Source organism: Diadema setosum, chromosome 2 (assembly GCF_964275005.1).
Source record: "Diadema setosum chromosome 2, eeDiaSeto1, whole genome shotgun sequence".
NCBI classification, from domain to species: Eukaryota; Metazoa; Echinodermata; class Echinoidea; order Diadematoida; family Diadematidae; genus Diadema; species Diadema setosum.
This window is the reverse complement of record NC_092686.1, coordinates 33481359-33625537: the sequence shown is the minus strand read 5'-3', so window position 1 is coordinate 33625537 and position 144179 is coordinate 33481359. Positions and strand designations below refer to the sequence as shown.

Here is a 144179-nt window from a genome sequence, read left to right as displayed (position 1 = left end):
GACAACATGCCAGTATATACAAGCAACTAATAAAAACCTAATGACCAGTCACCAAAGATCAAAGCTTTAAGAACTGGTTGGGTGGCCATCCTCTGGCCACAAGACTGGTTTATGGTTTATTTTTCAAGTTTTTATTGTCGACCTGTCCTGTTTACACTAACCTGGTAATACCCAATATGCCAATAAGGGTAATAAAATGTTTTCATGTCTAAAAACTGTGCAAAAAGCACTTTTCCACAAATACTGGAAGCAATTAACACACCACGCAATCTATGATGTGAAAATTTGAAGTTTGGCACTGGAATGAAGCCAAAAACACAAGCACAAATATAATATATCTGGATCTATTTTGTTTTTCTTTAAACCACCATTGGCATAAACATCTGGGTTATCCTACTATTAAAAGGTTATAGCCTCTCTGGATATACCAGAAATAGGAAGTAATCAGACAAGCCAACTTCCCCCTCATGCCCTTCAGCTTATTCCCACAGATGTTGACATTTTACTCCTGTTTTTATTCTTTTTTTTTTATAACTCCATCAGTATAGCCTGTGTGTGTGTGTGGAGGAAATTGTCAGTTCTCTTTAAAACTTTATGAATCTTATTTTCCCACATTCCAGTATATTTAGATTTCATGTAGACCTTGGTTGAGAAAATTTCCAAAACTTGCAATGAACTCTTGGAGAGACACTGGTAGCACAAGTATACTACACATTTTTACTCACAGTTGAGCCAATGTTTACAAGTAATGAACTTACAAAAGGAAATAAGGGGAGGGATGATAGCTAGCTCTCATGCACATTGCATTATGGGTAGTTGCTCACTGTTTTGTTCGTTTTTTTCACTGCAGAGCTTCACATACCATTAATCACGCAATGGCAATAACTAATAATTGGATGCATTGTCATGAGAAATGAATGACATGATTGCGATTACACAGAAATTAAAAAAAAAAAGAAAAGATACTTAATTTCATCAACATATGAGTAATCAGGATAATAAAAAAAGTAAATTACACAGCTGGTTACAAGGTCTGCAGTTTAAAAATAAAAGAAGCAATAACAATAAATTAACAAATTGAATGCACTGATGATTAATCAACACAGGGGAAATGGTACAGCCAAATCTCTATTGTATTATCCAACCTAAATAAGTTGCATTATATTAGCATAGACCCTGTAGAACTAGAGTAAATTCCATTTACAGCTTTAATATTCACAACTTTTTTTTTCCTCTCAAGCTCTAATTAATCAATCAATCAATCACATAAAGTGCACTTCCTAACTTAGTGTATTTATCATACTGTTAAATGGCAACACAGCACTAATACTTGCTGAGTCCCCCCACCCCCTCTTTCGACTTTTCTTTCTTTATTTATTTGTTGACCAGGAAAAACACCAAGGTACTGAAGATGTGATCATCCTGAAGGAAGTTCAGTCTTCCCTCTGTTTTCCTTTAATCTTTAATTCACATCTTCACCTGTTCTCACTTCCTGATTTGATATTTTTGTCAAACCTGAGGGATCAGTTTGTTTGTTTCTCTGCATTCTTTTTTTTTTCCACGATAGTCACTTCGTGCCATTTGGCTTTCATGACAGCAGAGTTTTCAGAGCAAGTGATAGGAAAATTCCCTGCAGAAAAGCATCAGCAAACCTGATCTGGACAAAGAACATTAAGATGACCTCTGAAAATGCCTAATCTATATAAATGTTTCAACACCCACTGACTACCAATAAAATGTAAATTTCATGAAGTAACAGTCATGTTTTGGTAGGCACTTTAGTTGGAAGCATTATGCATTACTACTCTAATAGCACAAACATTTTTCCCTCCAAATTTTTGTTTTATTTCAATTTTATTTGTTGTTTTACATTTCACTTGAATATTTCTATTAAAAAAATGAATGCATGAAACATCATACCTCCTGTCAAGGAGTACACTTGAATCATTCTATTTGAATGTTCAAATAAACAAATGTACCAATTTTCACATTAATCTCCACTCAAGGAGTACACAAGATATATTTGAATGAAATCCACTGCATAAACATCCCAACCTTCCCTTCCGCCATAACAAAAACAAAAATCTATTTATGCTTATCATTACTTGATTAATCTGCCCTTTATGTAAGCCCCACCTTAACATTCCTTTTCTTATCCCCTTTACCTACCTATTCCTTAATCATTACCTTATTCCCTACCCCCCATCCCCCCCCCAAAAAAAAATAAATAAAATAAACATGCAAACACACATGCAACAACAGTCAGAAATTGTCATACTCCTGTGAGGTTCATATGAACACAAACAATCCAAATATATGTACTAATAGACACATAAAATACAAATTGAAACATGACTTCACAGCTTCAAGCTACTAAATGTCATTGAGAGGAGATCATTGACCTAACCATAAATCAAGGACTTGTGATCAACCTAATAGTTGATAATAATTTGCATTCAGTGGTATGAATGTTGCTGCAGGATGTTTATAGCAGCCAAACTTCCTTGACTCTTAAAATCCTTGAATACGAATTGATCTACAATTTGGTCACAAAGCATCAACTGAACTATTTTTTTTTTCAAATCGACAGGCCATCGTCTTGAATTGAAGCAATTCACAGATGTAATGAGATCATTTAACTTGAAGCACTCTTGTACTTCCTCTTTTGAAAATGTATATTCTGACTTCTTCTGTGGCAGATCTCTTGACTGGAAATACGGAACAGTAGAGGATCACTGTCCCATTTGTTCTCAGACCAGCGGAACTTCAGATTGGCACCAAACCTTAAAGGGATGGTATAGTACTGGTTGAGGTGAGGATTCAGCATTGTAACTTTTTGCAAGATACTCAGAAACCATTTTATGAAATGTCAAAGAGCATACAATTCTGAAAGGAATTCAAAATTCATGTGATGAAAATTTGTTTGGAATGGCCGAGATATACAAAGCTATCATAATAAAAGGTGGGTCCCATCTTTCATTAGGATTGCTTTGTTTTGAATATCTCAGCCATTTCTGAACCAATTTTCATCAAATAAATGTTGACTCCCTCTTGGAATTACACGCTCTTTCATATTTCACGAGGTTTCTCATTATTTCACACACAAAAAAAAATGTTGGAAATCTGAAGTTAGGCCTCAACCAAAAAATATACAAGCCCTTTAATATCTATACAAGAATAACCTTTGTGTTTGCCTTTTTGTATTCAACAATTCCTTCAAAATGACACTTCTTCTTTCTTTTCAATTCTTCCCTCTTTCACATACAGTTGAACCTCTATTATCCAGCCTCCCTTTATCCGGATCTCTCTATTATCCGGACGCAATCTCGCCGTGATTTTTTAAATCTTTTTTTAAGAATTACGGGAGGAAAGGGGGATTCCCAACTCCTTGAGAACTCCTACACAAACACACATGAATTACATATACTTGATACATTTCTTAATAATTATTTAGGTAAATCATCCCAAGAATTTATAAAAGAAAATGATTTTATTCTTGCAAACACGAACTTCTATTTTGGGGTCTGTTACTGAGTGTAACAATGAAAAGGTTGCGGTATACACATTACTACATGTGGTACTACAATGGGCTACATCAGTACATATGTACATGTATAAAGCATTGAGTCTCCCGTATCCGGCCAAATCCCTTATCCGGATGAGCCCCGGTCCCGACTTGTCCGGATACGAGAGGTTCAACTGTAGTAAGAAAATTATGCCTTTTCAGTCAGAGAAAATTGTTGGAATCACTGGCTGGTGCAAGCCACAATCACTCATCAGCACAAGCTATTCCTGCAGCATTCCACCCGCTCAAGATATCTTCTCAACTTTTTTCCCGCTTTCATCAAGTGTAATTCTTTGTGTGGTATAATCCTGCAAATCTTATGCAGGCAGGTACACATAACCAGCACAGAGAGAAGAAGGCATTACCACACTACATACAAAGTGTATTCTCTCCTCCCCATTCTCCCTACCCCCACTCCACACACTCCAATCTCCTCACACTCTTCTGTTGGATTTATATGGTCAGCTTCGACATCTTCTTCATTACCTCTCCTTGCCTCCTTCTCCCTCCGATCTATCTATCTTTCTTGCTCTCTATCTCTCTCTCGTTCTCTCCATTTTCGATCTATCTATCTCTTTCAACCTCATACAGTATAACTATGCAACTGTTCATAATATGTAGGCCTACATGTTAAGAGTATGAGTCTTTGCAACAACAACAGTAACAAAAAATTTACTATATAGATATAAAAATATGGGTCACTTTGGACTATTCCTGGCAGGATTAGAGAGTGATATTGATTTGATCTTTCAAATGTATTCAAGACTGGAATATATGCATGAGTAATAATATAGTCCTATTCCACAATATGATTGCAAGCATGGCTGTATTGAATTTCATGATGCTCAATCATCTTTCCCACCCACACAAATCATTTCAGTGAGGAAAATCCATCCAAATGTCTTATTGTTTTTGGTACAGTTAATCCATAAATGAATTTTAGGATTTCATTTAAAAAACAAGTTGCATTAATACTAAGAAATGTAACTGATTGTAATATTGGAACCCAATAGTACATCAAATACCATGCACTGGAAAATTGACACTCACAAACAATGCTATAATTATGACACATCTTTAAAGAGTAATTGATTCTCCATCAAATCATAAACATGAACACACGTAACACATACAACAAAATGATCTCATGTACCACTCTGAACTTCTGGGGCAAACACAAGACTAGCTTGGTGTGTTGACAGCATCATAAATAAAGTTATTTTACCTGTGCATCAAATTTCCACGGCACCTGTGAAATACAAAACCTCAGCTCATACACAACAAGGAAGTGCACCTGGGAGGTCAGGATGAGATGGAGACATATGAGACTCACAGGAAATAGACATGTGGAGAGAAGCATGTATGGACAAGAAGGCAACTTATTGAAACTGAATTGTCAAGGCACCTTGTTTCGCACCAGGAGGTGAATAGGCGATTTGTCAAAAACTTGGCAAAGTACCTTGTTATATTACACCAGGTCACCTTCTCATTTTATTTTTTGTTTTTTTGTCCGAGACAAGGTGCTTCGGTGAGTGTCAAAATGTCACCTTCTCACCTCCTCAACCTGCTGATAGCACAAAGGTGAGCTTCAACGAATCATATTCTTGCTGCACATTCAAGCTTGAGAAGAGATGAAAAAAAGATATATAGCAGACCTCTGGAGCTGGCAGTGACAGGGAATCACAACTTTACGATGGGATGGCTTGCAAACGGGAGATGGAAAGAATGCTCGAGCGGAAAGATGGAATGAGAAAGATGGAGGAAGTGATGGAGGGGATGGTGAGGAGTCACTGAAAAGAGATTAAAAAAGTGAAAATGGCTGTAAACCTTACAAATGGGGCATGCAGTGCAATGAGAGACTGTAAATTATAGTTCCAAACAATAATTTAAAGATACCATGGCATAAGAATGTTGGTCTACTATTTATCCATATCAACCATACAAGTGTTGGTCTCTCATATGCCCATGTTTTAAGAAAAAGCTTGCATGGAAACACAGCTCTGTATGTGTGTGTGTACATCAAATTACTAACCATCCTAAAATTGAAATTGCTGTGTAAGTTCTGAGCTGATGCATAGATTCTCCATCAGACTCAGGACTGTCACTGTATGTACTGATTTCTAAACACTCACACAGTGACCCCTTTTAGAATCATCCACCCATCCAGAATTAGTATGATGGCGTCAAGTAAGATGCCTGGTCACAATCATTTTACAAATTTGTTCCTTCACTCCAGAAATCAGTCACTGTTTCATAACGAAATTCCCTTTCAAACAGAGAGCATATTCTTCTTTCCATGGCCCAACACCGCTCTTCTTCATTCTCTCTTTCTTCAGCAGGAGTGCAAAATGTCAATAAGCCTGCATCTTCCATTCATCCCAGAATAGCACGAACAGGTACTTTCCTTCAAAATAAAACAACAGTACAAACACAACACAAAACAAGAGACAACAATACAAACACATTTAAAAAAGAAACTTTTCTGTGTGTCTCCAAATATCCTGTCAATAAACCCTCCCTTGTCATGCATCAGGAACTGACTGGGAATAAGCTTTGGTAAACATATGAAAACATACATATGAAAGGGGGCTGGGAAGCCCTTTGCTATGCCAAGCCCCACAAATCTTGAGCATTGTGGTTCTAATTCTCTTCCTCCTCTTCTTTTCCTTTCTTCCCCTACCAGCTAAATCCTTCCCTGGCTGCATACAGCACATCCACACTCACCTTTCCACGCATCAACTGTACATTTCAATACCGTGTTGGGCCACACTCAACAGGTTAACAACTACGGAAGGTCGACCGTACTTCGGGCTTTGACATTTCTTTCACTTATTGGTTTTCCTTCCAACTCGGCAACTTCTTTCACTGTCCGTCAAAATCCTGCCCAGACTGCCAGCATAGCCAGATCTCTATTCAACACTTTTCTCTTTCTCCTTTTCCAATTTTTTACTCTGGTTCCTCATATCAGTACTACTCAAGTTATTCATAACATTAGAAAGCCAGTAATATGAAGACCATTATACATTGGCATATATATGTACAAGTGATGAACTGCCATACCTCTAAAAACTTCCCACTTATCAGGGTTGTAAAAAATATTACTAACAATAACCAAGAAATGTCAGCAATGCAATGGAACATGACATGGCACAATTCACCTGGCAAATAATCTGATAAGTTAACTGTCAGGAATGGGCAACACTGGCCAGGATATGAGGGGGAAAAAAACCCAGCTCAATACTTGCACATTTAAATTAAATTGTAAAGCTTAACCTGACACAATATACCCTATTCATAGATTAATCTCAACAAGTTAGGTATTCCACATATTTATGCATTCTGATTTTAGTGCAAACTTTGTAACTTGAAGTCTTAGCAATCACTCACCTGTTCTTATGAAATGTTTGACAATGCCATCACCTGTGACATCTAGATTGCATTATCATTATTACATTTTTTCTTTCTCTCATATTGATTTGTGCATAACTTATTCACACTGTGGTATGCACAGGTGGTTGATCATGCCTCAGCATGTTCAGAGTTGAAAATGAATCAAGTTATTGTGCACAAAAGTACAACTGTCACACTACTTTTAAAGGCATAATTTACCATTTGCAGATAAAACAAAAACCCAGCATTAGTGCTTCAAAATAGATAGAACTTTCTAAGATGTGAGTTAGGGATAGAAACAACCAATGCAAAAATTTGAATTAGTATAATTAATGTTAAGTATTGTTTAATATACAAAATGCAAACAGTAGTTTTAATAAAAATATTTCTAGACTAAACCATCTACAGTTATGGTTTATTGAGAAAAATAGTGATATCTCCTTTAAAGGTAGGGGATACCTTTTACAGACCTCCCAAAATGCAGCAAAACATTAAATATGAAGCTCAGGGGACTTGTTTAGGCCACTGCTGAGAAATTTGGAAGTCAACAGTTATCTACAATTTGAATAATGCACAAAACTCAACTACTCAGTAGTTCTGTGTGTCAGCCACAATTAAGCCTTTTTGTTGCAGTCTTCTGTATTTTTTTTTTTAATCTATAAACAAAAATCTAAAAGTATAAGAGCTGATGTAATAACATATAGAGTGTGTGGCAAGAATGTATAAAGAAATGTTTGTAAGTTTTGATGAACTTTCTTCACAAATTATACATGAAGGACACACATGCAGTGCATGGGTCTGCAAAGGTAGCCTAGTAATGTACTGCAATTTACGGTGAGCCCCGAAAAAAATTCAATTCAAAATCTAACGGTCAATAAAAATGTACTAAATGTTACCTTCCACTTTCAATACTTTATGGGAGTTTCTAAAATGATACTCTCTTCAACATACCACTGTATTCATACAACTCTTCATTTAAGGCATGCAAATGGGATTCCCTACCTTTAATATTTTAGGCTTTATTGCAATTTTTTACGTGGTACATGTAGGATGTTTTGTGATACAACTGACCTACACATATATGCATCAAATGTGATATCTTCAACATTTTTAAATCACTGCTCCCAAAGGCAAACTGTACCTTAACAGGAAAGGTCTACTACATCAAACAGCAAGGTACCAGTAGCTGTTGATGTGCTACATTTGTTTATTTTTCATCTGAATCATAAATAATGTTGCCAGTTGACTGTAATTTACAAATTTCTAGATTGGAATCATTCATTGCTGTTCACATGATTGACAGTTCAGACTTGGTCTGTGAAGAAGGCACAACCCTGTCAAAATGAACTAACAGCCTACATCTTTGCCTTACTGCAAATATTAGACAACAACCCTGTCTGAATTTGGTTGTTTCCAGCAGCTGCAGAATTAGATGTAGGCTTGTCACAAGAGGGCAGCATTACATACTCATAGACAAGAATCAATCATTCAACATATCCAGTTAACCAGGAGCTCATACTAAAATTATCGGGGTGTGGATCAATCAACATCCGGAAATTGCCAATAAACCGAGAATGAAAATATGCCTCACTTTTCCTCAAATTACTTTTTTTTTCTGAAGTATTGCTTTTCATGATTACGATAAATGCAAGGGGTAACCCAAATTCATCACAAGCAATAATTTCATGATTGCGCTGTCTGTCACATTAAATAAACTCTCTCTATTGCTAACAGTTTTGATGACTCGGTAGCTAGGTAACAACAGCATGTAAGCAGAGCTGAATAACATTTGAAATTGCAATTAATGCCGTTCACTACTTTAACACTGGGAATTGTTAGCTACAATTGGTTTGGCAAATATATTTGTCTTTCACATCTGAATGATTGCAAAAAGAAATGAAATTTAAATAGTAATATTACCACAAATATACCTTTTAAGGCTAATCATGCAAACATAAATTATGTAATTATACATATCTGTGGAAGACTTATTTCTTTTAAGACTGTTAATTCAAAATATTCTGTTTAGGGGTGAGAGGCATCCTTTATCAAAAAGACACAATGTATGAAACTAACATAGAATTCAGGGCATTTTTAGGTGATACGCTATCAGCGTATCACCTATTGTGATTGTCAAAATCTCTCTTTATTTTTTTTTATTCTTCTTTCTTTCTGGACAATTTTGTGTCGTCAATATCTCAACAATGACATTACGGAATGACATGAAATTTTCAGTCAACATGTCTCATGACAAAATCTAGCCACAATAAGGTTTTCATGACAGTAACATATCTATGACGTCATCTAGGCGCCATTTTGTGATTTTCGGACCTTGTCACATGATCGATCATAACTTCATAACTAGATGTCATTTCTGTATCATTTTCGGTGGACATGAAGTTCAGGTCACGCTCTATCTTACCTTTTAACGCTAGTTACCCAGGTCTTCATTACGCGCGCGTACGCGCGCGTCAAAATTTTAAAAGGCTCAAAACGACTTCCCAATGGGAAATCTCGAAGTTTCAGACAATTTTAAGCGTTTCAAACATTTTCTCGCGTGCGCGTCCGTCCGCGCAATTTCGCGCGCAGAGGGCGTAAGCAACATGAAAATGCAATTTTTTTGACTGATTTGGATTCCTGATACTTTGAGTAACAACATCCATTGATTTTCGATCGATTTCGACCTATAACAAAGGAATGCACTGGCGTCAAAGTTGAAATTCCACGTGCGCGTCTTTCTGCAAATATAGTGAAAAAACATGTCTTTGTTTATTTAGCCATAGCTCTTTAAATCGTCCGTTGACCCTATATTTCTATTGCATATTACAAAAGTATGTGAATTGTAAATAACATTGCTAGTATCAATATTGCCAGGAAAACGCGATGACGTCATCATATCGTCATTTTAAATCAAAAAAGTGGAATTGATTTTTTTGAGGTACTGTTTCTGACATTCATTTGCTCGTATCTCTGTTGTTTAAGCTCAATATTATCCCAAATTCACATATGTTGTACTTTAAACATTTGCCTTTCAAGTCTATGTCATGGTTTTGAAATTTGATGACGTCATCATACTTTAAATTGTGATTGAAAGTAAAGATGCAAAATCGGACAAGTTTACGTGTTATGTCTATGGGAGGTGATTTTTTTTAAAACCATCCATTGACTTGACAACGTTTAAGCACCTTTATCTCAGCTGATTTTGCTTCATTTCCTCTGAAATTTAAGTATGTTGTAGCTGAGACAATAAGCTGCAGTAATCATGCATTTTGTTCTTTGAAATCTTCTCATGAGGTTGACAATTTTGCAGTTTAAAACTGAAAATGAGAATGGAATGCGGACCAAACGATTCCTGATTCATCTTTCACGTACATAAGTTTACGTTCCTCTACTTTTCTCGTCGAGACGTATGGCCGAGTGGTTAGAGGCGTCGTCTTAGAAACGTGAGGTTGCACACGTACGGGTTCGATCCTCACAAGAGCACGAAAGAAAATAATTTTTTTTTTTTACTTTTTTTCTTCAATGGAGTACTACACCTTCGTCCATGTAGAAATCACGTTTGCATGTAAACACACCTATACGCACACACTCACACAGTACACCTTTGTTTTGCGTTGGAGACTGCATTACTTCGACTGCTGCAAAATTTTGCAGGCTGGGCTTTTCAAACTGATATAGTATATTTAACAAAGTGAAATTTGTTCATATCAATTCAGTAACACAATGTAGTCGTGGTTACTTTGTGCTGATTTATACATGTAACAAGCTATACATTTTTAAAAAGGTATTCAGTCTTCTGTATTGATGATTATTTGTCATTTAGTGGTTTTTGTGGAGTTTCAGATAGTGATAAAAAGTATGGATGATATTAAAGTGCAGCGATAATTCCTACAGTTAGTTCAAAGTTGTGTTACAGATGTTTGATACATACATTTAGCATTGTGTGTGTGTATATACGTGTGTATACAGGTTGGCCATATAACACATTCTAGACAATTAATCTTAATTGATTAGCAAACGTGATCAGCTATGGAACTGAATAAGGTACTAATGTATGATGTTAATGATTCTAATTAAACTGTGACGAGTTTAAAGGGATAGCATAACTGTGTGTAAAAATAAGGCAATTATAAGGAAATTTTAGGGCAATTTGATAACCATGCCTATAACAATTTCATACAGGTACTAATACCTGCCTCATGTTCATGTGCTAGATTGTCGTGTCAGTAGCAAACTGACAACGTACGATGAATGTGTTATACATTGAACAACTGTCTTTCAAGTCCATAACGTTCCCCATATTTTCCCGTCGAGACGTGTGGCCGAGTGGTTAAAGGCGACTTCTCAGAGACGTGAGGTTGCGGGTTCGAACCCCACAAGATCACGAAACAAAATACTTAGATACTTTACTGTTTTTTTTTTCTTCAATTTTGTATTACATATTCGTCCATGTAGAAATCACGTTCGTATATAAACGCACCTATACACACACAGAGATACACACACACGCCATATCCCTCTTTTTTGTGTGTTGGAGACCACATTGCTTCGACTGCAGCAAATTTTGCAGGTTGACTTTGTCAAAGCGATCATAGTATGTAATGACGACGACTGAGGTGTTGTACTTTGAACAATTGTCTTTCAAGACGATGTCATTGTTTTGTAATTTGATGACGTCATTACATTGAAAATTGTGATTAAAGGCAAGGTATCAAAACCACCCGATTATAGGTTTTATGTCTGCGGGACGTATTTTTCCCAAGTTGCCAGAAATGGCATAGCGACCTCAGTCGTTACAAGGCCGCTTTTCCGTCTAGCAATGCAATAGATGTTCACACGGCCACGTTAGTTGAGTGGGCATTGACTTTCCCCCTGTTATATCTATACATTGTTGTTGTTTTTTTGTCTTACCATTTCCGTGGATGACCCGTGGCCGAGTGGTTACAGAAACGGTTTCGCATGCACGCTCAATATAACTTCAAGGTGCCTATATCACATTCTTTTCTTTGTCGATCACAGATGACTGTCATCTGATGACCACAAGCGTATCACCTAACTCGTCCTCAATGTGACGAGTTTTCATGTCTCGTTTAATTTGTTTTTTATTTATTCATTTATTTGTTTGTTTGTATTTTAGGTGGAGGGCTATACATATTTGGGGAAAGGGTTTAGCAAGGTTTAACATTCAGGAAATCAATTTTGAAAAATTATATCTGAAATGTCCAAACCAAGCAATCTGTAAGGCAAGTTGAAATCAGAAATAAAAAAATGATTTCATAATTGTGTTGAAAGAAAAAAAGACCCATTCATTGAGCTAATCCTGAAACGAACCTGGCTACGCACATCACCTGAGACGCGCTGCCTTGACGCTTGATAAACAGCAGCAGCGGCTTCAGGGACAGCGCGTCTCAGGTGATGTGTGTCTTTTGCCTGAGACGCGCTGTCTTTGAAGATGTTGTTGTTGTTGTTTATCAAGCGTTTTGATTGTGAGATCATGTTGTTGCCAAATTTTTACCTCCACGAAATAATCCTTATTACTCTAAAATCTCGTTCTTCAAAATAATCCCCTTAATCGAAAAAAAGCTACGCCTATCATTTTTAAATCTTTTTAAGATAATAAAGATACCACTACCTTTGGAAATGAATGATGTTCCTAGGTGTACCGAGTTTGTACTTAGCTCTCTTTTGTATCGTCATGTAGGGTAGCCATAATGTGTCCATTTTTATCGCGCGCCTTCGTATCTTGTTATCTACTATCTGCAGTACTCGCGCGCTATCGGTAAAGGTACGGTAACAACGGTACGGTATGGTAAAAGTTGTGCCAACGGTAAGCCCTCTCTTTACGTATTTTCCCGGTAGTCATGTCAGCTTTGCAACGGTTTTCAAACGGTAATGCTTGAATGAAAGCAGATCGGTAAGACAATATTTTACCAGTAAGGAACGGTTTTCCCGGTAGAGCATTAAGTAACTTCATAGCGGTAGTGTAGCATACTGTACACATGAATGTATGCCATATATACATGCATAAAATTTGCTATATATGAATGACTGCAGATCTGACACCGTAACAGAACGCCTGATCACATTTATATAATCATATTATATATTCATATAATCATATATTCATATATTTATATATTCATATATTCATATATTTATATATTCATAGTATGGACCTGTTGATCATTTGTGATTATTTGTAATTATTTGTAATTATACAGTTACAGACAAGCTTGATTTCACATAGACCATGTACAAAGTACAGCCGGGCCAAAGGCGGGGCCTAAGGCCGGACCCAAGGCCACGGGCCTTAGCCCAGAACCAGGGGCCCAGAGCCCAAGTGGGCCCAGGCCCGGGGGCCCGGGGGCCCAGGGGCCCAGGGGCCCAGGGGCCCAGGTGCTCACGGGGCTCACGGGGCCCAAGGCCAGGAGCCTAAGTGCTGGCCCTAGGCAGGGGGCCCAGCCAGGGGCCACCAGACTGAGACCACTAAGAGTACCAGTCATGACTTGCTGTGATAATGATGTGACAGGCCTGTGCATACACATATTATGTAAATACACTGTACAGGGCTGTGCATATTATGTAAATATACACAGCCCAGTCGCTGTATAAATCGCGACAGGGTTGTACCTGAGCAGCCACAACACAGAGCAAACACAAAGCAAATTCTACGATTGCATTTAGTTTTGATACTTGACATCATTTTTTGTCACCTCAAACGCATCAAAGACAATCTTTATTAATGAGACTTCATACCGTACCTGTTTTCCTGGGGTTATTTGTGGGAATTCTGTGATCTGGGTACTATTCGCAAATCTAACAACATGTGAAAATATCAACTCCTGATCATGTAACATGCATGTGTACATTTCTGTGTTCACTGCTGTATTCCATGAACATGAATTCAACAACTACTGTTATATCCTGTAATATGAGCTGCCAGGACAAAACTCACATACGCTCTGATTCTGTATAGCAATCACTTTCAAAGCAATGTTTTGATACATTGCTTTGAAAGTGATTATTTCATTTTTTATATACATTTTGTCTCTAAATAATTGTATTTTTTAAGGAAAAAAGCTTAAAAAATGGAATTTATGTAAATTTATGCAAATTAAGCAAAAGGCATTAATTATTTTTATTTCTAAATGTGTCCAATTATCTCATTACCCTTGAAAATATCAGGTTCAGCACTTAAAGGTCCAGTTTAACTTTGGGAGCAGTGATTTCAAAAATGTTCAAGATATCACATTTGATGCATATGTGTAGGTCTGTTGTATCATAAAACATCCTACCATATGAAATATTTGCAATAAAACCTAAAATATAAGGAGATATCAGGGTTTTTCTCAGTAAACCGTAACTGTATACGGTTTAGTCTGGAAACATTTTTATTATAACTATTGTTCACATTTTGTGTATTTAACAACACTTAACATCGATTATACGGATTCAAATTTTGACAGTGGTTGTTTCTATCCCTAACTCACATTTTAGAACTATTTTAAAGCACTAATGCTTTCATCTGCAAATGGTAAATTATGCCTTTAAATCACTTCAAATGGGTGCGCTAGCAGTTCCAAGACCTTTCTTTGGAGTATAATGCCTCTGTAAAACATGGAGCTATTGACCCCCTATTCATCGGATGTGCTGAAAATGTATTTTAGGACATTTCTGGAAGATTTCGCTGTAATTCTTTCCTTATTATCATTTCCTTGTGATTATTTCATTTTTTATATACATTTTGTCTCTAAATAATTGTATTTTTTAAGGAAAAAAGCTTAAAAATGGAATTTATGTAAATTTATGCAAATTAAGCAAAAGGCATTAATTGTTTTTATTTCTAAATGTGTCCAATACTCTCATTACCCTTGAATATATCATGTTCAGCACTTAAATCACTTCAAATGGAGAGTTTTATCCAATTTTTTGACAAAAGTCTAGAAGTTGGCGGCCATCTTGGATTTTGGCGGCCATTTTGAGTATTTCTTACTTGTGTGCTTGACACTCGAACCAAAATTGATCTATAGACAATTACCTTTACAATGGTACCAAAAATTAAACTTTTACATCAACTTGAACTGAAAATCAAAAATAACACATGCAAGGCCCCCCACTAAAATGGAGAGATTGAACTTTGCTAGTGATAATGTTAAAGGGTGTGTTCACCCTTCAGTTATTTTTGCAGATGATACTAATGTATTTATATCTGGTAGAAACGCCACCCAAATAACATCTATCATAACAACTGAAATACCCAAGCTTGAACAATGGTTTTTATCAAATAAGCTGTTGGTTAATATGAAGAAAACAAATTGTATAGTATTTAAAGATAATAAAAAGTTTTGGTACCTCAAAAATTTCCTTGTCTTAGTTTGTGTTTCAGGTTAAAGTACCTTTCATATAACTAACACTGTAAGACTTACTCGCCCGAAAGTGCTCTCATGTCTTAGTAATCATGCAATTAACTGCGACCAGCAGCCCCATATGCATAGCGACCAGCAGTCCCATACGCATAGCATAATCGGGCTTCGCATTGTAGCATTCAGGATCATGACAGATTTAGTATCGCGTGATAAATGTTACCTTAAAATCCTAAAAATTCTTCAATTTGAAGACTTACCAATTGAGGTGAAGTATTGAAAACAGGCTTCGGGCAACGTTTGGTTCTGCCTATAGTCCCTTTCTGTTCGAATTGATGACTGAATGTGACTCGGCCGAGAGGACCTTGGGAGAGCTACATACACCATGTACACTGAATACTACAGCCAGTGCATGCGAACACATCACATGCGCACAAATTTCAAATCCCATATCAACGGATAAGATGTTTGTGTGCGCATGCGCTGGCCGTAGTAGTCAGTGTATGCATCGGTCCATGGTGTATGTAGCTCTCCCAAGGTCCTCTCGACCGAGTCACATTCAGTCATCAATTCGAAAAGAAAGGGACTATTGGCAGAACCAAACGTTGTTCGAAACCTGTTTTCAATACTTCAACTTAATTGGTAAGTCTTCAAATCAAAGAAATTTTGGGATTTTAAATTGACATTTACCCGCGATACTAATTCTGTCATGATCCTGAATGTTACAATGCGAAGCCCCATTACGCTATGCGTATGGGGCTGCTGGTCGCAGTTAGCTATGCGTACAATGGGCTGCACGCTGCTGGTCGCAGTCAGTGGTTTCGTACAATATTTATCGACGCTGTATGGCAACGGCTCTGGTACGAAACCATTATTGCATGATTACTAAGACATGAGAGCACTTTGGGGCGAGTAATTCTCACAGACAACGTACTTTAACGTGAAACACAAACCAAGACAAGGAAATTCAGGGAAACTTTTGAGGTACCAAAACTTTTTATTATCTTTAAACAGAAAAATAAGAGAATAGCAGATGATATAGCTGATGTTGTTATAAATAATCAAAAGGTAGTGTGAGTGTCTTGTACATCATTTCTTGGTGTTATGCTAGATGAACATCTTAATTGGGCGCCCCATGTAGATGATGTTTTGCATAAAATATCCTGTGCAACAGGTGTGATTTATAGGATAAGACATCTGTTATCGTTGAGGATTTTATTGTATATTTATAACGTCACTATATTGCGACATTTAACATATTGTACAATGATCTGGGGCCAATGTGCAAAATCTCTTTTAAAATCGTGTGTTCACACTTGTGTGTGTGTGTATGTTAATGTGCAATAGTTGTCTGATTGTGCACATCGGGCGTGTCAGGGACTCAGTGAAACGAAGCAGATTTTAGCTGTGTGTATGGGGGGGGGGGGGGTGTAAAGAATGACTTATGTGCAATATGTGTTATAATTTATGGATTATGATATTTGGGGTGGTCTGTATAAGGTGTTTTAGAATTTGTGGTTATACAACTTTTTGCGGCAATTGATTTTTCCACAGTTTTCTGTGTATGTACACATATATTTTTATTTTTTCCCCTCTGCACGTTAAACACATGATGCTAGTTTATGTTGTGATGCATGTTTGGTTCCCTGTATTTTTTTGAGTATTCATTTGATGTCTTATATGTAATGTAATATTATTTGCTATTTATCTGTTGTCAATATGTGTTTATGAATGTGTGACAAAATCAAATTTCCATGCCATGTTTTTATACATAATTTGGACAATAAAGAAGTGAAATGAAATGAAATGAAATGAAAAGGTCATTGTGTGCAATAACAAATTCTCACCCTTCAACACCTTCCCAACCTCTGTTCAAAAAGCTCCAGCTTCTTACTGTATTTGATATATGTAAATTACAAACAGCCTCATTTATGTATACTCATAAGTTGTTACCCTCTGTCTTTGATGATATGTTCAAATATACAAGAGATATTCATCTATATAACACTAGACAAACTGGTAACTTATATTTACCTCTTCTGAGATATGTTACATCGCAAAGATCTGTTAAATATCAAGGAGTACATGTTTGGAATTCTGTGCCTGAAGAAATGAAGTTATGTCCTTCCCTTGCCTCTTTTAAACATAGATATAAAATATATGTTGAATAATTATAATTGAAGTTTCTGCAGAAATTTAATCTGTCAACATTCATATGATGTCTGCAATGTGTATTTTTTTCACATATTTTCACTCGTAGTTTGCCTGTTTTTATTTTTCTTGTTTTTTAATCGTCTTTTTTTCCCTCCATAAGTGTATCTTATAATGTACCCAAAAAAAAAAAAAAATCTCAATTGGGAGTCCAGCCGTAGAAAGGCCAATGGCCTCTGCTGGCTCTTCCATTTTCTCTCTTAGAATTTCCTCTTTGTTTTTCTAAATCTTTTTTTTCCTCTTCATTGTGCTTGTTTTTCTTGTACATGTATACTGTTACCGAATGTAATGTTATTATCTTCACCTTGTTCTTTGTCACATGTATTTTAATGAGAATTTGGAAATAAATGAAATGAAAAAATGAGTGTACAGTTCTGGTCGAGGTGAGAATTTCGCTTTTGACGTTTTGGGAGATATTCAGAAACCACTCTATGAGATGTCAAAGAGCATGCAATTCTAAGGGGTATCAAAAGTTTATTTGATGAAAATCGGTTTTGAAATGGCTGAGATATCCAAAAACAAGGTGAAACAAAGAAATCCTAATAAAGTTGTGGCCTGTCGCCTTTTATTATTATAACTTTTTTTGATATCTCAGCCATTTGAAAACCAATTTTCATCAAATAAATGTTGAATCCTTCTTAAAATTACATGCTCTTTCATATTTCATAAGAGGTTTCTAATTATCTCACTTAAGAATGTTCAAAACATGAATCCCCACCTCAACCAGTACTGTACAGGTCCTTTTACCTATTGACAAACATTTCCATGAAAGGGCAGTGTTGATAATTGATGTGGTGAGCCTTTTTTTTTCTTGTATGCTGCCAACCTAATATGTAATACCACTTTCACTATGATCCGTGTGTTTACCAGTTTCCAATGGTCATATATATCAGCATCTGTTTGAAACTGATAAATGCACCAATCATAGTGTGTTTAATTTTTTTTTTATATGTTTTGGGCAGTGGAAATGAAAGTGGTATTTGATAACAGCTTGGCAGCATACCAAAAGAAAAAATGAATAAATAAAAAGCCTCACCACATCAATATCAATATTGCCCTTTCATGTACATGTTTGCCAATATGTTTACATCATCACCAGTAAGTTCAATCTCTTTGTTTGTAGTCAGTTTCATTTTAGAAATTGGCTCAGTGAATGGGTCTATTTTTTTTTTTCAATAAAATTATCAAGTCAATTAATTTCGCCAATTGCCTGATGTGGACATGTTATTGATTTCCAAAGTTGATCACCTGAATGCTAAACTCTCCTCAACCCTTTTCCCCAAATTTGTATAACTCTTCACCTTAAAGAAATAATAAAAAATAAAAAATGCCCTGAAGTCTGAATGTTAATTTCAGACACTTACTATTCAAGGAAGGATGCTCCTCACACCTAAAAGGAATATTTCAAATTATAAACAAGTTTGAAAGATAAGATTCACAATGAAAAACATGTCTACCATTGCATTGGGGATAAATAATACACTTTGTAATCTTTGTTCAAGTTTATTTTTATTTATCTTTCAGGTGTTTTTTTTTTTGGGGGGGGTGGGTAAAATGATCATATAATTTTTACACTGCATTTCAAAACTGTCAAAGACAATGTAATCATCAAACTTGTGGCGATTCTTAAAGCCTACAACCTATCTACAGTGTGAAAGGTAGAGGAGACTTTTGAGAAAAACTACCTCGTAGATACAGTACATTCTGGTTTCAGAGGCACATAAAGCAACATTTTTCTTATACATGTTCTGCTGTCTGCCAGTGGTAAAGGCAACAACAACAACAAGGGGGGGGGGGTGGGTCAAGCATTTGTGTCCTGATCAAATGTGACACATATAAAGGCCACATACCCCAAGCTTGTTGAGAATGATACCTACTGATATTTCATGAGACATGTAGATTAACTGCACCTTGAAGCTCACCCAGAAGGGAATGAGGGAAAGCTTCAAAAATCTCTTACTTTCTCCCAAGCCAGGCAGACATGCAATTTGAGGATAAATGCGTCACGCAAATTCATGCTCAGACAGTAGTGCGTACATAGCTTTGCGAGACCATCCCGTGAAATAAACTGTGATGTCGAGAAGGGTGAGAGGCAGTTCAGTCACAAAGAATTTCCCCCTCTGGTCCAAAATCTCAACAGTAGTCCTCTTGTCTCCTCTATGCTGAATGATCTTACAATGTGCACCCATACTGCATCTGCCCAGCCAGCATCTGGCATTCAAATCCAATCAATTTACCAGCAAGACAAGAACTGCCCAAAACTTGACCACTGCCTGAACTTTGGCAACGAATTAAAAAATGTACCACAGGACAGTGACTTTGTTGAGCGATTGTTTAACAAGGCAACAACAGACAAGACAAATGGATGGACAGATGAATGGACAGACAGAAGAATGGAAAACAGGCAGACAGACAGACAAACTGAAGCAGTTACCATTGGTACACACCATCTGAGATCTGAGACTGAGGCTGAGATATGAATGTTCATGGTGGCTGCAGAGATTTGGGGGCATCTGAAGCATCAAATCAGAATTTGAAGAAAGGAGTTGACGCTATTGCATCTTTTATTGAATTGAGATATGATACATGGAGCCTACAACATTTGATACAAACATTTCACCAACAAAAGCAAATACCACAATGTCACTCAGTCTTTCAAATGACTAGCGATATCTTTCGGTTTGTTTTATTTTGAAAAATAAAACCCAAACAAACAAATGCATAAGTTGCACAAGGTGTACACCACCAATACTACAAATTTGGTAAAATGTTGCTCCTCAGAAAACATTCAAGACTAGAAGCAGTACTTAGCTTATACTTGAGTTGTAGTGCAAGCCATAAAATCGATAGATAGAAGGAAATCTTAGATGAAAAACTTTAATTTTCCATTCCAAGGTGAAACAGTCTTCCTTGTACAAATTTTGAGGAATATAAAAATTGATTTATATGGGGAAACACTACATTTATGGCAATTAAGGGACTGTGTCTTGTATGACAATCATTTCAGCAAATTGCTGTGAATATGGGGACTCCAAATTCATCTCGCAAGCCTGTTCGTGAAAGACATCAGCGGGAGTGGAGGGAGAAGAATCAGTGCTTTCTCCGTCAAATCTTCATAAAGTTCACTGCACTTACAGGAACCACCGACGAAGGGTGAATGTTATTGGATTTCATGTGAACAGGAAATTACAGGGTGGTACCTTTTTTTCCCCCTGAACAGGTAGAGAGATGTGTGTGTGTGTGTGTGCCCCAAGAGAAGAGAGCACCATCTTCAAGTCAAAAGTTTAAGAGAGCAAAGCAATCATTGGCCAGGGAGGCGATGTTTGAAAACTCAGAGGCAGGTAGTTAGTATAAAGATCATTAACCCATTGAGGATGGTTTGATTTTGCTAAAACACATATTTCCCATAGACATCTGCCCGAGTATACTTGGGACTCGTCCTCGGCGGGTTAAAATCACTACAATCTGACTCGTCCAGTACTGTCCCATCAGTAAGGTCAAGCTCTTTTCTGCTCTGCAAATCACAACATCCAAGGTCGTCATTCCATAAGTACATTGATTTCTCTGAGAAGTATTCATCATTACATACATACATGTTGAGGCCCCATCCATTTCAAGCGTAAAGGCATAATTTACCATTTGCAGATGAAACAAAAACCCAGCATTAGTGCTTAAAAATAGTTCTAAAATTTGAGTTAGGGATAGAAACACCCACTGTAAAAATTTGAATCTGTATAATCGATGTTTAGTGTTGTTACATGCACAAAATGTGAACAATAGCTATAATAAAAATGTTTCCAGACTAAACCGTCTACAGTTACGGTTTAACGAGAAAAACACTGATATCTCCTTATATTTTAGGCTTTATTGAGGAAATTTTATATGGTAGGATGTTTTGTGATATAACAGACCTACACATATGCATCAAATGTGATATTTTGAAAATTTTTGAAATCACTGCTCCCAAAGGTAAACTGGACCTTTAATCGCTCATGATAGTGGTCTCCTGCATTCAATTATCTCTGTTATTTACTGAAAAATGCTGTCCATATATTTTATTCTATGTTTCGTGTATGTATACTGCTCAATGCAATTGCTTATGTGTATTTGTGTACTGTTATAATATTGTTGTAACTGATTGACAACTGATTGTTATATTATCGTTTTATATCACTGCACTTGCCACTCTTTGTCTTTGTGCTTTGTCTCTAAATGCTTTTGAAATTTGTATTTGATTTGTATTTGATCGAATTCGGAAATAAATCAGATCAAAATTAAATCAATATTATCTTTAAAAAAAAACAACAACAACAAAAAACAAATGAGAAATGTCATGATAGCTTCCACAACACTGCAAGACATAAGGATGACAATTTTATCCCCTCATCCCATGTCTGTGCAAACTGATTTTTAAGGCACAATCATCATTTCATATTAGTACAAGTCTTCAGTCAACAACAGAAGGATAAATTGAATAATAGACTAAGATGCAACACTGGATGCATTTAATAGAAATTACCTACATTTTGTAAGTCTTTCAATTGTATGCGGTTACTGAGGGAAGTAAGCCAGGTGATGTGTAGGCTTACACTGGATATGAAGTGTGGGAACTGATTATTGAGGTTGTTTTATGCTGATGCAAGAGGACAACACCAACTATGAGATTCAAAAAATACTGGCACTATTTTCACTGCTAAAAATGAGTGCGGCTCGAGTTGAAGTTTGCTCCCTGACATAAGATTCTTAAAATACCATCTTTACAAAATAGTCAGCTCAAATAGCTAAATATCCATTGCCAATATTTGAGCTGAATTTAGCAAAGTAACTTTATTGTACATTCATGACAAGTACAGACTTCTGTGTCAACTCTACAAAATATCTTCGATGGGGATTTCCAGCAAAGTGTAATCTAGGCAGTTTTGAGGATATTATGAATAACTGATGGCTTTGAGTTTCAATTTTTACTAGATTGCATCAACTGTTTATGTATAGGGAAAGAATCACGCAATGGACACAAATCAACCCTGGAATCCAAATTTTCATCATGCTGTACTGATAGTGTAGAAACAATGGTGTGGCTCATCTTCCAATCCTTGCCTATTCTTTTACATTTTTTTTTTCTTTTCAGAAATTGATGAATGGATTTCTCTTGGGCAATCAAGTCTTAGTATGAAATTAAAGGGATCGTACAGTTCTGGTTGAGACCTAATTTCAGGTTTCTAATATTTTTATGTGAGATAATGAGAAATCTCATATGAAATATGAAAGAGCATGCAATTCTAGGAGGAATTCGACGTTTATTTGATAAAAATTGGTTTTGAAATGGCTGAGATATCAAAAAAGAGCGATTCTCATAAAGTGTGGGACCCACACTTTGTAACGATCGCTTTGTTTTACTTTGTTTTTGGATGTTTCAGTTATTCCAAACCCGATTTTCATCAAATAAACTTTGAATTCCTCTTAAAATGGTATGCTCTGTACTATATCATAAGTGTTTTCTTGGTATCTTGCAAAAATATGAAGGCCCAATTCTCATCTCAACCAATACTGTACTATCCCTTTAATTCATCACTTCAGAAATTGTGAATGTACATTCATACATCACCCAATGAAAGAGTGTTTCAACATGAAGGATTTGTTCTGTTTACATGCAATTTCAATAAGGATCATCACTGCTTTAAATTCTTACCTTGATATATTTACATTATCATCAAAATCTTCACTTTGCTATACAGTTGTACAGAGAAAGATTTGTTCTTTTTCTTTTTTCTTTTTGATCTTACAAATGACCCTGTCCAAAGCTCCTCATAAAGAAACTAAAAATATGTCACTTTGTTTTCCTTTCTCGTTCCACACATGACTTTTAAGTTGACCCGATAGTCAAGAACGGGAAACAGAGAGAGCTGTTTAAAGCCGTTTTACCCTTAAAGCTAAAACTTGTATGCTCTCTCAAAAGGACACAAAATTCATCTTCTACCATTTGGAATTCGCTTGCAATACACGAAAGGGTCTATCAAGAAAACAATCGTGCCAGCGCGATGTGTGAGGATGATGAGCTGTTTTGGAGTTGTTCTGAGTTGTTTTATTTTTGTGATCAAAAGTACAATGTAAAATAATTTCGATCAAAGTACACAACTTTTTATTCCACATGAGCCCTCCTCGTTTGGCATTATGGACAGGTAGAATGTCACACGATGATTAATCATGCCCTAGCAATCATATTTTCCAACAAGCTGCATGTTATTCACTCTAGCACAGAAGATCGATGGCTACTGTTGTGGCCCGTTTTGTCGAAATTTTTTTGTTATTACCTAACTGAAATTGTGTTTATTAAAGTGTTATTTGACACATTTCCTGACATGTGTACATTTTGGAGCAATTAAGTGACAATTCTGCAGGCAAATGGTACAAGAATTCACTGTACATGATTTTGATGCCAAATAAAAATAACAGTTTTGTAAGATCATGACATAGTGAGCACATCATTTATGGCCAAACTCATTATCTACATTACCCTGTTAGAGTTGTCATCATTGAAGCCTTACTTTACACTGAAAACTACAAGTAAGTGATTTGCTAGAAATATAGAGGTGTTGTATTTATTTAAAAATGCAATGCAGCTCAATTCCTTCATTACCTTGTATCTAAATTTCACTACCTAGTCATGCCTTAAAATCCAAAACTTTACATAATACAGAGCATGTTACTAAGGCAATTTGAATTGACCTATAACCCAGCATTTAAATTTGTTGTCTCCAGTGATGACTGATATCTCTAAACTTTAAAGAAGACTCCCCCAAGAGCTTTCTAATGACTTTCTTGCTGTCTGCTTTTAGATCAAGTGAGACAGTGTGTAGGCCTATCACTGGAGAGCTTACAGTTTGCAGAATGATATCTAAAAACAGAAAAACAAAAGTTTGGTGACTTTATCTGCTTTCATGGTGATGAGTAACAATTGCTTTATTTGCAGGGTGTTTGTCAATAATGTGGCTGTTAGTTCTTGAAAGTGTATTTGAAAGCCTAGGTCTAGTGCATCCAGTGGGATTAAGTATGCTTTTTAAATATAAAAACACTGAAAAAGAATTACAAAACAAAGCAAAATTTACAAAACAAGGTTGTTACCAAATTGCTATGGGATCATAATTTGATTCAAGTCCAAGAAGGAGGAGGTAATGTTAAAAAGTAGCATTGAATATCTTCACACAGATATCAATACCATAATAACTGGTAGGTCTACCATTTTTTCAAAGAAAGAAATTATGAACTCTCAAACAACATTAAAAAAAAGAAGAAACAAAAATGATTCCTTACCACACTCCCTGACACAACTCTTGGGCAGCTCCACCTCCAAGCAAGTTATCACCTAAGCCAAGCAGCCCATAAAACAACCATCTTTTAGACCTAGCAAACACATGATGCAGGGGCTTTGTGTTGTGTGTGATAACGTTTCTTTGACTAATTTGATTGAGACGATGATGATGATGACAATAATGAAACAGCATTTATATAGTGCCATTTTTCTGTACAAACATTCAAAGGCGCCTGGCTCCCACAAATGCACATGTCACACATCATTCACAAAGTTACAGTTGAAAACAGTACAGTTTTCAGTTCAGATTTGAGAAGGTATTGAGGCTGTTACATAGAACTAAATCGATAGACACATCATCATCTAGGCACATCAATTCATCTAAACATACATACACACACACACACACACACACACAATGTGAACATTACTGCACTCCTTTAACCCTAAAAGGGCCGGGGGGCGGAATCCGCCCCCCCCCCCCCTCGACGTTTCGCGCTATAATTCTGTAACGCGAGAAGGCCTCGTCGCGAGGCTTCTTGACTTTGTTTGTTCAAGTTTGTTGTGACCAAATTTACGACATCCGCGCATACTTTTGCGAAGCCACGCCCATTTTTGTAACGGAATGTCGCCCCAAAACGGGCACACAATTTTGTGATTTTGCGTGCATTTCCTATGGAAAACAGTGCTTTGTCATGAAAGTTATAAAAACCTGATTATTTTTACAATTAATCACTTTCATTGATTAGTTTTGTGCTAATTATGGTAGAAAAGTGGTCAGTGACAATTTCCAATTAAAAAACAAAGAAAAACAAAAGTTGAAAAACAAGGAAATACATAAGAAATTCTGAAAACAATAAAATACATAAGAATTGAAATGAGTTTTGAAAGTTTTTGTGATGTAAAATTGTTGAATATGCCAAAACAGATTTACAGATCAAAAATTAGACTCTCAATGCTTTTAATTAGGCTAAAATATGATGTTGAGCTTAATTTGCATAATTAATTAATCAAAATTAGAAATTGCTTGTTTCAAAAAATATTGTAGATTATAACGCGGGTCTCACGCATGCCAAATTTCATCGCAATCGCACCACCGATGGCCGAGATCTCGGGGGGGGGGGGGGGGGGGGGGGGCGGAATCCATCCCCCGGTCTGAGCATAGCCAAAAAAGCCTGGCCCCTTTAGGGTTAACATCAGAATAAAAATGTTGACACCGCAATGAACCTCTGTGCAAGTACGGAAGGATGACACTGATTTTCCACATTGGCATTCAACTATATTTGGACAGAGGAGGAAAGTGGTGGCTTTGGCATGACTATTGCCTTTGCTTTGACATCCAGAATGTGATTTGCCCCAAGTTAACCTACCCAGTGCTAATCAACCTAGGAAATCTACTAATCTTAACGTTAATACTCTTTGATTGTGAGTGTCGTCAAGACTTGTGTCCTTGGGCAGGCATCTCCAGCTTTACAGCTATCACGATTCACATTGTGTTTCAACCAAACAAATGACCCAATTTGACTAAAATTCATGTAGGGCCTTTAACACATGCTAGTTATCTGCCCACATCATCGCCTTTTGAGTTGATTCGATCCCTCGTGATGTATGGCCGTGGGTATGGATGGTTACGCTTGCCTTTTGATGTGTACAACAACCCGTCAGTCAGCTAGCTGCAAGCAGAAGCTTGTGACCTGCGCATCTCATCTACAGTGACCTCACCTGCTTCTTGCAGACTTGATGCCAAGCCCACCACAAGAAGATTGCCAATTTAAATCCCGTCGTCCACGTAGCCTGACGAAAACAGTAGATTTTCTACAACAAGAGAAGCAGCGAGCAATGTCTCTCCGGACCAAGTTCTCCCATTCACAGTACAGGGTTAGTCAGAATTAGGGACATGAGCTGAAAAAATGAGGAAGAGGGAGACCTCCTGTCTGGGAAGAAAGACGAAGTTCACGCCGCATCAATAACACGCGAAGGAGAGATGGAGCGCGCACTCACATCATCACCCGGCGCCGCGCCGCTTGCCTTGGTTCACCCGTGGATGCAGGGCCGCTGCGCTGCAGCTTTCGGATGCGGCTTGCTTCAAACCCGCGCCCACCTTTTCACGATCTCTGAAATCTTCCTGTAAACACCACTGGTAAACACAGATGATAGACATCTCACCAAGAGATGGCGCTCATCACCTTTATGACACGGACGGGGGGTTCTGTTTTATCCCGATGGAATCCCATTTTCTTTGCTCATTTTATTTTTTCCACTAATAAATCATCAAAAATGTAATACATTGTAATTTTCACGAACAGAAATAATCGGTTGCCTTCAGTTTCCAGTTTGTGAAAATAAAAAACAGAATTATATTTGACTTCGTCCATATTCCATTTTCCCAAGGATAAAACAAAATGGGAAACTTGGGGAAAATGGAATTGCTTCATTTCTGTTGTTTGTTAAAAGCTAGATCGCACGTGGTTTAAAACATGTCCTCATGGACTCACAATGCTATTGAGGGCATACAACTGGAAAGTTAGGATTATACTTGTCATTATGTTCATACGTCGTGTATTTGGGGACGATGGTATCATGAAGGACAGAAAGAGAAATAGAAAAGCTATGTATTTCAATGCTTATGGACCTACACCTTTTTGCAGAATGGACTTGGAATTCACATAAATACAAGAAATAATTACTACAAAAAAAAAAAAAAAGCTGGGAAGAATGAATTAAAAATCTACTTCTTTATATTTCTTTACCTTTTTTCTTTGTCAAACAAGCATGTTTCTCTTTGACTGCTTTTCATGAAAAGGGTGTAAGGAGTAAGAAAAATTTGATATTTGACAGCACATAGAAACATGAAATAGTAGAAGAATTACGGTACCAGTAGGCTTACATATAAAGAGTTTTATCGCAAAACGAGCTAACTCCATTCTTGTTAAGTTGAGATATTTGTGATTAAAGCTGCTAAAAGCAAAGAAAATAATAAGAAAATATGGGATATTTTTAATCTTAACTTCTAGAATATTCCTTGTTATGTTACAAGTGAGGTATCATTGGAAAGGTTTTTTGCGTTATCTGATGATGGACATACTTTAAAATGTTTTAAAGTGGCGCTTAGCTCATTTTGCAGTGAAACTCTTTATATGTCTACCCACAGGAGTCTAAGGTAGTGTGCAGTCAAAAGGATCATCATCAAGAAAACTGCTATGGCTTGTCATCTTTGCTCGAGATACATCTCACTTAGGCATTAAGCCTACAATGAGCCAGCCCTAACTTGGCCGTGTATATAGTGTTAAGATTCAGAAAAGAAAATGCTTTAAATATTTTTGTTTTTCATCAATATGATGTCAGCAACTTATACTTTTAGAGAAACTATCAAGAAGCCCTCCCTTTAATCATGACAACTTTAGGTAGGCCTACTTTGAACTCAATGTAAGACATGCTTTCTTTTCTTTTCTTTTCTTTTTTAATTGATATGGCATGAGGGGTCAAATAATGGATAGCTTACATGACTCAACAGATCATTGTCATTTTCACACAGAAGTTAGTCAAAAATGTGCATATGAATAGGAACACTCCTGCCAAATTATTTTGCTCAAAACCCTTTTGTTAAAAAGTTGTCAACCATTTTGATTAGGGAAGTAACTTTTCTGTTGTGTATATGAAGAGTTTGTTTGCAAAAACCGATAAGTCCATTAAATTTTTGAAGATTTTGAAGTACGGTCTCTGTGATAAAGTACAAAAAATACCTTTTAAATGATATATTGGTCACTAGATATAAAGGAACATTTTTGAAGTTATGGTCAAAAGAAGTAAAAATTTTCCTATTATTCTCTTTATTTTTCTTGACCTTTAATCACAAATATCTCCGTTTGGCAAATATGGACTTATCGGTTTTTGCGAACAAACTCTTCATATCATTATATATTTTACCATATACATATATATGAACTGAGCTGAATTAAGTGTCTTTGTTATGAAGAGTTTTATTGTAAAACGAGCCAACTCTATTCTTAAGTTGAGATATTTGTGATTAAAGCTGCTAAAAACAAAGAAAATACAGGGTATTACCATATTATTAATCATAACTACTAGAATATTCCTTGTTATGTCACAAGTGAGGTATTACTGGAAAGGTTTAATTTTCCTCTATCTGATGATGGACTTACTTTGAAATGTCTAAAAGTGGCGCTTAGCTCATTTTGCAATAAAACTCTTCATATGTAATATGTATACTCAGTATATATATATATATATATATATATAATTTATTTATTTACATATGGGTATGTGTATGTGTATATAATAATAAACACAAAATAGAAATCATTTGTGAAAAAAAAAATTATTTATATTTTATGAAATCATTTCGCCACATTGGACACACTGATGGCATAGCCTCACACACTTGAACAGCTTCCCAATTTCAGCAGTCAGTGCATATACACCATAGGTCGTCCCTAGTGGACCCTTATAGAAAGCCAGCTTTGCTGATCACGGTGTTCCATCCCACTATGTAGAATTCAATTCAATTTAAGTCCATTCACATTTGTGAAAAGATATGTTTGTGTAAATAAAACAAAATTTCACACTGTTTACTGATCTTATACCCAACACACTGGCTTTTAGAACAAAAATGTCCACTTTTTTTTTTCTTCTTTCTTGCTGCTCCAAATCTGCCACCCAGTTTTTGTTTTTGTTTTGCTTTTGATACATTTTGTGTCCACAGTACTTTTTAAAAGGCAATCTTGAGGAGAAGTGTACATGACACTATGACAGGGTTTGCACATGCCATTTAAGTCTCTCAATGCCATTCTCAACTTGCTTGTCTGTGGTGTCAGGGACATTTGGGGTTGAGGACCTGAGAGGGGTTAAATGACACTTGCTGGTTTAATCTCTATACGGCAAGAAGCACTTCCACAAGACTTTTTGACATTTTACACAAATCATTATGCTTGTAACACTTCCCATCTGCTCACAAGAGATGACCATACGACACCAAACATTGAAATCATTCTCAGTCATATAAAGTATAGTCTTTATTATGCATATTAAAGATGACATCATTTTTGCATTATTGCTTTCTCATGTACACATTAAAATACTGATAATTGACATTTACAGATAGACCCTCATTATAATACACATATACATAATACATTTTACAATGATTTAGGGCAGTGTCTGCTGTGTGACTAGACATTTGTGTGAGTGTGGGGGTGTCTGTGTCTGCGTTCAATAGAAAGAACCTGTTTGTTTGTTTATTTTTTCAAAAGGAACTGTCATCTTGGGTTTAAAACATTTAAACTTGGATGTATTCCAGACAAATCTCTGATTTGTGGTACAATGTAGTTCAAAAGTGTTCATGCAACAGGGCAAAGTAATACTACTAGGTTACTCTTGATCTCCTCAAGTATGCAGGTACAAGTAACAACATTGATTAAAAAGCATGGAATGTTTAGGAATGTATTGTGTATGTCAACAAAAAAAAAGATGACAAATAAATCAAACTCAAAATGTCACAAATGAGCTCATGAAACACAACATCATTCAGTACATTGTAATGAAATAAGTTTAGAGCACTGAAGTAAAAGTCTCATGTACAACTGGTAGGACATAGGGGGCATGCAGTGACCCCATGATGTAAGAGTTTCGGTGGGGATCAAGGGTCGTACATGGATATACTCTTGCTTGGGGTGAGGGTAGAAGTGAGGAGTTGTTAGCTGATTCTCAATGGAGGCGGACGTTGTCTGCAGTGTCGCTCCATGTTTTGTTGCATATTGTATATGATGTGTGTATCAGCCATTCGTGGGGCAAGTACAGTTGCGCTTGGTGTCAGGTGAGCTGTCCTGACGGGTAGCCAGATCAGTGAGTACGGTAATAAAGTTTCTCATTCGCATACACTTCTATCGTCATCTTGGTGAATGATGTTGACTCTGCGTGATGCTGCAGTGTATTGAAATTGTTGTGAGTCTGAGTGAAATGTCAATGAATATACCCAAAAAAGATCCCACACAGTAACTGGAGAAATCCATTTATATTACACTGGTGGCAGCATTGGAATATGTCGCATGGACCAAGTGACTGCGGCTTAATGATGATTTTTATGTTCATGTGATATTAATTTGCATTTGAAGAGAGACCCTTTCCCCTGCAGTGCTAGTAGTGTCCTTGTTACAAATGCCTACTAATTTTTTTCAGTGCCTGCAGGGTGACTCGTGTCTCTGAATCCGTAAATATATCATGCCCATTATTTCGGCCTGCAGGTGAAATTGCCTGTTACAGGCGAAGGAGCCTGCAGGTGAAGGCAAGAAGGAAAGAGCCTGTAGGTGAAAGGGCCTGCAGGCGAAGGTGCCTGAAGGTGAAGGGGTCTGCAGGTGAAAGGCACGCCTGTATTGTTCATGGAATATGCCTGCAGGTGACTATGGCTGCATGAAAGGATCTCCACCTGAGGGAAATAATAGCGCCTGTCGGGAAGAAACAGTAGCACCTGCAGTGCCAGTGGTGCCTTCAAACTGAATGCCCACTATGCCTGCACATTCACAACTTCACCGTCAAACTTGGAGACTTATAATCACTCTATTCCCGATGATTAACTTCTCTATTGCTACACATCATGACAGTGGAGAAATTACATCCCAATGTTGAAATGGATGTCTTATGGTGGCAGAGTTCCAAAAGGGGGAGGAGGCATTGCTCAACTCACGGGCGGAGAATCAGACACTGCTGGAAGAGAATCGTAAACAGAGAGAGCAGTTGCAACATTTTGGATTGGGACAGAAATTGCCAGCGTTTTTTCTGAAAATGACAAATGTGACTAAGACACCAGCAAAGTGCGCTGGCAACAAGAACACCTACCCCCTAAAGCATGAGAGGGCACTGGATTCCACTCTCCACTCCAAAGCAGAGACATCACTGAATGTGAAATGGCCTATATCTGTAACTCAAATGGAAATCAGTTTGAAGAAAAAAAATGGATACCTCAGAGAGCTTGGACCATTTGTTAATTAGGGCTACAAAGGGAGAATTCCAGGTTTGACAAAGGTGACACGGTCCGTTCCTGGTTGTTGAAAAGTATTGGATGTTACCTTCCGAATACAGAAGAACAATGGAAAGAAAAGGGAGATTCATGTGGATCACATGAAGCCCTTCCTTAGTGAGCTTTTGCAGTCATGGATCAAGGTCTGTGGAGGTAGTGATGCTCCTTTGTAGGAGCCGGATTGTCACGTCCTCCAGGCACCATCTCAGGTCCCAAATGAAGCTGCAGAAGTTAGACCAATATTTAACCTTACCGATTTGCACATTGACGAAGAGGTACCTAATACTCCAGCTTCTTCAAGTACTCCTCCCGAAGCAATCCACCTCGGAGGCAAAATCCACCTCAGCGATATGGTGACTTGGAACAGGAATGCTGGGCAGAGTGCAGGGTAATTACAGTGAATGTGTGTACGACATAATATACATATGTAGGAAGTTGTGGGATATGTACCTGTAACACCATGTATAATTTTAAAAGTCTAATAAATATATTTATCATCATATTTGATATCTTTCTACAGCAGAATTCTAACATGTCCAGATCACCTGAGAAAGGTCCCCTCAAGTGTTACACCTGTCACCGATATTTCAGCCATCATCGAGGCTTATCCCGGCATATCGACAGTGAACACTGGAGTCAGCATAACCTTGACTGCTAGCGGTGTGGAAAGCAATTCTCTAGGAGAGACAAACTCTTGGCTCATTACAAGAGGATGCACAGGGGCCAAAGAGAAAATTCCCCAATAGGGGGAAGGGACAAAATGGGACCACTCCCGCCAACACCACAGCCACAATGAGGGACCTGGAAGCTGGCATAGGTCCTGTTCTCCTGCTCCAAAGCAGGTGAAAAGCCTAATTTTGATCACTGAGATTCCTGGTCCTGGTGTAGAAATCGAGGTGGCGGTCTCACCAGAAACGTGTCAAGAGGTGGAGCAGTCTGTCAAAGTACCCCTGGCTCCACCAGCATGTAGAAAACCATGGGGTATGCTTGCAATGATGGAGCCGCCAGATCCCGGGTCTGGAACGTCAGAATCGGAGCCAGACAACCCAGTATTTTAGCCGTATGGGGACAACTTGGAACCACAAATACAGCGGGTACAGGCGAACCAGCCTGCAGGAGAGCTGTCCATCCCGGATCTCCTACAAAATCAGCCGGAAAACGTTGGAGAACAATTCTCGCAAACCTCTTATCATGAGGGGGAAAAGATCTGGGAAGAGAGCCGGGAGAGAAAGTATGAAGTTGTGTCCCTTCGAGCTGGGAGCAATGGCACACTGCCACGGCTCACAAAGTTGCACCATATGGAAGTCAGCACATCTGGTGAACCATGACAGAGGGAGACTTGGCCAAGGTCCTTGTTGGTCAAGTAACAAGGATCACAGAGACAGTCTGCGAGATGACTTACAACAATGGGGTTTATCGATCAGTGCAATAATCATAATTACAGTCAACCTTGCTGAGGGTGACCTCGCTTAAGAATAATAATAACCTAAGTTTAGGTCTTTTCCAAGTCCTCTTCTCTTTATATTCTATTGACATTGATAAGTCAAGTTTTCTCAAAGTCGAAGCTATTTCTTCAGTACAAATAGACTCGACTTAGGCGAGGTTGACTGTACATTATACAAATTTCATAACAAACATCAGGTGATTTCAAGTTCAGTGTCAGTGCTAGACCTAGTGCTGGTGTTATCTCCAAAATAGTCAAATTGCGCTCCAACACCGATATGATCATAACTATCAATACCCAACACTAGTGTTATCTCATGACCACAGCAAAAATTGTGTCATCGTACTGGAATTACACCAACAAAAAATGTACTTTCAAGTTTGGGAACATTACCAGCACTAGCACTGAATCTGAAATCAACTATTGTCATTAAGAATACACAAGTAAAATAATGATGACAAATGCATTGTACAAACAATCATATTTTAAATTTACATGAAATCAACAAAAAATTTTCTTATTGGCAAGAAATGAGAATGCCATGATGCACCAATGCAATGAATACAAAATCAAGATGTATGTATACACAAACACAAATAATTTTACATTTAAGTATGTTAGACAAAACAGACCTTGCAACAGAATGCCTAAGCCTTGATTTTTTTCTGAATGTCAGTACATAATGATATCAATCTTTACTCTCTTATGCCCAAAATAATGTCTTCTGGGTATTAGAAAGAAGTGCTTTAGATTTACAAAGTGATTACTTGTATTCCTAACATAAGTCACAAACACATTGTTTCATAATATTTACAGATGAATAAATTGTAGTAGGATGAAACAATCTTTGGTCTTGTGTCTTTACAGAAATTGTTACAGAAATTGTTATAAGCTACAAAGCACATCTCTTCTTTCTACATTGATTTACAAGCGCATGTGACAAAGGCAAATACTTGTTTTCTTCTTCTTTAAGTTGAAGAATTGCACAGATACTGTGAGGAGAAAATGGGATTTAAGCTTATAAGCAGAGGTCCATTTTATCTAGAAATATTCTGCTTATACACCTGAAGATTATTAGCTCTTCAATTTTTTCGTTTTGATATGAAAGATGAAAAAATACCTATCTTCCTTACTTACACACACACACACACACACACACACACACACACACACATGCCTATGGTGGAAACTGAGGACCTGTTTTACCCATAAGAATTTTACCACATAACCAAGGACCTGTGTGTCAGTAGGACTCTTATCAACCGAGGACTCATTCCTATATTACCATCCAACCGAGGACTTATTACAATAATGCTAATCGAGGACCTACAAACACGTAACCCTACATGCAAAAGCAGACCGTTTGGAATGGTCTGCGTACAGAGGATGTCCGCGGTTCTCAGTATGTCCTCGCTTTACACCATGGGTAAGTGCACACACGCACACACACACACACACAAAAGAAATGGCACAATGAAAAAGTGGCTTCTGTAATCTAATTCTGAAGTAAACAAATTGAGCATCTCAAATTATCACACACACGAGTTCTTTTGGCAAAATACCAATGTGTCACAAAATGCCATATGTTCTGATTGACTACAGCTACGTCATAATCAGAATCTATTGGGAAATAGTGTACAGTGCCCTCATCTGCATTTAGCCTGATATCAACATTGTGTAAAGAAAATAAACCTAAATAGAATTTCTTCCTGCATATCTAATGAACAGCTCCAAAGTACAATATTCATATATGTTTGCATAACTGTGATCCCTGATCAGCACACTCTGAAAATGTAGTGATATTGCAGCAAAGCCTTTGCTTGCTCTTAATGCTTTGGTAGTGTCATTGAATATATTGCATTTATACACAAGATACTATATCAATGACCTCTCTGTGTCTACATCAAAATCACTCAAAGCATACAGAATGTCCGTGGAATTGTAAGCACCAATAGCCAATAACGTTTCTTCATCGACGCATTCTCTTTCTTTTTCTTTCGATTGTCCCAAACTGGGTAAGAATAAAAGCTACATGGTTACTCTCTCTCTTTCACTCTCTCTCTCTTTCACTCTCTCTCTTTCACTCTTTCTCTCTCCCTCTCTATATCTCTATAGACATTTCTCTCAAAGTTTGGCAATCAATCCCTTGAGAAGAGGCCTCAGGTACTTGTAGTACGTCTCATGGACCTGAAACAAAGCAGGCAACAGTGAAAGGGTAAATTATTTGGTAAATGATATTTCTTCAATGTACACTAAAAAAAATCAGTCTTTGGTCACGCATTCTGAAAGTTCAAATGATAGTCTGCCTTTATGGGTACAGACTTGCCATATAATGTTCTCAACCTTTTCATGTAAATGACTGGTTCAGGTGCTTCATCCAGCTGTCACCTGGCAACTGGTTGAATGCATCTATCATATCAATTGTAGATAGAGGATTCTTTCTAGTACCTTCTCTTATTCTCTTTCTCATTATCTCTCAATTTTGCTAGTCCTTTCTTTTTCTCAACACCACCTGAGTGCATGTCTATTATTTTCTTTTCTAAAATAATTTCTTGTCTTGTTGTAGCTAAGTATATCAATATTTTATAGTAGCCATTTGTTTTTTTGTATGTATCTAATAAGACCCCAAACATTCAGTTTGCTTACAAGGTATCCTCCTGCATGGCAATATGATTTTCTTCATATTTCTTTGTACTCTGTCACAATGATTTTACACATTCTTTAGCAATGATGAATTTAAAATCAATTTGAATGTTCGCTCCAGTGATTTGTTAATTTGTACCATGCAGAAACAAAAAATGCAATGAAATAAAAACATTGGTTTCATTATAAAATTCAATATTCAGGCTCAGAATAAAAGATGATTTAGCACTTTTAATTCCTTGCCTCTCTTTCAAATGACTGCTTGTAAGTGTGACTTTTCCACACATACTTCTCCTCAACTGTACTGGACAGTGACTGTAACTTACCTCTGTTTTATTTCTTGGGTCCGTCTTTGCATATTCATACATGCGCTCGTAGACGTTGCCGTCGTAGCAGCCCAGCGTGGACTGGAGGAACTCATCACAGATGTCAAAGGAGTCCACAAGTGTGACTGCCTCTGGTCTGCGGGGACACATCCAAGTAGCAGGTATCAGAACACCAGGCAAAGAAACAGACCAGTACATTTGGTGTTTATTTTAAAAGCCTGAGCCATGGTAGCAGGTATCTATTGTACGACAAATAGCATTAGTAGTACCGGTAGTAGTACAGAGAAACCCTGTTATAATGAGGTCGCCAGGACTGTGGATTTCACCTCCATTACAACCAGTACCTCATTGTAAACATACTGAAACTGAAACCAGCTACACACAGTAATGGAAAAATTGGGACCGCCGAAATGACCTTGTTAAAGCAGTACCTAGTTGTGAGCAACATTGTTACAACAGGTAGTATTTTAAAAATTTGAAGTTATTGGGTCAATAAAAGCATGCCACATTCGTACTGTGACTAATAAATGTTGGCAAATACTCCTTGAAAATTCCCTACATCATTCCCATCATCATTTGTGTATTCAATTATTTAATGTAGAAAGGAACTTGTCTTGCCAGGTCAAAGTTCAGGAACTTTTTTTACATTCTGGGGATTTTTGCAAAAATTACATTGTATCTTTATTTGCAGCTCAGATAGATGACCCATCTGTGATATATGATATGAATATCGCAAATGTCTTAGTAATAAAAGGAGCAGCCTTCCTTTGGGAGTCTTGTTCAATCCATTTCATCTGGAGACACCATTATGTGTGAACATGGCTGATGAAAAAGTTTTACTAGCCACAGGGTGAGCAGAGCAGTGGTAAACTTATTCCTGAGAATGCCTTTCCTTCCATTAACTGCCCTCAACGTCATCCAGTCATTACTAGATATATGATCCAGATCCACTGTACAACAATCAGATTCATATCAACATAATAACTCACCATTTCATATGCCTTTTCAACTGACATTACGCCCAATTTCTGTTTGAGCGTCACAGCCGATCTATGCCAATAAGTGCAACTAAAATAACCCCTAAAGCATATCCACAAGATAACAGAGAGTTCAAGGAACATTTTTGGTCTTATCTGTACAAGTGGAGATGTCACTTTGACCCAAACTTTTAACATCAACCATACTCTGTCAATGTAACCTTCAGATGCAATCTTTGTGGCTGCTGAGTAGACAAATGAATCAAGAAAACACAGCTCACTCACCTAATTATGGGGAACGTCTCCAAGTAGAGTCTGTGAAGCCAGTCTAGCTGGTCTGATGAGATAAAGCCATCCTATAAAACGAGTCCACAAAATCGTAATACAGTGATGATCACACAGTAAATACATGTTTTGCTTTTAAAAAAAGGAATACTTTCAATAGCCATTGCAAGAAAAAAGGTGGGTAGTAAACCATGATGTGATGGATGTAAGGAGACACCTGTCAAACGTGAGCTGAGTGTGTTGAGTAGAAATATCAACATTATTAATTCTGAAACATAATTTGAAAACATGTTTCATGTCTCGTTGATTCAATAACATTTAAACAGATTACTGTTTCCCTTATTCCCACAATTGAATGTGTAACTGAGCATCACACTAAAGGGACCTTGAGGTGTATACACACTTTTTGCTACTCTACATCACTGACAAGCTAAATTAATATTGTTAATGGTCTCACAGCTAAAGATAGAGCCATTCACTACTCTGATGTTTGATGACACAAATCAAAGTTGACATTAAAGCTGACATTGTAAAGGCATAAAATAAGTTGTTACATCCCAAGTGTATGAATTTGGCCTCTCCCTATTTAAATCAAGTTTGTACCTAATTTCATATCTTACCACCACAAATTCTCCCGCGTTCTCGTCAACATGGTACAAGGCATACAGTCGACACAGTGCTTCTAAGACTTTCTTTGTAGCTGGAGACACTTGAGTCTCTTCAACTCCGCGGTAGAATGACTGCACAATGAAGTACTGTGTATGTGCCTGTGAAGAAATGATGAATGATGAGTTTGAACTAAATGTTGGAACCATCTTGTCTTTCCCAAGGGCATCAACCCTGACTTGATTTTCAACACATTTCATTTCACAATAGTTAATTAACAAAACAAAAATTACTCCTTGCAAAGCAAATGCCTTTCATGTATTTCAGGCTAATACATGCCTGCTCTTGAGAAATGGCTTTGAATAATTACCATTTGCAGATGAAACAAAAACCCAGCATTACTGCTTAAAAATAGTTCTAAAATTTGAGTCAGGGATAGAAACAACCCACATATTAGAATTTTGAACCAGTAGGATCGATGTTAAGTATTGTTAAATATACAAAATATGAACTAAACCGTCTACAGTTATGGCTTAATGAGAAAAATAGAGATATCTCCTTAAATTTTAGGTTTCATTGCAAAAATTCTATATCATGGTAGGATGTTTTGTGATACAACTGACCTACACATATGCATAAAAAGTGATATCTTGAACATTTTTTTTTTTAAATACTGCTCCCAAAGGTAAACAGGACCTTTAATCTACTCGAATAGTAAAATTGTGATTCAGATTATCTTGACGAAATTGTTAGGAGATATGACTTGACTGGAATCTCTTGGAGCAACTTCAGAATTCATTCTCAATATATCGTAGCTGAGCCAAAATCTCACCCGAGCTGCCTTGACCAAGTCAATACCACTCTCATTCCAGGCCCTCTTCTGAGTCATCCCTTGTGCCATCAAGCCTGCCAACCTCTCCCCAGCCTTCTGGGCCAACCTGTTCATGAGAGTAGGTCAAAAATGACACTGGTCAGGCACTTTTTAAAGAATTGTCTCTTCAACTTGAAATGAAAAGTGACAAAGAATGTCTCTCCTTTTAAGCTTCCGACTTTCCTTTTCTTCAGTTCTCAATTATAGTTCAATTTTTGCTTGACTGTTACAGTAAAAATTGACATTGTTCGAATCGATAAGACAGTATAATCGAATGCTGTAAATATCCTTTGTTAAAACAAGTAATCTAAATCTCATCTAAGAAGGGAGTCTAATGACATGTGGCAAAATTATTATTATTTTTTTTTTAGGAAACTACACAAATCAGTACAATTAAAATTGATGTAAAGCAAAAAAACAACAACAATCTAAGAGTCATCAAAGAATTACTGATTGAGAAAGGACCGATCTCTTAAATATGGCAAATGAATAACAGGGTCAGTTAAAGTGTATTCAAGTCAGCTGAACATACTGAATACAGAAGTAAAGTACAGAACTGAGCGAAAGCCATTACTTACAATAGGGTCACTTTATGCCCATTGACATAGCCAATATAATCATCATTATTGACACAGCCAATATAGTTAGCATTATGATTTGATACAGGGCTTCAAAACATATTAAACTGTACATTTCAATGACACACTTTCATTATCATTATGTTCTGCCATACTATTCTATGAATCCAATGTACTGACATTATGGAACAGCCCAGTCAAAGAGAGATATAGTGTGTACATGAGAAAATGGATATCACCAAGCTGCCTTTGGAGATGCCTAGTGTATCAAGTAGGACCACCTGTCAATGGGCACCCCACTAAGCTTGACTCCCTTCAGCTTTATTCACATGCGTTTGAGGGCGCTGTGTGCAAAGATCACCCTAAGATTAAGTCAGCTTTTATTTCCCACTATGTTTGCAGAGCATCTACAGACAGCTGGTTGTGACTACAAGTGTACTACATGCATACCTCTGTGCTCGGTGTTTGTATGCTGCGAATATGGATTCCCCATCCAGGGACTCGTGAGGGCGCCACTGGTCTTCTGGCTGATTGGCCAGATACGCTCCCACGCCAGACACATCTGCACCCATCTGAGCTCGACTCAGAATCTTCATGAGATACCTGTGTTGAAAAAATACAAAGAATATGACTGAGGTTTGATAAAGATGTAACAATATGGACTGCACTTGTAAGTGATGGTGACAATGATGATGATAATAATAATAATGATGATAATAATGATGATGATGATGATGATAATAATAATAATATTAAGAAGAAGAAGAAGAAGAAGAAGAAGAAGAAGAAGAAGAAGAAGAAGAAGAAGAAGAAGAAGAAGTAGTAGTAGTAGTAGTAGTGGTGGTGTGGGGGAACCACTATGCGCTGCCGAGCCGAGAGCTTCAGGGTAGGTGGTTCACAGTGAGGATTGATATATGATCACTTGGAGAATGATAATGACAATCACCAGAATCATTAATAGTACACCAGATGATCTCACTCGTGTATCTTTTTATGCAAGCTGGAAAATATGAGACTATTAGTAATTTCCTATCAGTTTCTTGCCAATTTCATTTTGCTGTCAGTACTCATCATAACCTTTAAAGATGAGTTCGGGTTAAGGTCTGGCTTTTCTGCATACATTTTTGCTGCTCAGTTAGTGGGTTAAAAAAGGAATATAGCTATGGATTTATACCTATCTATCTATCTATCTATTCATCTATCTACCTATCTATCTATCTATTTAACTGTCTGTCTGTCTATATATATATATATATATATATATATATATATATATATCTGTCTATTTATTCATTTATCTATCTATCTATATGTCTGTCTGTCTGTCTGTCTACTTATATGTCTACCTTTTTATTTATCTATATATCTATTGATCTGTCTGTCTGTCTATCTTTTTGCCTGTATTCATTTACACTGTAAATGCACACACACCCTGCGACTTGCAGCAGGAGGACCGTGTTTTCTCCCTCGTATATGCAGGAGGCCGAGAAGCAGTCATAGAGCTCTGGAAGACCACTCTGCAGCATGACCCCGTGACCTCCGCAGGCAAAGCGACACGTCTCCATATGGAGAACTGACTCCCTCGTGGCGAGCGCCTTCAGTCCTGAACAAAGAGCATGCAGCTACAAATAAAAAACAACAACATTACAATGACAATGCCAATCATACATCTTTGAAATAATGAATGTTGATCACAAATCTTACAGTCAATCACATTTGACACTATGTTATACATGTATGATGCGTATAATATTCAAAATTGCAAGTACAATTATATTCTCCAACTTCAAGAATCACACTATGTTATGTATGATCAATTAACTTTGAATAAAAATTAGAAAAATTATATCACACACAACAAATAAATTTCAGTAAACTTGAACAGAAAGAAGGTGCCATTTTCATTTTCTTTAGTGGCTGCTTTACCTCCGGCAGAATGCTGAAATCTCCCTTCAGGAGGCTCTCCTCATTCTCCTCATAGAGCCTCCGGAGATGCTGGCCGGAAAAGTAGATGGCAAACACAGCGGCCAGGCCTGGAAAGAGCTTCTGCTGCTGGGTCTGATAGTCCAGTATGGGCACCTCTGGCCCGCTGGACATGGACGAAGTAATGGGAGAGAGTAGGGAGAAAAAAAAGTGGGGAGGGAGAGTCAATGGCTTTTATGATTGTTGAATTTTTTTTATGTAGAAAGGTTACACTCTAAGCATGCATGTAAGTACCGCTCCTGTCAATATACTGAATACAGTAAATGAGGGGAATTACACACGTCAAAATTGTTGTCAGCAACATTTCTCTCACAAGAACTATGGAAGAGGAAACCAAACCAAACAAAAACAAAAACACAGAGAGAAGTTCATCTTTGTCCCATTTAAGCAAGCAGATTTTTGTGCAATCACCTCTTTTCTTCTCTCTTGATCTTCTATCTCTCTTTTTTTTCTTCATATATTGGCTAATTATAAGATATTGGGCTAGTTATTGCTAGCACTGCCATTACTTACATTCATCAATAAAGCCCGGAGAGTTTTGTTTCATATTAAACCAAAATATAGATCCCATAAAGAGATCAGTGTCCCCTTCACTGATGAATGTGAGCAAAAAATTTTATTTACGAGGAATTTTTCCCCTTTCCTCATTCTGATGTTTCTCCTTTTCACGTCATTCAAAAATCTGTGACCAACCTGTCCTCAATCTTCCCCTGGGTGCGGACAGCGCTGTACCTCACTGCAATCGTGAGGGATTTACTGAGCTCGTACGATGCCGCCCTGACAATGGCCGTCCTCACGAGAACCATGCTGCCGTAAGTGACTTTGGGGTTGCCAACTATGCTGAATACTCCATCTGGTGAGACCTTGGATATGTTTCGTTGTGAGCAAGAAAGTAAGAGAACACATGATGGTCCACGAACTGGGTTTTACATGGTGGCGTCCGCTAGACAATGTGTCGGGACTCATAAGATATTCATTCATTCATAATGCACTCAAGGCAGGGTTGATATCTATCATTGACTTTTGCTAGTCTCAAAAGATGAACCACACAAGGTTGGTATTATCACCGTTTTTGTATGTATGTGTGGTACAAACCACTTAATCAGATTTGAACATTCCTCTATGTGAGTGTGCGTGAGGACATGTTACTCGCGGATCCTTTTTTTGCGTGTGCGTGTGATTCGTGAGGTTCTTTTACATGGAACTGCCACATGCATCCCGTACCACTGTGACAAAACAAGAAGTAAGCAATATCTCTTTTTAGAAAGAAAGATAGTAATTTCAAACTTTGGAGATAATGTACAGCTCATATGTAGTACAGGAGGCAATGTATTTGAGAGTAATTAATTTCGGGAATATCAGTAAACTCACAAAATCCATGTGACAGATATCATTTTCAAAGATTGAGAAGACTGACAAAAATGAAGACAATATGAATCATATAAAGCCTGGCTTTACATGTTTCTGGTCATTCGACACAATCTCCCCTCAACATCCATGTGGTAGAAAAAAGAAAGAAAAGAAAAGCTCAACAAACCTATGCACCACTCACTTTGGCATACTTCATGAGCATGTTTTCCCTTGGGATCCTGACTTGTTCCAGAATGAGGAAACCGTTGTCGATGGCAGCATAGGATGACTTCAGACCAATGTCTCCTATCGTCCTTCCTGTTATAATGCATACCAGGTGAACAGTACGAACATATGATTATATTGACTGGGAACAGTATAAATATATGATTTTATTGACTGGGAAATACAAAAACAACAACAAATTAACTTCGACAACAGAAAAGCTCTGTCCATGTATTAATTACACTCAGACTAGTGAAAGACGGATTAAAAGACAGTGACGTCTTTTAATTTCACCCATCTATGGGTATAAATGCGAATGATATGTATGAAATTTCAGACCATGTTGCCCATGGCCAAGCAACACAAAACTGGATCAGTCCTACGGATGGCCATCTCTCATCGTAATACATCCCCAGTGTCAAAATAAGAAGTCAATTCAACTAACCACATGAACAACATATCATGGAAATAAATGTATACTATATAACATACTACATATGGTTATAATAGAGTATCATACTTTTCAAATGCCCTTTTTTGGGGGGTGCTACTATAAAGAGAAAACAAATGGAAGAAAATCAAATACAAAGAACTTTCGGAGGAAAAAGAGGAGGAGGAGGAGGAAGAAGAATAAAAAATAATAATAATAACTCTAATCACCTGGTAGTGGTTGATGTGTCTCCAGGCTTCTGAGCTGAAGAAGGAAGGCGTGCACTCCATGACGTTCACCTCGGACAATCAGCTGAGCCAATATGATGCAGTGAGTGCATGTCTTACCCACTGCAGAGAAAACATAAAGAATGTACGTGACAGGAGCAAACAATAACAACAATCAAGTGAAATCATTTTTCAAAGAGATGTTTGGAATTTTGTGGATGATACAGAAATTAAAATCATAATTAATCTCATTATTGTAATAAGACATCTCTTAATCTTGCTTACCACCAAGCTGTGTTTATCTTACTTAGTTCTTCTTTGAACCAACATGATGCGGTCTCAGATCAACAGGTACAGTTTGCTCTGTCCATTACAGATAGTAATAATAATAATGTAATTGAGATTCAAATGAATGACACTTACATGCCCCTGGCCACCATTTCATGGCGGTTTGAGTAGGGGAGTTCAGGACGAACTCCTGCGTCGTCTCATCATAAGTTGCAGTTGTCTCCAGGCCGCTCAAATATGTGCCTGGTTCAAAGAATCACAGAAATATATAGTACTTCCTGTCAGAGACAATGTTAAACCAGGGGTCCGTTCCATGAAGTCATCACATAAAAGTCTTCCCTCTGTTGTTCCTTTCTTTTCTTTATCCCTCTGTTGTTCCTTATCTTGTTTGATGTTGCCTCCCTATTTATCCTTATCCTTCAAAGGTTGCCCCCATGGTCCTTGGGATCACCACTGACCCCCCTCTGCTTTTTGTCATGAAATGAACTCCAGTTCATGAAAGATCTTCTTATCATCATATGTCAAGTGTAACTATTTCTTCAAATCTTATAACACACATGTTCTTGATCATGCAACAACTGCTCAAAAATTGAAAGAGTAGTTGGTCCAATAACAGCTTCGAATACAAACAATCTTGTACATAAATAAAATCTTTAGTAACAGACTGACAGAAAGGTCAACTGACCAAATACACAGAAATTCCTATACTCCTTTCCACTTTGTGTGGGCGTGGTATAACAACAAAAACAAAAAAATTCTAGCAGCGACATACCAGTACCTGTATAGTACCCCCCCCCCCTTCCACCCACACTCTCAAACAATACATAGGTCAGATATTCCAATCATGACAATTCTGATGTTGATCTTGACAGTAAAAATGACATTCATCAAATTGTGCACAGACTCAACACAATTCACATGTGCAAGGCACATATGAACTTTACATTTGTTTTCAAGTTTGCACCTACTGTTGATATGAAACAAACAAACAAACAAACATAACAAACAAACTAACAAAGAAAACTATACCATGTCCCAGTTCTGTTTGTGCATAAGTGCCCAGGATCTTGTACTGCCTGGCAAGTGGCAGCCATTTGGCCTTCTGCTCCTCTGTCCCGAGTCGCTCGATTGATGGTATGAACATCAGCGTGTGGATCGCAAATCCTATATTGTGGTTCATGCATCTGGGTGGATAGCAAAAAGGAGACTAAGAGAGTTACATGTGTATCTATATGCATAAACAACCAAATGATATGAAGTTATCATACTTTTGAGGATGGCACAAATGAAAACATTTGCCATGTGTAGATTAACAACCTCATTTACAATTTGTTGCGTTGTGCTGAATCTAACGTACAGGTGTGTGAATAAGAAATAAGCAACTATTTACCTTGATGGTTAAAAAAAAAAAATATTGGAGGATGAACTATTAGAGAATTAAAGGGACTGTGCAGTACTGGGTGAGGTACGGATTCATGTTTTGAACATTCCTAAGTGAGATAATGAAAAGCCTCTTATGAAATATGAAAGAGCATGTAATTTTAAGAAGGATTCAACGTTTATTTGATGAAAATTGGTTTTCAAATGGCCGAGATATCCAAAAAAGTGCTAATAATAAAAGGCGACATGCCCCAACTTTATTAGTATCTCTTTGTTTCACCTTGTTTTTGGATATCTCGGCCATTTCAAAACCGATTTTCATCGAATAAACTTTTGATACCCCTTAGAACTGCATGCTCTTTGACATCTCAAAGAGTGGTTTCTGAATGTCTCACAAAATGTTAAAAGCTAAATCTTCACCTCGACCAGAACTGTACACACCCTTTAAGGGAATAGAAATACTTGCTGGGGGCATACCAGGATATACCTCAGCCTCTCCATGCCCTCTTAAACTAGAGTCTTGTCTGTACTTGAGTTGGGAATTAAGACACAGAATTATCATCTGTTCTATTCATTCATATTCATTTTCACCGAATGTACATGTATATATGCAAGGATATCTTGTTCTAAACAGGCAGGTTTTATTTCAAGTCCTCTCAATCATCTATGTCTGACAAATACTATGGTACTGGCAACAGTAGGTCCCTTGAACACGAATAACATCATTATCTTGATCTTATTGACTTCACCATCATAATCAATACACCTTTAACATCATCCAGTTATCATCATCATCACTGCCTTTATCACCATCATCACCATCATCACCATCATCACCATCACCATCAGGATCAGCATCAGCATCTGGATCAGCATCAGGATCAGCATCGGGATCACCATCAGGATCACCATCAGCATCAGCATCAGCATCATCATCTTCATTGTTTTTACCATCACCATGATCACTGTCACCACCATCTTCATCGTCACTCTGACCCTCATTATCAACAGCACAATCATTATTATCACAGTCATCATCCCCACGACCGCCATCTTATCAGCACCACCTCAACTTCATAATGCTCTTTAAAGGGATAGTACAGTTTTGGTGGAGATGAGAATTGGGTTTTTAACTTTTTGCGAGATACCAAGAGAACACTTATGATATAGTACAGAACATACCATTTTAAGAGGAATTCAAAGTTTATTTGACGAAAATCGGGTTTGGAATGACTGAAACATCAAAAAACAAAGTAAAACAAAGCGATCGTAATAAAGAGTGGGTCCCACACCTTATTAGAATCGCTCTTTTTTGATATCTCAGCCATTTGAAAACCAATTTTCATCAAATAAACGTTGAATTCCTCATAGAATTACATGCTCTTTCACATTTTATAAGAGGTTTCTCACTATCTCACCAAAAAATGTTAGAAACCTGAAATTAGGTCTCAACCATAACTGTACAATCCCTTTAACATAGTCATTTCTTCATTCTGATCTATCTACACAAAATCAATTTACAAAATCTATTGACTGTTCCAAAGATATTATTAAATGTAAAATATCAAGTCCCTCTCACCTTAATATGATCATGTCATCTCCGGGTTGAGTGAGATTATACTTCTCCTTGACTGCCACCCATCGTACAGCTCGCTTCACAGACTGATCAAATGTCTCCGCCGGGCTGAGGGTGAACCGGTAGCTCTGGTCAAAGTGGGGGTCACTGAGAACAATGGACTCTGGTAATAAAGAATCACATCAGGAAGGAGTAACAGAGCACAATCATTTGAATATGAGGGGTAACCATCCATCCCCTTAAAGAAAAAAAAAAGCAATTTACATTATATAGACACCTTATCTAAATGACATCTTCTTTCTTAGTACAGAAGAAATAAAAGAATATGTTACAAATATTGCCCGAGATCACCTCCCCACCCCTCCCCCCCCCCCAAAAAAAAAAAAGTACATAAAAAGCAGAACTGCATGTAACAGCCAAAACAATTTGCTGGCATTTTTTGGCAAGTGAAGAAATACCTTTAAATAATCCAACTGAAATTAAGATTTTAAAAAATACACAAACAACCAAATGGCAATCAAATGCAGAAAACTGAAAGAAAATGATACATTTGTATGCATAATATTTTGATTGTAAACTGCTTCATAAAGACAATTTATTTGATACATCGAACTGTGTGTAGGACCTATGCAGTGAAATCCCTTGCTATCTGTGTGGAGTGTTTTGGTAGCCAGTACCTTTGACCATAATGCACAGCGACACTGCGCGTACTGTATTGACATTGGCCTGATAGCAAGATCGAATGTAAACAATCCTTAAATATACAATCTACATAAATTTAATACAAATGTGCAGTGAGAAGTGTTATCAATGCATTGATATCAAAGTGCATCAGTCGTTTACTGTGCTCAATCTCCTTGACATTGTCATGATATAAAATGGTCGGCATCTGAGAACAAAGCAATGATATATCTTATATAAGTCTTTTGAATTAGGACTTGGGGAAAACCAGGGACAACTTCAGATGATTTTGACTTTGAAGCTATTTAGTATTCAGATGGATTATCTATATCAAACATTCCTGTATGATGGTGAGGGATTTGCAATATTTTAGTCAGGTTGATGCTATGCCACAATACAGAACATACTGGTAGACATGTCCCAGTAGGTATTCCTTTTTTTGATAAAGGCAGCTTTGCTGATAAGCCACCAAATCTAGCAGAGTGCCCGATATGATCAATCATATCTGTCAATTAACATACACTTTCATTTCAAACGTATTATACAAAGCAGTTGACCGAGAGAGGATCGGTGTGTATCTGGTCATCGGGATACATTCAGTGGGACTGCGTCTAGCTGGCTTCATGGATCCCCTTGGAGGAGAGCAATAAATAATGTCACAAAAACAGAAGACTCACTCCTTTGGACAGACGGATCTTTCTGTCTAACAAAGTAGTAGCTTGTGGGATGCATACATTCTATCGCATACTTGAGCGTTCTCAGGGTACACGTGTAGTACCACATACCATGCATATGAGTCTGTGTCTGTGATATTATTACTCTTTGTTCAAATTTCACATTCAGTCAAATAAATGGGGGCCTTAAACCATGCTGTGGACCTGAGCTGCATGTATTGAATTCTGAACAAGTCACTGATTTCAACCAAGAAAAGTTATGTACTGTAAACTTGAATAAAACTGAAAGTTTTGTAATTCACTAAACTAGATAGATGCATAGAATAATTTTGTATTTTTGCTGGTAAGCTGAATAAAGTAAAACCAAGAAGTTCGAAGTGGCGCCAGAAAATTAAAGTGCCCCCCCCCCTTGCTTAATTAGATGTATCATACAACTACAAGCACAGCTCGCTGAGGAGGCTATTAAATACCACACATTGGGGACCTCGCCTGACTGATCACCTCCGGTGCTCTTCTGCAAAGTACAGAGTATAGTAGAGCATCTCTACAACAGTTTCAACTTAGGGTCCTACCTATGTATTTGATTCTCTGCAGATCCTGGGGACCACCGTTCAGCAACAGAGTCAGCTCATGTTTGTCAAATGACGCCCCTCGCCTTTCTTGCGTTAGCCGAGGATTTTCACGAGCTATCATTGAGTCAGACATCGTCGAATACTGCTTTTGTACAACTCGGAATTCGCCCTAAAACAGAATAGTTCAAGGCAGTGGACTCATTGACACCTCTTTCACTTGCCTCGGCTCTGGGTGACTAGTCTCGACTGTCAGCTTCGTAGAGTACACCCACAACGCGCAGCGGTGGCACGACGGCAAGGCTAACCAAGGAGGTATGATACCTCCTTGGGCTAACGAATCCAGTGGTTACACACAGACCAACCCGCCAGTACGTGTACATCACCCGTGAGCGTGCGTTGATTGATTGAGCAACAGCTGATAACTGCCTATGGAATGCCAAGAGGGAGATTGACAACAATGTCAATGTTATGTTTTGTGTGTTTACTAAGTATGGTAGTTCAGCTTTCAACCGCAGACCCTCATAAGCTTGCATGCACCTAAAAACACACCCCTGTCAAATTTGTAAATCGTGGAGAACTTTTTTTCCCCGTCTGAATACAACTGTGACAGAAGAGAGTCAAAATTAGGCAAAAATACATGTATTGCAAACTACAGGTAGTTGCAGGTAATCAAATGTGCATAAACGATATCTGTAGCAATCAGAAAAGCATATTTGTAGTAAATGACCTTGTGGTACTTAGTTCTAAATCTTTCAGGACTACAAGCTGCAAAGTCACTCCAAGTAAAGTCTTATTCTTTCTCACACTCGGTACTCCCTCACCCACACATAATCACACCAGATATGCTGGGGTCACAGAATGTCTATCATGAGAAAGACACTGTAGCATATTGTAAATCTTGCAATTCGGGGCTTATGATATTTGGACTTATTCTGATAATTAACTATAGGCCTATTGTCAAAATGTGACTTTTTAGGTGGTTGGAAATTCACCGCTATGCTGTTATTTCTCAGTGATGTGGGTTTTTTGAGGTGTGAAAAAAAAAAAGCTGACACAAATTGAACTCACAATTTCACGTTTGTAGGGCCTATTCACTATTGTAAATATGTTCATTTTTATAGGGTCTATACTAATTCATTATTGTCAATATGTTTTCATAGAGACTCTCACACTCCTGATTGGGGGTCCATAGAGTTTAATAAAATCTTACAAATCTTTACAAATCTTGCACACTCGCACATCTTTTTATATCTATCCAATCACAAACATAATCATACAAGTATGTATACATGTACCGTACATCACTACCTCTCTTAAAAAGAAAACATAGCATCTAGCTCACACACTGTGCTAAAATCAGTCTACAAACTAATAACACTCACACTAACAATACACATACACTGACACACTATCCAAACCACAGTGTATAGTCCTGCTGCCTCATGTCTATGTTCAGGTGTAATCATCCACAGAAACTATACACACAAAGAACACAACTTTTGGTGGAGCTTGTTTTATAAAAACAGATGTTTATCATTTATTAAGTACAGTACAAGAACCACATTCCCAACAAAAGAACATTTATTCAGCAAAGAAGAAAGGAATGGGTGGGCCTATAGGTGGGGGAAATATTTTGGATGGAATAAAAAAAAAAAGGAAAATGAAAGGCAAACACGCAGTCAAATATCCTCTGATGAGGCTGAAATTTCTACATGCTCACTGGAAAGGGCATGTTCAATGAAAGTCTTTAGCATATCTTGTCAGCTGCAAAATACTAGAGAAATTTATATTGAAGTAAAAAAAACGTAAAAGAACAAAAATCACTTTTCTATTCTTGCCTATGCAATCTACAAGTTTTCAAATCTTTAAAAAAAAAAAAACAACTTTCCTTTTTGCTATAAAACCAAAATATCTGACAAAGGGCGAAATCCATGTCTCTGAAGATGTATTCTGTTTCACCAGTTTCATCATGACTGCATAAAGCATAAGTTTTTAGGGTCAGGTTTGAGAAATAACCACAAAAAGTTAAAACACAAATGCATCTTTGACATATTCATCAGAAACAAAAACAAACATACACCAACTTATTGCAGCAGTCCCATGTGCTCACAAATATGTCTACCTGTCAGGTATATCATAGTCTTTTTTTGTGTGTGATTCTCACATTCTTGCCAACAAGATTATGAATGTAATGCAGGGAATAAATATTCCATCACTACGAAACAAATGGACAAAAAAAAAAACCCAACACTTTCATGCTTTCTTCACCTAAGTCTTTTACTTGGATGTTCACTTATATTATCCTCCATGTATTTCTGCAATATCCAACAAAACCAAGAGGAATCAGAATATTGTAAAAGTGGACATTTTTGCGCAAGTATTTTTTTTTTTTTTTTCGCTGGGCAGGGTTCGATGAACTTCACTAAAGTTCACACCAATAAAGCAAGCACTTCAAACAGCTCTTTACTGTCATGGCAGTTTATTGCTTTGGCAGCATATTTTGCAGTAGAAGGTAATTGGTCTGCATTATGGCTTACCTACAAACATAAATAGTATTTAAATATACAAAGGGCCTACCTTCATACTGGATACTGAATAACATTACACATAGCTCGCACAAAGAGTCACACCCTTTTGTTTTTGCAGCAGCTTGCATGCTGTACAAAATATGCAAAAATCTCCATCCCATAGAAAATTTCCACTTTTACAGTTGTCTGCTAAAAAGTTCTCCAGCAGACTGCATCCATCTAAAGCACAGTGGATGAATAATATCACTTAAATTTCCTCACTTGCCATGATTATGATGTCACCAAGCCATCTGAATTTACGAGTATAAACCATGTTATGCCAACTCTGTGATGCCTATCTAATTCAATCTCAAATCAGTCTACTTTCGTTTGAGGTTTGTACTCCTAACCTGAACATTGTGTAGACACAAACAAACTTGTCATAAATATGTATTCATAGAGAAACTGAGTAATACACATACTGTATTGCAATATCACTACAACAGACAAATGCTACATGGCTACATAAGGTGGTACACATATGGCACACGGAGTGCACTAAAATTACCATTTCTTGAAGTTCATATCTGTTATATATCATTATACTCTGGATGCAAAATGCACAGCAAAATAACAATACAGATGATACCACTTGAGTGCAGTGAATTTCATGTTGCAGACATGACATGATCTCACCAAGTCTGAAAACTCCTCTTGAAGTTGCAAAAAAACTGACAAAATTTCACACCAGACATCTATATTATGGCAATTCATCAACACTGGGTAGCATTTTACACTAACATAGCAAGCACACCGAAATCTTTTTCTAATGGCATGAATGGGTAATACACACTTTATGTGTGTCTAGGAGTGAGACCCATTCATTCCAGTAGTGTAGCATGGGTGTAGGCCTCACAATACACACCAGTCCCCCTCTCAAACCTGAACCACATTTAATGCACATCTGTTTTTCCATCTTAAGGTAAAGTATATCTTGCCGCTGGAATGTAGCTGAGCTAAAAAGATGCATACTGAATATGTCCTGGAAAACTGTTGTACTAAAACCTAATACTCAGCATAATGATACTGAAAAGAAAAGAAGAAACTAGGACATTGTAATCCACTTGACAAGGTTGAATAGTTTTGTGGCAGCATTACATTAGATGAATATCATAGAATGAATAAGACCAGACCAAAATACACTTGGTAAAAGAAAGGAGAAGAAGAAGAAGAAGAAAAAAAAAAACAACTGATGAAAATTCCCAAACAAAGAACTTGCAAGTATGTGATAGTAATTCTGGCACAAAGCGCAATGAAATTTGTACTTGCTACTTACTTACACTCAAATAACACAATAAGTAAAGGCAATCCATACATATTATCTAAATCAAGGCACATAGGGTACTTTTATTGCATGGTACTGGATAATATTTTCAACTACTGTAAAAGTGAAAATCATGCATGAATTTTTTTCATGTTCACTTACATGGACTTCACTTGTTCATAATTTTGCAGAACAGCATTTCCGTACATAGTTTACTGTCTCTAAGAAACATTGGCATACACACAAATGTCCACACACTGTGTAATATTCTATGTTTACGGTACAGGATATGGAAGACTATCTCCATCATCAATTGCTCAATATTCATCACTTTTATGTTCAAGCTCACATGCAAAGTTCTTGCACATTTTAGGCCAAAACAAGAAAACAGTAAATGGAGTATGCAGTCATTTCTTATACATCATCCTGTCTATATTAGCTGTGGACGTGATGCTTACGATACAATGTATGAAAGCTCACTGTATTGTCCACTGATGCTAAGAGTAGCATGATTTCACACCAATAGTTTTTGCCTATAATTCAGCGGCAATAATGTTAAGTAGTCTAGCCCTTTCAACATAGACAGTGTGCTGCAAAACTGCGGCAGTTTAGAAATTTACTTTTTTTAAATCTACAGTGTTTGCATAGCACTGTCACTGGTAGTGGCCACAATAAAAAAAAAAAAGAAAAGAAAAGATGATGATAATAACAATGACTCAGGGCTTACTGATAAATATGATGATAATGATCACAATAATAATATTGGGTTACACAAATAATTGAAATGGTCAAAGGTTGATTCCCCAGCCAATGCATACATCTTTCTATATCACAGTAATTTGTAAGGAACTAAAGCATAAGAGAAGAAAAATATATATATACTGCACAATAGCAGTAATGATGAAAATAGGCAATGTTATATAATGCCTGAAGAGATCCTTGCCATTTGATTGGTTGTTTGACATTGATCATTTGTGACCCGCTGCAACAAAAGGGTCCTAAAGTCGCGCACGGTCGAAGCCGTGAAAATCGAGTTTGAAGTCAGAGCATCAAAATTGGTCAAAACTTACGATTTTCTGATTTTGACATATTATTGTAGTCTGACATATATTCTATCATCTGTCGAAATTTTGAAGCAAAATGGTGAAAGGAAAGACCAAAAAATAGCGTTTTTCTGAGCCATGTTTTTTGGCGTTTCAACGAAGGAGAATCTGGGTCCAAAATTTGGATTGAGCACCACAGATAGGCCCCGCCCCTAACAACGACCAGAGTGATCTCATTGGTCAGTTTGCTGCTTGCCGCTAACCGAAGCGTGAAGCTCACACACTGCCCAGTCGACTGGTGCGTGCAGGCGGGGTGCGCTATGCCCAGCCGCTTCTCCTGGCATCCTGGTCACTGATTGGTCGGTGAGGAGACCGCCGACCGCTGTGCTTGAATGAGCATTTCGGGAGTTGCTAGGGCTTGCCTTCTATTGTCCGGAGGTGAAAACTGACTTGCGTGTCCCTTGATCGCGATTGCGTCGCAAGGAAAACTTTTAGGGTGCTTTTCTCGAAACGGTGATTTCCCAGACGTCTCGACACTCTCTTTCAAACATCGATATCTCTGCAGCCCATTATTTTTATAAGATGTGTTATATATCAATTTAAAGCAGAAAGATAAGGAAATTATGCCATGCAATTTTCAAATAATTGACCTCGCCCGACTTTCGGATCATTTTGTTGTAGCGGGTCACATTTAGGCCATTTCACTATGACGTCATCATCCGTGCAACTGTGACTCCATTTACAGTGCAATTTTGGATCCATACGATTTGCTCCATTGCACACTCGCTGAGAGCACGGCACACTACACATGTAAAACACTTGCATTTCATGCAGTGTGTGTATGCGACAGCGCGCTAGTGTAAAATGCTCAGTGAGCACTCTCGCGATCTCAGATTCTCTCTTGTTTAACATCAAATGACAAGGATGTATTTTAGGCATTATATAAAACAAATAATAAATGTTTTTCATTCGTGCAATGGACAGAATATTTCATTCGGTGAAAGATGAAATGTTTGCCCCATTCACGAGGCGCAGCCGAGTTGAATGGATCATTTCATCTTTCACCTAATGAAATATTCTGTCCATTGCACCCATAAACATTCATTATTTGTGTACTATAGAAAAACTATTGCTTTTGAAAAAAAATGAAAACATGTTTAATGGATATCAAAAAATAATTGAACAAAAGAAATGAAACTGTGCACTGCCAACCTCACACTAAAAGAAAACTTGATGCAACCAGTTACATTTGTGCCTTCATTGCGAACCACCTTTGGCAAAACATACACATTAATCTTCCCAATAGTAACCACATGTATAAGACACACACGTATAAACTTGATCAGCCTCAAAGAGATGCAATACAGCTACTGCACTGTTGAAAGAAGGCACAGCAAAAGCTCACGCAATGAGAATTGCCAACTGTTCACCAAATCCTTCATTTGGCACCAGACTTATGTACAACGTGCACTCCAGGACACGTCGTCCTTCGATCTTCCCGTCCAGTTTTATGGGAGGATGGAGATTGGGATGACGGTCACTGAATGAGCCAGTTGAACAGGTAGGTTCCGAGCACGACGTAATGACTGGCGTAATTCAGTCTTGACCACGTGTCCAGTGTGTGTTTCATCGTGTAGCCCTGCAAGATGGAGTAGATATGTTATAAAGAGAGAGAGAATGACACCGTTGGATTGACCCTCTCATTACCACTAGCGACCTGTCTGCTAGCCTCCTTTAAAGGACTTTTGTGCTGTTGTTAACACCAACAATCATGAACAAGAGAGCTGAAAAAAAAGAGCATGTCATCGCGAGGGCATTTGGAGGTCCCTGAATGTGATCAGCATTCATGAGCTTTAAAAAGTCTTACATGTGCAATCACTCTTTCTGAATAATTTTACATGATGGAAGACAAGCATCTTTTTCTTTTTTCTTTTTCTTTTTCCAGCAACAAGCTCGCAGCTAGTGAAAACAAAAGGTTATTGAAAGTGTATTCCCAATGCAGTAAATAAATGAAAAAACAAACAGTATTTTTATACATATTCAGGGAATAATTTTCTTTCTCGAATTTGAATAGCAATTTTTGTTGATGGACATACATTTTCAACAAAATTGTATACAAGTCTATGTATTGAAACTGCTATGCAAATTACATTTTGTATAGCAGTCATACCAAAATGCATAGCAAATTGCTATGCGATACCAGGAAAATTATTCCCTGATATTTTATTTGTTCATTATGTAACACGTGTTAAAGGACCAACACCTACTAGCACCTGTGCTACCTCTTGGTTCTTTTAGCAACCTCATTGTGTACATTATTGCCATATTGTAGCTCTTTTTTGATAAATAGTTTTAGATTACAGATTTATTTATCCATTATAAATTGGATATGTTTTTAGATCGTTTAGACAGTAAATTTTATATGTGCTATGTATTAATGTTAATGTATAAACATGTATTCAAACTTTCTTGTACATATGTTGTTGTTATAAATAAACTCAAACTCAAACACTACAGCTGTTCAATGGAAAGGTGATCCCATTTTTTTATAAAGCTTTGGCTGCCATGGTTTTTACTCTCCTGAACATCTGGCATTTTTGAGATACAAGGTTTTGTTGTCCCTCATGGCAAAAGATGATTTGCCAATATGAACAAGGACATACAGGTTCTGTGTGGTGATGTCACTATTAGGTTACTGTATGGAAAAAGTGGATATTTTCGCGTGACTTATTTTTCGTGCTCAGCTGGGTGAAAAGAGTTCCGCATGTTTTTGATTCTGCGGAATCAAAACCTCAAATACTGGAACACATGGCAGGCAAAAATATTTGTGTGCTTTTATTTTCATGGTAGTGTCTGGTTGCACGAAATGCGTCAAAATCTCAACACCGCCAAAATTTCCACTTTTACAGTATGTGCTATGGCTTATGTCAAAAAGCAGCTGCATTCCTCACCTCTTCCTGCAACTCAGAGTCTGTGTTGAAGACTACACCAAGGTAGGCAAGATGGAAGATTGCCAAGCCGCTGAAGAGGAGGTTCACAAGAATGACCAATGGATTCATCTGTGATCAGGCAGAAGGACAGATAGATAAATGGATGGATGGATGGATGGATGGATGGATGGATGGATGGATGGATGGATGGATGAATGAATGGATGGATGGATTGATGAATACATATCATATACAGTTAGACACTAAGGGTGCATATACGAGTGGGTGGTTGTGGTGTGTAATTGTTAAATGAGGGTAGTCCACACAGGGTTTTGGTACAAAATAGTGGCATGCTGAAACACTTTTATAGTCTCCAGTCTCCACTCAAATTGGTTACTGCTTTATTAGGTACTCCTCTTAATTGCTGCACAGGCTAAACAAACATTTCCGATGCATGTAATATTTACCTCACAATCACATGATCCTTTTGGTTAAATGAGTTCAAATTTTCCACTTTTTCAGATTTTTCACTTCATCTGCTTCAGCATCAGCATCATCATCACTATCATTATTATCATCACTATCATCAATTTTTTTAAATTTTTTTTTTTTGGGTCATATCATATTCTAATAATGGGAAGGAAGTGAAATTACCTAATTCTGTTTGACTATATGAGATAGTACCATAGGTATATGGAAACATTTTTTATGTTGAGATACATGCAGGGCATCAATAGCACAAAGTGTCAAAGACAACTCTGCAAACAGGCAATATACTTACGGCTTTGTATTCATGCACGCACACATTTTTGCACTTTCTGGCATTTATGCATGCGTTGAAAGTATCCGCCAATTTGCTTCTGAAAACTGAACAGAAAGGGGAGCAAAATTACCACAGAGGCTCGGACAGCAGAGATACATACACAAGCAGAAAATTTTGAAGTATTAAAATGAACAAAGAAATATATTGTTTGCCATTACTGTCTGACACTGAACCACCCATTTTGTAGAATTTCTCACAAGTGATATAAATCTTGACAAGATTCCTGCCATCTGCTGAGGATTTTACTTTTAAAAAAATGTAGCAAAGGTTTGAACGATATTATTACAGATTGTATAGGTCAAATTTCACAACTAATCTTGTTCTACTCCTCAATGCTCCATCCACACTTGTAGGCTTTATCACGAAAGTAAGGCCATCACATTTTATTAGGTAGAAATAATGATCCTTTTTTGCTTCATAAGCCACAATCACAATTTGTTACTATATGAGCATCAAAATCTAAACAAGAAAATATTTTCTTTTCAAGTAGAGTAAACTACGTATCATAGCAACAACAACAAAAATGCATTCACGCTTAAGTCTTCTTTGACTGAGAAAGCCTTCAAAATCATACCGTGCTCTATATAGGAGTACACGCCCAGCGAAAGTAATACAGCTGCAAGCTGGAAATTTAAGCCCTGTCAAAAGAGGAGAAAAAAATATCCCTGGTTAAGTGAGAAACACAGAGGCAGTTGTCCTCCTCACAGGGGCATTGGAGAGATGAAACATATATTTCTACCATCTTGTCAGTCTTCTATTATTTTCTAGCCATTCCAGTCACTTCTAGCATTTATTCTCTCCAAATCTGGCTCAGGCTCCCACATATTGGCACAGAACTACAGAGTCAGATAGTTTTTATATGATTGAAGAGACAACTGACTTGAATCCTGTCATTTCCTCTGGCAACTTGCCTGCAAAAAATGATGATGATATTTCCAAAAAGATATCAAGAGAATCACGTCACAAAATTGCATGCATTTAAATTTAACTTTGGACTTGTTCTCACAAGGATAAGTTTTAAATCACAACCTCATTTATAGTCAAATACATACTGTACATAGTCAAGTTAAAAAAAAAAAAATTGATAAAATGTTATGTTCATAGGAGGATGCATTATAGATATTGTGATCGCAATATGCAATGGAATATACACTCAAATTCAATCTAATATGTAATATCTATTCAATGCTCAATTACAGCTCTATGAGCATGCATTTGATATTTGCTGGAACATTCTTGAGTTTGATGCAGTCTAATACCTGAAGACGTATATGAAGACATATATTTAATAGCGAGTTTAATTCTTCATGTATCAGGACTTACCGCAAATTTCGCGAGTGGTTAAATTCGCGATTGTTGAGCACAGTACAGAAGTGAAGGAATGTATGTGTGCACGTCACAATCATGTCGATATTAGAGGTAACATTGTCGCATGTTTCTTAATTCGTGAAAAGCACCCAACTCGCGAAATTCGCAAAAATAAAAGCCTCACAAAATATTCAATGTATACAGTTGATGCATGACAGCCCAATAATCACAGATGACATTATGGAAGGAAAACTTAATGAAACTGAATAAAGAGTTTACATGTATTTTCCCACTTGCTTCTAGAGGTATGGATATGGATTTTCATGACAACTTACATGAAGTACTGAGCTGGCGATGTAAGTCAATAAAATGGCAGCAAATTTTCCCAGGTGGGCGCTGGTCTTGAATACATCTGCAGAAAGAGAAAGGCATGCCATGGCTCAGGTTACCCATGGGTCCAGTGACACAGGCTACATAATGTATTACCAACAGTCTCCACTGACTGCTAACAATACACAGCACATCTGTCTTTTAGATAACTTAAGAATACCATATCATATACCCAATTCAAGTAGATCAGTGAAGTGCTCTATCTAGCATAATATATGAATAAGTTCTGTGTTTTGTTTGTCGTTTTTTGTTTAATGCATGCTCATTCACTTGAAATTTAGTATCTGTTTTTGATTCTAAAATGACATGAATGAACAAAAGGAACAAAATATATATGGGGCATCATTATGCCTGGTAAGGATAAGAATCACAATGGCCATATATCACATCTCGGCATATATCACAGTTATCTCATGCAATATAGGTGCCATTCCTCTTCAAACTTGCCAGTAGTTTCAGGCATCTGTCATAAAAAAGAAGAAGCTCTTTTATCATTCTCGCTCAAGAATCAAAATAGAGAATGTCTTAACATTTGATAAACACAAAATATCATCATACACAAAATAATGTTTTTGATCCAAATATTTAAATTTGATGCTACAGTGGCGCTCACGTCCAAGTTGACACTCCGAACGCGTGTAGATGCGTCTAGACGCATTTAGATTTAGTCTGCACGCAGCCAAACGCGTGCAGCTTTCTGGGCGAGTATACAAACGCGCCTACACGCGTCTACACGCGTTTACAGTTCCGGTCGGAAATATGAACAATGTTTTCTTTCCGATGAGTAATGACTATTCATAGAAAATGAATGCTGCCATCTCATGGGCATAATTATGTAGCAGCAATAGAGAAATGCGAGTACGAAGTGGAATACATTCATGTACAACAGGGTTCTCGCCAGGAATTTCTTCACGCTTGTGGGAACTTTATGCGCGCTGATCTAGGGTGGGTACGGGTGGAAGCCTTATACAGTCAACTTCGGATACCTCGAATTCGTCGGGACTGAAGAAAATGGTTCGAGGTACGTGAAATTCGAGGTACGCGAATTCGAGGTACGCGTACGTACGTCGAATTTTCTTCGACTTATCCGACGTTTATCGATGTTCAACCTGGTATCTGTTATAGTGCCTACCGATTGTTTGCATGCTTGTCAATTGGAATTGAATCGATATTTTATATGAATGAATTGAATGAAAATCGGAATTGAAATCAGAATTTCAGAAATGAAGATTTTGGTGGCCCTATCGCGCCACCAAAAAAGTCGGATGTTTGCCTTTACTTTTGAAAATGAACAGCGGTAACAATCGGCTCCGTAGGATACTAAAATAAATGTCGGATGTTTGCTCATACTTTTGGAAATGGAAAACGATAAGACTCATCTCCGTATGGTGCTAAAACTAATGTCAGATATTTGATTTTGCGTTCGGAAATGATTAAGGACAACATTCGGCTCCGGAAGACGCTGAAAATGTCGAATAGTGTATTTGCTTTGACCTTCGGAAATGAAAAACAATATTCAACTCCGTACGATGGTTAGATAAGAGTCGGATGTTTCCTTTACTTTCGAAAGGAAATAGCAATAACATTCGGCTCCGGAAGATGCTGAAATAAATGTCAGATGATCGTTTTTATGTTCGGAAGTTCCAGTAACATTCTGCTCCATACGATGCCAAAATAACTGTCTGATGTTTGCTTTTAAATTTCGAAATGAATAACAGTAACATTCAGCTGCGTTCAATGGTAAAATTAATGTTTGATGTTTGCTTTGACGTTCGGAAATGAGTAACAATAACATTCAACTCCTTACGATGATAAAATAAATGCTGAATGTTTGCTTTTACGATCGAAAGTAAATGGCAATAACATTCAGCTCCGGAAGATTCAAAAATACATCTCGAATGATTGCTTTTACGTTTGGCATGTTTGAAAGTGAATAGCAGTAATATTCTGCCCCATGATGCTAAAAATGTATTGGATATTTGCTATTACATTTCGAAATGAATAACAGTAATATTCAGCTACGTTTGATGGTAAAATAAACGTCTGATGTCAGCTTCGACGTTCAAAAATGAAAAAAACAGTAACATTCGGCTCCGGACGATGATAAAATAATATTGTCAGATGATTCATTTCACTTTCGGAAGTGGACAGCAGTAAAATTCGGCTCCGTACGATGATAAAATAAATGTCGTATGTTTGAAATGAATAACGGTAATATTCTGCTTCGTACGATGCAAAAATAAATGACAGATTGTTGCTTTTACATTTGGAAATGATTAACGGTATTGATCCGCTCATTTAGATGCTGAAACAAATAGCGGATGTTTGCTTTCACGTTTGGAAATGGATATGGATAGCATTCAGCTCCGTAAGATGCTAAAATGAATGTCGGTTGTTTGCTTTTACATCTAAAAATGATTAACGGTAATATTCGGCTCCGTAAGGTGCTAACAGACTAATAAATATTGGATGATTGCTTATAAGAAATGAATAAGGGCAACTTTCGGCTCTTTACAATACTAAAACAAATATCGGATGCTAACAGATGTCGGCAAATGCTCCCGCTTTTTCATTTCAAACGTAAGTTTTGACCTCCTAATAGGGATCAACTTTTATAATAATCTATACGCCTATTTGCTAAATCTTAAAACACAAAATAAGATGATTGGATTTTCTCATTTTAATTTCGAGTAAATTTGACCACCAAAAAATAAAAATCAGTGATACTGGTGGCCCGATAAAAGTTAGTGTGGAGCCCTGTCTATTCTATTCTTTATTATGCTCGGCCTATAGTTCCACATCATATTCCACAATATTTTCATAATCACATTGCTGGAAAAAAACAAAATCAGTGCTTGCGTTCTCGGGGAAGAATAAATGAAACATACTTCGTGAAAGGCAAAAAAAAAAGTTAAGAAAAGGCACTACGCAGGAGATTGATGTTTGGACAGTGGACCGTGAGTAATGCCAAAGATATAACTATCAACACCTACGCAGGTGCGCCACGACGGTTTAGAAATCTACGCGCGCGGTATGACTATCATGATCAAGAAATAAAACACAGTGGTTAAAGAAAAGAAGATGATGGGCAGAGCGTTGTGCTATCGTAAGCACTCCATTAGCAAGGGTGCTATGTGCATACCGTGTACGTATGTAGGTAGGTGTTGGGGATTTTTCTCGTCAGCTGTGTACCGGGTATTTCTTTGGGCGCGCGATTGTTCTGGTCGGGAATATTTACAGTCGAGTGTGAAAAGATTTGTGACATGTCTTCTTCGCTGTCCACGCGCGCTTAATCGGAAATGCTGAGTGATGTTGCAATTCGATTCGAGTTACATGCTGGGAAAAACAATAAGTTAATTAAGATCGGGACAGTAGATTTCACTTCGAGGTAACCGAACTTCGAGTTATTTCTTCGAGCTACGCGAATTTTAATACACGGAAACTCCATAGGAACAATCGGGACTTTCATTTTGCCCCCGAGGTAAGTGATATTCGGCTTATCCGACGTCGAGGTATCCGAAGTTGACTGTATATTGCCGCTAAAAATGCCACTAAATGCGACATTTTCACGGAGATGTAATGACCGTTGTGAGGGGCATATCCTCACAGAAACGATGCAAAAATTCCATACCTTTTGTTGTCAGCAGTTCCTCAATGATAAATGAAAGAGAAGTAGGTGCCGATGATGAAGGTTCCGTTTTCTTTTAGGCCTTTCCCGTTTCACCGTTGCAATATGATTAGCCGTCTCTGCATCGCAGCAACGCGCGCCGTGTACTATCTACTAGTACAGTTTTTGCTTTCTCGCCGTCTGCTCGACCACGTGGTAGGCCTACTGCATGCGTATGCGCTAGAAGCGCGAGAACTTTCGTGACATCGTTACACTTTCCTTTCTGGGTACTAGTATACTGCGGTAGTTTGGCAGTGACATCAAAGAGTTATCATACAAAAATGTACCTCCCTGATTACTGTACACGAGTGATGGCCGTTATTCCTAAGGTTTGTTTAATCATAAAGTGAAACGATTCATTACTGAGTAGGGTTGGGGGTACCACGTATCGACACCCTAAGGATCTGTAGCTTGTTTATTCTAAAAATATAGTACAAATCCGCCTAATTCTTACCTCAAATATGCCATAAATACTGCAGTTTTGAATGTCGTGACCGTCTCGTTGATTATGAATCTCCGTTTTAAAATAGCGCAATTTTAGTGCGTGCGTCCCGTTTTCTTCGCGCAGCTAAAAAGGGAACCTTGCGATCGGCACCCCCTCTCCTCCATAGGTATACACGTGAATTTCACAGCATAGGTAATACACGTGAATTTCACAGGCCATAGGTAATACACGTGAATTTCACAGCCATGCGTCGTTACAGATCGGATGTGTAATTTTTAGCTTGGTTTGTTTGAGTTTGATTTTCGTTTCTTCGTTTTTATTGTTTTTATAGCTAATGACACTCAATCCCGCGCGTACTTTTTCGTTCTATACGCAAACAGCCATGATACGCAGGGTGTCGATGGGAAGGTGCCCTGTCGATAGGTGGTGCCCCAACCATACTTCGAAGGGTTGTTAATCGAAAACAACAACACCAAAGGTCGGTTTATAAATGGATGTTCAAAATAAACAAAACTGATTTCGTTCGGAGATTAACAAACATTATTTCTTTATCATTTTCCAATCAACGAACCTTCAGAACAGAATCGTGTTTTATCTATCATCGTTATTGTTTCGGAATAGCAAACCTTCATAGTAAGAAAACTGTCACCGTTTCGGGGCTGTTGCTGTATTCCGAAATTATACTGGCAGAACGTTCGAAATAACAAAACTGGTTTCGTTTGGATATAAACGAACATTTCTTTATCATTTTTCGATAACGATAATCTAGAATTAAAAATGTAGAGCATTATTTTATGATTATTCTTTCGGAGTAACGAACCCTCTAGAGTACGAAAACTGTAGGCCTACCGTTTTGGGGCTTTATAGTTTTATTCCGAAATTCACTGGTAGAACGTTCGAAATAACAAAACTGATTTTGTTTGGAAATAAACGAACATTTCTTCTTTATCGTTTTCCAATTACGATCGTTCAGAATTTAGAATCTATAGTATCAGTTTTATCATCATTCTTTCGGATTAACGAACCTTCAGAGTAAAAGAAAACTGTAACCGTTTTGGAGCCGTCGTTGTATTCCGAAATTTCACTGGCAGAACGTTCGAAATAAAACTGATTTCGTTGTGAAATTAACGGAAATTTTTTCTTTATTATTTTTGGATTAACGAACCTTCAGAATAAAGAATCTAGCATTATTTCATCATAATTTCTGTCAGAGTAACGAACCCTCAGAGTAATAAAACTGTAACTGTTTTGGGGCAGTCGTTATTCCGATATTTCACTGGCAGAACGTTCGAAATGACACACTGATTTCGTTTTATTTCTGTCGGAGTAACAAACCCTTAGAGTACGAAAACTAAATGTTTTGTGCCGTCGTTTTATTCCGAAATTTCACTGGCAGAACGTTCGAAATGACAACTGATTTCGTTTTTAAATTTACGGACATTTTTTCCTTTACTATATTTCGGCTAACGAACCTTCAGAATATAAAATGTATAGTACTATTTCATTACTCTTTTTTTTTTTCTGTCGGAGTAACGAACCCTCAGAGTAAGAAAACTGTAACTTTTTCATTCCAAAATTTCACTGGCAGAACGTTCGAAATAACAAACCTGATTTCGTTTGGACATGAAAGGACATTGTTTCTTTATTATTTCCGATTAACGAACCTTCAGAATAATAAGGAATGTAGTTCTATCATTATTTCGGAACAAACACCGTTTTGGGGCCATCGCTTTATTCCGCAATTTCACTGGCAGTGAACAGAACTCTGGCTAACCAAACTGCCTTGTGTGAATGTGAAAAACATTGTTTACTTTCACTTAATCAAGAACTGATCTGGAAGGAGAACATTTCATGTGTTAACGAAAATCAAAACTGCGTCAAAAATGATTTGTATAATGCCTAGGCCGTCATTGCTAAAGAGAATAACGTTTCGCTTTCTCCCGTAACAAAAAAAAAAAAAAAAAAAAAAAAAAAAATGCTCGACAGTTAAGCGCATGAAATGTCAAAACAATATCACATTACGTGAACAACCAAACATTCTTTATTTTAAATAAAAATTATCATAAATAAACACTAAACAAAAAGTAAGTTCCCCCTAAAACAAATCTCTGTAATTTATGAATCAGGAACCTTTGAGGAAATCTGAATACATGACTATGTTGCTGTATTTCTCGGCTACCTTTCATGTGAAATTCAGTGGATATCACTTGGTCACGCTTGAGTGAGCAAGACTTAAAGTCAAAATGGTCACTTTTTGAAGTTCACAAGGCCAATTTTGCAACTTTGATTTGGTGATATCGAAACAAATTTCAAATTTTCAGGATAAAAAGGCATGCAACGTATAATTTATGTGCTTCTTATCGTACCATGTGACTTGTGCACAAAATTTCACGGTTGAGTGAACACGGGGTGAAAATTACCAAAATGGCCGATTTGACATGTTTCTCGTGATAATTTCTGTCAATTGAGATTGAATTCGTGTGTTGAACAGTTTTTACACACAATTCGCGTAATTTCACGGTTGAATGAGCACATTAAAAACAAAGAAAAATAACTATCTAAATTGTGCAGTAAGAATTGCGTGACAACAAGCGAGCACGTGGTGCACCCGGTGTCAGCCTTCCTCAGCCTCCCTTGGGTGCCTTGGCCTGACCCTCTCTTTCCGTCCTCAGGACCCTCTCACAATACCGTCATGTCTGCTGCAGGGACCAAAATGCTGTCTGTAACTTCACACAAATTGCTGTGTGTGTGGGTCCCGAATCGGAGCGCGTGTGAGTGACCAAGTGTGTGATGTGGTGGTGTACAGCTAGCTACATTCTGTACAATGTCATGCCGTTGCGTTGTGATCGGTGCGGTTTGTTTGTTGTTTGTTGTTTGTTTTTATTTCCGTCTTCATATAAAAATACACACATGACAAGTTGCATATACATTGCATACACGTACAGAAGAAACGGGGGATTGCCTGTTCAGTCATGTTTTCAAAATATGTCTGTTCTTCCACAGGGTCCCGAATTTATAATACAATACAAAAATAATGCACTGTACATACAAAACATAAGAAAAAGTAATGAAAATCATATACCGAACTGGTACATGCACTGAGAGTCAACAATAATCAGAAATAGGTAGATAAAAAGCAGAGCAAGGAAAAGAAAAAGAGGAGAACAAACTTACAAAAGAAAAGGCAAGACTCATATACCCCCCCCCCCCAAAAAAAAAAAAAAAAAATAAAAATAAAAAAATAAAAAAAAATAAATGGCTGTTACTGGTACTCCATTGAGTCCTTTTTTTTTTTTTTTACCATAATGCTCTATCTAGATAATCAGATAATAACATTTGAAAAGATCTTAAAGTTGTTGCATTAATACGAATTTCAATGGGCAATAGGGCCTACATTGATATTCCCCTGTAAAAGAAAGTTCTTTTACGGTTATTAGACTTTTGCTTTGGAAATGGAAGATTCAAGTTCTGATTTGAACGAAGTGAATAATTAAGAAATTTTCTAGAAATGTTATCAGACATGTAATTAGGGAGAAAATTCTGCAATATCTTATAAATCATCATACTCATATTTTTTTTTTTTATATCGGTATTCAAGAGATTCCCAGCCCAAAATATCATGAATATGTTGAGTAGAAACAAAAGAATATGGATTTACGCTCATAATCATACGGCCTGCTCTATTCTGTAGCTTTTGAAGAGCTGACAGAGAACCTTGTGGAGCTGAATACCAGATAACGTTTCCGTAATCAAAATGTGGAAGAATAACGGATTTACATATCAAATTCAAATTAGATTCATTTCTTCTTCTTCTTCTTCTGATTAAGTCTGCCTCCTTCAATAGACTGAAGATTCTCAATCTTCCAAGAAAACCAATCAGTCTACTGATTTTCTGGCACATGTTTTCTACATGAATATCTCATTTCAACTCAGCGTAGATATGAATTCCAAGATATTTTATCGTTTCAACATTTCGAATTTGAGTATTCTTTATTTTCACATCTAATGTACGTGTTACACCTTGAGAGCATAAATCTCGTACCAAAAAGCATACTGACGGTCTTTGAATAATTGACCAATAGTTTATTCTGTGACAACCACTGATCCAAAACTTGCATTTCTTTGTTTAAAATCATTACCAGGGTACCTTGTTAGTACCTGTACAAAAAATGCGGTGACATCCTCCATAGGAAACGAGCGTTCGTAATATGCACCGCGCAGAGCGCACAATCATGTATAGGACATTTACACGGACTCTCGACTTTACGAACTCATACCTCCCAGAATGTCTTTTTGCTTAAATGCACCTGGTTTTTATGAAAATCTAGATTACAAGCTTGCTCTACATACCTGATTTGTAGAATTTTGTGAAAAATTTACATCGGTACCTTTCGAGTTGAAAATTAGGTGTCATTTCTCACTCAAACGCAATCACCTCTACGACATTCACACAATTTTACATTGACAAGTGAGTTAACTGTGAGCCTGAAGGCCATTTTGGAAGGGCTATCTTACTGCCATATCTGTTGTTTTTAGTGAGTTGCAGCAGGGGAGGTGCCACCTCCCTGGTTGCAGCAAATACTCGTATGTACAGTTGTATTTATACTGAGTTTGGGGAATTTCGTGAAACTTCGCCATCGGTACCTTTTCGATATTCATAAACCATGTCAGTTTAGTCCGAGTGAATAACCCACCAGTACCATCGTGTTCATACACGCATTGTACGTACACCGTTACACGTAAAGCAATTTGCGAGTCCTTAACTACTGTGCGTGCTTCTCACTTGAAAACGCTACGCTGATTGGCTAAATCATATGGAAAACTTGCGCGCATTTGCTCCGGAGCGAGAGCACCGGTGCTTATAACACGTGAAAAGACGCGTCATATCCCCCTCCTTTGGGACAAAAATAGCTCTGCACAAAAAACATGGCTATGAATTCAAAACCCTCGCACTCCAAATGAAACTAGAATGTACCCTCTTTCTACTCCGTGTATTTCCCCCAAAAATAGGTTTGGGGAAATTAGGGCACTTTTCCTCTGAAATTCTGCTTCAAATCACCAAATCTTGAGTTTGTCTATGGCGGAGTACCCAAAATAAGCCATAATTTTCGGACATGCCCATATAAATCACAGGCTGTACCACGGAAGCTTAGTGGAATTGCTTACCCTCGCACTTCAAAATGAAGTAGAATGTTTGGGCTCTTCAGTGATGTATAACTTGCTTTGATTGGTCAGAGAGAAATTAGGGCACTTTTCTTGTCAAATCAAAGCATGTTTTACAAAACTGCTTGTGACTTTGCTAAAGCGTGCGAGCTTTTGTGCTGTCCATTGTACACAATTCCCCTAATGCTTACGGACAACGGACGAGTGTGCGTAACAAACAATTGTGTTTGTGCTGTGAAACGAAGGCGGGAGAGTTCAAGTTATTCACAATTTTCGCTGGATATCATGCCTTTTGAATCGTCTTTCGTCCACATTATAACAGATTAGTCTTTATTAATATTCTGACAATCCTGCAGAGTGTATTACCACTTCTTTCAGAGCTAAATATTGCCAAATTCAAGGATCATCATGCGTATTTTGCTCTGCAGAGATGACTTGAGGTTGCAACAAGCCGTGCTTGAACAGACCATGGTTCAGTCCCATTAAATCAACAGGGGTGGATGAACCCATTATGTAGATACTGTACGCGTTGGTGTGTGTGCTCGTGAATGATCAACTTGTGTGGTGAAATGGAAATGCCGTTGTAGGAAATCTAGATTCCCGGTACTAAAAATACTAATATCATTTCATTATTAGCTGTCAGATAAAAAAGAATGGCTTCCATGTTCATGCATTCTGTCCCTCCAGTAAGCACACGCACGGTTCTCCCGATTCCCGTACAATGGACGAGTCCGCCCCTTCCCATATTATGCTCGAGTGCACTCGGCTGTTGGCTCTCGGCGACTACGTGCACTCTGGTCTGTCAACCCTAAATGCGCGAAATCGTGCGAAAGTTTTCCATATGGCCATTGGCCTTACGAGGTCGCATCGGGTCAACGCGTGATCGTGACGTAGCGCGTATGCAAATTTATGACGTGACAATAAGTGCGCGCGTCTTTATCACTATTTATATTTCATAGCTCAACGTAGCATCTGCGGCGCGTGATTGGCGGTATGCAAATTACGGATCTACGTCATAGCTTATTATCTGTTTGTCACCGTTCGCGTGTTGAATTTTTGTATGAATGACGAGTCTTCATTCGGAATAACGAACCTTCGGAATAACGAGCTGCAACCTATCATACATGTGGATTGAGTGAATGCAGCAATACTAGTAGAACACATCAGTGAAAGTTTGGGGGAAAATCGGACAACCCGTTCAAAAGTTATGAATTTTTAAAGTATCTGCGTAGTCACTGCTAGATGAGATGACTTCTACAGTGTATGATGCCACAATGCGTACAACCGTAGAAAATAAAAAGAGAATTTCACAAAACTTTCCTTTTTAATAAGGTTCACATTTCTTCGACTTATTGCTGACATATGTTCAGGGTGATATTATTCCTCCTGCCTTCTGAAAGAGAGCAGTCAAGTCATTCTTTTGTTATGCGAGAAAAGTGAAAATATGTTGAATTGTCTTTATTCTTTCTTTATATCGTTGCACTCATGTGACATCACGAGCTAAAGTAGTCTTCTCATCTAGCCTTGAGTGAGCAGAAACTTCAAAAATTCATACCTTTTGAACGGACTGTCCGATTTTCCTCAAACTCTCAATGATGTGCTCTACTAATACTGCATTCACTCAACCCACGTGTCTGTGAAGGTGAACTTGTCGCAATTTTATAGCGAGGGAACGCAATAATTATTGCGAGGGAACGCAATAATTATTGCGAGGGAACGCAATAATATTGCGTTGGAACCAGGGCTCTCACTTAACTTTTTTCCTTGGTTGCCAGCCGGGCAACCTGTAGAGCTTTTTAGGTTGCCAAAATGACAGTTTAGGTTGCCACAGTGATAATGTTTGAAGAGTATTGCGTAATGTGTAAATCTCCAAGGTTAATTATGGCGATGATAAAGAGGGTTGTTTACACTGCTGTTTACACGACTGAGATGTTTACACTCCTGTCTACAAATTAAAAAAAATATATATATGCAAAGTGAAGTCTCTATAGGGCTTTTTACACTTGTGTTTCTTAACCCCGGACTTTCTCTGACCCAGGACTATCGTTAGTCCCGTACCAATTTTTTCAGCTTTTTACACTCGCCAATTAGTCCCGTACTATCTCTTGTCCGGGGCTAAGGAGAAAACTGACCTTTTTACACTCGTCTTTCTTAGCCCCGGACTTTCCAAACCACATGAATATTCATAATTACGCTGTGTACTGTACACGTACACGCACGCACCGGCAGCACTTGATTACCTCGTTTCTGATTGGTCAGTGAGGGTCGCACTTCGTCTCCGTCGCTTAGCCCAGGATTATTTTTTCGTTCTGTTTACACTCACTTGCTTGGCACCGCAATTGCGGTGCTAGCACCGCAATTGCGGTGCTAACCCCTGCTATTTTGCAGGGCCAGATAGTACCGTACTATCGGTGGGGCTAGCCCACTTTGGCAAAAACGAGTGTAAACAGAAAGTGGGCTAAGGATAGTCCCGTACTATCGGTGGGGCTAAGGCCCCCCCTTAGCCCCACCGATAGTCCGGGGCTAAGCAAAAATTTACAAGTGTAAAAAGCCCTTGAGTCTAAACTAGTGACGTACTAGTCAAGTGTTTTTATTCCTTTAGAAGCTGCAAACAGAATACATGATAATCAGCTTAATATGCAGTGTTGATAAAAGCTTCAGCACTAAAAGAACAACCAATCTATCTTAATCTTTCTTCCGTCAATACATTGTAATCCTATTAATCATGCCGTGTGACATTACATATTTGTGTATCAGACTATCACTATCAAAGCCTGGCCTACAGTATCAACTTAACTCATGTCCTCTTTCTTGACTTGCCAGTCAAGTGAGTTACTACTGCAAGTCTTTTTATTCCTTCAGAAGATTTAAACAGATAACAAATTTCAGCACTAAAGGAACAATCAATTTTTTCTTCAGTCAATAATCCAGACAAGAAACTAGCACTCATTTCACTCTGATCTTTCCCCACTCTGGCCTCGGTCCCCCCCCCCCCCAAAGGAAAAAAAAAAAATATATATATATATATATATATGCAAAAAGAAAAATACGAGGAAAAAAAAATACACACACACATTACAACCCAACAAAAACCTCTCCCCTACACCTTCCCGATTTCCGTGTTTTTGTCAGGTGAAACGACATGTTCAAATACAAGAATAAAACAACAGTACAGCCATGCAGGCCAGGCTGCCATGTAACTTCAAAGCACATTCCGACAGCTGGCTGGCAAACAATACGGCAGAGGAATTTGCTCGCGCGTACGGTGACAGGGCTGGCTGGAGGGAGGGCCTAGCAGCCCCATAGTGATTACTGTAGTCTGTGAGTTGTCAATAGCAGACCTTTTGAACAATTGCAAACGTCATGATACTATTTTGTCTTCCTTTTGGACTGAAAGAAAAACATCAAAAAGACGAATCGAGTGTCACAATTTTTACATAGCCATGCAAAAAGATTACTACACTCATGTCATGGCAAGAAATGAATCAATATTCCAAGACAAATACAAAGCAGCCTCGGGTACCTATAGACGGTGACATCGAGACGCCATGCATTCAACCATGCACGTTGGGGGAGCTACATGTTGGAGTCGACAGGGAGGGCTGATCCTTGAGTTTGTGAGAACTTCGACAACACAATTGTGAAATCTCAAAACAAAGCTGAAGCTTCTTGTGGTCTCACCAGCAAATCTGCGTGTTTATACTTCTCAATTCGAAGGAAGTTTATCTCTGATCTGTTGAGTTGTTTTTGCTGATACTTAGGAACTTTTCATGCCTGAAGTTCAAATGGATGGTTGCCAAAAATTTCATGATTCACAAAGCTTGAGAATTTGCCTACTATATTCATTTGAAATGTCAAATTTAGAGGGTACAAATCAATATGGAGGATCATCCACATAGATTTGCATCCTCTAAATTTGACAAATATTTCAAATGCATTTAGACAATATTTCAGCAATTTATTTTAGACTGTTGGCTGGAGTAAAAACATCAGAAATCTCATATGAACTTGGAAGTGTTAGGATGAAGACAAAAAAGGGCGAGAAACCAAATACAAGTCTTTTTTATTGTCACTGGTAGTCACATTTGTGTTTTACAGACTGTTAAATCAATGGGGCCTATAGGCATTTAGTAGGCCTATTGTATATACACATACAATCTCATTAAAAATTTGACGCTCTAACACCTAAATTAAACTCATCAAATATCGCAGGAGAGTGATTTTACGGAGCTTAAATGAAAGAAATATAAAATCATCACATTTGTAATCCTGGGTCTTCGCCCTGGGGCTTCGACTTGAGCTATCTTTAATTAAACATTCTTTCCCTGTTCATCTCCAACATCCCAGACAGTTCATGACCTCCCAGAATGCGCCAGTACGCGCGGTTTCTTCTGTTGATTGGTCTCGCTCTCCCCCTCCCTCTCCACCTTTCCCCATTCCCCAGTCTGCTGGCACCGTCATGGCATCGTGGAATTTTTCTTTTTTTCTGCGTGAACTCGGTACATTTCCCCTTCCGAATGTTCTTTTGCCAGTCTCACATCCACTTCTGGGCAGCTCTATTAAACGTTACGTTACACAGTACACACACGTTGTATGAGTAACTAATTCACCGATCCCATTCCTGATCTCGCGCGAGGAAAACTTAAGCTGAAAGTGACGAATTTCTTCTCAAAACTCAGCCAAGAATAAAATTGGAATATCCATTACAGTGTCAAGACCATTTTAGTGGAGTTTGATTTCGCCATTTTTTTTTCATTCTTTTTTTTAGCTCTTGAATGTTCGACTTCTTACGTCCGATTCATTCATACCACGCCACGTACAGCAGACCAGTACTTGCTGTACTGAATACTAGTACTGTGTACGTGTGCACGTGTCGATGCAGTTTCCCCAAAACACGGTACACCGACCGTGACTACATGATACTACAGTGCATCATCATCAACAGGGCCGCCTATAGGGAGGTACGTGTAAGGTGACTGTGCGACGTACACAAAGTACACACCACGTGCTAAAGCACGGCGATCGAAGTTTGAGCGACAGGGATGACACGTACGTTCGGAGCTGCAGACATGTGGATTTCAGCACAGGGTGAATGAGTACTAGTAGTTGAACGTATCACTATTGTATGACAAATCATTGTTTTTTTTAATGTCTCTACAAGTTTGAAGTAGTTTATCTTAACATAAGTAGATTACGATACATTCATAAAATAGATCAGCCGTTGTAAAAACTTGCTTTCATGAGAGTTATTTGACAGCGTTGCGAAATAAAAACCCCGTGATTGAATAGAATGTCCCAGAGCCATGGGGGGGGGGGGGCTCGAGGACTTTGTGGACGCTTCGATTGGCATGTGGGTAAGATGTGGAAACAAATGGGTTGAAATAAAGAGGATATATGAATAATTTACACACAAGCAAGATATTTCTTTCATGATTTATTCACAGTTAATTACTTTCCTTATAAAATTCACGTAAAATGGTGCTGCATTGAAATAAACTACTGTATATTCACATGAGTGTACACGCATCAACCCTCCTGCCTAGTGGGAATGACGCAGGCAGTTTTTCCATGGCGTACATGCACATACACAACTAGTAGTGAAGAATGCCCTTCGCGTGTATACAGTAGTATACGGGCCGCAGTCAGTGCTAATGGATCCTCACAGGTACGAACGTACAAGGTACGTCGATGGGCTAAGCGCGTTTGAACGCGTTTATTGATGTTCTGCAGACATGTATACATCGGCTCCGTCATTCTGCATTTGCGTAACTTACATGCACATTATGTCGTAGCCATGTGTTACGCCCGTGTCTGCAAATAATTTTCTTTTGCCGCAGATGGCAGTAATCAAGTTTCCGTGAGCATTTGTAAGAAAAAATATCTATCATCGCCGCGGCGACTAAAGAGACAAGCGCGTTCGGCGCCGAACGCGTTTGTCTCTTTGTCGGCAAACTAGTATGAAACGCGTCTGGATGCGTTTGAAACGCGTCTACACGCTGTGTCAACTTGGACGTGAGCGCCACTGTATGATATTACCATGAGACTCTTTGGGATGCTATCAAATACTGTCGTAGAAACCATACACAATACGGTATTGTCTGTGCTTATGTTTCATCATTGCTCATGCCTCAACATTTTCCTCATTGCTAATGCTTCAACATGTTTCATCACAGTTTAGTGGATAACACTACTGTGCGATATAAATCATTTATAGCTACGGGTTACGGGGTATGGCACAGATATACTCACAATTCTTCAGCCAATAGTGCATAGGTATATTCCAGTTTGTGACAACGTCCACTAGAGACCTCGGCAGTTCTATGTGCCATGGCTTAGCAACAGAAAACTCCCTGTATGCAAGATGTATAGGACAGAAAAGGGGGAGTAGCAGAGATATTTAAGAGATAGATAGACATATACACAGATAGATGGATGGATAGATTGATGGATGCATGGATAGATGGATAGATAGATAGATAGATAGATAGACAGACAGATAGATAGAACGAGTGAGGGACAGAGAGAGCAAAATCAAGTGAGTGTACAATTGTATGTGTTCACATTAAAGGGGGTATATATATTACAACAAAATAAGAAAATCTACTCTAAAGATGGCCCTATTCAAATTATTTGGAAACCCCTGCAATGAATAGTGTATAACTTTATCACTGATCTCTTTCTAAGTAGATACACAGCTGAAGAATCTCAACTGGCGTCAAGCGCTATCAATGAGACCACTTTGATGCACATATTCACTGATGGGCCCTATTATGGTTTTAGAATGTACCCTGGTGGGCAGCAAATGAAGATCTAAAAAATCTGAAAAAAACCCCAGAAACTTTAGGGGAGTTTCAAGTGCACTGAATTGTGAACAATTCAATGCATGTGAATTGCAAAAAAAAAAAAAAAAAAAAAGTCTGGAGGTGGGTTTCGAGTATAGTAAAAAAAAAGTTTGAGGTCAGATTAAACTCTGAACTCTCACATCCCTGGATAACTTCAACAAGTTCTAAATCATCTCTGGGCTGCTATACTGTAAACTTGAGAACCCCAATTGTTGCCATCTTGTTAACAAATGTACTGAGAACTGGTCAACTGTGACTGGGATGCACTTCTTCTCAAGTACATTGACTTGTTGATTTTGCTACAACATGTCTTTCCAATAGACACCTGCCCTAGTAATACTCGGGACTCATCCTCAACAGGTTAAAGAGTGTGTAGAATCACAGCGTTACCATTTGACAGATCCGTCTGATTGTGACACAGCACCGTATCCCGCCAGTACACTAGAAGCCGACGAAAAGTAGCTCACAAAGTAGTGACTGTACCGAAATGATGCTGCGTCGCCATATGCACTGAGCCATCTGTCAGTAGAAAGGAATCAAAGGAAAACAACATGATTAGGACTACATGAAAATTATCTACTGCAGGTATCTAACAATGGATAAGTGCACGCCTAGAAATAGGTATATACATTGATGTGATAATCTTGTGAAGCAGTAACACTATTAACTACTTTGCTGAACAGAAATCCATTTGGTGCTATTAGGCGATGGAAAATTAAGTTGACAAATGAATCACTGACTTCATAAATATCAATCAGATTACCTGAAGAGAGTATTAATAAACACAGATGAAAGGGACTTGTTGCATATGAATCTAACTCATCTAAAATCCACACCAATGTTTCAGAAGATGACCACTACCATGCAAGCATGTACACGAAAATGAACACAAACTGGCTATGTCAGCTTTTGGGATAAAAGAGGATGACCATTAATGTAACATTCCACATGTACTGCCAATTTGGCGATTTGCTGATCTTGTCCTATTTCCACAACTGCTGTATAGATAAATGTTGGTGACTCAATGCCCTCACCTACTTCTCTATAATGTGATATATCACTGTATAAAATCTTCCATCTGAATCTGTAGGAGCATCTTGCACACGCTCCCCGAAAGCTTAAATACTACAACATAGTTATTTCTCATTTTAATCAGTTTTTATTGCATACTCACTTAGATTTATACTGGACAAAGAGAAATGGGGCTATGCAGACTGAGACATTCAGGCACACGAGAGCCAGAAAAAAGTTGACAATAACACGGAGAATCCACATGAAGCTCTGCATGGATTGACAAGAATGAAAATGGACAGAATACAAATTACAAATTCAGTCAGTCTTGGAACAAAAAATTTTCATTACTTAAAAAAAACAACCTCATCCTGCATATTACTCTCTGCAATCTGCCATCACAAAATTACTCCCTACATGGATGCCCCCAATCTGTATTGCAGCAAATCAAAATGCATTACAATATATGACACATACCATAATAAGTGAACAACCTACAAACACATATCATATGAGTAGCTAACTTCATCATTACTGGGTATGAGCAATTGATGGCTTACATCCCACACTTGTACTTCATTCATTAAACTCACTATTACTGGATCATGAAATATATCATTACAATAAATACTATCACAATATGAAGAATGAGTGATGAGTGAATGGATGAATGAATTGAGATACTAAATGATGGACAAGGAATCACAAATTATTGAAGAATTTAATTTTTCTAACCACAGCATCATGAACTGAAAGGTATGTAAAAATATGTGCACAAAAGTTGTGCAAAAAATGGTGATTCCCAAAGGCATGCAATATGGGTCATATCTTTGTGACTGGTGTAGTATTGTTCCTATGGTACAGATGTATCTAACGTGCCATCACTTTAACTGACTTTATGCATAAAACATGGCGCACAGCACAGACAATAACTGAGAGAATGATATCACTAATATACTGGGTGTTGTTTCTACAAGTAAGTAAATGCCTTGAGGAAAAGAAAGACAAAGAAAAAGCATGCTGAAACCTATGTAGACTGGGACAGTTCGTCCTACAACATTCACAAACAATGTATCAACCTCCAAACACACAAACATAAATAACAAAACAAGCATTTACTAAACATACACATAAACATAAACAAAATAAATTGATTGATTGATCAAAGAATCAATCCATCCATCCATCCATCCATCCATCCATCCATCCATCCATCCATCCATCCATCCATCAATCAATCAATCAATCAATCAATCAATCAATCAATCAATCCACAAGAAAAACAAAGGAACATGTGACAAAGTAATTATTTACCAGAGGGTTTGGTTGCAGCATGGACTTGTAGCTGTTGAAACTGACCCATGGACCAAAGAGAACAGTCCCTACACAGAAGGTGTAGCCTAGGTATTCTTGAAGGCCGATCATGGCAGGCACAACCCCATGGTCTAGGTCGAATCCCAGAGATATTACTTTCATTACAAGAATCATTTGAGCACCTGCACAAGATAGAAAGAAAGAAGAGGATAAACAAAGTTTTTGCCAGATTGGAAGTACCATGTGTTTCAACATAGATGGAATGTTCTTTACATTTAGAAAGATTCTTTATTTATCTGTTTTGTTTCAGTAGGGTAGCTCTGTCAGTGGCTACAAACACTGCTTGTGGACCAAAGTACCCCGGTACTAACAAATAAATGATACCAAACTCAGAGGAATTGTGTAGGAACAATTTATCTTTATAGTCAGTAATGTTCAAAGAATAACCTAGGCATACCTTCTTTTAAATTTTACGATCATGAAGGCAGAAAATTAATGAAAAAAATTATATGCATAATATACATGTATATAACAGGGTAGCAAAGAATGGAGGCAAAAGAAATAACTATAGGTGTACCACACAAACTATTTCCATTTTTTTAATCCTTGTACAATGATGTGGGTTGACTGATATTTGCAAAACTTGCCAAAATACTGCTTCCTGTAACAGAAAGTAATATATTTCTCCATTGTACAAAATTGCTGATTTTACTCATAATCATACAAGCTTGTATTTACTTTTCTTTCCACTGCTGTGGTTCACAATGGCAAAATCAACAACTTGCATTTTTTCTCCCACAAGGTGCAAATCATGGAATATTTGAATTCTTATGCAATATCTCAACATTTATCTTTAAAAATATAACTCTCTCATGTATACTATGAGCCATTAACAATGATTATTTCCCATTTTGAAAACTCATGGGCTCCCTTTGCAAATTTTTGAATGTCATCCTAAGTCCCATAAATTTCACACACACTTGGGAGGATTACTCTTTGCTTGAAACTGGCAAATTGTCTGTCAAACTAGTATCCACTGTGATCCATTTATAGAGAGTGAATACTATTACCATTTGTACTGAAGCTCTACAAATGCAATACAAAAAGAGGATTTAGAGACTAGGGTTAATCGAATGCAAAGCTCGCCCAATCTACATTGTGAAGTTGCAATAAAGGGTGCATGAAAAAAAAAATTGCATGGGGTATGTGACTTTGGTATCTAGCCGATGTAAGGACTGCGGTCTCACATTGTGAGAATACTTTGATTTTATTTCCGCTTTTTACTTGGACACGTACTCTGGTTTCAGGATTTCTGCTCAACTGAGCAAATTTCACTATCTATTATTCTTTATCACTTGTTGCTAAAACGAAATTGCTGGAAAGAAATGACTCCTAGGCATTCTAAAACCAGCTGTTTGAGATGACTGTGGATATCAGGTTATTATACATATTGACATGGACACTGTTCCTACAAATAAGTTTTAAGTTTACACAATTCTTGGCTGTGAATAGGACATTAGCTGCTTCATTCAAAATGCAATCCTCACATGGCTCATATAGACAACAAAAATTCTCCTCTGAATATATCTTTTCCAAGGGTATGTCTACATGTACTCTTCTACTTCTCTGCATAAGAGAAAGAGAATACAACTTAATACACAGACAGACACTTTCCTCATTCATAATTACAGTATGGTGTTTCAAATAAGCAATATTCTCACCTCTGATTCTATGCCAGTCCCTGGGGTCAGCCAGGCACAATTCCCTGGTAGATAACAGAGAGACAAGTTGTATCTGATTTCAGTACCACATCGCTGGAAATTTCCTTACATGTGTTCTCTGGCAATGTATGAAGGGTTTACCGGTAACATATGAGCCTGGTATTCATACCGCATACACAAAGATTTCAAAAGTAAAATATAATGGCAAAAATTTAACTACCTGACCTCACTGATTTTCGGCTTGCATGAGCTAAAATATAATTACATACCTTGCAATCCTCAGCTACACAATTGCTTGCATTTTATTTTACAAGCCATTTCTCTTATAACAGACCCTCTATTAATGGGAATTCATGCAATTCCAATGTCCATATCATAAATTAATTGTTATGATTACTTTCAATGTGATACATGATGCTGTATTGGGTTTAAAGACAGGAAATAAACAAAACCACAACCATGCTCTTACCATAAAATGAGTGTTGCAATGCACGCCACCCCTGTTATCGGCCCTTTATGTTTCAGCCCTTTGTAGCTCAGCCACAAGAGCAGGATGTACGACAGAAGTGAGACACCCACAATGTAAGCCGTGAGAATCCCAAAGGTATTCCAGAGCAAGAACAGTCCAGAGGCAGCACAGACAATTTGGAGAAGATTCATCGGAATATCTAGCAGAGAATATGAATAACAACCATTCATATTTCATTACACTGTACGTACAAATACCTTGTCCCATACAACTGTAAACATTAAACTTGTGTGTTATAAGTTTAATAGTGGACATGATATTCAGCAAGTTCCTATTGTTTTATTTGACTTTGCTCTTCATTTCCCATTTACATTGATTTCATTAAAAAAAAAAAAAAATCCATTATTGTAATCATTGCTTCACACTTTAAGAAAAGTCCATTTATCATCTACAATGTGTTATCGATCTTCTGGAAAAGAAATTGATTCAAGCATGCAAATGTATAGCGAAATGAAGACAATGTTAAGTGCCTAATTTTCTTCCATGAGATTCTTTCACATGCTATCCTCTATCTCTTCTTATCCAACATGTCTGAAATGTCTTATTAAAGCTTCTCATCCTTGCTTATCCTTACCAAGCAAGGCCGACACTCTGAGACTCCCACACAGGAGCAGTAACGGTACCATCATATCTAGCCCCTGGCGGGCCACGGGCCAGCTGCACTCCTGGATGTGCTGTGTGAGGGAGAACGCGTCGTCGAGTGGCGCCTCCATGCCAGCCCTGTAGTCGGCCTCGTACTCCCCCATCATGTACTCCTGAAGGAGCTGGTAGAGATCCTCGTCTGGCAGATCCTGCAGGTCCTCGATATCCAGACCCATGGCCTGTAGGTCCTCCAGGGTGGGCAGGTAGTCCTCCATTACCTCGTCGTAGTCCTCCCAGAACATATCTCCCTCCATTTTTGAGCAGCCTTCTCTGCTGTATGAAACAAAATGATTTCACAATGATGTTTGAGGGGAGAACATAGATGAACAATCATAAAACATATGCATGTATGGAACCACCAGATTTTACGTTTGACGATGTGGAGACATTAAAACCATTGAGTAAACTGAAAAATCAAACACTCAAGTCCCCCAAATCATTTGTAACATTGCATTTACATGCAGGTCTGTTGCAGAAAAGATAATTTGACTCTGTATGCAAATTTCAACTGCAACTTTGATGAATCAAGCCCAAATTTGCATTTGACTTTAACCAAACCTCTAGGTGATTACTTGCATTTGATGTGAAGTTCCATAGCAAAACCCAACCCGTCAAGTTGAGATTCTAAAGACGGGGCCGTGCCGGGACTACAAGTTGCAACTGATGAGTGATGTACAGAAAACATTGCAGAAGCCAGCATACCCCGATGGTGACAATTTATTAAATTACATTTGCTGTTCCAAAGTCAACAGAATGTGCGCCTCCATCAGGCATATGCACATATGCAAACAATTAAATGGTTGAAATGAGTAGTGATGAGCAACTCTCGAACTGGTAACAGTATTAATTATTTTTGTGTGCACTTGGCAATGTTAATTGCAATAATCACTGATAATTAAGTTAATAGTTTAGCCCGATCAGACGCTGTTAGTACGCTGTGGAGCGACTGGGCTGTGTATAAAATTTAGTTATTAAAGGCATAGTTTACCTTTGGGAGCATTGATTTTAAAAAAAATTGAGATATCTCATTTGATGCATATGTGTAGGTCAGTTGTATCACAAAACATCCAAACATATACAATTTTCGCGATAAAGCCTAAAATATAGATCATTCTCTATAGACTATAAGGAGATAGGGCATAGGCCCTATCTGTATTTTTCTCAGTAAACCGAAACTGTAGACGGTTTAGTCTGGAAACATTTTTATTATAACTATTGTTCACATTTTGAATATTTAACAATATTTAACATCAATTTTACCAATTCAAATTTTTACGGTGGTTATTTCTATCTGTAACTCACATTCTAGAACTATTTTAAAGCACAATGCTGGGTTTTTGTTTCATCTGCAAATAGTAAACTAGACTTGGAATTTGTCAACACTGACAAATTAGGTGATCCGATCTGTTCGTAAATCAACGATTTGAGTCTCCTGATCCCAATAGGCATGACCATACCGGTTTCATCTGTGTTTAGTGGACATTGGCCGTGTGATGTTTGGATTCTCATTTAGAAAAGGTAGTCAGACCTGACATCTATGGTACACAATTCCGTATACACTAACGAAGATACAGAATGAAGTATATTTGACCTTTGACCCCAATTTGCACAGACAAGATGGCATCTGAGCAAAAAGTGGTTATTTTGTGAAATGATTCTTGTAACATGGTCTTTACGTGTGCAAAATATGGGAAAGATAGGACATGTATTCACCAAGATACAGGATGATACATTTATGACCTTTGACCCTAATTTACATACCCAAGATGACGTCTGATCAAGTAGTTGTTATTTTATGAAATAATGTACGTGACATGAACTAAACATGTGCAAAATATGGGGGTGATAAGGCCTGTTTTACTTGAGTTATTGTAAAGAAAGTTGCAGAAAGAAAGAAGTATCTCAATACATCGAAGATAAGCTTTAATTTCAACCACATTTTTTGACGTGGTCCCGGCATCGTATCAAAAAATGGAGGGCACACTTTCGATAGCCCAAAGTCTCAGCTACAACCTATTAAAATCTGGGAGAAATTCACCGAAGCATAAGTGAGCTAGTGCTCGATAAAGACAATCATGTCAATTTTCACATCTACAAAAATTCCCTCCCATAGAGATAACACGTAATAACGAAGATAAAGAAAGAAGTACATATGACCTTTGACCCCACTTTGCACAGCCAAGATGGCATCTGAGCAAAAAGTGGTTATTTTGTGAAATGATCCTTGTAACATGGTCTTTTTGTGTGCAAAATATGGAAAAGATAAGACATGTATTCACCAAGATACAAGATGATACATTTATGACCTTTGACCCTAATTTACATACCCAAGATGACGTCTGATCAAGTAGTTGTTATTTTATGAAATAATGTACGTGACATGAACTAAACATGCGCAAAATATGGGGATGATAGGGGGTGTTTTTCTTGAGTTATTGCGGAGAAAGTTGCAGAAAGAAAGAAATATCTCAATACATCGAAGATAAGTTTGATTTCAACCAAGTTTTTTGACGTGATCTCGGCGTCGTATGAAAAAATAGAGAGAAATTTGACGACAGCTCAAAGTCTCAGCTACAACATACTAAAATCTGGGAGAAATTCACCAAAGAGTAAGTGAGCTAGTGCTCGATAAAGACCGTCATGTCAATTTTCATTTCCAGAAAAATTCCCTCCCATAGAGATAACACGTAAACTGGTTAAATTTGACAAGGTTACATTATATCCATTTTCACGAGGTGAAGACATCATCCGATTAAAACTTTGATGAATAAAACTTAAAGAGTATTAAATTGGCTACAACATACTAAAATCTGGACGAAATTCACCGAAGGGTAAGTGAGCTAGTCGTCGATAAAGACAATCATGTCAATTTTCACATCTAGACAAATTCCCTCCCATAGAGATAACACATCATAATGAAGATAAAGAAAGAAGTACATATGACCTTTGACCCCACTTTGCACAGCCAAGATGGCATCTGAGCAAAAAGTGGTTATTTTGTGAAATGATCCTTGTAACATGGTCTTTACGCGTGCAAAATATGGGAAAGATAAGACATGTATTTACTAAGATACAGGATGAAATATTTATGACCTTTGACCCTAATTTACATACCCAAGATGGTGTGTGATCAAGTAGTTGTTATTTTATGAAATAATGTACGTAACATAAACTACACATGTGCAAAAAATGGGGGTGATAGGGGCTGTCTTTCTTGAGTTATTGCAAAGAAAGTTGCAGAAAGGAAGAAATATCTCAATACATCGAAGATAAGCTTTAATTTCAACCAAATTTTTTGACGTGATGCCGACGTCGTATGAAAAAATAAAGAGCACACTTACGATAGCCCAAAGTCTCAGCTACAACATACTAAAATTTGGGAGAAATTCACTGAAGCATAAGTGAGATAGTGCTCGAGAAATATAGTCATGTCAATTTTCATTTCCAGAAAAACTGCACTCCCATAGAGATAACACGTAAACTGGTCAAATTTGACAAGATTACTTTGAATCCATTTTTACGAGGTGATGCCGTCATCCAATCAAAATGCTGTTATTATATCAATGAAAAAGCATTTAATAAGCTACAACATACTGAAATTTGTGTGAAAATTGGCAAAGGATAAGTGAGATACGCTCGAGTGAACTTGAAATTTGATGACGTCATTTTGAAAATTTACTTTTTTTACTTTATTAAGAAATTTGATATCTTTTAATCATTTTTTCAGTATCGCCAACCCATGAAATGATATGTACAACTCATCAGCTTTCAAAATATGTAAAGAAAATGGGGGGTCACCGTCCATCCTGACGAGTAAAATCGGATTTAAAATTGGCGGTTTTTTGGCATTGTTGCACTGTATATCGCCATTGACGCGCGCGCGGAATTTCAACTTTGACGGGCCCGTATGACGTCATATTGAGTCGGATTGACTTGAAACTTGGTAGAAACATTCCTTGACATTTCAGACATTCGATCCGTGTGAAAAAACGGGAAATTTCTATTGCATATGAGCTGTGCGTGCGTATATGTGCGCGCGCGTACGCGTCCGTCCAATTTTTTCAATTTTTCAAAAAATGCTCCAAATGGTCTGAAACGTGTGCAAAAAAAAATTGAGCTCGATTTGAGCATAAAAATATTTCAACGCGCGCGTACGCGCACTTTTTAATAATAAATGTGAATTTTGATAATATGAGTAGAATGCGCTTGACTTGAAATATATGTGACGTAAATTTCATTGAAAAATTCCTTTCCATTAATGAGATATGCATGAAAATGTGTTTTCATATAATGACGTCATAGTGACGTCACGGTTGACTGATCACTATGATTTTATTAAATTTGTCGACTTTGGGATACGATACATATATGGTATAATTTTGAAATTGATAGGAGGAACACTTTCTGAGCTAATCGAAACACAACTTTTGTCCAGAAAGAAAGAAAGAAGAAGAAAGAATCCGTACAGATACAGAAGGTGATCCGAGAGGATACTCGGATCACCTAATTAGACATCTATGCCTTTAAGTTACACACGTCGTCATGCATCACATTACTTGAGGTAATTTAGTCTGCAGCATGCAGTTTTATTTAGCTAATGCCAGTCCCATAGCGCTGGCATTGTTCATGTCGCCGTTGTGAGCCGAGTTTTTCAGGAAAACCCTAACTGCGACAAGCTCACACGCACACAAGGCAAGGAGCGCCTTAGCCCGACCAGACGCTGTTACTACGCTGTGCAAACGTATCTACGTACAGCGACTGGGCTGTGTATAGTTAGCAGCGCCTAAACCATAATAAAATGAAGGTAACTTAAAACATCCATTCAGTAAAAGGTCTAATTTTTCCCTCACCTTATTCCGTGTGTATGATCATCCTATGTAAGACCTGTATAAATATGTATGGGTTCCTCCACAAACACCCTTGGCGCCGGCTTGGATGAGCAACTTCGGTTTTGTCGTTGGGTTGGTCACTATCAGAGTTAGATTCTAATTGACTCTGCTGCTAGCAGGTGCTAAGTTGCGTGTCAAATGCAGAGGAGTGCAGATAGAGGGTAGCGTGCGTAGAAGAACCTAGTCTTTGATCAGAGCGTTCTTGACGAACAACTCCACTAGTTTCAAGAAAGGCAATCGGGAGAAATCAACATCATGATGTAGATTTCCGAACGTAAAAATGGAATACTCGTACAAATAAGTTGCGTCATTGTCAGACAAGTATTTTCTAGAGTCAACATTCAGCTTTGCTGTGTTTTTGTTTTGTTTTTTGAGATTTTTATTGTCGAAATTTCGACCCCCTTCGGGGTATGATTATAATAATATACAAACAGAGGTGCAAAAATAACAAGAAAACATACCTGTGAATACAACATGCATAGATATATGAATTTAAATACAGTCTATTTACAGATCAAGCGGGATGGCTGTGTCACTACCCGTACTACTACAGTCAATAATGAGAAACGTGCTTCTTTCAGATAAATTAATTTACGTTTAGGCCCCTATTATGAGTTTGAGGAGGAAAGTGAAGTTGTTTATACCCGATTGATGTGAAAAATCTTCTTTTTCCTACTGGTTAGTTAACAATTTGACCTTTCGGATTTATCGTTACAATGTATCATTATTGATTAAAGGCTCATCATATAACATTTGTGAAATCATCATCATAAAAATATTGAAGAGGTTTTTGGGGTCTGAGAAAATATTTTTCATCTCAAGGCCACTAAATTCATAGTTTCTTTTTTCGCTTGCCATACAATCTGCACACGCAGTGCTACGGACACGTGCGTGAGCCACATTCTGGATAACGATATGCGATTCGTGATCAGTGACTGACACAGCTTACGCACTGTGCAGTTGTGCAATGGACACGCGTTTTCAGCCAGTGTAGCTATGGTGAGACCAGACCCCTGCCGGCTGCCTTACACATGTGTTTAGTTTCTAAGTGTAAAGTAAATTAAAATCATCCGTCAAATTAAAATGGCGAAAACTTCACACAGAGCAGGCCCTTTAAAGCAACAAAATAAAGGTCACAAGACAGGACGTCACCGTAGCAAGGGGAAAATAGATGTGCAACTAAAAGGTAGGTACCATAAGTCTTGACCGAAAGATCGGTCTGTATCTGTCCGTCGGGGAATGTTCCGCGGAGACTGCGTCTGGCTTCACGGATCCCCTCCGTATACGGAGGACAGCGTTAATGGCAAAATATCAAAAAGAGTCCTCCGGACAGACGGATCTTTCTGTCTACCATAAGTCATAACATGATTGTTATGCCGAATACTAAATAAATTTAGTATTTCTTGCAGTCAACATCAAAACATTTTTAAATGGTTCAGAGAATCAGTCTCTTCTTTCAGTGTTTCACTTTCAGATATTAAGATTTAAAGTAAATTTAAATCCATAAATTTTACCCTGAGCTGTGTGAGCATGGCGAGTGTTAATGTTGAGCAGTTGAGTGTTGACATTGTTGTTTCATTCATTTCTTCAGAATAAATTACTTGTGTCAGTGGTAGAAATGATAGGAGTCTAACGTTAGATCTAGAATCTAGAACCTAGTTCTAGTCTGTTAATTTTGTACAGTGATATCCTTGTACTGTTAGTGTAATAGTGTTGGATGGCATAGCATGCCGCATTTGCTGTTTTGTTTTGTTGTTTTTGTAGGAAAAGTAAATGCCAAGAACATATCAAGGAAATGGAAGAGAGAACTAAGCAAAGCTGATCGCAGGAATAAGGTAAGGGGGTATGGACCAGTCTTTAAATGACTGTGCCTGCGGTTTGAACTCTAGACCTATTCGAGAAGAAACTAGTTATAGAAAAAACCCCAGTTTTTTGGCCGGCCTCCAGAATCCAGACACCTTTCACTTATCACAAGCCAGCGAATTCTTTTGTCACAACACACACATATATCACATCGTTTCACACACTGGCACTGCACTGTATGTTATTCACAACAGGAAAGTGCCTTATAAGTTATAGTGACCTCCAAATATCCATCTAAAATCCCAGATTTCGCTGTCAAAAACGCAGAATCTGCACAACTTTTCCAAAGCATGAGCGAAAATAAGTCGTGTGTTTAGAATTGTGGTCGCCAAAAAGCACTAAAAATTGAGAAATATGCCAATGTCTTGCAAGATTTTTCACTTATTGCAAACTCAGAGTGTGATGGTATCCTCAAAAACACAAAAGAATAACAAAATCTCTGTATTTGCCGATGCAGTGACTTTTAATGTACAGGGGTTGAATGCAAGTGCCAACTCGCCAGAATTCAGACACCAACGGGTGCCACAACATCCCCGATGCAACCTTGCACCAACAAGGTATGGCGTGGCACATTTTTCAGCAGTCTTGTACATTTATGCATTGACATTGAACGCGTATAGCCTGCGTCCAAATTCTGGAGAGGCCGGACGGATTCTGGGGGATTATCAAGGTGATGATATTTGAGGATTTTCTGAAATTTTATGATGTATTTAACAAAATCAACATTGAGAAAAAGTAGTTTGATATATTTAACATACATTGTAGTAGATATAATTTTGTATGTATTATCTGAGTTGAACAAATATTGCAGAAAAGCTTAAGTGTCCGAAAACTGGTGGTTTTACTCTAGATCTACTTCAGTATTTAGAAGTAAGTATTTGCTTACTACCTGACTTGAAACATCTGCTGATAAATTCTCTTTTCTCACGAGAAGAAGTACTATGTGGGTCTGGGAAGTGTTTCTTTCAGTTTTGGCTATGAGAGAAATGAGTGTACCTAATGCACAGAATGCACAAGTTTTCCTCCTGCCCCCCCCCCCCCCCCCCCCCTTGAATAACATTTTTGTATGACTGTTCCAGTTAAAAGAAGATCAGGCCATTTTTGCTTGCTCTATTTCTGTAATTCACAACTCAAAAGTGGAATTTAACAGTTTAGAACAAGAGTATTTTCTAAAGAAAAAAAAAATCATTTTCTCTTAGCATGTTGTCTTCCAGTAATGTTTCAGTGACAGTATTAGCGTGTTCACTTATAGAGTGATTCATATCAGGTGTAGAGAAATGAGAGAGTTGGGCCTACTCACAGATCACGTGACATTTACATTTACCAGTGTGATTGCTTCACGAGTGACCCTCTGAAATGAAGGTAACCAACAAACAAACATGGTTCCATGGTTTCTTCCACACTACACAGGCCTTACAGCTACGAAGACAAAAACGAGATGAGCTGCTGAGCCAGAAGAGAATGGGCGGCGTTGATGCACCCCCGAACTTGGTGGTAAGGAACTTACGAGGCTACAGTGAACTCCCATTATAACAAAGTCCTTTGGACCAGCTGTTTTCTTTCGTTATATCGACATTTCATTACTACCGGACAAATAAACAATAAAAAACATAGAGCCGATTATATTGCAACCTAAATTTTTACTAGTTTTAACTGGAATTTTGTTAAAACCGTGTTCGTTATAACGGGAGTGCACTGTACATGTACCTCATTTTGCATCATGCAGTATCATGTATTGTTCATTGCCTCAGTTACTATTTGATTCACAACATTCAGTGTTTTCTCAAAGCAGGGTTTTAGGAGTATTACAAATAGTGTTTATGGCAATAGTTGTGACTAAAATGACTGTTTCAATTTTATTTGTGTGCAGTTTTATTAGTCTGTGTAGAGTAGTATTGTCTAGCATTGTGAAGCAGGTAAAATATATTTATGTAAATAGCAACCTGTTTACTGACTTGTTATGATCCATGCATTCTTTGTTGCATTAACCATGTCAAATAATGGATATGAGCATATTGATGATAGCCTCTGTAAACCTGTGTGATCGCTCACAAAAAAGTTAACACACGGAGGAAATGAAGGATTACTTGGTGGTGGCATCTTTTCCTATATTTGTGCTTAGAATGATAGCTCAACACAAGCTGAAATTGGTTCACATAATTTGAAAGTCCACTGTAAGTAGTTTGGCAATTGCTACATATGACTGTGCAAGATACACATGTTCATTCCTATACATGTACATCACCAGATATGTTTCTCCTGCTTCTGTTTGATTATATTTCTAGATGGTCCTACCCCTCCACGGTGCAGTGGATGTAGACCGTATCGTTGGCTGCCTAAGGGCAGCAGACAGTGATGCCGTGGAGTATCCTAGCAGCAACAGTAATTTGCTTCACATCTGGTATGATCTTTTTTTTTTTCATATTTCTCTTTGGAGGATTTAAATTTCCATTTACCCTGAATCTTTACAATAATACTATGTTGTGCATGGATGAAATTTTACTTTTTTTTTTATTGTGGAGTGTAGACACGATATCTTAATATGTCCCTACTGCCTTGATCAATTGATAAAACTTTTGAGAATGGCTATCAGTGCTATCATTATTGTTGTCAATCAAATCACATTAGCAGTTATATCATAATTCTAACTGATCAGGTTCAGTTCCAGGTGATTTTCAATAATCAGCAATTGTGTCATATGTGAAGAACAAAAAAAAAAATCATTCAAAAATATGCCACCTGACTTTTACCTCTCTATTGAACATTTTTGTATTTAGTGAATCATATAAAAATGGTGATTTAGTTATTGCTGTATTGAGTTGCACTACAACTGTGCAAATTATTGATAGTTTCTCAGGTTCAGTGCATGCTCATAAATAAGTACTTAGTGACATTTCAATGATTTGATTAAATTAATTTCCAGCCTGCCCCGATTCAAGAGGAGATTCAGTATCGTTGTGCCTTCCAGCAACCTGTCGGCCATTCTTGATACGGCGAAGGCGGCAGACACCGTGCTCTGCCTGGTCGACCCCAACGCCTGCTGGGACGACTGGGGTGACCTCTGCCTGTCCTGTCTCTTTGCCCAGGGCTTGCCGTCCGTCACATTTGCCACCCAGGTAGGCATTGTCAGGCTATTGCAGTCAAAATTGAGTGTGACTGTTTGATTTCACACATAAAATTTGATGTCATTATTTTCTGTGATTTTGGATGGAAATTCCACAGTGGAAACAGTGTCAAAATTGCTATTTTATACATGTATATGAGTGTTGAATAGGTAGAATAAATAATACCTTTTTATTGATTTGTTCAAAGATGTGCAGATGTCAATTATGACCCACTTGTACAAAAGCTGGATAAAATCATGGAACATGGAGTTTGTAATCATTTTTTTTTTTTTTTTCACAAGCTAAAGCTTCACTCATTTAAGTAAACCTGCTTGGCCTGTGCTTCAAGATCTTTGTATTGTGAAGTAGTTATAAACCATTCAGAAAAGTCCTACTGAGAACACTGTTTGGGTTGTTGTACTCCAAAGTTTGGAAGAGAATAAAGACAGTGGGTTTGACAAGCCAAATCCTGAACCAAAGCGAGACTTGTGAAACCCTGCAGACTGATCATTCATAATGGCGGTCGTGGTGGTGTTCTCACAGGCAAATCAGAACCAGTGATTATATTGAACATGGCAGAGGGTTGATTTGAAATCTTTCATAGATCTATGGGCTGGTGGTTAGACTGAATTTATTGTCCATTGAAAGTGTTGTCACTTTTTGAGCAGTGTAATGTCAGTGGAGTTTTGATTGTGAATGCACATTGTGTCATCATGTTGCAGATTCATATTCCATGGAGGAATCAAGGTATTATTGTGTGTGTGTTGTTGTAGGAATGATTCTTATGCTACTTGCCTTTATTCCTCTGCCGACAGGGACTGAAAGATGTTCCGCTGAAGAAACGAACTGAAGTCAAAAAGTCCCTGCAGAAACAAATTGAGAGAAGGTAATTTAATTGTACACTAAAATTTGGAATGTTGGATAAAAATGTATGTAATGACCATTGATCTTGTTCTTAACAGATTTTACTTTATTTATTCTCCACATATCCCTTGAAACACATTCATGCTCTTGGCTTTTCTGGACTCTTGTGCTGTGGGGAGCAATGGGCAGTCTGATTGCACTGAAAAGTTGCACTGAAAAATGGGAGATAAAAATTGCACTTGTAAACTCAGAACTTATTGATAAATTCATGCTGCAATTAGAAGTGATGATGTTCAGAATTGTCTCACCTCTCTTCCTGCACTCATGAGAATCATACTCGGTATGCTATTTTAGTGCAATAAGATCATTTAATCTGATATCTCAGTATAGGATAGGCTTTATATGTATATATCTCGGCTCTATCTATTCTAAGTTCATAAAACAAACTGAGTAAATCTTGTAAAGTGTGTCTGACAAATTGTCATTCACTGCTTTTCAGGTTTGCAGATGGCAAGTTGTATGCCCTCGACAGTGACCAGGATAATGTGCTTCTCTTGCGACACTTGGCGGAGCAGAAACTGAACCGGGTCAAGTGGCGCGACATTCGACCCCACGTGTTGGCGGATGATGTGACTTTTGAACCCAGCGCAACACAGGTATGCCTGTACCGACTCATTTGTGATAACCGAAAAGATAAAAACCAAGAACACTGTTATTACTGCGTGTAAAGGTTGAAATGAATTTGTAGTTTATAAGTGATATACTAAATTATAAATGATGCATGAAATTGTATGATTTAATTCTTGTCAAATGAATTTTTGATGTATTAGTATTTTTACTATGTGCTCTTGTTTTTGTGGATTCCTGTGTAAAAAAAACTCAGTTTGTGAAGGAAGGAAAGAGGGTGCTTTGCTTAAACTAGTGCAGTAGTTTCTTTTTGCAATATATTTTGAATCAGTTTCACCTCACAGCAGTTGCAAAAGAAATGTGTTCACTTTAAATGGTTTGTCTTCATGTTTTCACTGCAGGAAGGGAGGGGAACCCTGAAGGTGACAGGATTCGTGAGAGGAGCACCCCTCTCTGTGAATGGACTGGTCCACCTGCCGGGGTATGGCGACTTCCAAATGGCTCAAATTGATGGCCCTGCTGACCCTTGTCCCTTGAATCCTAGGAAGGTCAAGAGGAAAGCAAAGAAAGATGGCGATGCTATGGCAGTTGTGAGTGAACTTTGTTGCTTTTTGTCACAAATGCAAATGTTTATTGTGGGCATTGTTTTGTTTTTGTTTGTTTTTTTAACTTATATTGCATAAATTATTTGCAAAGTCACTGATGCTATTTACAGCCCTTGCTACCGACATTATATGAGATTTTTAATGTCTTATGCATGTAATCCGATGCCTATGTAGTTTTATGTCAGCTGTTAAAGATTGACCAGTGTGTGTATGCCATTATAAAGATATAGTACCGCAGTTTTTAGATCCGAGTTATGGAAATGATCTATATGTGGTTGTCTACGAGATGTGCTTGTTAAGTCTCGCTAAGGGATTTTGCTAGTCAGGTGCTATTCGCGAAATTAAAGACACACGAAAATATTGACTCTGATCCCGATGTGAATGTGATGTACGTGTGTACACTTCTCCATTCAGTACGGGACTCCACGATCGCGAATTTAACCACTCGCAAAATCATTGGGAATTTCCGATTTGCGAAAATGTAGACTCGCGCAATATATGGCGTATGCAGTAGTTGGTCTTGCCAGAAGTTATTATTTGGGGATGGTCAAGACTTGTCAGTTGCTCACTGAAAATCTTTCAACCAGTGGGTGTAGTATGTGGCAAGGGAGGACAAAAGCTTGAGCTGCAAATGTTCTGCCCCTTCCACTTTCCCCCCACCCCACCCCCTCATCAGTGCAACGTGTTACTGACTTCTCGATGCTCAGCTGATGACTGATGTGGTCCCATCCCAAATTACAGGACGATGATGAGACGGAGACCATGGAAGAAGGTCCCAGGATACTGGAGGTGGCAGGCAGCCAGAACCAAGAGTCCCTGCAGGCAGAGGCCGAGCCAGACCCCATGGCCGGAGAGCAAACATGGCCGACGGAGGAAGAACTCGCTGAGGCCGAAGGTGAGAATGAATGTGGTGTTTCCTCTGTTGTGTTTGTTTGTTTGTTTGTATGGGCTTGTGTGGAAATGCCATCAAAAGTTAGAAGTGCCTGTCAAAATGACCCATCTTAGAAATATAACCCACCTATCAACTGAGGATAGACAGTCCCTAAAGGTGTTGTGGCATTTGAATGGGTGAAGTAGGCTTTGGATCAAGTCACAATGTGCTCCTAATGGGTCCATAATGCATAATGTCTGTGTTATAATGTCTGGTGTAAGTGTATAAGTTCTAAGGCATTTCAAAAGAGTCAAGCAACAAGAACCATGCATAGATTTTAAAAACTCACCATGTGTGTGTGTGTGTGTGTGTTTGTGGATATGTGTGTCTGCTTGTTTGTATGATGGTGTTGATGTGGGTTTTTTCCCCTTCATATGTGTATATATATATATATATATATATATGTGTGTGTGTGGGTGTGTGTGTTTATGATCATGTTTGTGGAGGTGCACAGGGTTACGACAGGGTGCAAAGAAGTTTCCAAGAGAAGATGTGTCAATATTGTGCGGTTTCTGTATTGTTGATAAAAAGATATATTCACAAGAGTAATTTCATTCTTATCTAGGTGAACTAAGCATTGATATCTATTTTTCTCTTCCTCCATGATGTAGCTGCCCTACAAGAGGAAAACAAGAAACAGATTGTGAAGAGAGTACCGAAGGGCACGTCGGACTACCAGGCGACGTGGATAGTTGAGAGCGATGATGATGAGGAAGATGACGAGGATGACGAGACTGGAGATGAGGAGGTAATCATGGCTGCATTTCTCTGTCTGAATGTCCTGTGCATGATGTCATATTGCTCCATTGCATTCCTTAGGAATTCAACTTGAGTGTTACACATTATTCATCATTCTCTCTACAACTCTGTCTTACTGTAACAAAGGATGGAAAAAGTTCTGTAATATTACAGAACACATGATTTATATGTGCAAAGTTGATTGTTCTCCACACTCTTTGTGCAGTTCAAGACAGGATACATACTGGACTTCAAACATATCCTTAGTTTGAATAGCATCATTCTATAAACATACCAGTCCTAATCTTTTTCAGGCCAAGCATCTCGCAGTGACATGGGTTGGGGAGTCATTCCAGATTGGGTCGATTGTATTTGTGCATTCACCTGCTTTCAATCTCTGTTTATCAACAAGTATCTGTGAATATTAATGCCAGGTAATAACTCACTGATACCAGTGACATATGATCCTCCAAATCTCAAGAATTTGATGTTATTATTTTTGACATTCTTTTTTCTGTTTGCCGTGATTAAGTTGTGATATGGTCTCCATCTATTTACAAACCCTGTAGGACAGTGAAGCTGAAGATGATGACAATGATGTTCCTATACCAGAATCAGCAGACTCGGAGTCAGTGGTTGGAGGTGGGACGGAGGCAGATGATATGGAGTTTGACACAGTGAGTGGGGACATTTACAGTTACATCTATGTGTGCACATATCTCTGTGTGTACATATGCATCTTTGCTTTGATAAAGGTAGATAATAAGTAGGTAATTTACATGTATAAAATGTATTTTTGTGTGAGTTTGAGAGAGAGATAGAAAGTATAAATGTACGCATGGACATGCTCCTTTTCTTTTCAAGTTTTATTTTCATTCATTCTCTTTCATTGAGGCTCATGGAAGCTTCTTTTATGTTGCAGCTTAGCATCCATTATACTGTGAGTCATAGGTAGAGGGCCTGCCTGACAACTGCCATTGAGGTCCATATCTAAATCACTTCACAAAGTAATCCTAATATATTGTTGCCTCTAACATAGTTGGCCATGGCAATATTCCCTGCATTTTCATACATGTAACTGAAATGCTGTGTTGTAAAATAAGACTTAAAAAAAAAAGAGTTATAAAAAGTGTTGGTGTGTTGTGAAAATGAAGACAGTTCACAATTCACAACTATTCAGCACTGTCATCCCTAACTGGTGATAAATGTTGCTGCTGACAACTGACACATGTGGATGAATAGCCAAATATTTTGCCTCTTGGTGCATTTTGTTTGATAGGTCAGCATCAGTGGTGGGAGCAAGGAGAACTACGACGTCCATTTTGATGAGGAAGCGGAGCGGGAAATGTAAGCATGAATACTTCAAGTTAAATCATTATAATTTGTGTTTAATCATAACTCTGATGATGTTCTTGCTCTCCTCTTTCTCATTTAGAGTTGAAGAATAAGGTTCTGCATGACACAAGCTGACATTTGATGGGGAAATGATGGTATTTCTATTTTTTTTTGGTCCTCTTCCCTGAAAGGCTTGAGAAGTACAGGGAAGAACGGATGAATGAGATGTTCCCAGACGAGATAGACACACCGATGCACACGAATGCCAGGGTGAGATTTGCAAGGTAAGAACAAGCATTTTTTACATAACGGCAGAGAAAAAAAAATCAGTTTGGTACTTATACCTATGACTTACAGGAACTACATATGCCATGTATCAAATCTACAAAAAATGATTTATTGTCAGAGGCAATGAGTTAATGCTCTTGCTGATCAGTGAGTGGAGATACTTTCATCATCATAATGTCAATTTGTCATTTTATGGTTTTACTTGTAAGGGTGGTGATGGCTGGACTGCTGATTTTATGCGATGGCAAAAAGACCGTTAGTCAAAGGATTTTGACATTTCAATGTAAGAGACAAAGTCTTTGTGTTTTCAAGTGAATTGTAATATTTCAAAATGTATTCGCTCTGTCAGTTATTTCTATGATTGCTTTCAAGTACTTGGAAGTGTGTAGTTTCACATGTCATATGTATGTGCTTGATATTTCAGAAGAATATCTTTACTATATATATATATATATATATGGCTTCGATACTTGCCAGGAACATATTAATTTGTGGTATAAACAGAATTTCACAGAGATCCTGTGTGGTGGTTTTTGCCATATACCTCTGTGGTGTGCATGGCACAACATTTATTTGGGATATGGTGTCAGAGATTTCAGTTCACTTGAGCCTCCTCCAAAACCCTTCCTTTCATTGATGCAGTCTTTTTTAAAATTTTGTTTCCTCCTTTCGGTACCAGGTATCGGGGATTGAAGAGCTTCCGCACGTCGCCGTGGGACCCGAAGGAAAACCTCCCCCATGACTACGCCAGGATCTTCCAGTTTGAGAGTTTTGATAGGACCAAGAAGAGAGTGCTGGCCACCAAGAGTGATAGTTTGGCCGAGGTGAGTCCGCAGACTCGTAGTAATTGTTGATTGATTGTTACACCTCTGACTCATGCGCGAAGGTAACAAATCACGTATTTGTGTGCATTGATCAGCCACAATTGCACAATTCTATTAGGCTAAATTCAACAACTAGCTGCAGATGTTTCATACTGACATTGCAACAATGTGTGACTATGGTATCAGCTTGTATACGGTGCACTCCTGTTATAACGAATACGGTTGTAACGAAATTCTGGTTACAACAAAGTAAAAATTCAGGTAGCAACATCATCCGCTCATGTTTTTTGTTATTTCTTTGTTTTGTTATAACGAAATTTCGATATAATGAAAGAAAATTGCTGGTCCTGACGACCTAATATGACGGAAGTCCACTTTACTTATTAAGAAAAGATGATGTCTGTTTTGTGGCACAATATGTAGGGATTGCTGTGTACAGAAGTTGCACATATCCATTCGTCTTCTGATAAGACCTACCGTAAAACCTGACATATTTGCGTCCATGAAGCTTTTACGAATTTCACAAGGGGCCAAGATTCACAAAAGTTTTGGTATATATACGCAATTCGCAAAAGTAACATGCCATGGAAAGGGGCGTTGGCCCCAATTCGCGATAGTTTCATGTCGCGAATGTTTCTGGTTTTACACTATTGATTGTGGGATAACCTGTTATCATCAGGCAGGTAAACTGTCAGCCATGATCAAGAGTCACTCCCTACCATGCTTTATACAACTAGCAGACTAGTGTAATTGCCACGAAGATGCTATAGCTGTGGTTGAATCTACAGTTGAGAACCACAGTGGCAGTATGAGAAATAAGTACTACTTATTTAAGTATTCAAGAGAATACCAAGAGATTTCCCACCTCAGAGATGATATGCATGACATTTCTATTATGGGAAGAAATATTTCCATGAGTTGCTTATCTCACAAATATTGATGGACTAGAGAAATACACAAAAACTAATATATTGTGAAGTGTTTGGCTTATGCAGTGTACAGCTACATTTCACGGCAAACCACAATATGACTGTGTACACCCCTCACTGCTTGGCTCTATGTCAGGAGTGTGACAGCAGTTTAGTTAGATGCTGCTGTGATACCGTGTACGAGTCGTTCTTGTTTCTGCCACTGATGCACATTCCAGTGAAAGCAGTACATTTTCTTTCCTTCATTTTGATGCCATGAATTGTGAAGTTGCTTCTGTGATATATACCTTTATTCTTTGTTGCTAATTCATTGATGGGAATCAACATATTTGTGAATTTATTCACTTGAGGTCAGCCTTGTTCAGTGCAAAATTTGTCTTTGCTTCCAGGTTGGCAACTACATCACTATCCACATATCAGATGTACCTAGAAGTGTCTTTGGTGAGTGTGATCCTGATCTATTATTTGAAATTAATGAATTCTTGCATTTGAGTTGGTTTTATTGCAACCGATTGACAAATTGCCCTTACAGGAGACCTTTGGTTCATGTTTAGCCGAGTATATCTGCCTGTAATTTTTTATCGTGGCTACTACAGAACAAACAACAACTTAATAATTGGTGGATAGTTTTATGACAATAAAGGCAATTTGCCAATCAGTGCAACAAAATCTATTGTTTACCTTCTTGAATTCTATCATAATGGGATATATTTTGACACGCAGCTAATTTTCTTTGCGGTAGGATATTTAGATTTGCAGCTAATAAAGCTGAACAGGATTAGCAAGTGTTCCATGAGATGAGTGATGGACATTGCATTGAAATCTCATAGAAGGGGTAGACTTGAGTCTTTGCGTTGCTTTACAGTCTGTCTTCTACAACACTTTGGAATTGTAGTAGTCACCTGTAATGTGCTCTTTATATCCAGATAATGTGCTCTAGAGCACTTTATCAGTCCTATGAAGTGACTGTATTATGACTCTCATTTCAGTATTTCTCATTTTAATGTACCCAGTATAGGTTAATTTTTTTTTCTCTCTTTTGTTTGTGACTATTGTAATTACAGATGACTACGATCCATCACATCCCCTGGTAGTGTTTGGCTTGCTGGCTCATGAACAGAAGGTGTCTTATTTTATTATCTGCCGTATATATCTTTATCATTGCCTCAGTATAGCCCTTGAATTTTACTATATCTCTTTCATTCTCTTCAGTATAGCTCTTTCATTCTTATTATTATATTTCTTGTATACTCTCTTCGGTATATCTCTTTTATATGTGTAAATATATCTCTTTCTTTCGCTTTGGTGTATATCCTCAGCCATGTTTAGGTCGAATGTCTCATAAAAACATCGGTTTGGTTGTGGTTTGTACCACTTGTTTATTTCAGCTCTAACTCTCTTAAGTTGGAAAAACTTCCCTTTGCCTGATTTGTAACAAATTGGAAAGGCATGCCAATTTATTTGCTTTCACAGTCACATACACACCTGTTCATCAAATCAAAATATGAAGAAGGACATTCAAATGCCAATTAATAAGTGTGCCTATAATATATTGCGCTAATGATCAAAAGTATGAAAATGTTATTTTTTTTTTTTTTTTGGGGGGGGGGGGTCACTGCCTTACCACCATAATATGCAACGTTGAGAAGCATTCATGAAAGTTGTAACCCATGTCTGCACCATGGCTTTAAATTTCAGATGTCTGTACTTCACTTCACCATCAGGCGGCATCCAGATTTCACTGATCCTGTCAAGTCAAAGGTGAGAGACAAAGTGTGCTTAGACTGTCAGAGGTCAAGATGAGGCACAATGGATTTAAAAGCTGTACTGAAAGTTTACTATAAAGCTACAGGAAGGAGAAAACTTGAAATGCTGTTCCTTCTCTCCCATAACATTCTGCCCCTCTGTTAAAGGAAACCAAGACCCAAAGAGAAATGTGGAATGAGTGAAAGCAACATCAGTAGAACACATCAGTGAAAGTTTGAGGAAAATCGGACAATGGATGCAAAAGTTATAGATTTTTTAAAGTTTTGGTGTTGGAACCGCTGGATGAGGAGACTACTAGAGATTATGACGTATGTGTGGACAACAATATAAAGAAAATATAAAGGGAATTCCACAAAAATTCATTTTTCATGAAAATTTAACATTCCATCTTGATACTAACATATGTTATTAGGGTAGCAATTATTCCCCCTGCTTTCTGAAAGCAGTTTATCAAGTGCTCTTTCATTATGCTAGAAAAGTGATTTTTTTTTTTTTTATATACCCTTACTGAATCTTAGGTTCAATTTTTTTTTACATTTTTTTTTTAGCCTGTTAGACCATAAAAATTATGTTTGCCTTTATTAAGGGTGACATGCAGATTTGGCTCTATTCTTGGTGAAGGAAATTTGTGAAACTATAAAGTTTGTGGAAATACAAGTACAGAAACATGTTCACAACATTGGGCCCACATCACCAAAGTGATGTCCTTCCCCCACATCTCTTGTATACGTGAGCAGTGAAATCATATGTGTTCCATGAATTCTGAGACTGTTTTGTACATGATATTAAATTTGCATTGCAGGAGCCGCTAATTTTTCAGGTTGGGTATCGGCGATTCAGGGCAGGGCCAATCTTCTCCCAGCACACATCTGGAGGCAAGCACAAGGTAGGAATAGCACAGCTTCCATATCAGTGAATAAACACAGATTTTTCTTTTTTCTTCCCGGTGTCTGTACCTATACCACAGTGCTATCTTTGTGTCAGACAAACATTTCCGCTATCTGCACCTTGGTAATCATTACTCCTTTTTGAATTCCACAGATTTGTTCAAAGTAGGCTCGATGTAGACTTCATCATGATTTCTAGTGCTTTTGCTTTGCTTTGTTATTCCATGCTGCTGACATAATATATTACAATTGCATGATTGTGGTCATGTGTTTCTTTTTCTTTCCAACACAATGTAATATTTGTACCATAAATATAAGGTTATATAAAGTGCACCTGTGTATACACCACACTCCATTTTTCCATTGCTGGGAAAGGAAAAAAAAAGGAGGGAAAACTAAGCACCCTATCAGCAGTGCTGATGGGTGCCAAGATTGCCAACATATTCATTGAATTAATTGTAATGTTTGGGAAAGAAAATTTGCTGATTTCTAAGCTGATAAAAAAAAAAACACAAATACACAAGAGAATGCTAAGTAGAAAATAGCAAAGGTTGAAGAAACTGTTTGCTGTTTTCTGCTGTAATTTTTACTTCTTGTACCTGTGTCTGCACTGATGCTTGGGTATGATATTGGTGGACACAATAGTGATCTGGGTATACAAAGGAGTGGTTAAGTAGGCACCTGCAGCGCTAGGTATACAAAGGTAAAGTGGCTTTTAAATGTAACTTTCCTGTCTTTTCTTTTGATCTCGCCACAGTATGAAAGGTTTCTACCCAAGGACTCTGCTGTCACAGTGGCCAGCGTGTTTGCTCCCATCATGTTTCCGCCTTCCACCGTACTGGTCTTCAAAGAGCTCCCAGATGGTGAGTGCAAAGTCTCAAATTTCTGTAAAGAAAGGAAAGTCACTCCTGCATCCGACTTGCTTCAAGGGAAGATTTGCTCATTTCACAAACAAGAGCCAAAAACAAGGAAACATGCTTTACAGTGGACTCTCTTTATGACGAAGTCCTCCGGACTGGCATTTTGTTTCGTTATATCAAAATTTTTGTTAACCAAACAAATAAACAATAGAAAAAAATAAAGCCAATAATTTTGCGACATGGATTTTTATTTTGTTGTAACTGGAATTTCGTTATAATCATATTCGTTATAACCGAAGTGCACTGTATATAGAAAAACAACAAAAGATTGTCTTAAAGGGAACCCAAGCCCAAAGAGCAATGTGGATTAAGTAAAAGCAGCAAAATTAGTAGAACACATCAGTGAAAGTTTGAGGAAAATCGGACAATTGATGCAAAAGTTATGAATTTTTAAAGTTTTGGTTTTGGAACTGCTGGATGAGGAGACTACTACAGGTTATGACGTATGAGTGGGCAACAATATAAAGAAAATATAAAAGGGAATTCCACAAAAATTCACTTTTCTAGCATAATGAAAGAACACTTGACTAACCGCTTTCAGAAAGCAAGGGGAATAATTGCTACTCTTAACATATGTCAGTATCAAGTTGATGGAATATGTAATTTTCATGAAAAATAATTTCTTTTTTTGTGGAATTCTTAACTTTTGCATCAATTGTCCGATTTTCCTCAAACTTTCACTGATGTGTTCTACTAATGTTGCTACTTTTACTCAATCCACATTGCTCTTTGGGTTTGGGTTCCCTCTAAATTTTGTTAGGATGATTCGTGTTTAAATTTTCCCCCCTTTTTTTTTTACCCAGAATATGATCATTACCTTAGAAATGTCTTCTTTTTTCTATTGTGGGGATTTTGGTATTTTTACTGTGTAACTGCATGTTTTTGATCTGCAGAAGTTTGCAGAAGGTCTGCCGTTAATGTACTTAAAGAAAGTTAATAAGTATTCTCACATGGCCACACATGTGTATGTTTTTAAATTCTCCATGATCATCCCACCTTCAAAGTTACCAGTAATATCAGCTGTAGAGATGTTATTAGATTTGGCCTTAATGTAATAGTACACTGGAATGAATGGATGAATAACATCAAAGCCAAATAAATCAAATTGAAAAAACGTATCACATGATGTGTACATCATCGTGTTGTCTCTTCCTGATGCAAGTGCTAAAATGCAGCTGTTCTCATCCTTCCACTTTAGGCACACACAACCTGGTTGCCACGGGAACCTTGCTGGGGGTCAATCCGGACAGGATAGTGGTCAAGAGGGTAGTCCTCAGTGGTCATCCCTTCAAGATCATCAACAGACAGGCTGTGGTCAGATACATGTTCTTCAACAGAGGTTCGAGAAGAAGAACGTGTTCATTAAAAAAAGATCTTTTGACATAAATGTATGCAGAAATGGAGACATTGATGATATTTCTCTTTTCATATTATACTCTGGAAAATTTTGCATCAGTTTCCCTATTATATTGTCTGGCTACATAATTATGCTAGGATGACTTCCTTAATTGGCTTCTAGGTACATGTGCATTTGGTAGGGTTTTCTACAATAGCCAAGTTTCATAATGCAGGCTATTGTCCATTTACAGCTCACTAGTATAGGAAAGCATTCAATGTGTCTGTGTTATAGTAGTGTCAGTCCATCACTCCTCTATCCGTCTTTCAAGGAAGCCAAATTTACCTTGTACATTTGAAATCAACAAGCCTGTATTGAAGGTCTATCACACAGGACACATTGAACATGTTTTGTTATCATTCAGACCTCTTTGATCTGGATGTGTTTGCCTTCAGTGGTGTACATACCAAGTTGAGTGTGTGTCAGTTTGTCTGTAGTTGTTTGTATCCTCTCGTGTGTTTTGTGTTTGCATTCAGTGTTGTATGTACGAAGGTGGATGTTGTCCGTTTGTCTGTTTGTTTGTGATTGTTCATATCCCTGTCTGGCAGGGACGTGCTAGTGAAGATTTCTAATCTCTCATTGCAGGATTATTACCGGTATGCTTATCACAGCAACCTTGCTGTGCAGTTATCATTCTGATACCTTTCCACCTAACGTGTATACATTGGGGTGTATGTACCAAGTATATAGGTGTGTGTCTGTGTGTTGTAATTGTGTGTGTGTTTGTGTGTGCCTATGTCTCCTTCTGATTTCTAATCTCCCACTTCTTTACAGAGGACATCATGTGGTTCAAGCCCATTGAGCTGCGCACCAAGTGGGGCAGGAGGGGCCACATCCGAGAGCCACTGGGTAAGATTTATCACCCCTTCCCCACCCCCCACCTCCTTGCAGTCCATATCAAAAGACATTTTCCCAACTTAGCTAGCTAGCCAAGAGGGGCATTTTCATAGGGGCATCATACTTGTGATAGGCAAGGACATAATCACCTTATTTGTCAGACATTGAATTGTTTTGCTAGGCAAGAAGGCAGGTGGGTTCATAGCACCTTAAAAAACTGGCTGAAAGAATGTGGCAATTATTCTTCATTAATCATTCCCTCTGGAATTTTCACCTTATTTCATGCTAGAGTTAAATTTGCTGTCAGAAGAACATGTGGCTGAGTTTAGCTCAAACTGCGGCAGTCTTAAAGAATTGGAAGTGTTTACTGAATTTCCTGTGAACTTCTCTGAATGTTTGCGGACATCTGCATATTTCACTCTTATTTATCTTTAATATGGAAGGCTAACAGTGAATACTAAGCATTGTGCTAAAAACATACAGTGCCATACCATGGAAATGTGGTTACTGATATTGTACATACTGTATTTACCATGTATTTAGCAAGTCTAATTTTTCATGAATCGATACTTCCAGACATTTTCTTGAGTGGTTAAATTCGCGATCTTGTAGTGCAGTACTGAATGGAAAAAATGTATGTGGGCTGTCCCACTCATGTCAATATCAAGAGTTCATATTTTCGTGTGTTTTTAATTTGCAAATAGCGCCTTACTCGCGAAAAATGACACACACTAGTCATAATACAAAGAGTCGGTTTTTGTCTCGCCCACCGGAGGTGAAGGCGAGACTAAGGGATCCAAATGGCGTCCGTCCGTCGTCCGTCCGTCGTCCGTCCGTCGTCCGTCCGTCGTCCGTCACAAATGTTAAAGTTTACCTGCAAGACTCTCTTATGATGCATAACTTGGCAACTGTTACAGCAATGGCAGCCACACTTGGGTGATAGAAGCACTAGGGGTATCTTCATGTTATGGTGTTGTCAGAGGTCATGTGATGAGGTCAAAGGTCATTTGAGGTCATATATTAAAGGGTATGTGCAAGACCCTCTTTTCTATGTTAAAGTTTACCTGCAAGACTCTCTTTTGACAAATAACTTCACATAAGTTGCTTGGATTACAACCTAACTTGGGTCATAGATGCACTGGGGGTACCTTCGTGTTATGGTGCCATTGGAGGTCACAGGATAAGGTCAAAGGTCATTTGAGGTCATACGTTAAAGTTTACTTGCAAGACTCTCTTATCACTCGTAACTCGACACATGTTGCTACAAAAGCAATCAAACTTGGGTGATGGATGCACTGGGGGTACCTTCATGTTATGGTGCCGTAAGAGGTCACATGATGAGGTCAAAGGTCATTTGAGGTCAGACATTAAAGTTTACTTGCAAGACTCTCTTATCACACATAACTCAGCACATTTTGCTACAATGGCAATCAAACTTGGGTGATGGTAGATGTCTCTTGGGAAGTTGAAGGTAACCACAAGGTCAAAGGTTACAGACAGGGGTCAACGAACTTTTAGGGCCCAATGTTAAGTCTTTAGGGTGCATTTCGTTTATGGCTCATAACTTTTGATCCCTTTGTCCGTTTGTGACCAAACTTTAATGGAACATGTCTCTTGGGGAGGTGAAGGTCGTCACAAGGTCAAAGGTCACAGACAGGGGTCAACAAACTTTAGGGCCCAATGTTATGTTTTTAGGAGGCATTTTGATTGTGGCTCCTAACTTTTGATCCCTATGTCCGTTTGTGACCAAACTTGGACGGTAGATGTCTCTTGGGAAGTTGAAGGTAACCACAAGGTCAAAGGTTACAGACAGGGGTCAACGAACTTTTAGGGCCCAATGTTAAGTTTTTATGCCGCGTTTCGATTATGGCTCATAACTTTTGATCCCTTTGTCCGTTTGTGACCAAACTTTAATGGAACATGTCTCTTGGGGAGGTGAAGGTCGTCACAAGGTCAAAGGTCACAGACAGGGGTCAACAAACTTTAGGGCCCAATGTTATGTTTTTAGGGCGCATTTTGATTGTGGCTCATAACTTTTGATCCCTTTGTCCGTTTGTGACCAAACTTGGATGGTAAATGTCCCTTAGGGTATTGAAGGTCACCACAAGGTCAAAGGTCATAAGCAGGTCAATTAACTTTTGGGAGTTATAAAAAATATTAATTCCTTGTACGCGAATGGGCGAGACACAATTTGGCGATTGCCTTGTTATGAATGACACCTGCTGTATAAAACATTGGCCTGTGAGGTGAAGGTGTTGGTTGCTACAAAACGTGTGACCCTTCTTAGTTCTAATTGGAGTCCAAGAATAGCTCATAAGGTATGTTTTCTCCACAGAGTGCTCGAATGTTCCCAATCTGGCATGGCATGGTATGGTATGGTACACTAAAGTATGGTTTGGTTTAGTCAAGTTCACTTTTGAGCACTTGAATAGGACCAATGTCACTTGTTTCTACTCTGACTACCTCTCTCCCACCTCTCCCTCCAGGCACCCATGGCCACATGAAGTGCATCTTTGATGGCAAGATGAAGTCTCAGGACACAGTGCTGATGAACCTCTACAAGCGCATGTACCCCAAGTGGACCTACGACCCGGTGGGGTGGCGCTCACTGAATGTGACAGCCCCTGTCCCCATGACGATGGAGGATGAGATGGAATAGCAGCTGCCCGAGTCTCAACTCCTTTCCCAGCCACACTTGCTTTTGCTTCAAGGAATTTCCCCTTTCATCATGCATATCCCAGCAACTGCAACCTTGGAATATTGGAATATTACCATTCACTGTGGACATAGACAGGCAACATCTGTTCACTATGGAGCATTTGAAGTGTTGCCATGGGAACTGCATTGATTGCAATGGAGATCAAGTCCTATAAGTAGTGAAACTTGACTCAGAATTCATGGATTTTTTTCCTCCTTTTTTTTTTTTTTAAGAGCCAGGTACCTGTGTGCATGATTAGGCTCGGTATCATTTTGTATCTTTTATTCACACTTCATCATGCATGTGAATCTTGAAAGGCCATTGCACAATTTAGATAAAGGACTGGGTGACTGTGTCTACATTGTAACCAAATGATATATATTTATATGTATATACAATGTATTTTTTTTTAAATCACCTCTTTTGGTAGAGATTGTTCTATTAGCTGACACTGTAGCAATATGCTTTAAGATGATGACAAAGAATTGCCATATTCTTCATGTTGCTGCTGCTGATGATGATGATAGAGAAACTGCTGTACAAGCTGCTACACCATACTTGTTGCATATTGCTTTTAAGGTACCAATACCTACTTTCCATTGCCACATAGGACTATCTTTCTGGAATTAAATAGAGTTTATGTCATGATGTAGCATTCAATAATTGTGGAAAGAAAACTATTTTTATCCAAAATTACTTTCTGGATAAATTGTTTGTTGAGATTTTCTGTAGACAGTTCTTTGCATGTACAGGGAGATTTGACGCCTTTTTTAAAACAAAAACACGAATGGTTCAAACATAGCTGTTTGTGAGCAATTTTTAGCATTTTTGAAGGAGATTGGCTGTCACAGAGCAGTTGATGTCTTATTTATGTATATTTTTTCTTCTTGCAATATTAGCTCATACCATGGCCAAGATTTACATCTACCTATAATCAGCAAGAACTGGGAGTAAATCTTGCTTTACATTGTTGTAAAATTTGTGAACAAACTTAAAAAATAAATAAGAACTGTACCAGTTTGGGGATTCCGATATAAAACAAAGAGTTATGATGCAGTCACAGACGTAGCCTACAAAGTGTCTTGATATGTATGCCCAAGGTGTCGGCAAACTTGGCCAATAAACTCATGAATTTACTTCATGAAATTAGAAGAATTTAGATGGTGAAGGCGTGTGAATTTCTGTGTCTTGTTTGAGCATATAATTTTCTACTCACTCTGGTTACTTTTGTGCTCATATTTGTTTTTAAAGCGTGTGTGCTGTGGACTGATTGCATTATAAATCTTAACTTTTGCTCGTGTGCCAGTCAATGTAATGTTCAGGACATGCCATCTGCTATCCACAAGACTGTTTCACAGAAAAATCTAAGCTTGAATTTGCATTATACAGTGAAACCTGTTACAATAGCAAGATGCTGATGTTACAAGATAAAATATAGATTCTTCATTTTTATCCCTGATAAAACAAGATACCAGATGCGATGTGGAAATTTCAGTGGTCCCAAGCTGAATAACAATCGTCCCTGTATATCCAAGTTTAGTTATATTGGTACACTCAGTGATGCTATACATTCTGTCATGAATCAAATGTCTTCAGCAAAAATATCAAAATAGAGTGGGTGATATTACAGGCCTAGCCCCATACCTTGCATATTTTGAGTTCAGTCTGTGATGTCTGTGGTCTCGATTCTCTTTTTATCAGCACCCCTGTACCTTCAGGGAAAAGAGAAGTCCAGACAGCACATAGACACAGCATAGTGGATACTGCCACTCTGCCCGTGTTCTAACTTGTTTCAGTGTTTTGGAGGTATTTGGATGATATTTTAGAACATTTTTTCCAAACAAATCCACCAAGAAATTTTGGTTGTCAGAATTTCATTTGTTGCCAATTTAAGAATCAGAGATTGGAAATTTATACAAATACAATGTATAATATGCATTGTCTTTATTTGCTCACAGGGAAAAACAACAACAACAACAAACATGTTAGTGTTTTCTGGTTTTCCACATTATTTTATTGCAAGGATGCAACAATGAATTGAAATGTCAACTTGACCTATATTGTACAATAGGAGAAACAGAAAACCAGTGAAGAGCAGTAACAGCTGTATGTCTAGAGAAATATGATCGAAGGTTGGTAAAGTGTGTGATTCTTGCCTTGAAAATCAAATGCAGTCATCTTTGTGTCAGGTGCAAAAAAAAAGAAGTTTCATGTACCTGTGAATTCTGCAGCAGAATGCGCAAAAATGGTGTACTGGAAAGTGTGAACATCAAGAAATCAACATGGCAACTATGGCAAGTTACAGCTTACAAATATGATTTTGCTGGATGGAAATACATTATAGATATATACTGTGCATTTAAACTACATATAATATAGAGTATGAAAAAAAACATCACTTTAATGATAAATCACAACCAAATTTATTGGGTAGAGAATAGAGATGAAAACATCGGACGATACTGCTTAGTCCCTTTTTCATAGAATACTGAAAATTCAAAGAAAAAAAATGATACAAGAGTTAAAGCTTTTACCAGCATTATGCAGCATTCACCTAGCTGCAATCAGCTGCCATTCTAAAACCAACAAATTTCTTACAATGTAACACAAAATATTTGCTGCTAAACACTTTGCTCATTATGGCAGCGCAGGGGATTTCTGATTTCCATTTCGAGCCACAACCATCAACCATCAAGTAAAGTGTGCTCCTGCCAGCAAAAGGGTCATAACACAGGGCACACACAGATTCATGAATACCAGTAACACTGTTTGAAAGGTATAACATAGTTCTCAGAAGGGTTCAAAGTTTATCTTCCACCATTTGAAATTTGCTTGCAATATACAGCATAAGGGTCTAGATACCAAGAAACTTGTCTGGCTGAAGTGATTTGCCAGGATAATGAGCTATCTAAGAGTATCTTGAGATCAAAAGTGTAAAATAATTCAGACTTGAGTACCCAACTTGTATTCCTGAAGCACCCTCTCCCTGTTCAGTAGTGAGTAGGTAGAACTTCACGTGACCATAGACCATGCCCTAGCAGTAGTATTTCCCAACAAGTCACATGTGATTCACTCGTGCTTGGAGGATCGAACGAAACTGCTATTGCCCAATTTGTCATCAATTATGAAACATTATGTTGCAACCACAATCGGGCATGTTCTGCGAATGCAATACTGTCAGCATACTTTTTGGGTAATATTTCACATTTTTGTCATTACCCAACTGAAATCACATGCTAGTACTGCATTATTTCACACATTTTATACGTCAATTTTAGAGCAAAAATCAACAGCTTCTGTAGCCATATGGAAACTGTGTTTTACTTTTAACCTGTGCCTCATCAGACTTAGAAAATCCTAAATGGCTTTGTGCATATGGCAGTGTCAATATACTACATATATAACCAAGGAGGTTCAAGAGAGGGAGCCATAACGGTCTTATTTCCTTTGACCCATGTTTGATGTTGCCACTCAAAAATATTTGAAGTATGTGCCACACTTGATCTGCCCCACAGATAGGAAGATGATGGGTTTACATCTCATTGCATAATCAATGGTCAGCCACTCTCTAAAGAAAGATAGTCTTTATGATAGCAATTACTTTTCGTCATCCCTACCTATAAAATATGAGCAGTACATAGCAGTAAAGACACAGGGATGCGAGAACAGAAATTGCACAAATAGTGCTGAAAAAGGATCATTTCAAGCCAAAGCTGAGTAACCTTTGACCTTACAGGATTTTGCCCAAAAGCCGATATACACATCTACACCTCATGTAGCACACATCCAGTGTTTTTTCTTGAGATGCCATAGCACAGAACGAATGGACTACCAAAAAACATTGAGACTCAGGCACCCTCTAGCAGAGGCACAGTACTGTAAAAGTGGAAATTTGTGTGGTGTTGAAATTTTTGCGCATTTCACGCATCCAGAAGCTAGCGCGAAAATAAAAGTATGCAAATATTTTTGTGTGCCATATGTTCCAGTAGTTGATGTCTTGATTCCGCGGAATTGAAAACGCACGAAACTCTTCTACCCCAGCCTATTGCAAAAAAATTAGTCGCACGAATATATCCGCTTTTACAGTATTATGACTACCTCTACAGGGGCTTCACAACTTCACTACTTAAGCGGATTTAGAGACTTATGCCATCTACAATCAGTACTTCAAATTTTAGGGCATTGCTGTAGGAGGCACAGATCAGGCTACCACTGCTATTGCCATGAACAACTTGCACTCTTAACCTGTGAGAGTATCCACTGGTACTGGAACTAGAGAGGATCCTTGGAGAGTTACTCAGATCACTTTGCAGACTTTTCAATCCCAACCTGGGCCCCAGTGGGGGCCACCCGAACAGCTTAGTGAACAAATTGTATCCCTCGGCCCTACGAATGATATCTTCGAATTTGATTAAAATGGGACCATGTATTTTACAAAAAGAAAGTAAAGATGTCAAATGGTCAAGGAGAGATCCCATTGCATGAAGAACACCACACGATGGTTGACAGATAAGGCATGGTTAACAACAAGTGATAACAAGAGCTCACTTTAGCCCTTCACTCAGAGGAGCCAAAAATGATTGTACTACATGTACTTAAAAGTCCCTTATATCCATATCCCTGTTAATGCATTATTACAATTTATTTTGTCTTTTGCAAAATAAACACTTTTTAAATTTGGTTTATAGCCTGTTAGTCATGACCCTCATTGAGTATATGGTCATTTGCTTAATCAAACATTTCAACCAAAATGTTTATAGCATCAAACAGAGTAATCTGCAGTCATCAAAAACATACGGTACGGTACTCAGACATTTAATATCACAACCAGTCGAACTCTGCAAATGCTTTGTCAGTAGTATCGGATGCGCTTATACCTCTATTTTCCCTGTTTGCTTTGGGGAAATAGCTACATCACTGTTCCTTCCTCTGATGCAGATGCCAATTCAGCTTCCATGTCTTTGCAATCTGTTTCTAGGCCCGTCTTTTCACAAACAGCGGATTGTTGGTGATTTCCCGAAAAAGCTCTCACATAATCTATCAGTGAGAGAATCCAGTCCTTAATAGAGATGAAATAATCTAAGCACCTTTGGGCAAGAGATGGAGACTGATCCAGTGCTGGCTGAGTGTGTACGAATCTGATGGCATCAAGAAAAGCCTGGGCATCGTCCACCGACATCTCAATCAAGTTGTCCAGTTTGCCGCAAACGTAGACCCATTTTGCATTCTCAAATGTGGCCGGCTGTGCCCCTTTGAAAGTATCGTAAAGCTCTTTTTGGTTACTCACTGGCCAGTGAAAGTCATGAACTATGACAAACACCTTTTGTGGACCTGCAAGGCATTGAGACAAAAACAAAGACAAAAAGGCACAATATTTCAATCTGCATTTCTTATTCACCTGAGGTCCAACAACAAAGGCACAATCAATCAAAATTCCCCTCAAATCCCATCCCAGCACAACAAGAATAAAACATACAGGCATGATATTCTGTAGATTTAAATCTGAATTCAGATTTTTTTTCTCATGTTTATATACACATTTTTGCTTTTTCCATGTATAAAAAAACACCTGAAAATTTTGATTTTCGATTTGTTCAACAAACCTCTATATTATCCCTGAAACATACTAAATCAATGTACTGGACACAATTTGTTATAAAGCAGAGAGTATTTCCATAAATCAACCTCTTGCTATCACTGAACAGATTGTTCAAAAGTTAAAAATCAGCAATCTCTGCTACTGAACAGAATCCTACACAATGCAAGAGCCAAGGATCCTGCAAGTTATGTTAAAGAAGAGCATCAGAATTATTTTTATACTTATAGCATATTAAACTTGCATGTTCCCTCACCATGTCTTTTGTTAGTCACATTAATATCAAAGATACATGCAAGTTATGCTGAGAGGAGGGGAAGGTGCATTCCAATGTCTTTTGTTAAACATTTCAGTACTTCAGCAATGATTGACAGATGAGGTCACAACAGGAATGTTGGTTTGGAAGGATTTTTGTGTGTGGCTGTATCCAAGCAATCTGAAGAAAAAAGGAAGAAAAATTAGTTAAAATTATATGGAATGTTTCTAGATATTTGTTTCACTGCAAAAGTGATGTTGAGGGTATCATAAACTAACACAAATCAACTTGAATTTCAGAGAACCTTTAAGTCTGATTTTAGTCTTTTTATCTACTAGGTTGATCAACTTGAACATACACTAAACTGCACTTTAAGTAGATTCAGACATGATTCTGGAGTTGGGTTTGGTGTGTGTATGTGTGTGTGTGTGTGTGTGTGTGTATAATAATAATTGTAAAAAATGTAAAATTTCTATCAAAGAATTATATACAGAGTTTGTTGGTTTGGAAAATAAGGGATGTCTACTTACCAAAGTGATTTCTGGCCTTTGGTAGGAACTCGTCATAGAGAGCATCCACAACATTCGTAATAGCAAAACGTCTGTTGTGGATGGAATGGCATAGAATAACAGCATTGTAGTCTTTCCAGTCTGGGCAGAATGAGTCCAGGTCGTTGTACGGCAGATCCATGAACTCTGCCCTTCCCACATAGGGCTTCATCTTCCCGTCAGTCAGGAGGTACGTCAAGAGTGCTTGAACAGAGTTCTGACCGGATCCGCTGCAGACACACAGAGAGATGCGCTCCGCCACCACCTCCTCTGGTTCCTGCCCATCCCCCTTCTCTAGATCTTCCTCCTCCTCCTTCTCCGGTCTGTTGTTCTCCTCTGGTGGTAATGATGCATTTTCATCCCCAGAGGAAGTGGTATTGGTCTCCATGGCAGCCCTTGTCCCTGTGTTCATGTAGCAGTCTGTTTTTATGGAGAGAAAAAAAAAAAATCATCAGAGCATGATGCTAAAGTAAAGATTACAGTATTTTGATTACCATGCTCAGTAATGAGTACACCTATGGGTGTATCATTAACGTTCAATTGTTACTATTCCTACCACCCCTGTAATTATCTTCTTTCTTTTTTTAGTACGTGTTATTTTGGCTGTGAAGATTACATATCTTTATTACTATTACTTAGTAGGTCTACAGGTCAGCAATTTACAATGATCGTTGAAATCACAAACTGTAATGAAGAGGAAAAATAATGTGTACATGTAAGTAAATATGTTGATAGAAATATCTGTCTACTCCAGACAAGTTTTTTAAAATGATGTTTCAACTCTTACTTTTACAGCTCTACTCTGTAGACATAGGAGGGAAATGCGTGAAGCCAAACGTCTCCGCAGAACATATCCCTGAATTTAAGATACACACCGATCATTCGGTCAAGCAAGTAAGTTATCTTTCACAAAGCAAAGGCACATTTAATAAACAATGTGCCACATTTATCATAAGAACAAGAGGGTGAGATGAGACCTCCTTGCTCATGTCTTTAAAGAATCAATGGCCCCGTCAGCTCAGCTGGTCGCAGTTCATTTAGGGTCACCGTCAAGGTCAGGGTACATACCAATCAACCCTCTCTCATGGCCATGGCCATGCCAGTTGGTGCAAAATGCACCATGCAATATCTGATATTTCAAACCAACAACTAAACTTTTACCTTTCTTTCATTCCGACTGCATTAGCGAATCTTCAATACTGTTTTTTTTTTTTCTTTCACCACTTTTAGTTTTAATCATTGAAGATGAAATGGGTAATTTGCTTCTATTGGTGAACACAAAGACACGAAAAGGATAGCGATAGATCTAGTGATTCTGCTCACGCCCCAGCATGCAGCAGCGCGTTTCTTATTAAAATCCTCTGGGCTCTTGCTACTAGTACTGGTCACTAAATCACTGCTGAAACGGCAATATTTTCCAGTCATTGTCAGATTGACGGAAGAGACTTGACCTTCACGGTCATGCTTCCTAACTCAGTAAAATTTAACTACGTGTCTACGTATTAGCTACAAACCTAGTGTATTAATCGTACAAAGAAAGATCAAAAGGCCAGGCCAGGATGAGGTTGAACAATAGTAATTTATTATACATACTTACCGTTAAGATTAATATCATAGCAGGGGTACGGTAGATTAGCAGTCGAAGTCCAAGTCAAACTGGTAAATCATCTCATTCGGAGTCATACGCTATGTTCACTTCATGTGACTTGCTATGCCCACTGCACAGCTGCACTGGCGATGTTTTGGCTGTGGCGTAGGTGTGGCTGGTGTATGGTACGACGTAGAGGGGGCAGCAGACACCCGGGGAATCCCCACAGAATCTATGGGAATCCCCACTGATCTCCAAGTACCTAGTACATAGAGTACATAGAGATCAGAGGGCGGGAATAAAGCAATATCCCTGACAAACACTGATCTCTTTGTAAAATGAAAAAAAAAAGACCTTCCATTATGATCATCGAAGTCTATAGAAGCAAGCGACTTAAATAGCGCAGCCATGCATCACCTGTTTGAAGATCACGTCTTCTATCGGTGAAACTCACTGATCTGTACCTAACTATCGATACAGATACGAGCAATGATTTATCTTTACAGGTGCTTTCTTCTTCTTCCTGTTATTCTCTTCCTCGTTCTCCTTTGTGTTATTCAAAAGTCACACGTTACACACACACACACACACACACACACACACACACATACATACACAGGAGAATGATGTGTCTTTTTGAACTTTGTGTTTTGTTTTGTTTTTAACCAACCTTACGTATAAAGTAGAGTCAATAAATACATATTAATAACTTCAGGAATAAAATTGTCTTTAAAAAATTAACAAGACGTATCAAAGTTGAAGAAAATAATGATGGTGTGTAGTTAACAAATTACCTCACCAAACTCCCCAAACAGGTCTATATAGACACTATTCGATTGGCATGTTGAGAGGTAGGCCTACTTTCCCCGGTTAGGTAACACTCCGAATATCACTCGACGTTTAAAACAATTTTAATAGCTGAATGAATAGGAGCATAGTAGGGATGAAGATACTGAAAAAAAAAAAACAATTACACGAAGGAGGATCAATTTAATGCAGCAATAGGGAATTAAACTCACAGAACAGCGAACGAATTGCCATGAGGATGAAATCTTCGACGGCATGGAATTACTTCGCCTTTAACCATGATAATTGCCGTAATACGCCGGTGCCGGTGTGCATTTTAAACCAGCAGAACCCCCCCCCCCCCCCCGAGAAACTTTGCGCTGTTGTCGTCGCTTTCAAGTAGTTTCTCAGTTTTGATGTAGTACACGTCTCAGTCAATAACTACTGTTGGACGTTTTTCTCTTTCGCAAGAGTTCATACAACTTCATAGAATTTCTACCGGTTCACGAGCCGATACAGGCATTGCACACTTTTCTTCTCTGTTTGCATGTGTTTGCATTGAATGCGGAAAATTTCACTGACGTTGTCTGGCTAATGTCCCTTATATTATATGCTGTATACACTAGCCTACATATCCCTCGAAGAGACGGAATGGCCGGAGCTTGGAATCAAGAAACTCGATTGATAATGACAACGACCCCTGACTACTTTGCGATGCTCTAGACTTCTCGATGATTATGTCTAGAAAATTATATGTGAGTATAATACAGCAAGGTATAACTATATTATCACGCCGACACTCGGGACATTCGGATCGTGATTCGCATAACTGACCGGACTGACTGTATAGGCCTACGTCAGGAAGGGGTACCGACAGAGCAAGACTTCGGGCTCCTTTTTTTCACTGCTAAGAAGTTGTTTTCTATGTAAGTTTAGAATTCATTGCTGAGGCATAAAGACAAAGGCTGTCTTACTTGAACAATATCCATGCCTCAATCTTTTTGTACCGTGCTTCTTTTGAATTGTCTGAAAGTTGCGTCCTTTGCACATCTTCAATCGGAGGTTCGATGATCGAACCGTAATGGCAAGCAATCGATTTTCTCAGGCTGGTACTGCTACTTCTGCTACTTCGTGTGACCATCACGGTGCCATATCTTGGATAAAGCGAGTTATCACGAAGCAAGAAGGATATGTCGCCATAGATACCATCTGTGAAGAGAAAGTGAAAAAGAAGCTAAAGTATGACATGTGTAGCTGTGACTTGAGCATAGTTTTGGACCATTCGGCCGTGAAAAGGTTATTTCACGTGCAAGATGATGTGCTGTACTCCATGTCAACATACACCTCTGCACTCAACAAAGTCATCCATATCCTGAGGGAGAATGGTCCGCAACCTGTCGGAATATTGCTGGATATGATACAGAGAAAGCGAACATTAGTCGCTGCCGAGAAGAGAGTCATAGGGACGAACAAGAGAGAATTTACAAATTTCGTCATCAAAGAACCAAACACATTTCGTTTTCTTTCCCCTCCGGAGTTGGTGATGCTATGCGATGCCCGACAAGAGACCAATAACCAAGTCACACAGGCGCTGAATTTGATGGAGCGATACCTCCGAACGAAGGGGTTGTGTTCGGCACAAGAATTGCTCACACAAGTGGTTCGACATCAATCTGTGAGCACTGGCTGTATCGCCGGAAAGAAAACTCTGAGGAAGCTTCTTTCTTCCTACCCAGACCGTTTCCAGATTCACGGAAGCTCTATGATTTCTTTGACCAAATCTCGTCTTCGCGCTCTGAATGAAAATCTGCATACAGGCGGAGGCCACTACAAACTTTCTGAGACTTCCGTGTCACCATCACCAGGTGTGACAATATCAGATCTGACTACCGGACACGGCCATTCTTCCACCAACCTCGGAAGCTCGGGAAGGTCCGTCGGAGGAGGAGAAGACTCACCAAGTAGCCTGGTCACTGGTCTGAGATTTGTGCAGAGGCTGATCAAAAGGAAGGGACCGATGCTTATACAAGATGTCCACCTGTTCTTCATGGCCAACCCTCGAGTCTGCGACATGCAGCGCAGGGCTGTCGGAAGAACGCCGGAAGCCATGCTGGTCCACATCCTGCAGAGACGGTGCACCTATCACGTCATCCCTCCACTCAACCTGATTACTCTCGCCCATACCAAACAGGTGAAATGCAACCAACTGACAACCGCACTCAAAAAGATGAAGAGTCGCCTGAAGGATTGTCATCCTGGGGAAAGTCTCCTGGACCTCATGCAAACAGTACCCCTGACAGCCTCCGAGAGAAGATCGCTGGGAATAAACAACCGTGCTCTGCGATTAACCGTGAAACACTATAGAAGCATCTTTTCCAATGTTGACGTGGACTCTTTGACCGTCACAAAAAAGCCACGAAATAAAAGAGAGAAACACAAGCACGGAAGGGAGAGGCGCTGACGTCTGTATGGCTACCGATTGTCTTAAAAAAGAGAAAGAATTTGTACTTGCAGCATGGCGTAGTCTATGGTAAAAATCATGAATAATGAAAATTTGAATGATACATAATGATCCTTTTATTGAGTGTACAAAGTTCAACTATTCCGGAATGACAAGCTCCGGAGTCTTTTGATTGGATTAAATTCGTAAAGCAAACGAACATTAGCAACACATTAATACAATAATCACTTTAATTGGCAATGGTAGTAGAAGTGACAGTAAATGTAATGGTGCATGTTCTTGTTATCGTGGTAAACAGTATATAACTGTACGTGTGGTTTTGGTCAATACAGTATCGCAGGTCACTTTTATCCACACAGGGATTACTTGCTATTATTAACTTGTTAAACAAAACACAATGAAATGAATACGCTTGTTATATACTACACCTACCATCTTGTGATGTCTCGATACATTATGTGTAGGTCATGTGTATTCATCTAACATTTAAAGTCTGACTTTCAACGAGAAAATGGACGACAGCTGTTTTTTTTTCTTTCTAATTCAAGGTAGAAGAATTGGTTAAACTAGCAGTCAAGACACTATAGGCCTCAGTATGTTATTATAGCTTATGGTCATTATGCTAAGTAAAAGGCTTTTGATAAAGACCCGTATGTCTTGTACGTTTATTCTTATGAATAAGATGAAATAATTTGTGAAAGAACTTTCTGAAGTGATCTAAATCGAGCACACCTTTGTTGGACCTAGTAGTTGTTTGGCCCATCATGTCCCGGTCGACAAAGGTGTGAAAGCTAGCGTCTGATGGTGATGCTATGGAATAGTGATAATGGATGGGCTATCTGCATGACAGAGCAGCGATGACACTGCTGAACACAATAACTAGTAATCGGAACATTATAATCGTTTTATTTTAGAAAATGATAAAAGTATAATATATCAACGATAATGCAAATAACAATGCTGATAACCTTTTGATATTATTAGAAGTAATGCCAATGTATGGTATCATCTTTTCATTATCATTATCATTATTATGACCTTTGTTGTATCATCATCGTCATCATTGCTATCGCAGTTGTGTTTGTGGTTTATGATCTTTATCATCATGTGTTTTTCCCGGATATTACAAGGTCATGACGATTATTTTCAGCAGCATTTATTGGTCATCAAATAGCCCATTGAAATTTGTTCAGGGCCTATTTTGTTTTACAAAATACCACTCGATAACTCAGGAAAGACAAGCATTCATTCCCTGTATTTTATAGCACCTCTATCTATACTGTACTCTGAACGTGACTCATGCAGAACATACCATTAACATCTGTGGTTTCCTGTCCCAGGGGATATTAAGAGCATCCTGTTATCGGCATGTTTTGGGAAAAAAAACTACTTTTTTCTCTTTTTCTTAGCACAACATTGAGATTTTCTCATTGTGTGCTCATGTATAATGCCCGGTTCGGTGTAAAAATGGCAGAGGTAAAAATGGCAGAGGTAAAAATGGCAGAGGTAAAAATGGCAGGGGTAAAAATGGCAGAGGTAAAAATAGCAGAGGTAAAAATGGCAGAGGTAAAAATGGCAGGGGTAAAAATGGCAGAGGTAAAAACGGCAGGGGTAAAAATGGCAGAGGTAAAAATGGCAGGGGTAAAAATGGCAGAGGTAAAAATGGCAGAGGTAAAAATGGCAGAGGTAAAAATGGCAGAGGTAAAAATGGCAGGGGTAAAAATGGCAGAGGTAAAAATGGCAGAAGTAAAAATGGCAGGGGTAAAAATGGCCCATTTTTTCCCGGTCTCCCCTATTTTACTTTCCTGCATTTTTTTTCTCATTTCACGGATACCCTCTGCGTTTTAATGGAAAGGACCAAACCTTCCACCCAGCCTCCAACGTCTCTAAACTATTGCAAATGGAGCATGTACAAAAATTGTCCAGAATGAAAACTGCATTCCTTCACGACCAATAGGGCTTACGTACATGTACAAAATATTCCCCTCGTTTTCCTCACTTTTTTTATTATTAATGGTATCTTTATTCAACAAATCATTGATCGCAGCCAGAAGCTGAATTACAAATGATTTTACAAAAATGAACAATAATTATACATACACAGTATTACATAAATATACGAATGTAAAACTCGTAAAATCAAAATAACACTTAACTTAACTCACTTAAACAGGTAGAATGCATATCGCCTCACCTGACCTCTTTCTGGTTTATCCGAAACATTTTCTTGGGGCTATGAGATGAGAGTGCATAAACCGTGACGTAAACGATGTATACGTTATCATAAACATTAAAACGGAAAAAAGGTATACATGCGCGAAAAAAACACGCGTAAAGGTTTGAAATTCTCGGATCACCACAAAAATTTAATCGTGTGTTACTTGTGCCATTCTCAACCTTTCCTGCAAGTTTCATCTCAAACCGTTAACTACTTTTTGACTTATTTTGCACACGGACAAACTAACTAACTAACTAACTAACTAACTAACTAACTAACTAACGAACGAACAAATCAACGGTAACGAAAACATAACCTCCTCCCTTGGCGGAGGTAACTAACAAACTAGAAAAGCACTCTGAGAGCGCAGGCCTCCGTCAAGCATGCAGCCCATTTCCACCATTGATCATGTTCTTCCATAGAACATTAAAAAAAAAAAGGGATTGTGAAATTATCTTGTGTAAATTAAATATGGCGGGGTCTAAGACTCTTCATATGGCTTCGTACTACAGGCCTCATGAAAATGACGAAGAGAGTCTTGCAGAGCTTCAGCGATCCCTGTGTAAATTAAATCGCGATCATATGGTAGTCATCGAGGCGGTGATTTCATTCTAAATGGATGGGATTGGATTGGATTTTCTTACTGTTGTTGTATATAACGAGAGAACAACGTCATTTTCGGTGGCTGAATCTACCAATCTTTAGCAACACACCATGTTGATAGATTTACTACGTTAAACGTAATGGAATCTGACTTCGGGAGCAACAGCTAAGTTTGAAAGGCATCAAACATTTACTTTTTTTCGCCTGCGGATTCGTTCGACAATGATTGAAAAAATCCCGTGGCAAACTATCGGTTTTTACTCTCACTTGAACAGTTTACTGCTAAAGTTCGTCTCCAGTTTTGATAAGCATAAGTTTGTTAAGTGACCACAAAGTGTTCATTAAACTTCGAGATATTTGTTTTTGCGCCATGTGATACTTGAACAATGTAATAAAATGTTTTGCAAGAGCTTACTTATGTCTGCCGATACACCTGCTGTAGTTTGTTTTTTGCGTTTTGTATTTTTATTTCTACATTATGTCGTGATCAGGCCTTGTTAAATAAATAGCCTCCTACGAAACCTGAATGTGAGAAAATAACATAGAACAGGTGAAAAATTAGCGGTTTGCTTCGACTACTGATGTCTCCTTTACTTCTTTACACTAAACAGTTCAAAAAATGAAAAATAATGACAATATACTAGCCTGGACGTGAGCGGAATTCGTTTGTTTAAGAGTGTGTATGTGAGAGTATGTATATCTGCGTATAGTAGTATATGTTTATACCAAAAGTGGGTTCGTGAGTGTGAGTGTGTGTGTGTGTGTGTGTGTGTGTGTGTGTGTGATAACTTCATTGGGCGAAACAACATAGGATTATACTGTTTAAGGGTTTTGCAGCATTGTTGGAACCCCCTTATAATGATAGATAATTGTAATAAAGATAATAATAACAATAATAATAGTAATAACAACAACAATAATAATAATAATAATAAAAAATTTCCCATAGGCCTACTAGGCTCTTAGCTGGTTTATTATTCCTCTGAACGGACAGATTACGCCACTGCACTTGAACCAAACTCAGAATAGTGAGAGTGCTCTAATCTTTTTAAAACATAATTCAATATTCTTCAAACCTGCAGTTGGAATTTGATAATTCTATACAGTTTGCTCTGGCTAGGTTATCAATCAAAACCTCTTCATACGTTTATCTCTGACGAAATCACTCTCATTAATTCTGACATTTTACATCTGACATTTTTACCTCTGACATTTTTACCTCTGCCAGTTTTACCTCTGACATTTTTACCTCTGACATTTTTACCTCTGCCATTTTTACCTCTGTCATTATTACCTCTGCCATTATTACCTCTGCCATTATTACCTCTGCCATTTTTACCTCTGCCACTTTTACCTCTGACATTATTACCTCTGCCATTTTTACTTCTGCCATTTTTACCTCTGCCATTTTTACCCCTGCCATTTTTACCCCTGCCATTTTTACCTCTGCCATTTTTACTCCTGCCATTTTTACCCCTGCCATTTTTACCTCTGCCATTTTTACCCCTGCCATTTTTACCCCTGCCATTTTTACCTCTGCCATTTTTACCTCTGCCATTTTTACCTCTGCCATTTTTACCCCTGCCATTTTTACCTGGCACCTAATGCCCGCACACTATATTGTCGTTATGTGTGTGCCATGTTCATCCATAGCACGGAAGATTGTATATTGTTATGAGAAGTTATATCATAATCCCGACAGTTCAGCAAAAGATTTATGTGATTCGTGACAAGACTGAGGGCCACGCTATTCCTTCATTTTCTTTATGGTTGTTATTCGTTGGCGAGTGAGCAGGCAAATGTCTATAGAAGAAGATTTGTATAATATTGCTTCACATCATTTTGTTCATTTTCAAAACATAAGGGCAGGATCATTAACGATATGGGCTCACCATAGCTTTGGATGGCAACCAATATAGGTAATGTGTGACTAACGTGACTTCATAATAACATAATGTTTTCAAACGCGGTGGCGCTTCTTGCAAGCAACTAGCCACTACAAAGACTGCTCACAAAAGGGATTTCAATACAACAGTGGTGCCAAGTATAGAAGTCCTCTGCCAAATTCAGGCCCGATACTTTATCGAAGGACTGCACTATCACGTCATCCTTAAATGGGTAATCGGGATTCGCCACTACACCTCATAGAATCAGATCACCTGGCAACTATATAGTAGACACTTAAAGTCTATGATAAAATGATGAAAGAAATATTCTAATGATGCTTTCATCTTAATTATCATTCCATCTATATTGCTAAATCGAGTAAAATTGCTGCGTACTTTTCCATTCCCGAAATGTATTCTTTCCACAACATGATCTAATGAAAGAAATTTGAAAATAGAGGACAGGGCTTCTGCCTTTCCTTGATTGAATGACGCTCGGGACTATTATTGTGTTTGAGTTCTGACTAATTTTAACCGCTTAAAGTGCCACTATAGAAAAGAAAGCAGTTAAAATTCTTTCGAGTGAGTTGCTATTATTCCACGTCACGTCCTTTTAAGCGATGTTATAAATGCACAATGCCCTGTGTCTACTGTGAAAAATTCAAATGGTTTGGCCAAGGTTTGTTTGCTTGAGTGCATGATTTCCGTCTTTATAGATGTGATTATGTCTTCGCAGGTTGAAATAAAGGAATCGAAATACCGTAGTTCTAACAGAATGATTATAGTCTCATGAGGTTCTTATCATAAAATGAACTTCTTATATCGCAATATTTCACCGATTACTATCATGATGATAGGCAACAGTGTACACAGACGCCACTTACAATAGATAGACTAAGTGAGCTGTCAGTAAAAGTGCCACATTTGTTTCAATTTCATGCTGAATTTTTGGTTCTGCGTGCGATTTATAGATAACAAATATTAAGAGTAATGATAACAGTATACTGATGAAATGGCCATCTGTGAATGTAATAATAGTGATAATACAATTATTGTCATCATGTAGGCATTATCGCCATCATTATCATAATTACTTAACAGCAAATCATTATTGTTCGTGTCATATTTGGTATCATAGAGAGAGAGAAAAACAATGCTTCTTCCTGCATGCGCAAGGGGTAAAGAGCAAATAGGCCTACGTGCTGTTCGAATAATGAACTATATGACACCTCCTGATGTATAACCTTTGATTCTGAAAAGCACGACTTGCACTTTATGCAGCCGATACAATTGAAGTGAGACCGCCCTCTGGGCTGAACCTCGCAGACAGTCCCTCGTGGCAAAATGCTGAAGTCTGATATTAAATCCCTGATGCAAAAGACTATACATTGTACGCCAATATAACAGTAACTCTAGTGTATATATGATGTTGCAGAGAACATGGAGGTCTTTTCTACCTCCATGCAGAGAATAACCAGTAAGACCTGACATCCCGAAGATTATGTTTAAGAAACAAGACCTTTCCTTTCGATGCTACCGGTATACTCGTTTGTATTCTATGACAACAGCCCTGAATAAGTTGATCGCGAATGTTGATGGTCACGAACGGTTAAACAGCATAGTTCCTCTACGCAGCCGACGGGGTGAGGCCGCCATCATTCTGTCCGTCATCCTTCGCAACTCGTGACAAGTGAAAATAAAGTTGCTTTGTGCATACACTTCGCCATCAGCCTCATAAGTGTCAGAATGTTTGATGGTGTTTGTGTGTGTGTGTGTGTGTGTGTGTGTGTGTGTGTGTGTGTGTGTGTCCATAACAGTGATGATAAACTAAAGTCATGAGTATAAGTCCTACCATATCCGTGATCTTTTTCGTGATGAAGACTAAAAAATAGGTAAAAACAATCATCCCGCAATTGAAAAAAAAGGCTGGAGAACGATATTGTGAAATAATGTTCTGACTTATAATGATATAAAGAACTGCCTTTCCACATTCAAGTTGACTGCATTAAAGAAAACATAATTGGGTTAGTAGAAGTTTCATTAAGCTTTTACACGAAACAAAAAAAAAAGTTTTGAAACATAATTATGAGATATTTCAAATTGATATCTGCAAGATGAGTTGAAGACAATGTTGAGCGGGTTTCGTCGTCCAATTGCAATGGTCTTTTGAATTTAAGACCTTCGATCTTCTGTCCCTCTAGCGTTGAGACCGCCATATAAGACAAGCCCGGCAAATACAGACTATACAATGGATGATTGTCTCCTACTTTCTCTCATCTAACCTCATGCCAAGCATGATGACACCGACACTTCTTAAGTATTATTTATGTGAATAAAATGAATCGGAACGAAATTATTACGGTAAGGTTATTATGTGAATTCTATTACCACAAAGACTCTTTTACATCATTTGGATCGTTTATTTTGTTCGCATCTATATTTTCCTGTTAATTGTCATGTGATCTCTCTCCTGTGTTTTAGAAGATGTAGAAATGAAACAAAATCGAAATCAAATGAAAAAGCAAGTATATGTAATCTTATACTTGTCCTTTTTGTTTTAACACTATTTTTTTTTATAATGAATTCGACATATTAAATGATCTATTCTCGTGTATCTCGTCCTCTTGTCCCTTACCTCTAATTCTTCACTTTGTCTGAAGATCGGGTCAAACTAACCTCACCTTTGTCACCCAGTAAGTCAAATTTTTACAATATCCAATTTAGACTAGTGTCGCTCAGTCTCCTGAACTATATCCATTTTGATGAGAATCGTTACGTCATCAGTTCGGCTTATCGTCTAAATCAACAAATTAATCTGTCTAGCGGATCCGGGTTACTTTACACCTAATCGGTATTTTTGTTATGCGTTTTTCTCCTTTTCCTATCTATTTTGTCGTCTTCTTCTTGTGTATTTCTTTGTCTCTGCTGCACTTTGCAGTTTCGTTGTGCGATTGGGTAAAATGCACAAGGGTTACACATTGTTATTTTGCTATTCATGTGACATGTTTTCATCGATTTTATTGCAAAAAACGTAGATAATTGGGTAAAATACACAAGGGTTGCACGCTATTATTTGGTATTCATGTGACATGTTTTCGTCGATTTTATTGCAAAAAAGTAGCACGATTTGCTTGATTCTGAAAAACAAATCGCAACCTAGGATAGGTTGAAGAATTATTACATATCGAACGAATTTTTGAAATATTTTGCGACATCTATCATTTTCATTTTCCTTTAAGATCTGATATTCACATAGCTGCTGATGATGCAATGAGGCAAGAAAAAAACAAACAACCAAAAACGAGTAGACCCAAATGATAGAGATTCTTTTTTTTTAATCTTATTTGTTTTTTGTTTTTTTCTAGTTCACATGTGATCTAAATAACAAAATAGCGCATTGTTCAGAAGGGGTAAATTTCTAATAATATTCGACGGTTGTAGGGCCTACAATTATGAATTTCTTTCTAGGAAAGTGCTTCTTATGGAGATATGTTACATGGATTTAAGTTGCCGTCATCTTGATACTATACATTGTACTACGTTCAGTTTTCAAGTAAGTGTGTGCATGTGTGTGTGTGTTTCGATTTCTTTCTTTAATTTTTTTATGTCGTTTTTTTTTTTCCATTTTGTTTGAGATTACAATCAAGCATCTCTGTGTTTGACCCCTAGAGCATGCATGGGTAAGCTTTGACCGGGAATTGTATCTGGTACACACCGCTATATGCACCCTCCTCCCTCTTATAGGGGCCCTTACCCACCTACTTAGCATGACAATAGATCCAAAGAATGCCATAATAACTGTTCTCACGCACGAAGGCCTGCCAAACTTTGAAGGCTGTACAATATACTGCAGCTGACTATGGTCACACAGCTTGCTAAGTAAACACAGACACCTTCTGCGCACCGTTCATACAGTTTGAGCGATGCATGCACTGGGTGTTTGTTCTCTCCTGATAGCTGAATCACCTGTCTGCAGTTCCTTTTTTGAGCAGATGGAGTGTTATACAGCACAGGTTTGCAGCAGAGTGCAAGAAACACCATGAGAGTCCGTGGCGGTATACATTCATGAATGTGTGAGATTGTAATGAAGGCTGGCTGATCGCGGATTCTTCGAACTTCATTCGTAACACTAATAACGAGAAGCCTTGAATTGTTGCTGAGAATAGGAGCACGGCGCTAAACTGTTGAAAATGGCGAACGAACAAACGAAAGAAGAGACTTATGCTTACTATTATCACACAAACTACATCAGAAATGCCCGTGCTATCGCCATTGCTTGGGCCATCTTCACGCTGTGTTTTTTCATCATCATGCTGGTTGTGTTCTTCCAGCCCTACTGGCTGGGGGATGGACCCAATGCCCGGGGTGTAGGCTACTTTGGCCTCTACCAGTACTGCGTCAGTTATAGTACCACTGGGGAGCTTTCTTGCGTCGGAGGAGTGGTGGATTACAGCGGGATTGGCCAGGGGCCCGATAATGACACTGTGGCCCCGATGGCGGCTGCAACTTTCTTCGTCGGATTTGCCGCCTTGTTCGTGGCTTTATCCATCGTAGCGATGCTCCTCTTCCTCTGTAAGTCGCCATGCAAGACGGGCACCGTTTTCTTCATCTGCGGCACACTGCAACTATGTGCAGGTATGTCACACCTCTCTACTGATGACTGTTAAGTACTTCATCATCAAAATAAATATCATCTAATTTATGTTGGCTTTATCTCACATTACAAGTTCAAGGATTTTTTTTTTTTTAGCAACAAAAATATTTATATATCTACCTTAGATGTGCAGTATATGTCCAGGGTGCAGTTCTTTTCTATATGATTCAAGTACAAAAGAAAGCATTTAAAATGATCTGTAATGCAGGGGCGTATCAAGGAATTCCATAAAGGGGAAGCGCCTTTACAAAATTAAAGGGGGGTACACACACCCCCCACACATTTTTCTTTTTATTTCTTTTGTTTTAACAAAAAATAGAGAGGGGGCGCACGCCTGGTGCACCCCCTCTGGATCCGCCACTGTAATGGGCCATTTCATAGACAAAATATTTTGTATGTATGTGAATAAACATATTATGCATGCATATACACTGTGTATATATATACAAGTGTATATATATATATATATATATTAGATTATATACACTGTATACAGTCGTATACGTATATATATATATATATATATATGTACAGTCTGTTGCTCTACACATATAATATGTGTGTGTGTGTATCTGTGAGAATATAACATAATATAGACTCTATAGACAATATTGTCTGCTAAAAGTGTCATCAAACCACCAGTACACTGCTTTTCCATAGATTTACAGTGAGAATGAGGTCATATTGATTCATAACATTCTGTTTTAATTATATAAGTCTATAAGAATGGATGCCACGGGGAAAAAAAAAAGCTTCTTTAATTTCATACAAGAAAATTGTAATGTTTTGCTTCAAAAGTAAAAATTATGATACAAAAATGCACATAATGTAAGCATTTACCTGATGATAATGCACATTTCTTATCCACGATCAGTATATGTACAGTATGTACAGTTGACTCCCATGATAATGAAATCCTAGTGGCTGGCAGTTATCTTTCATTATATTGAAATTTCATTATTACCAAAAAATAAATAAATAAAGATAAAACTAGAGAGCTAAAAATGTAGGGGCGAAATCTTACTTTGGTATTTTACTATCATACAATGTACATGTGTGCAATGTATTTCTACACCATGAATCTCATGGATCACCAAATGTTTCGTACAGTTAGATACAATGCATTGTGGGGCATCCAGTTCTTTTGATTTTTAATGTCTTTACAATGTACATGTCAAAAACCTCACAAAGGGTTCTAATGACAACTAAAAAACTCCTAAACACCCTCCTGGAGGTTTGTTTGTGTGTGTGTTGTTTTTGTGTGTGTGTGTGTGTGTTTGTGTTTATGCATTGTAAAATAATAAAATAGTGAAGTTCATGCTTGGCATGTACATACTTTATACACAATGTACTGTACATTAAAATAAAACAAAATTTCAGTATTCCTGTTAGTCAAGTTAAGTTATAAATTACAAGAATACAGTGCTCTATATCACACATTTATAGACACAACAGTTGAGTTTTATGTGTAAATTATACATGGTAGTACCAGATACACATTTTTAACTCTTTTGAGCACACAAACAAAATGACATTGATGTAGGCAGATACAGTGTTTTTGTATTTTGTTCTTAAACACAAGCTGATGGGACTGGGGATCACCTGTCTCTATCATTTTCTGCCGGTCCTACATTAACAAACAAGGTCAATCACGACAATTAATTATGTAACGTCTGTCCTTGCAAGTTAAAGAGTGAAAACATGGAGAACCTTGCATTCTGAAAGCTGACATACATCATGCACAATTGGGTGGGCTGGAATTGGGTGGGCCAGTCCTACTTATTGATAGCAAACTCCAAGCTCAGTTTAGGGGCGTGTAGAGGTTTGCGGGTACACATCATACATCATACCTATTGAAACCTTGTCATGTGGGTAGTTCAAAGGTCAAATGGAAGCAGGAGAAAGACATCATACTTCCTACTGTACCAGTCATCAGTCATTCTAGGAATAAATAGCAACAGTGTACTTTGACTGAGAGCAACTTGAGATGAGATCACCTGTTAAAGAAATAAAAGTAGCTCCATGCTTTGAAAATAGAACTACATGTTGACAGTGCTTTGTTTTCTTCAGCTATATACCTACATACCATTATATCATTTCACATAATGTATACAGCTGTAGTATTTTATAGACTTTCTCATTTTATAGAGACAATGCTAATGTACAGTTTGACCTGTAAAGAAAAACAGTGTGGTATATAATAGTAGAGAAAAAGACTTAAAGGCATCGTATAGTTTTGGTTGAGACCTAATTTCAGGTTTCTAACATTTTTTGGTGAGATAATGAGAAACCTTTTATGAAATATGAAAGTGCATGTAATTTTATGAGGAATTCAATCTTTATTTGATGAAAATTGGTTTTGAAATGGCCGAGATATCAAAAAAGAGCTATTCTAATAAAGTGTGGGACCCACACTTTATCACGATCACTTTGTTTTGTACTTTGTTTTTTTGATGTTTCAGTCATTCCAACCCCGATTTCCATCAAGTAAACTTTGAATTCCTCTTAAAATGGTATGCTCTGTACTATATCATAAGTGTTTTCTTGGTATCTCGCAAATAGTTAATAGCCCAATTCTCATCTCCACCAATACTATACCATCCCTTTAAATTGGCTCTTATTTGTTAAGAGGCACAGTACATGTACATGTGGATATGATTTATCCCTCCCCTCTTTGATCATTCTAGCTCTAAATCATTATATGAGAACAGTGTCATTATGCCACTAACATTCTCTGGATCATCCTTGTATGTACAATGTACTGTATGAATATGACAATGTCCCTAGAAGGATGTTGTATTGGTGCAGGTCTCCTTTATGTGTTCAAATGAAAGATATCTTATTTTCTTTTACATAATTGTGTGTAATGTTAGCTACGACCACAGCCCGACCAGTTTGAATGTTATGATATATTTAACAGTTTAGGTGCAGTCATCATTTCACAATCATAACAAAGACCCTCAATGTTGGGTGTAACAGCGGAGTTTTGCAGTTTGATGGTTCAGTGATTTTAGAATCATCATATGACAGGGCTGAATAAGCAGATGATTTTAAATACATACAATGTAACAACCATATAAAGCATTTCAATGCGAAAACAGATACTGGTAAATGTCATTTTAAAAGTGTTTTCTGTAAGGTCATCAAACATTTTTTCCATGGTACTGCACTACAAAATTGTAAATTTGTAGTTACATAACACAGGGCTTGCCCACTAACCCATCTTCAATACTGGTTCAAACCTTAAATATAGGCCTACTGGTCCTGTACTTTTTTTTTTTTTTTCAGCAGGTCCCAACAATGTTATTTTTGTTATCAATTTTACTTGCCATGTTGGACTAACAAATTTAGCTATCCCTGAGAAGTTGCTGGTCCGACAATGATTTTTACTGGCCTGGGACCGTCGGACCATAAGTGCCATTGTTCAGCGTTGCATAGCAGCGTAGCATAGCAAGAAACATTTTTTAAGGCATTGTAAATACAATCATCTTTATATTTCAATTACTTTCTTTGTCTTTCAGCACCTTCCATCTCAAATATCCCAAGTTGATAAAATCAGTTTTTGCATTTAAACTATGTGTACAGTGTATATACAGTATGTGTGTACACCAGTTTTACAATGTATGCATTTTGATACTGTAAACATACATGTACAACATAATACAATATCACCCTGAAAAATTACAAACATTGTGTGTATATATTATGTGTGAATTTTATTCATTATATCATTTTTGTGCATATGGTGCTATCATACGTAGATCTACAAATACTCGTATACAATTGCACATGTACATTTGTAATACCTACATACCAGTTATGATTGTAGTGTCTGTAATGTGATCATTTACAACCATACATGTAGCAGAATGAAATTAAAATCTCAGTTGCTTTGCATATTGGCATACAAACATAATGGCAGATGAAGATAGGGAGGGAGCAAGAGAGAAAAAGAGAAAAGGAGGAGGATAAAGATAAGCATACATGTGTAAATTGCATTTCCTTTCTTATCAAAAACAGAAATTAGAAAAGTAATTTGAGAAGTACTTGAGTGAAAGGTATTCTGATTAAGGCAAGAACAGCTTTGAATTTTATTTGATGACTTTGAGAATTATTTTCCCTTTAATTTTCATATCGGTTTCTTATTTAAATTGAGGTAATGTGTAGTTCATTCATGTTTAACTCCAGGTATATTGATAACATGCCTTTATTGTTTTAGGTTGTGCTTGTTTTCTTCACATGTCCATGTACAATGTGTGGAATCTTTAATCACCATGAATTTGAAAAACCTCGTCCAAAGGGGAAGCCACACAAATCCATACATTAATTTCTCTTTCAAGATTATAATTGGCAAGGGTGAAACTATTGGTTTGCACAGTTTGACTCCGGTAGTGTCAGTACGGTGTAAAGGTTACACTCAATATTGCTGTGGATTGTGAGTGGGGATATATTGCTGTGAAAAAAACTCGCAAGTGCATTCAGGCAGAAATTTGCAATTCAGTGAATAGTCTTCAAAAGGTGTGGGCAATCAGTCTCCTTTGTTCAACAGCTACTGGGTTCAAAGGGCAGTACGTGGCATTCTGAAGTCAGATAAACTATCAATGCTTTGCTATACAGTACGCGATGCTCAATCCATTTACGTTGTATACATACGTCATTTTGAATGACAGAGTGTATGTTTGTTTGAATCATTAGCAAACCTACTTGATTTCATGAAGTATACCTTTTGTCAGAGAGCAAGTTTTTAACTCTTTGCAAACTTTGTGACTTGTATTAGGCTGATGGAATGTTTTAAGTCTAGATACACTGCAGATACAGTTGTATTGTAGTGAGAACATAATTTCTTCAGGAAGTTTCCATTTTTGTGAAAGTTTTAAATTGCTGAAGTACAGTGTACATGTACATGTACATATTTTGCTTAACTTTGCAGCCATTTTGATTTACTTGCTACAAGGAATATAAAGAAATTTCAGTGTTACAATGCATGTACAAGAAAGAAAAGGAAGTATTTTCACCAAAAGCTATTGCCCAATCAAAATTTAATTTCATCATTGTGCACATAGAAATTGTTATAAACACAAAGTCAGTATCAATACCATAATAGGCATAACTTGAATGATGTACATTGTACTTATTCATTGCACATTTATTATACACCTGTATGTGACTTGAGGAGAAGATGGCTGTACATTGAAGTAATATATTTTTGTTACTTTACTTGACAAAACTTTTCATGCTATGCATAAAAAACAAAGTTATGTCCAGAATCGATTTGAGAGTAAGTACTGGTATCTTTTTTTATAACATGTACATTTGTAGGCAAATTATATATCAACTGGCAAAATGGAGCTGTTTGTATTCAAAATAGAGTGAAGTCATTAAAAGTGTTTGTCAATTGTGTTTACTATGTGAACATTTACAGACAGATACTTCCTCATTTCATATGCAGTCATATCCTTGGAAAAAAGTTTGTTTGGCCAAACTGGTTTATTTTGTCTTGTTATATAATATCTATGACTAGTCTCATTTGATAAACAAAACAAGTGCCACTGTTGTCTTTAAGCAGTATTGTTTGAATGCAAATGCATTTACACCGAAACACTTATCCACAATGCTGGACTCTGATCTTTGAAGATCAGCCAAGTTTGATTTAAAACTTGTCCATTTTTATACATATACAAAGCATTTACTTGCAATTTTCATTGCTGCTTGCTTAGAACTTTATGGTTGTAACAGTCCTACATTGTACATGTAGTCCTCTGCAGTACAAACAGTACGCTACAGATCATCATGTTGAAGATCAAGTTTGGTGAACAGGGTTGATCCTTTGAATTATATCTCACTTATAGTGGGGGTGAAGTCCAATATTTGCTGAAATCATCGTACCATAGACTTCTCCCACTGGCACTGCACACAGTAGCTCTTAATGGATCATTCAACATTGATATGGAATATTAATCACACCCACTATAACATATGTACAGAGCTGCCATCGGTATTCACAAATGAAGTGCTATGGCAAGTCTTGGATGTAGTGTTTGTACATGTGCTATGGGATGTTTGATAATATGTGCCTGTTATGATCCGTATTCCCAATAACCATGTATGCAGTATCCATCGTTACAAATGATGTGTTATGATTGTGACTGTATAACATAAAACATATAATATCATATATCTAAGTAATATATGCAACTTTAACATATAAAAAATGGTTATTTAAATTTTTCCATTACCTATAGTCTTGTACATGTATGTTTATACTGAAGCAAAGGCCTATATTATAACATACATTTGTCATCATGTATTGATCACATGATGATGTATTCGAAGATAAAAGCAACAATCCTATTTTGCATTAGGTACTCACTGGTCCTGAGCGATACTGGCTGCAGTGCATTAAAATGAAAAAAAAAAAAAAAACAACAATCAGGGCTATTCATTTGTTCTTGTAATATGTTTTGTCTGTTTCAGGTTTCTTAAGTGTATGTTTTTTTTTTGCTTTTTTTCTTGAAATGACGTGACAGGTAAAATAAACGAAGGTATCTGTTATTTTTTGCTTGTTTTGTAAAATGGTTCCACAAAGTAACATTCCTAAAGCAGGTAATATGCAAGAAAAATATATTTAAATGTTTGACTTCTTCAAAAACAACTGCTCAATTGGTTTTGAATTACAGTATGGTATGTTGTAAACCTTAATAATATGCATTGTGATTCAAAAATAGCTTTCTGTTACCCTTCATTTTCTCTTTCAATCACTTGCAGACATGTGATTTCTTTATTCAGGGCTCAATATTAGCGGTGGTCCAGTGGCCCAATCAGGCAACTAAGATTCAAAGTAGATTATTATGCTTCCTCCACCAAACTGTCAGATTAAAAGTTAGTGTCAAGCCCTGCTTTACCAGTTTTACCTCATCAAGTTTTTTTTTTTTTTCTGACTTGAAATTACTGCAGACGCTTTGTTAGAAATATATTTAGTTACTATCAAAGATTAATTTGCATTTGCACATATCTCATTGCATTCACTTTTGCATCTCTTTCCTTTTGATCTCTTCTCAGGTATCTTCCTTCTCCTTGGAATCCTCATCTACCCAAGCGGCTGGGATAAGCACTCTGCCTACCGGGCCCTGTGTGGGGAAACTATCTCCTACACTAACACCGCAGGCTGTGAGCTGAGATGGGTGTTCTACCTCGCCATCATCGCCGTTTTCGATGCCTTCATCCTGGCCGTCCTTGCCTACATCCTGGCCAGCAAGCAGGGGAAGCTCTACATGGACATGCACTTTTCTGATTACTACAAGAACAGTAAGAAATCTTTAATTCTTGTCCATTCCATTTGACACACAGCTCACTTTTGGGATTCTTTCAACAAGTAACAAGTAACTACATTCAGCAAGTGCTGTATGTATGTTGACTTTAAAAACTTCTTGCTTAAGGAGAACAGAGTGCCCATGCACTTTTGATACATATCTTAATTTCAGAGATTTATGTTTTCTTCAGTTTTATGTTAAGCTGTAATGATGTACCAATGTGACCATCACTGGGGGGGGGGGGGGACTGGTGTGCTTAATTGCATCACAGCACCTTTAATCTTACAGTATATCTTGAATCAGCCAAGTTCTTTCTGTTTTGCCAATCCGATATCTTTTCATTTTAACTACAGTACATCAAGTGCAAATCTGTATGAGGCTGTAGGAACACTCAGGGGATTACTCTCACTGAAGAAAATCAGATGTGTTATGTACCAATCTTTATATTTCTACCTAATATCTTTATCATGTGCAACATAAAGTGAGAGTTGAAACTAATACATGTAGTTCATCTTTTGGTATTTTTACTGTTCGTAGGTAACGGTGTTCACGCCAAGCCCAAGAAACATGGCACTGTTAACTCTACGATCTTCAACACTTACCCCGCTGTCCGCGAGAGCAACCGACCCCGCATCAATGGATCTCTCAGCAAAGATGAAGCTGATGGTGGCAGCATACCCATGGTAGAGGACGGAACATACGCCAAGGTAAGGCCGCGCTCCCTGCGTGACGGGAACAGCGCTGGTGCCGCAGATGATGAGATGTCGAGCACAACGCGTAGTTCGAAAAGCGGAGGAAAGTCAACGAAGAAGTCCAACAGGGAACACGACCTCACAATTTAGATTCTGATGGGAGTGCTGCTTGTAGGAGGCACCATGGATATATTTGTGTCTCTACAGACTCTTGTTGGCTTGAATACTTCGATCTACAAAGTGTATTTAATAGTTTCAAGTTTATATGCAGCCTACACTTCTGTAGGAGATGCCAATTATTCTTCCAGTGAACGACATATCTGTATTTTTAGGAGCTGAAGATAAACGTTTATGTAGAGTTATGTAAAGTTTTTTGTACTTCATACACCTACATTGTCAGATAAAGTGTCACGGTCTTCTTCCGGAAAGCTTTGGAAGTGAGGAGCAGTGTTGTTGGTTGTGTATTTTACTCATGTCTCAACCTTGTTTCAGATATCCGTATCAAAAATTTGATTAGCGGCCTTCTACAAGAAATTTTGATTGACCAGAACTATACTGTAGTCAGAAAATGATGCTGAACCTACCTGTATAAGTTGGAGGAGTTTTAACAGCGGTATACTTGGCAAGTATTAGTCTGTACTGAATTTAAACAACAATCATATTTGCAAACTGCGCTGTATGGCTGACAAGAATACATGTAGGTGGTTCTTGTAGGAACTCAATATGATTGAACATTATGACATTGATCATAGCTATAACCTGAAAACTGCAAGGGATTGCTTCAGTGACCATTTCAGAGAAATTATGTGTCACTGCTCCGTGAATTTCATCTTGGAAAGTGAAATATGAAATTGATTGCCTTGTACACTATATTTCATGTAGCCAGTGCATGACTTGACAACTCATGTGTGAATACAGCTAGTGACTCTAAGCACTGCTTATTTTATTTTTCTTATTTTCTGTGTAACTACAGAATAAATCGAGGTAAGAGACGGGATTGGTGTGTTTTCACAGATAAAACATACCTCAACCTTTACAAGTACAAATAAAGCTTGTGATACAGATTTTGTTCAGGCAGTACACTTAACTTCAAACATTTCTTAATTAGTTTGAAGCATGCAAGATTTGATTGACACTTGTTGCAAATCATGAACTTTATAATGCACATCTACAAATACATTAAATCACACCCAAACATGTTTTCTTTGTCTTTATGAATAATGCTGTAGTGTTATTTATATTGCAATGTTCTTAAGATTTATGGTAAGATCAGCGCCTTGATTCTGAAAAGTGATTATTGTTTAAGACTGTATTTATAGCACTTTAGTTCCCCAAAGCAGCAGGTGAACCTGATACATTGTGGATTTTAACTTTAAAAATATATGTATTTTGCAAGAGATGTGTGTGAGGCAGGAACACATTTTTTTTTTTTTTTTTTTGTAATCAACTTTGATATATTCTGATGAAAGGAGCTGACTTTATTCTTACATCAAAATCAAGTACACTGCATATTTGACTCTTTCTGTAGAGTGAGTTGAATAAAAAATTGAAATTAGAATTGACATGAAATGTGACTATAGTCAAATATGAATAACATAAAAATCTTGAGTGTTATGATAATGTACATGTACAGTACTTCTTCCACAAAAATGTACAATTTGTATGTGTATTCTTATAGAAATAATGTGTTGCACACAGACAACGAAAGTTACACGAGTTAAAGAGGTAAGGGATGGTGTTACTGCGGATTGTACAGTTTATTTAAAGAGCAGTGGTAGTGATGGCCAAGCTATAGTTCTTGAATATTCATTTTCTTACTCTAGATAGAAGAAACTAATCTGTACCAAAGAAGGCATTTTCTTTCATTCGTGTCAGCTGTACAGTACTTGGGATAAACTATGGTTATTTCATGTCGTATGTACTACATGCATTGTATGATGTTACTCTCACAAACACACACAATCACACCTGAGTAAATCATATATTTTGGAAACTGCATGTACAAATTGTATCAACTCTAGACATATTGACATATAATGTCACAGATAAGATTTCTTTCAATATTTTAATGTTATAATGGTCTATGAATAGTTTGAATACTGTTTTTTATTTCAGTGCTTGCTCAAAAGCTTTAATGAAGTAGGTATTTGCACTGTTACAAGACATGGATCATAATGCCTACACTAACTGTTTTGTGGGTGTCAAGATTGGGGCAGGGGAAAAAATTATGATAACCCAAAATAACCAAACATGTGTTGACTCCAAATGAGGACAGAGACAATGCTTCAACTAGCCTGCATTGTATATGCATATGTCTGATCTGTCTCTCCAGATATTTGTGAGATGTACAGTATATTGTACATTGTAAATCTGTGCCTTGAAATTATGTGTATGTGCCAGAAAAAAAGAAGAAGAAGAAATGTCGAGAAGAGATTGTAATCTGGAGAAGAAAATTTGTAGAACATTGCCTATTTTTGTACACAAGTGACTGCACATGTATTTTCGTACTGTAGATGTCAAGTTATTGTTCTGAATTTGAATATTTTGAATTTTAATGCCAGTATGTGTGTACTGTAAAATGTTCATACAGCTGTAATTTGCCAACAATGAATGAAATGTACAAGTGTATACATGGAATAGTTTCAAGTAGGATTTTGTTGTTGTTGTTGTTGTTGTTGTTGTTGTTTGGCAAAGTTAGGATCGGCAAGCTTATGTGCACATAAACAAAATGGTCAACAACAAAATGTACCAGTGCATGTAAATCTCATGTACATTTGTATATTGCCAATAATGAATTGCAACTGTAGATTTTGGTCATATTACTTTTTGTTATGTTTTGGTTCTACCGGTAATTCAATTACAGCATATCACATTAAGTGAGCGCACTAAACTTGATCATAGAATCTCCTCTCTGCTCAAGTGTTAGAAGTAGCTTTCTCACCATCAATAATGCTAGTATCTGTGCATGTCCACTGAAGACATGGCCTCTGCTGAATTATAAAGGTGTTACTGTACATGTGCTACAGTGTTGTTGACCAATACAAATTGGACATGCATTAGTCATGCATTCAGTGCAGTATAACCACTAAAAACTTGGAAAGGTCTTGGCATGGGCATGTGGATATACAGCTTACTGTTACACAATAAGAGTGTGTATCCCTTATTTGTTTGTGAAACCTGTTTACGTGAAGCAGGTAGTTTTGTTTATACTGCGATGGAAACATACAGTATATACCAGATAACATCTCATGTGTTGTGATGGTAATGGTGATTTAATTCTTAGAGGAGTTTATGTAGCAGTAATTCAGGAATACATGCTAAGCAAACACCCAGAAGGTGTTTTATTGTTGACATCATATACCTTTTCCTAGATGAATTGTGTGTGTGTGTGTGTGTGTGTGTATGTGTGTGTGTGTGTGTCTGTTTGTGTGTGTAATTTAACTTAACAAAATAAATATCAGTATTGTACATATATCTTAATATTACACAAATACTAAAATGGAAAAAATAGAAGTAGAAAATAAATAAAATAAAATTGAAATATGGTCATTAAAGCAAATAGGACTATGATCAGATAAATCATGTAACTGACAGTTATAATAATATTGACAGAAATAAAATATTTAAATGTGCAGTTCTTATCTATAAGTTGTCCAAAATCTACCAACTTTCGTTGCACCCTGTATAGTAGATGCTTGCCATTGTATATGATATGTGAGATGCACTTGCTTTGACATTTAAAAATTCATGCAGGTATCTCACTCAAAAATTGTGTAGGCTCTTAGTTTTGCTTCATGCATAAATTCTATCAGAGGTCAGTTTCAGGCTACTGCCAAATAAACACAGGGGTCATTTTAGCAAGCCTGAATTCACTACAAACTCAACTACATGCCGTCTGTGAGCAAACATGTCTTTATTAGTTGTCATTGCACCTGATCATTGCTCCATCATTGAGGTTCGTTTTACAGAAAACAATTCCTGCATCGGGTCCCTGTAGTGATCGAAGTGACTTCATTGAGTGTATTCTTAACACAGCAGAACAAAGGTTAGACTTCAACAAGGAACCACCTATTAGTGCAAATAGCAAAGAGGTGATAAAAGCCAGAAGATATTTGAATACAAACATTGTGCATTTGCCAATTCAGTTATATGGAGCGTAGATCATGTGGATTGACAACCAAAAAGTCAGTGAGGGGGGGAATCCCATCATAATGTATATCAATAATGGGAATTGAAATGGATAGAAAAGTCATTAAACTATAATAGTATTGTAATGACCTGACATCCCTGCATTACTGAAGGCATTCCATTTGCAGATGAGACAAAAAAAAAAAAAAAAAACCTCAGCCAGTGTCAGCTTTAGTGCTGCAAAATAATTCTAAAATGTGAGTTTATAATAGGAATAGAAACAACCAATGTAAAATGTTAATCAGTAGGGCCTACAATATAATCAATGTTCAGTATCGTTGACATACAATGTGTGAACAATAGTTAAAATAAAATTGTTTCAAGAATAAACCATTTGCAGTTGTGGTTTATTGAGAAAATAGTGATGTCTACTTAGGCTTACAGTAGATTTTAGGCTTTAATGCAAAATTTTTATATAGTGAGATGGTTTGTGATACAACTGACTTACACACATGCATCCATTCAATGTGATAACTCGAAACATTTTTTACAATTACTGCTTAGCAATGGTACACAATACCTTTGAAAAAGTAACCTTTTTTTAAAAGAACATGACATACATACAATTTCATTAACTGAACATCAATACCAGAGCTGCCAATTCCAGTCTCCCTTACATGTAGGCCTATTTTGCAGGAGGCTTCCTGAAATTTAATGCCAGTATATATATCTACACATCTTCAACAAATAGAAACAAACCAAACAAAGAAACAAACTAACTAACAAACGATAACAACCGTATACTGACTTCCCTGAATTGGGGATCCCTTTTCACTCTTTTGAGATGCGTGCAAACTCACAAATACTTTCCTGAGTGTTTTTTTTTTTTTTTAACCAGCCTCCTTTTGATGGTTGAATTTTGGAAATCCTGGAATACATTTCATTCGTTTTATGTTTATGTATGTTTCTATATACGTGAATAGAGTCCGACATTGTTCAGCAATTTGTACACTTGGATCAGTATTCATGGAATTAAAAACTTTGCATACACACAGCGTCACTTAATATACATTTTGTATTCATGTCTTCGGGTGAGAAATGTAATATCTTTAAATGATCAATAGTAGCTAGTGATGATGAGCACACGTGGTCATTTGTATCTACAATGTATGAAGAAACCATGGATTTTGTGTTTAATTTCTGTTGGGGCCTAATAGGGAGGACTACTGGACTTCAGTTGTACGAGTCTGCATGACATGATTACGCAGTGTGCTTGCTGATTGTTTCATATGTTTTGAGACTGTCAGTTTATGTCTCACTGTACGCAAATCTTGTGTGTATATACATGTAGGCTGTTATGATGCCGATGGTGTATTCAACTTTTCGGGCGTTCTGTAGATTGTTTTCATGTCTGCTTGATGATAAGATAATGTTTAAAGTCTAACTATTACGAGAGTAATATTTTTCATTAAAGCTTTACTACATTATATTTTAGACAGAAAATAATTCTATGTTATACACTGTACATAAAGTACATTTATGTATAATTACTGAATAGGAATAAAATTCCAGTGCTTTGTACACCTGTTGATTTCAGCGGCTGTAAATATTGTCTTTTTTGTCATGGCACATATTCACCTACCTTCACTTATAAAATATGACTGTTTGTGTGCATGCAGACGATGGTTGTTATCGTAGTTACCATGGCGCCGTCATCTAATTTGGTCAATATATAGTGGCGGGAACCACTTAATGGTATCTTTCCAATCTTGCCGTTGCTATGAGAACAGATGATTTGCCCCTGAAGTGTGTGACCCGGTGACACTTCGAGAGAGCATTATGATCCTACCAACAATAATGTGTACATGTTCTCAAACACATGTGTATGTCATGAGAGAGCGTGCATTACAACGAGTGGGAGGCGAATGGGGCGTATGGTATGACGTATACGGTTGTAAGTATGTGTGGTGTTTGTTGAAAGCTTATTTTTTTGGCGCCCACTATATTATATGCTCGGCTTTTCCTCACACGTTTTTGAGAACTGTTGATTACAACACAGCCCTTCATGAGCACTTTCTATTTGAAAGTGGAAACTTTAACAAGACAAAATATCAGCAGCCGAGAGATATTCTTTTCCATTATGTAATAATGTAACATTTTAGCTCATTGTTATTTAATATGATACTGCATAATGAAAACGTGTGCTTTGTCTGACGACACTATTAGAAGAAAAAAAAAAACACACAATTTGTGTTAATGTGACAAAGATGCTTGACAGAAATGGGCAGTTTGTTTCACGATTTTCATAGAAGAATGAGTTAGTTAAAACTGCGTCACATTTTGGAAAACCACTAGTACGCCTTATCACGGATCTGTATTGCATTAACTGTCAAGTCGGTAGATTTATCACAGAGTGCGAACATTATTTCAAGCATTGTGTTTTGTGAATAGTGTGCTTATAGTGACGTGACGTGTGTAGTTGTTTTCTTCTAACGCTACACCACTGAACACCTGTTTATATGGAATGACAGAATGATATCTACACGCACCAAAGAGGTGACCTCTTTTACACGCACTCATTATGCACGCCTACACTCAAAATTTCATAGACGAACTCGCAATGTTTTGCTTCAGGCGCCGACAAGTTACTGATGAACCTTTTTTCTTTCTTTCTTTCTTTCTTTTTCGTTTTGGTAGTTGACTCCAGCTCCATCCATTCTTTTCTTAACCTGTTATTGTACCCTTGCTCCGTCTTTCTTCCATTTCCCCAGTCGTGGTTCAGTTAATCTCGTGGCTTTTTTTTCCCCGTGTGTGTGTGTGTGTGTGTTGTGCGCGCGCGCTCGATATTTTTACACAATTGAAGGTTCGAGGTTTGCGACAATGACGTTATCCAAAAGCGTACACATGCGGGGGCTACTAAAATTTTGTGTCGGGTTCTCTCGGCATGTGGACATTTCTCATGACAACAAAACATGTATTGACCAAAACAACAGAACAAAATAGAAGAACAAACCAGATACTTGGAAGGTGTTTGCAAAACTTTGTTTGAATTGATAGTCAAACTGGTCCAGAGTATAAGGCCTGTGTGTATGCAGTATGTTGGTATTTGTAACGTGTTGAAAAGAATGCTGTTTCAAAACTGAATGTCACAAGAGATACTGCAACATGTAGTGCTCGTGGTATCCACTGCATTTATTTTTTTTTATTCATTTATTCATATATAAATATTTATTTATTCATTCATTCATTCATTCATTCATTCATTCATTCATTCATTCATTCATTCATTCATTCATTCATTCATTCATTCATTCATTCATTCATTCATTCATTCATTCATTTATGGGCCTCGCTTCGGTCGGGATGATAGGTGTCATCGGTCTCTTGCTCCTGGACTTTGATAGCATTTAAAGACACTCCCTGTTCGAAATGAAACATGTGTAGAAGTAAGATGCTATTGAGATACAAAAACCCACTATAACATAGCTCGCTCATATGCAAATCAAATAAGATGATGAATAATAAAAAATCATATTTTAAAGGTTAATTGAAGGGCTGTGAAGCGATGACAATATATCGCTTATCTCATTCATACGACTGCGACCAATGTCACTGGTTCATACACCTCATGTGCAGAAGTTTTTCCATGTTTGATTTCAATGAAACTTCTCCCTTCAATTGTTTTAATAAATCTAGTCTTTACCCCCATCCAAAGCCACAGTTATACATGCATGGTTACACTGTATGGTAACCATGTAATGGCCATGGTACTTTACCGTAATGATTATACAGGGGATAAACCAAGCAAAATCATTCATGTACAAACTTCGTACCGGAGCAAAATCGAGTTCAACAAGCTGGGGGAAAGAGTCATTTTGGTTTATTGCCTTTAGTACCAATATTTTTTATCACGCTGGATGCGGAAGTATGCAATATACCAGCTGGTTTAAATGTTTTACTTTGTGATTTGAAAGCGGAAAAGCCAGAGAAAAATCACTAACTTGGCTGTGATTTTTAATAGATTAGGCGAGGGCATTACTCGCCCCAGCTGCATAGCATCTTGAATATGCAATTCAGAAATTGTTTCTATATTCGGCCATATAGAACGAAGTCTTTGAGCAAGATTTTCATGTTTTGTGCACTCTCGCCTGGAGCATTTTATTCTTATGACGTGGTAATTCATATAGGCGCTTTCATTTCATGTTTTTTGACCAGTGGTTGATACTGGCTTCGAATATGTGGTGTTAATCGTGATTTTTTTTTTTTAATTATTATTGCGTTTGTTTATTTGTGAGAGGGTTTTTTTTTTTTTTTGGGGGGGGGGGGGGGTGGTTGAAGTTTATTGTATTCTACGAATTTTAAAGGAGACGTAGCAAAGTGACTCACACGAGAAAATGTTGATGTGAGGTTGAATCGTGACGGAGTATATTAATTGTGCTTCTTTGCCTAATTAGTCTTGCTAAGTTGCCTTTCAGAGGAAATGGATGGAATATTATTTTGTCTTAGCAGTCTCAGCAATTTTCACTATACTTTTTACTTTACATCTTTAATGCCCTGTCTGTCAATATCATGCAGGGTATTGATAAAGAGCAAGTATATATTTTTTGGGGCCACAGAGTTCCATCTGGCTGCAGGTAGTGATGCCAGCGGCATCGTACTAATGGAGGACCTTTAGCACAAATAATAACCATAAAGGTTCCTTACACCCATTAACTAATTGGAATAAAATTTGTATGATTATTGCCCGAGAGAACGGCTGGTCTCATACAATGTCATACATGCACTGTGGCATATCACATTCATGCCAATTAATATGTGCGCTGAACCAATGAAGATATACTAGTAATTTGTCGTGGTGGATTCTCATTATAGCAGAAAGAGTATAACAATATACGTTTCTTCTTTCTTTCTTTCTTTTTTTTTTCTGGCTGTTCCGTTGAAGAGAAAATCATTCCACTGCTATGTAGTGACAAAAAGCCTCCCAAACGTACAAATGTTGCTGTGATGTTATCTGAAACGGGAAACTCTATAGCATCAACATTTCACGGTATGTATACAGGAGCCCGAGTTTTTTGCATTTCCCTTGAAAGGCTTATTCAATAAAATCACGCTTTCTGCAATGAAGACGCTCCGGCTGTGTATAAGGCTGTGTATCACACGGCCTCCTTCCTTTTCCAAGAAAGAAATTGAATTCTTATCGATTAGCATAATAGGACCAATGGTATTTGTCAGGGATTAAATCAACATTTGTTAACCCCCCCCCCCTCCAAAAAAGAAAAGAAAAGATATATGCATATATATATAT

The 144179-nt window shown here is 37.7% G+C and overlaps 6 protein-coding genes across 6 annotated transcripts; 3 read left to right on the top strand and 3 right to left on the bottom strand.

Moving 5' to 3' along the window:
• Positions 1 to 35390: 35390 nt before the first annotated feature.
• Positions 35391 to 49195, bottom strand: LOC140242008 (peroxisomal acyl-coenzyme A oxidase 1-like). Its single transcript, XM_072321755.1, has 15 exons — positions 48988 to 49195; positions 47064 to 47223; positions 45134 to 45288; positions 44240 to 44347; positions 43820 to 43939; positions 43137 to 43252; positions 42278 to 42447; positions 41528 to 41690; positions 41033 to 41223; positions 40052 to 40204; positions 38985 to 39090; positions 38167 to 38313; positions 37547 to 37617; positions 36285 to 36420; positions 35391 to 35502 (listed from the first exon to the last, which is right to left on the bottom strand). Exons 1-15 carry the CDS (start codon positions 49118 to 49120, stop codon positions 35440 to 35442), a joined length of 1992 nt encoding a protein of 663 aa, XP_072177856.1. The 5' UTR covers positions 49121 to 49195; the 3' UTR covers positions 35391 to 35439.
• Positions 49196 to 55389: 6194 nt separating this feature from the next.
• On the bottom strand, positions 55390 to 85610 carry LOC140241998 (protein-serine O-palmitoleoyltransferase porcupine-like). Its single transcript, XM_072321745.1, has 13 exons — positions 85497 to 85610; positions 80579 to 80919; positions 79945 to 80143; positions 79476 to 79519; positions 77755 to 77936; positions 76604 to 76710; positions 75820 to 75948; positions 74837 to 74937; positions 59258 to 59334; positions 58189 to 58252; positions 57573 to 57658; positions 56813 to 56920; positions 55390 to 55500 (listed from the first exon to the last, which is right to left on the bottom strand). The coding sequence occupies exons 2-13, from the start codon at positions 80898 to 80900 to the stop codon at positions 55399 to 55401; spliced, it is 1521 nt and encodes a 506-aa protein (XP_072177846.1). The 5' UTR covers positions 80901 to 80919; positions 85497 to 85610; the 3' UTR covers positions 55390 to 55398.
• A 952-nt stretch (positions 85611 to 86562) lies between these two features.
• LOC140241992 (pre-rRNA-processing protein TSR1 homolog) lies at positions 86563 to 107303 on the top strand. Its single transcript, XM_072321737.1, has 22 exons — positions 86563 to 86721; positions 87300 to 87370; positions 88809 to 88892; positions 89684 to 89799; positions 90322 to 90514; positions 91318 to 91388; positions 91866 to 92022; positions 92395 to 92583; positions 93340 to 93493; positions 94141 to 94277; positions 94837 to 94944; positions 95547 to 95614; positions 95794 to 95886; positions 96570 to 96714; positions 98033 to 98084; positions 98708 to 98766; positions 99342 to 99404; positions 100213 to 100296; positions 101055 to 101160; positions 102416 to 102556; positions 103388 to 103462; positions 105937 to 107303. The coding sequence occupies exons 1-22, from the start codon at positions 86619 to 86621 to the stop codon at positions 106107 to 106109; spliced, it is 2442 nt and encodes an 813-aa protein (XP_072177838.1). The 5' UTR covers positions 86563 to 86618; the 3' UTR covers positions 106110 to 107303.
• An 830-nt stretch (positions 107304 to 108133) lies between these two features.
• Positions 108134 to 114246, bottom strand: LOC140241985 (uncharacterized). Its single transcript, XM_072321730.1, has 3 exons — positions 114146 to 114246; positions 112531 to 112968; positions 108134 to 111479 (listed from the first exon to the last, which is right to left on the bottom strand). The coding sequence occupies exons 2-3, from the start codon at positions 112958 to 112960 to the stop codon at positions 111058 to 111060; spliced, it is 852 nt and encodes a 283-aa protein (XP_072177831.1). The 5' UTR covers positions 112961 to 112968; positions 114146 to 114246; the 3' UTR covers positions 108134 to 111057.
• Positions 114247 to 116003: 1757 nt separating this feature from the next.
• On the top strand, positions 116004 to 117383 carry LOC140244305 (uncharacterized). The gene has a single exon (XM_072323950.1). The coding sequence runs from the start codon at positions 116004 to 116006 to the stop codon at positions 117381 to 117383; it is 1380 nt and encodes a 459-aa protein (XP_072180051.1).
• An 8667-nt stretch (positions 117384 to 126050) lies between these two features.
• On the top strand, positions 126051 to 136153 carry LOC140241977 (LHFPL tetraspan subfamily member 3 protein-like). The gene is made up of 3 exons (XM_072321724.1): positions 126051 to 126725; positions 133804 to 134049; positions 134592 to 136153. The coding sequence occupies exons 1-3, from the start codon at positions 126281 to 126283 to the stop codon at positions 134894 to 134896; spliced, it is 996 nt and encodes a 331-aa protein (XP_072177825.1). The 5' UTR covers positions 126051 to 126280; the 3' UTR covers positions 134897 to 136153.
• Positions 136154 to 144179: the final 8026 nt, after the last annotated feature.

What these genes read in the sequence shown, in the direction of transcription:
- LOC140242008 (XM_072321755.1), bottom strand. Translation starts at nt 49,120, where the DNA reads ATGTCTGACTCAATGATAGCTCGTGAAAATCCTCGGCTAACGCAAGAA. An exon ending in TACAAACACCGAGCACAGAG is followed by an intron (nt 39,091 to 40,051) that starts GTATGCATGTAG and finishes TCTCATGAACAG; the next exon opens with GTTGGCCCAGAAGGCTGGGG. An exon ending in ACCCAAGAAATAAAACAGAG is followed by an intron (nt 35,503 to 36,284) that starts GTAAGTTACAGT and finishes GCTTTGTTTCAG; the next exon opens with GTCCATGAGACGTACTACAA.
- LOC140241992 (XM_072321737.1), top strand. Translation starts at nt 86,619, where the DNA reads ATGGCGAAAACTTCACACAGAGCAGGCCCTTTAAAGCAACAAAATAAA. An exon ending in AATAGATGTGCAACTAAAAG is followed by an intron (nt 86,722 to 87,299) that starts GTAGGTACCATA and finishes TTGTTTTTGTAG; the next exon opens with GAAAAGTAAATGCCAAGAAC. An exon ending in TGTACCTAGAAGTGTCTTTG is followed by an intron (nt 98,085 to 98,707) that starts GTGAGTGTGATC and finishes TTGTAATTACAG; the next exon opens with ATGACTACGATCCATCACAT.
- LOC140241985 (XM_072321730.1), bottom strand. Translation starts at nt 112,960, where the DNA reads ATGAACACAGGGACAAGGGCTGCCATGGAGACCAATACCACTTCCTCT. An exon ending in AAAGGCCAGAAATCACTTTG is followed by an intron (nt 111,480 to 112,530) that starts GTAAGTAGACAT and finishes AATGCCTTGCAG; the next exon opens with GTCCACAAAAGGTGTTTGTC.
- LOC140241998 (XM_072321745.1), bottom strand. Translation starts at nt 80,900, where the DNA reads ATGGAGGGAGATATGTTCTGGGAGGACTACGACGAGGTAATGGAGGAC. An exon ending in CAGAGTGTCGGCCTTGCTTG is followed by an intron (nt 80,144 to 80,578) that starts GTAAGGATAAGC and finishes ATTCTCTGCTAG; the next exon opens with ATATTCCGATGAATCTTCTC. An exon ending in TTTGTCCAGTATAAATCTAA is followed by an intron (nt 75,949 to 76,603) that starts GTGAGTATGCAA and finishes TTCTACTGACAG; the next exon opens with ATGGCTCAGTGCATATGGCG.
- LOC140244305 (XM_072323950.1), top strand. Translation starts at nt 116,004, where the DNA reads ATGGCAAGCAATCGATTTTCTCAGGCTGGTACTGCTACTTCTGCTACT.
- LOC140241977 (XM_072321724.1), top strand. Translation starts at nt 126,281, where the DNA reads ATGGCGAACGAACAAACGAAAGAAGAGACTTATGCTTACTATTATCAC. An exon ending in CACACTGCAACTATGTGCAG is followed by an intron (nt 126,726 to 133,803) that starts GTATGTCACACC and finishes ATCTCTTCTCAG; the next exon opens with GTATCTTCCTTCTCCTTGGA. An exon ending in TTCTGATTACTACAAGAACA is followed by an intron (nt 134,050 to 134,591) that starts GTAAGAAATCTT and finishes TACTGTTCGTAG; the next exon opens with GTAACGGTGTTCACGCCAAG.